The 144179-nt window shown below is 44.3% G+C and overlaps 1 protein-coding gene, 1 long non-coding RNA gene and 1 pseudogene across 2 annotated transcripts; all 3 read left to right on the top strand.

The window, feature by feature from the left end:
* The first annotated feature begins 44919 nt into the window (after positions 1-44919).
* LOC127337249 (uncharacterized) lies at positions 44920-48161 on the top strand. Its single transcript, XR_007873685.2, has 3 exons — positions 44920-45918; positions 47794-47932; positions 48008-48161. It is a non-coding gene; the product is annotated as an uncharacterized lncRNA (long non-coding RNA).
* A 21723-nt stretch (positions 48162-69884) lies between these two features.
* LOC127329755 (probable carboxylesterase Os04g0669600) lies at positions 69885-118847 on the top strand (annotated as a pseudogene).
* Positions 118848-124285: 5438 nt separating this feature from the next.
* LOC127337250 (probable carboxylesterase Os04g0669500) lies at positions 124286-126954 on the top strand. The gene is made up of 6 exons (XM_051364214.1): positions 124286-124641; positions 124791-124843; positions 124947-125070; positions 125168-125289; positions 126353-126460; positions 126585-126954. The coding sequence occupies exons 1-6, from the start codon at positions 124359-124361 to the stop codon at positions 126684-126686; spliced, it is 792 nt and encodes a 263-aa protein (XP_051220174.1). The 5' UTR covers positions 124286-124358; the 3' UTR covers positions 126687-126954.
* Positions 126955-144179: the final 17225 nt, after the last annotated feature.

Consider the following 144179-nt stretch of genomic DNA (forward strand, 5'->3'; position numbering starts at 1 on the left):
CTCTTGTTCCACTCCTCCGGTGCTTTTCCTACTCAAGGCATCTGCTACAACATTGGCCTTTCCTGGAGTATAATTGATGGTCAAATCATAATCCTTGATCAGTTCAAGCCATCTTTTCTGCCTCATATTAAGTTCCTTCTGAGTGAAGAAGTATTTGAGACTCTTATGATCCGTATAGAGCTCACACTTGGCTCCATAGAGAAAATGTCTCCATGTCTTAAGTGCAAATACAACTGCTGCTAATTCTAAATCATGTGTTGGATAGTTCACTTCATGAGGTCCGAGTTGCCTCGATCCATAAGATATTACTTTCCGATCTTGCATGAGTACGCAACCCAATCCATGCTTGGATGCGTCACAGTACACGGTGTAATCCTTGCCAACTTCAGGAACTGCTAACACCGGTGCTGTGGTGAGTTTCTCTTTCAGAGTTTGAAAACTATTCTCACACTCCTCTGACCACACGAATGGTGTGTTCTTTCTTAACAGCTTCGTCATTGGTCCTGCTATCTTGGAGAATCCTTCAATGAATCTCCGATAATATCCTGCCATTCCTAGGAATCCTCGGATTTCCTTGACAGTCTTGGGTGCTTCCCATTCTATAACTGCTGCTACCTTGCTCGGGTTAACAGCTATTCCATCTTTACTAATGACATGACCAAGAAATTCCACTTGATCTAGCCAAAATTCACACTTGCTGAATTTGGCATAGAGTTGATGTTCTCTTAGTGTTTGCAACACTAACCTCAGATGTTCAGCATGTTCGGCTTTGTCTTTGGAATAGATCAAGATATCATCAATGAATACGATGACAAACTTGTCTAGATATGGCATGAAGATCTTATTCATGAGATTCATGAAAATTGCTGGGGCATTGGTTAATCCAAAAGGCACTACAAGGTATTCATGTTGTCCATACCTTGAGACAAAGGCTATTTTCGGAACATCTTCCTTCTTGATCTTAATCTGATGATAACCGGATCTTAGATCAATTTTGGAGAACACTCCCGCGCCTCTAACTTGATCGAATAAATCTTGTATTCTTGGAAGTGGACACTTGTTCTTGATTGTGACATTGTTCAAATTCCTGCAGTCTCCGCACATCCTTCTACCTCCATCTCTTTTATCTACGAAGATCATAGGTGATCCCCATGGTGAAACACTTTCTTGTATGAATCCTTTTTGTTCCAAGTCATCCAATTGCTCCTTAACTTCTTTCAACTCCTTAGGCCCCATCTTATATGGTGCTTTAGCAATCGGAGCTGTTCCTGGAATTAGGTCGATAGTGAATTCTATCTCCCTATCTGGTGGCATTCCAGGTAATTCCTTAGGAAACACATCCTGAAATTCATTCACTACAGGTATATCCTCCAACCTCACCTCCTTCATGCTGTTCAGCTGTAGCTCGACTTCGATCTGTGTATGCTTGTCTCCTTGGTAGACCATTCTACTTCCATCAGGGCTTTTCAAAGACACGGTTTTGTTCACACAGTCGATCAATGCTCCATTAGCTTCTAACCAGTTCATACCAAGAATGACATCAATGTCCTTCATCGGTAAAATGAACAGGTCTGCGTCAAACGCGCACTTATTGATCATGATGACTTGTTTTTGTTTGGTATGGGTTACTACTATCGTTCCCCCCGCGGAAAGTATGTTTATGGGTGTATCTAGCTTAGTGCAACTAATCCCATGTTTGATGATGAATTCCTGAGAAATGAATGATGTAGTTGCACCAGTATCAAAAAGTACTTTGCCAGGATGAGTGAGTATCTGGAGCGTACCTATCACCGCCTGATCGGAGTTAACCACTGATACGTCCAATTTGCATCACTATTTTGTATCATAATTTGCTGTTATTCATTGATATATTTCATGTTTGGACACAATACTTATGTTATTTCATCTATTTTGCATGTTTCATCATTATTGGAGGATCAAGCACCGGAGCCAGAATTCTGCTGGAAAAAGCACCGTCAGAACGCAATATTTCGGAAGATCAACTGTGGAAGGAAATTATACCAAAAATCCTATTTTCCCAGATGACGAAGGAAGCCAGAAGGGGGACCCAGCTGGACCCAAGGTGGGCCCAGACCATAGGGCGGCGCGGCCCATGGCCTGGCCGCGCCACCTGGTGGTGAGGGGGCCCCACAGCCCCTTTCGCCTCCTTTTCTTCGCGAAATCCTTCGTCCCGAAGACCTAAGCCACAGAGGGTACCTCGCGAAGAGTTACAGCCGCCTCTACGGGGCGGAGAACACCAGAGAGAAAAGAGCTCTCCGGCGGGCTGAGATCCGCCGGGGAAATTCCCTCCGGGAGGGGGAAATCGACGCCATCGTCACCGTCATCGAGCTGGACATCATCTCCATCACCATCATCGTCATCTCTACCATCATCACCGCCGTCTCCACTGCTGGACATCATCACCGCCGTAGCAATTTGGGTTTGATCTTGATTGTTTGATAGGGGAAACTCTCCCGGTATCGATTTCTACTTGTTGTTGATGCTATTGAGTGAAACCATTGAACCAAGGTTTATGTTCAGATTGTTATTCATCATCATATCACCTCTGATCATGTTCCATATGATGTCTCGTGAGTAGTTCGTTTAGTTCTTGAGGACATGGGTGAAGTCTAACTGTTAGTAGTGAATTATGGTTGAGTAATATTCAATGTTATGATATTTAAGTTGTGGTGTTATTCTTCTAGTGGTGTCATGTGAACGTCGACTACATGACACTTCACCTTTATGGGCCTAGGGGAATGCATCTTGTACTCGTTTGCCAATTGCGGGGTTGCCGGAGTGACAGAAACCTAAACCCCCGTTGATATATCGATGCAGGAGGGATAGCAGGATCTCAGAGTTTAAGGCTGTGGTTAGATTTATTCTTAATTACTTTCTTGTAGTTGCGGATGCTTGCAAGGGGTATAATCACAAGTATGTATTAGTCCTAGGAAGGGCGGTACATTAGCATAGGTTCACCCACACAACACTTATCAAAACAATGAAGATTAATTAGCCATATGTAGCGAAAGCACTAGACTAAAATCCCGTGTGTCCTCGAGAACGCTTGGTCATTATAAGTAATCAAACCGGCTTGTCCTTTGTGCTAAAAAGGATTGGGCCACTCGCTGCAATTGTTACTCTCACACTTTACTTACTCGTACTTTATTCATCTGTTATATCAAAACCCCCTGAATACTTGTCTGTGAGCATTTACAGTGAATCCTTCATCGAAACTGCTTGTCAACACCTTCTGCTCCTCGTTGGGATCGACATTCTTACTTATCGAAGATACTACGATACACCCCCTATACTTGTGGGTCATCAAGACTATTTTCTGGCGCCGTTGCCGGGGAGTGAAGCGCTATTGGTAAGTGGAATTGGTAAGGGAAATATCTACTGTTTGTGCTGATTTTATTTCTGCCTGCTGCCATAATTCATTATGGAGAGATCTCCTCTTGAATGCTTGTTTGGGAAATCTGCTACTACTGCAAAGGTAGTGGATGAGGCGCCAGGTAAAGAAGAGATACCATACAAAATACCTATGAAGATTATTGAACGCGTAGTGGGTAACCGTTATACAGGGGATGGAACTGTCCACCCTGGAGATCATTTACTGTTCTTACATGAATTATGCGGTTTATTCAAGTGTGCAGGTATTGCTATGGATGAAGTTAGGAAGAAATTATTCTCTATATCGCTGTCTGGTAAAGCGGCGCATTGGTATAAATTACTGGATAATGGGGATTCTCTTGAATGGAATGATATTGTGCCCCGGTTTTATTCTAAGTTCTATCCTCCAAGTGAAATTCACAAGGATCGGAACCGCATATATAATTTTTGGCCTCATGATGGAGAGAGTATTGCCCAAGCATGGGGGAGATTGAAGTCTTTAATGCTCAAATGCCCCATTCATGAGCTTCCTGGTAATGTTATTATTGATAATTTCTATGCAAGACTTTCTTTTGAAGACAAGACCTTGCTGGATACTTCTTGTTCTGGATCATTCATGCGCAATAAGGAAGAGTTTAAAAGGGACCTTCTTAATTGGATCCAGGAAAATACTGAAGGATGGGAGATCGACAAAGATAGAGAATCAGGTATAAATTATGATTACAAATGCATTGAAGCTTTTATGGATACTGATAAATTTCGTAATATGAGTGCTACTTATGGTCTTGATTCTCAAGTTGCTGCAAATCTTTATAAAGCTTTTGCCTCTCATTATGAATTGCCTAAGAAGAATTTTGATAAGTATCATGAACCGTATAAAGATAAAATAGATTCATCTATTAATAAATGCGTTGTAGTTGAAACTGTTGATCATGTTATTCCTGAAGCTTATATTGAAAAAACTCCTTTCCCTGCTAAAATGAAGGAGTACTCTGTTATAAATAGTGCGGTTCATAAAAGTGAAAAGAAACCTATAGAACCTGAAGAACAAATAAAAGTTGAACCTGCTGTTGCAATAGTTAAAGATCTTGTGACTGAAAATTTGGAGGATGGTCATATTACTTTCTGTGAAGATGCTTCTAATATTGTTTCACATCCTAATAAACCCAAACAAGCTAGTGTTTCTATGCTATCTGTTAGAATTGGTGATCATTGCTATTATGGTTTATGTGATATTGGTGCAAGTATTAGTGCTATTCCTTATGAGCTTTATACGGAGATTATGCACGAAATTGGTTCTTGTGAACTTGAAGATATTGATGTGGTTATTCAGCTGGCTAATAGAGAAACTATTTCTCCAATTGGTATTGTTCGAGATGTGGAAGTTCTATGTGGTAAGATTAAATATCCTGCTGACTTTTTGGTACTTGGTTCTGCTGCTAGTGATTATTGTCCTATTATTTTTGGTAGACCTTTTCTAAATACTTGTGGAGCTATTATAGATTGCAAGAAAGAGAAAATTTTGACTAAATTTGCTGGTGAATCATATGAGTTTAACTTCTCTAAATTTACCAAAACTCCTTATAAAGCTGATTTGCCTAGTAATGATTTTAAAATGGAACAGTGTGCATCTATTGTTCTTGTTCCTAATAATCCTTTGCAGCAACATTTGGAGAATAGCGAGAGTGAAGTTTTCAGGAAAGAAAGAGATGAGCTTGAGGAAATTTTTCTCCGCCAACCTATTCTTAAGCATGATTTACCGGTGGAAGATCTGGGTACAACACCGCCACCAAAGGAAGATCCTGTCTTTGATTTAAAACCTCTGCCTGATAATCTTAAATATGCTCATATTGATGATAAGAAAATATATCCTGTTATTATTAGTTCTAAACTTACAGAGTTTGAAGAAGAAAGGCTATTGGAAATATTGAAGAAACACCGAGGCGCTATTGGCTACACTCTTGATGATTTGAAGGGGATTTCTCCCTCTATTTGCCAACACGCCATTAATATGGAAGATGATGCGAAGCCTGTTGTTGAACCTCAGCGTCGTCTAATTCCTAAGATGAAGGATGTGGTAAGAAATGAGGTATTAAGACTTCTTGAAGCTGGTATTATATATCCTATTGCTGATAGTAGATGGGTTAGTCCTGTGCATTGTGTTCCTAAGAAAGGAGGAATGACTGTTGTGCCTAATGATAATGATGAGCTCATACCTCAAAGAGTAGTTGTAGGTTATAGAATGTGCATTGATTATCGAAAAGTTAATAAGGTTACTAAAAAAGATCATTACCCTTTGCCTTTTATTGATCAAATGTTAGAAAGGTTATCTAAAAATACTCATTTTTGTTTTCTTGATGGTTATTCTGGATTTTCACAAATTGCTGTTAAAACTAAGGATCAAGAGAAAACCACTTTCACTTGTCCCTATGGAACTTATGCTTATAGACGTATGCCTTTTGGTTTATGTAATGCTCCTGCTACTTTTCAAAGATGCATGTCTGCTATTTTTCATGGTTTTTGCGAGAGTATTGTAGAGGTATTCATGGATGATTTTTCTGTCTATGGGAATTCTTTTGATAATTGCTTGCGGAACCTTGATAAAGTTTTGCACAGATGTGAAGAAACTAACCTTGTTCTTAATTGGGAGAAATGCCACTTTATGGTTAATGAAGGAATTGTATTGGGACATAAAATTTCCGAGAGAGGTATTGAGGTTGATAGAGCTAAAGTTGAAGCAATTGAGAAGATGCCCTATCCTAGGGATGTTAAAGGTATTCGTAGTGTTCTTGGTCATGCTGGGTTTTATAGGAGGTTTATTAAAGATTTCTCCAAGATTTCAAAGCCTCTTACTAATCTTCTTCAAAAAGATGTACCTTTTGTTTTTGATGATGATTGTAAGGAAGCTTTTGAAACTCTAAAGAAAGCCTTAACAACCGCTCCTATAGTTGAACCTCCTGATTGGAATTTACCATTTGAAATTATGTGTGATGCTAGTGATTTTGCTATAGGCGCTGTTCTTGGACAGCGGGTAAATAAAAAATTGAATGTTATTCATTATGCTAGTAAAACTCTTGATGCTGCTCAAAGAAATTATGCTACTACTAAAAAGGAATTGTTAGCTGTAGTCTTTGCTTGTGATAAGTTTAGATCCTATATTGTTGATTCAAAAGTTACTATTCATAATGATCATGCTGCAATCATATACCTTATGCAAAAGAAAGATGCTAAGCCAAGGCTTATTAGATGGGTACTTCTGTTGCAAGAATTTGATTTACATATTGTAGATAGGAAAGGTGCTGATAATCCTGTTGCTGATAATTTGTCTAGATTGGAAAATATTGCTTATGATCCTGTTCCTGTTAATGATAGTTTTCCAAATGAACAATTGGCTGCAATAAAGGTGAGTTCGCGAGACAGTCCTTGGTATGCTGATTATGCTAACTTTATTGTTTCCAAGTATTTGCCTCCAACCTTTTCAGCTCAGCAAAGGAGGAAATTCTTTTATGACTTGAGGCATTATTTTTGGGATGACCCACACTTATATAAAGGAGTAGATGGTATTCTGCGAAGATGTGTTCCCGAATATGAACAACAGGAGATATTGAGTAAATGTCATGGTAGTGCTTATGGAGGACATCACGCCGGAGAAAGAACCGCGCAAAAGGTTCTACAATCAGGTTTTTATTGGCCAACTCTCTTCAAAGATGCAAGGAAGTTTATTTTATCTTGTGATGAATGCCAAAGGGTTGGTAATATCTCCAGACGCAATGAAATGCCTATGAATTATACTCTTGTTATTGAACCGTTCGATTGTTGGGGATTTGACTTCATGGGACCTTTTCCCTCTTCAGAAGGTAACACTCATATACTTGTTGCTGTTGATTATGTTACTAAATGGGTGGAAGCCATACCTACAAAAAGTGCTGATGGTGAGACCTCTTTAAGAATGCTCTTAGATATTATTTTTCCTAGATTTGGAGTTCCTAGATATATTATGACTGATGGAGGTTCTCATTTTATTCATGGTGGTTTTAGGAAAACTCTTGCTAAATATGGTATTAATCATAGAATTGCTTCCGCTTATCATCCTCAAACTAGTGGGCAAGTAGAATTATCAAATAGAGAGATTAAATCTATCTTGCAAAAGACTGTTAATAAAACTAGAAAGAATTGGGCTAGTAAATTGAAGGATGCACTATGGGCTTATAGAACTGCTTATAAAAATCCCATGGGAATGTCACCTTATAAAATGGTTTATGGGAAAGCTTGTCATTTACCTTTAGAACTAGAGCACAAAGCTTATTGGGCTGTTAGAGAATTAAATAAACATCCTAAACTTGCCGGTAATAAGAGGTTGTTGCAATTGAGTTCTCTAGATGAATGGAGAAGTGAAGCTTATGAAAATGCTAAACTCTTTAAAGAGAAAGTTAAGAAATGGCATGATAGAAGGATTATCAAAAGAGAATTTAATATTGGGGATAAAGTCCTATTGTATCGGTCTCGTCTCAGATTCTTTGCAGGGAAATTACTCTCGAAATGGGAAGGACCATATGTTGTCGAGGAGGTGTATCGTTCAGGAGCAATTAAAATTAGCTCTCTCCAAGGCAATGCTACGCAAGTGGTGAATGGACAAAGACTCAAGCATTATATCTCAGGTGATTCTTATAATGTTGATGTTGATATTATTCGAGTGGAAACACCGGAGGCTTTCATCAAAGGACAAATTGACAGTCTGCCAGAACTCGACTTTGAATAGGTAACAGTACTGGTAATGAAAAGTTCGCAATTTACTTTCCGAACAACATTTTTGCTGTTTTTGGAAAATATGAAAAATTACGAGATCGAAACGGAGTGGAAAAGACGCACGAGGGCGTGCCACCATAGGCCGGCGCGGGCCCCAGCTAGGCCACGCCGCCCTATGAGCTGGCCGCCTCGTCGCCCCTTTCCGACGCTGGTTCGATCTGGTACTTTCCTTTTGTCGTGAAAATTTTTGCTATATAATCCCCCGGACCCCTGGAGGTCCGTATATCGTTTTCTCGACGTGTTTTGTTTCGAGCTGTTTCTGCCAGGATTTGCTTCGGATCTAGAGCCATCATGTCTTCGTCGGAAACTCCGAAGGACAGCTCCTGCAAGGATGTTGGCAACTTGTACATGGAGGAGCTGAGGATGCACCCCAAGGAGTTGCTGCTCGTTGAGGGAGAACTGCAGATCAAGGATGTCCAGGGTCCTAAAGGAGAAGGAAGCTTGGAAGACAGGATGGAGAAGCTAGAACAAGAGGTCTTTAAATACAAGAAGATGGCTGAGCGTGAGGTGGATATCTTCCACAAGATTGTGTCTGAACTCATTGCTGAACATGAGAAGGAAACTGCAAAGCTTTGGGGCGACATCCTCTCACTTCACGACACCACCAACAAGCTCCAAGCACAACTCTATGACGTTCAGAATCAGAACTGTGAGTATGAAAACAGATTTAAATACATAAGCCGTGCTGCTAGTTTCAGGATCCCCGAGACCAAGATGTCGTTTCTTGATGGAGAGACTCTTCCTTGGAAGTTTGATGACGGGAGTTCATCACCACCATCGCCGAAGGAGTAATTCATCATCGGTATTGGCATCCCCTTGGTTTGTTCCAAGCTTGGGGGAGTGCCGCGGTATCACATCATCACCACCTTTTACTTTTTATTGTCAAGTAGTGTCATATCATGAGTAGGGAAGTTATCATATAAGATGGGTTGCAGTTTGGAAGTATCTCTCCTTTAGTTGGTTATCTATGTATCCCTTGGTGTGAGTTATCGTTATGGAATATTAATGAGAAGTCTTATCATTTACATATTGCACATCTTATTTTAGTTTGCAATCTCTATTATATGATTTACCTTGTTGTTAGTATTGGTATCACTTTGGGAGCATTGAATAAATCTATTTGGTTTTGGCAAACTTAGCATTGGTCAATAGCAACAACACTTTGAGGTTTAAATAGAAAAGAGAAATACATGTAGTTGTTCCATTGTCTTTCTTTCTTGTTAGCTCATAGCCTATTATTCTGAAGCTAAAACTGTTTGTGTTTGCAAGGAAGATGCATGATTGTTTCTATCACATGTATATTTGTTTGTTTCCTTCAACTCTTATGCTTGCTAATTAACCTTGCTAGCCAAAGACCTGTACTGAGAGGGAAATACTCTCGTGCATCCAAACCTAAACCCAAACCTATGCCATTTGTGTCCACCATATCTACCTACTACATGGTATTTTCTGCCATTCCAAGTAAATACTTCGTGTGCTACCTTTAAACAATTCAAAATATACTATCTCTTATTTGTGTCAATGTTTTATAGCTCATAAGGAAGTATGTGGTGTTTTATCTTTCAATCTTGTTGGGCAACTTTCACCAATGGACTAGTGGCTTCATCCGCTTATCCAATAATTTTGCAAAAAGAGCTGGCAATGGGATTCCCAGTCCCAAATTAATTAAACTAAATAGACACTCCTCCATGGTATGTGATTGATGGACGGCACCCGAAGGATTCGGTTAGCCATGGCTTGTGTAAGCAAAGGTTGGGGGAGTGTCATCATAATAAAACTAAAATAAAAAGGCACTCCTTCATGGTATGAGATTGTTGGCAGGCACCCGAGGATTCGGTTAGCCATGGTTTGTGAAAGAAAGGTTGGAAGGAGTGCCACACAAAATAAAAATAAAATGGGAGCCGCTCTTTGAAGGTTGCCTGGCAAGGGGGTTAGAGTACCCGCTACCAGTCGTTGACAACAACAAACACCTCTCAAAATATTACTTTTATTCTCTCTATATGATTTCAAAACTGAAAAAGCTCTAGCACATGATTTAATCCCTTCTTCCCTCTGTGAAGGGCCTGTCTTTTACTTTATGTTGAGTCAGTAAACCTATTTCCCTCCATCTCAAGCAAGCATTTGAGTAGTTGTGATCAAACCATTATATTGTGATTTGCTTTATCATGTCTTTTATTCTTCCTTGTTTAGTACAAGTTTTATCTGAATGAATATAGCTTTGCAAGTTATCAATGATCATGAGGAGACTATTATGATTGAGTATGCAAGTTGTGCAATATAAACTTTAACATGAGAGCATTGCTCGATAGATAAGTATAACCTGTTAATTGTTCTCTGACCAAGAACGAAGTTTGCCATCACCAACTATGATTTCTTATGCACCTTTATTTGTGATTACCTTATACTTATTTCAAGTTGAGTTATATGAGGAAGTTGTTTACTAGAATGTCTTGCATGAATGAATATGATGCTTCTTGTCCGTATTTTATTTATCGACTCTTCACTCCATAAACATGTGGTCCTGTTTACATCGAGTTCGCTTTCGCTTGGGGACAAGCGAAGTCTAAGCTTGGGGGGAGTTGATACGTCCAATTTGCATCACTATTTTGTATCATAATTTGCTGTTATTCATTGATATATTTCATGTTTGGACACAATACTTATGTTATTTCATCTATTTTGCATGTTTCATCATTATTGGAGGATCAAGCACCGGAGCCAGGATTCTGCTGGAAAAAGCACCGTCAGAACGCAATATTTCGGAAGATCAACTGTGGAATGAAATTATACCAAAAATCCTATTTTCCCAGATGACGAAGGAAGCCAGAAGGGGGACCCAGCTGGACCCAAGGTGGGCCCAGACCATAGGGCGGCGCGGCCCATGGCCTGGCCGCGCCACCTGGTGGTGAGGGGGCCCCACAGCCCCTTTCGCCTCCTTTTCTTCGCGAAATCCTTCGTCCCGAAGACCTAAGCCACAGAGGGTACCTCGCAAAGAGTTACAGCGGCCTCTGCGGGGCGGAGAACACCAGAGAGAAAAGAGCTCTCCGGCGGGCTGAGATCCGCCGGGGAAATTCCCTCCGGGAGGGGGAAATCGACGCCATCGTCACCGTCATCGAGCTGGACATCATCTCCGTCACCATCATCGTCATCTCCACCATCATCACCGCCGTCTCCACCGCTGGACATCGTCACCGCCGTAGCAATTTGGGTTTGATCTTGATTGTTTGATAGGGGAAACTCTCCCGGTATCGATTTCTACTTGTTGTTGATGCTATTGAGTGAAACCATTGAACCAAGGTTTATGTTCAGATTGTTATTCATCATCATATCACCTCTGATCATGTTCCATATGATGTCTCGTGAGTAGTTCGTTTAGTTCTTGAGGACATGGGTGAAGTCTAACTGTTAGTAGTGAATTATGGTTGAGTAATATTCAATGTTATGATATTTAAGTTGTGGTGTTATTCTTCTAGTGGTGTCATGTGAACGTCGACTACATGACACTTCACCTTTATGGGCCTAGGGAAATGCATCTTGTACTCGTTTGCCAATTGCGGGGTTGCCGGAGTGACAGAAACCTAAACCCCCGTTGGTATATCGATGCAGGAGGGATAGCAGGATCTCAGAGTTTAAGTCTGTGGTTAGATTTATTCTTAATTACTTTCTTGTAGTTGCGGATGCTTGCAAGGGGTATAATCACAAGTATGTATTAGTCCTAGGAAGGGCGGTACATTAGCATAGGTTCACCCACACAACACTTATCAAAACAATGAAGATTAATTAGCCATATGTAGCGAAAGCACTAGACTAAAATCCCGTGTGTCCTCGAGAACGCTTGGTCATTATAAGTAATCAAACCGGCTTGTCCTTTGTGCTAAAAAGGATTGGGCCACTCGCTGCAATTGTTACTCTCGCACTTTACTTACTCGTACTTTATTCATCTGTTATATCAAAACCCCCTGAATACTTGTCTGTGAGCATTTACAGTGAATCCTTCATCGAAACTGCTTGTCAACACCTTCTGCTCCTCGTTGGGATCGACATTCTTACTTATCGAAGATACTACGATACACCCCCTATACTTGTGGGTCATCAACCACCTCCTCCAGGCTGGTGCAGTTCAACTTGCCGAAAGGTTTCTTATTCTTCCAGTTCCCTCCTCGGCTTCCTCCTCCTCCTGACTGACCTCCTCCAGTATTTCTCTTGGGGCAGTCCTTCAGCATGTGCCCCTCCTGGCGACAACCAAAGCATATAATCCTTGGCTTCTTGCAATCCTTGGCAAAATGCCCTGGAAGTCCACAGCTTCGGCAAACCATTGGATTGGCAGTCTGAAACGCTTGGTTCCTCCTACTATTGTAGTAGTTGCTGTTGTTGTTGTTGTTGTACCTTGGCTTGAAACTCAAGCTGGTATTGGGCTTGTTACTGACAAACCTCTTAGGATCAAACTTGGCCTTCTTCCTCTTCTCTTCTTGCAGTTGCTTGAAATCATCTTCAAGAGTGATGGCTGCATCCACCAACTCTTGGAACCCAGTTGCTCTCATCATTCGGAGCTGTACCTTGTACTGGGGGCTTAACCCTCTCAAGAACCTCTTCTTTTTCTTGTCCTCGGTGTTGACTTCTTCAACAGCGTACCGGGACAGTTTTGAGAATTCCCTGACATAAGTCAGGATGGCCTTGTCCTTCTGCCCGAGACTTTCAAATTCTCGACGCTTCAATTCCACAATACTTTCAGGGACATTGGATTCCCTGAACTTCCTTGCAAACTCCTCCCAGGTGAATACTTTTCCAGCCGGATAAACGGCTACGATGTTATCCCACCATGATGCGGCAGGTCCACACAACAAGTGTGTAGCATAACGGACCTTCTCCTGGTCGTTGCACCCAACAGTATTGAGCTTTCGCTCGGTGTCCATAAGCCAGTCTTCCGCGTCCATTGGTTTGGGCGCGTATGCAAAAGATATAGGCTTGGTGTTCTGGAAGTCTGATAAGGTGACTCCCTGATTCTCGGGTCTCTCCACCCGGTTCTGTTGCAGCAGCTCCTGGAAGAATTTATTCTGCTGCTCCAACGTTACCCGTTGTCTCTCTTCCATCATTTGCATATACTGGACGAAATTCTGCTGCGTCATGGGTGGTGGTGGTGGAAACTGATTCCTGGCTGCTTCATCAGCCTCTTCCTTTTGCTTCGCCTCGCACTCCATGCGCTGCGCTTCTGTCTCCTCTCCTACCGGTCCCGACATAACCCCCTAGTTCTGCAACACAAGATGATACTCATAATTACTCCATGCGCAAGTTTTCTGAGCTCAACTTTGTGCACAGAACTAGTCACGCAATGGAAATCAAGAAGCAAATCCAAAACATACAAACATATACCATGTATATACATACTTAAGTGGTCTTATTACAATACTCAAGTCGCTGTGAGTATGCAAGCTCACTTATTAAAGTATATGTACAAATTTCTACAAATATTACACACTACAATACATGTGGTACTTGTGTATTGTAGTCTCGCCTTCCTTGGTGGACTCTAGTCGATCTTCACTCCCGGTACATCCCAGGTTTCCATCCGGTCGAACGTGTCGTCCTCCTGACAGAACCTGGAACATAAGGTTTCCCCGTCGGCTGGTAGTCAGAATCAGATGATGACCCTAGGGAGAAATCAGTGTTCACAAACTGGTCATTCAGTGCATCATAGTCCACCCATCGGGTGTACTCCCCTGTAGCTCCACCATAGGTGTTTCCAACATTCGTATCCGACTCAACCTGTGTAGGATACCCCCGAACTTCTTCCCCATTCCACGGATAACTCTGGTGCTGGGTCGTGGCGTCCTCATTCATCTCCCCGTCATAATACACTGAAGTACTATGAGTTCCAGTATCAGACCCCCAACGCCAACCTGTGGAGTTTTCTATTGGAGTCACGGAACGCTGATTGTTTCTGGATTCCTCTCCACCCTCATAGCCTCTATAGGAACTATTAAAATAGTTCCCAGGTGTAATAGGTGTAGTTTCATGATCAGGGTGGTCAATACTAATGTAGTCACTAGCTGTTATCACCAGAATTTGACCGAGTCAGAGGTGGGCCGCGATCAAGATGGGCTTGAAGAATATACATGGAAGGGATACATGAATCGGCCTTGTATGCAAAGTTTGGGCTAGTTCCCCGTGTATCTGTTTGGCTCGTGCCCGGTTGGGATTATTCCCACGTTAGAAAGTCTACGGACTATAAATATGTATCTAGGGTTTATGAAATAAACAACAATCACGTTCACCACAAACCAATCTAGGCGCATCGCCAACTCCCTTGTCTCGAGGGTTTCTTCCGGGTAAGCATCATGCTGCCTAGATCGCATCTTGCGATCTAGGCAGTACATGTTTATCCGTTGCTCATGCGTTGCTCGTACTGAAGCCTTTTTGATGGCGAGCAACGTAGTTATCTTAGACGTGTTAGGGTTAGCATTGTTCATCGTATCATATGCTGTCGTCGTGCAACCCTGAGACGTCTAGCCGCCCTTACGCCTATCTTAGGTGTAAGGGCGGCACCCCGCTTGATCATTATTTAGTAGATCCGATCCGTTATGATTGCTCCTTGTTCTCCAAGGATTAGTTTAATATCCGCATAGTTAGGCCTTACAAACGGGTTGAAGGATCCAGTGGCGCGTAGGGTGTAGTTTGCTAGCCCTAGACAGATGTTTCCGGGATCAACCTCGTGTTGGTTTTTAGGCCTTGTCTAGGGTCGGTTTACGATCACCGTGCGTGGCCGCCAGGCTCAATCACGAGTAGGATGTTCCGATTATGTGGTGAAAACCCTAAATCGTAGTAGGTCGTTTTAGCTTTATTTTGATCAAGCAGGACCACCATATATTCGTACACCTCGTACGGATCATGGGTGGATCGGCTCTTTGAGCCGATTCACAGGACAACCTGAGAGCCGATCGAGGCTCGTATTTAATGTTTACGTGTATGCCATGCAGGAAACTAAGCGAGGCACATCCATCACCTTCCTGACCAGGTATAGGTCAGGTGGCACGCCCTTGCACCAGCATCCGACGTGCGTGCCGAGTCTTTGCGGGCCGTCGCTCGGAGGGACCAGGGCCAGCCGCAGTCCTGGGAGCCTCCCGGCTCTACTGTGTTGCCCGTCGCTGCTCGCCGGTGGGTTTCTGACCGCAACACATTCTGGCACGCCCGGTGGGACAATCTGCGACATCAACCGCATCGCCATCTACATCTGAGATGGCGGAAGGTACTCCAGTCACGTACGAGGATCTGACAGAGGAACTCAAGAAGAAGTATGACGAGGTCAAAGCAATCCTCGAAGCCGACCTCATCGGCTCTTTTCACAGAACCCGCTCACATGGCATCAGGTAGAAAGGGTTCTCACCTGAAGGCGCGCTCGATGGAGTGGACCTGTCCGCCCCGTCAGAAGAACGCACCAGGTCCCTGCGTCAGGAGATTAACTTCATGGTAGCTCATTCGCTACACCGCCATTCTGAGAGCCTGGTGAACACTTTGGAGCGTGTCGCTCTTCGGGTGATCCAGGAAATCATGAGGCATCAGTACTCTCCGTCAGGACCAGCTCTCGGGACTTACCAAGGAGAGATGCCACTCCAGTCCCGTCCACCGCTGCCATTCGCGTTGGCAGCACCAGAAGTGCCGAATTCACCGGCATACGTCGTCTACAAGATCGGTGGTGACCCTAGTGACTACCAGTTCTTGCATGAGGCGCCCAAGGAGATCCCTCACGGATACACGTGCACATACGTGCTGCATCGCAGAATCGGGTACTCACAAACCAGATCGCAACAGCAGGACTTCGGAACAACAGGAGGAACTTCGGGAACAGATCTTGAGAAGCGAGACGTGGCTAGCTAAGTATGCCACTCCGACAAACCTCCAGAGCTCAGCTCCTGCGCAGTTGGCTCGTAGCTGGAAAAGCAAGCATGGCTGGCTAAGTATGCCACTCTGGCGAATCTTCGAGTTCGACTCCCGCAGCCGGCACCGCGGATCAGATCAGCACCATCTGAGAGACCAGTTCGGCATGGTGCCGAAAAGGAGGACAATCGGCTATTCCAAGCCGTACCCCAACGAGTACGAGTTGATCCCGCTACCACCCAAATATCGGCTCCTGATTTCTCCAAGTTTAATGGATCGATGGTTCCAGCTCCATCGAGCATGTGAGCCGATATTTGGCACAGCTGGGCACGATCTCAGCATCAGATGAGCTGCGTGTGAGGTTCTTCGCACAGTCCCTCACAGGATCGGCTTTCGGGTGGTACACATCGCTGCCACCAGACTCAATCCGGACGTGGAAGCAGTTGGAAGAGCAGTTCCACATGCAGTATCACTCAGAGGCTTCCGAGGCTGGCATTGCCGATTTAGCACAAGTACGACAAAAGCGCGGAGAAACAGTGTCAGAATACGTCCAGCGCTTCAGGACCGTTAGGAACCGATGCTATTCGGCTCGTGTGACTGAAAAAGAAGCAGTCGAGTTGGCGGTGGTGGGTCTCGCATCACCGATCAAGGACGTGGCCTCCCAAGCAGACTACCCTTCACTGGCGCACATGGTGCAGAAGCTGTCAGTATATGAACAGCGCCACCCAGATGTATACCAGGATAAATTCAAGCGTGCGGTGGTCCTGGTTGAGGCAGATGAAGACGAAGGCTCTGCGGGAGATCAAGAAGTAGCAGTGGCTGAATGGACTCGGGGGGCAAGCCCCGTGTCCTGCAAGTGGGTTAAGCCACAAGGTCCTCCTAGAGGGTTTGACTTCGACGTTACCAAAGCTGAGCAGATTTTTGACCTCTTACTTAAGGAGAAGCAGCTAAAGGTACCCGAAGGCCACAAGATCCCCACGGCGCAGGAGCTGAATGGAAAGCCATACTGCAAGTGGCATAACACGTTCACCCATGCCACCAACGACTGCAGGGTGTGGCGGCAGCAGGTCCAAATGGCGATAGAACAAGGGCGTCTAATTTTCAGCCAGTACGCCATGAAAGTCGACACACACCCCTTCCCCGCCGTTAACATGGTGGAGTGCACTTACCCTGGAGGGTGCCAGCCAGGATTCTCGTTCAACATCAACATGGTAGGACCTGGACACCACTCTGGTAAGGACGGAGACGAGGGCAGCTGCTCTCGTAGCAAGGACACAGAGGAAGCCGTTCCACGCGATCGGCTCCGTCACGATGGCAAGCGCTACATCACAGAGGGAGAAGTGAGGAATGTGAGATATCAACGACCTCTCTCTGATCACCTCCTCAACAAGTATGTGAGTCAATATGACCAACGCCGACGACCCAACGACGATGGTGAAAGAGATCGTCTGGCTGGGGACGCCAGGAGACATCGTCGGCATGATCGCGACGAGGAGAGATATGAGCGCCATGCCAAGGAAAAGTCAAGAGAGCAAGACGACGAGGATAGGCATTGGGACTGTCTTTCTTCAGACACTGCTGGGATTCAGGAATGAGCCGATTGCCTACAATCGGCAACTGCCCAGAATGTAGACAGAAGAGGAAGGATGCAGCTAACGTGTCCGTGTTCAAACGTCTAGGGCCTCTCCCGCCTCGGAACAAGCACGCTGAGTCCTCTCGGGTGGAAGATCTCGAGGAATTGGAAGACGATGAAGAAGAAGAAGAAGATAAGTACCACCGGCCAAGGTGGTGCCCTGATGGACTCAGCCGTTCCCAAAAGCGTAGGGTTCAGCGACTACGTGGTTTGGAGGAAGCCGAAAGGTTATACCTGCACACGTTGAGGAAGGCGCGGCCTGATCTGGCCGCTAAAATTCAGCGAACCCTGGACGAAGAAGGTCGGCCACAAAGGAAAGAGTGGCGCCCCAGACAAAAGAAAGCCGATGATGAAACATCGGCTGGCACAAACATGGTGTTCATCCTTCCGACGGAGTTTAGTGCTCCAGGATTAGACGAAGCACCTGTGGCACAACTTGACTGCGGCCCACGGCCAGTTATCTTTGAGAAGCCACGAGAAAGAAGCTATAGACATCTGAAGGCCCTGTACTTGCGAGGTTATATCGATGGGCAGCCTGTCAACAAGATGCTGGTGGACACCGGAGCGGCAGTCAACATTATGCCATACTCCATGCTACGTCGGTTGGGACGCTCTAGCTCGGATCTGATCAAGACTAACGTGACACTGAGCGATTTCAACGGCCAAGCGTCTGACGCATAAGGTGTTCTGAACATGGATCTGACCGTAGGAAGGAAAACCATCCCTACGATGTTCTTTATTGTCGATAGCAAGAGCACCTATGCTGTCCTGCTAGGAAGAGATTGGATCCATGCCAACTGTTGCATTCCATCCACGATGCACCAATGCGTAATACAGTGGGATGGAGATGAAGTAGAGGTCGTCCATGCAGATGACTCAGCCGAGATTTCAACGGCTGGCATGAACGCTTGGGAGACAACAGGCCAAGAGCCACTCTCAGGCATCAATTTGGACGACTGCGAGCGCATCGACGTGACGAAGGACGGGGTTAGGCTGGTCTTATCCACCGGCCTGACCGTATAGCAAGAACGAACCTATGGACAAACATGGCAAGGCCGATCCTTGGGATCAGCCCCAAAGATCTATGGAGGAACATTGCAAAACCTTCATTGAGCGATTCAATCAACGTGGAGGCCGATTCCAGCAATCGGCCAAAATTATCCTCACCATACGTTCTGCCTGTGTTCAACGTCGATCTAATGGGCAGTGGTTTTACGTCGGCTGATGAGAGTCAACATTAGTCCTAACGGAGCCGACGTTCAAACACAGTGCCTTGGCTAACTACAGAGCCGATATCCGCAGTTACCTGACAGATTCGGCTCGCGGGGCACCTAATCAGATGAACATGTGCGATACATGTGCAGTGAAATATTGGGGGTCGATAGAAAAATCGGCCAGTAAAAAAAAATTCTCATGGTATACAGCCGATGCACAGCCATCGACTCTAGTACAATTACACAAGATCTACCAGCTGCGTGTTCAAGACACGGATTTCGACCAAGTCGGTTTTCAGTTCAGCCTCAAGGACAACCTCCAACCTTTTACTCATTAGGCCGTTGGTGTTTCGTCTGCAATATCGGCTTTCAAAGGAAGAAAAGGTGATCGGCTCCGGTGTATCTACCGTCGGCCTGGCTAAGTTGGCCACCTTCTCAGCTACGCTCGTAGGAATGGCTAGGACCTCTGCATGGTGGCTGTCTCAATTGCCTGAGTTCAAGGCCCTTGGACTGAACTGTGTGTCCTCGCCACTGTTCTCACCTTAACTGAGGCTCGGGGGGCAGCTGATTTGGTAGACACTCTGTTTTTGGAAGCCGATTGGAGTGTCATCGGCTGACCCTGCATCATAACTTTCTTCGAAAGCGGTGAGTTGTTGCAGAAGAAGACTACTAGAGCTGCGGAAAGGAGCCTGAAAGGGAAGCCGTCGTCATCTACAGGGTCTGGACCGTCCTGTTGCTGCAAGAAGATGAAGGAGACTGGATTCTCAAAACAGCCGATGGACAGCCATCGGCTATAGGATTGCAAAGTATTATGGTCAGATATCAAATTACAGTCTGAATTTGAGAAGTGCTTGACTGACGGTCTAATTGGTATCTGAGTCTGGCTTCGTGGGCGTCTGAGGCGAAAAGTCCGATACGTTGCTATCGGTCTTGGTGCGGCAAACGGAAGACTTGAAATTGGATTAATTGAGAGTCAAATTGGAAGAACAATTCTTATTGATTCAAAGGAACGGCTTTACAAGAAAGAGCCGATGGCTCTCAAAAGGGGCATCCGATGCCTAGTGCACTGCTACTACTAGTCCTACACTAATTGGCCCCTGTTCTAGGGGTCATCGCTGTCCTCATCGTCGCCATTGTAGCTGCCGTCGGCGCTGCTTCCAGAGAGTTCCTCGTCGCTGCTGCCCCAGCCCTCGGCCGGAGCCTCTTCTTCCTCGTCATCATCATCATCCTCGCTGTCCTCCCAAGCGCGGAAGCGCTTCGCCGGCGGATACCCAGCGGAGGAGGAGGAATCATCCTCCTCCTCTTCCTCTTCTTCCTCTGCTTCTTCTTCTTCCTCCTCCTCGTCGGAGGAGGTGGAGTTCGCCCAGGAGTGGAGGTCGTCTTCGCTCTCGCTCTTCAGTTCCCCTTCGATGAGGAACTCGAGGTCGTCCTCCCCATCGGTCAGAGGTAAGTCACCATCTGACCCGATGAGTGCTTCGGGTGGGCCATCTGGCACGGGATCAAAGTTCCACTCCTGCTCGCTCGAGGAGGAAGATTGGAGAGAGAGGCCTGAGGAGATGGAGGAAGAGGAAGACATTGCTACAGGGAAAGAGGGTTTTTTAGGTACCGATGGCCGGAGCAGAGCAAGGGGATGAAGTGGCGAACCGTTCGGCACAGATAAATAAAAGGGGTATAGTGGAGATTTAATGCTACAGCAGTTTCCGAGGAAGTGGTGCCCAACAAAAAAAAAATTGCCAGGTCACGCGGAGAAGTTGAGAAGGCAAGGCATCATGATGAAGGATACTACGACGGTTCTGCCACGACATGACCCGACGAAGAAAAAGCAGAGTGATTTTGGAATTATCAATTCCAAAACCAGGGGGGCATGTGTTATCACCAGAATTTGACCGAGTCAGAGGTGGGCCGCGATCAAGATGGGCTTGAAGAATATACATGGAAGGGATACATGAATCGGCCTTGTATGCAAAGTTTGGGCTAGTTCGCCCGTGTATCTGTAATATAGTAGGATACATATCGATTAGATAGAGTTTGGCTCGTACCCGGTTGGGATTATTCCCACGTTAGAAAGTCTACGGACTATAAATATGTATCTAGGGTTTATGAAATAAACAACAATCACGTTCACCACAAACCAATCTAGGCGCATCGCCAACTCCCTTGTCTCGAGGGTTTCTTCCGGGTAAGCATCATGCGATCTAGGCAGTACACGTTTATCCGCTGTTCATGCATTGCTCGTACTGAAGCCTTTTTGATGGCGAGCAACGTAGTTATCTTAGACGTGTTAGGGTTAGCATTGTTCATCGTATCATATGCTATCGTCGTGCAACCCTGAGACGTCTAGCCGCCCTTACGCCTATCTTAGGTGTAAGGGCGGCACCCCGCTTGATCATTATTTAGTAGATCCGATCCGTTATGATTGCTCCTTGTTCTCCAAGGATTAGTTTAATATCCGCATAGTTAGGCCTTACAAACGGGTTGAAGGATCCAGTGGCGCGTAGGGTGTAGTTTGCTAGCCCTAGATAGGATGTTCCGGGGATCAACCTCGTGTTGGTTTTTAGGCCTTGTCTAGGGTCGGTTTACGATCACCGTGCGTGGCCGCCAGGCTCAATCACGAGTAGGATGTTCCGATTATGTGGTGAAAACCCTAAATCGTAGTAGGTCGTTTTAGCTTTATTTTGATCAAGCAGGACCACCATATATTCGTACACCTCGTACGGATCATGGGTGGATCGGCTCTTTGAGCCGATTCACAGGACAACCTGAGAGCCGATTGAGGCTCGTATTTAATGTTTACGTGTATGCCATGCAGGAAACTAAGCGAGGCACATCCATCACCTTCCTGACCAGGTATAGGTCAGGTGGCACGCCCTTGCACCAGCATCGGACGTGCGTGCCGAGTCTTTGCGGGCCGTCGCTCGGAGGGACCAGGGCCAGCCGCAGTCCTGGGAGCCTCCCGGCTCTACTGTGTTGCCCGTCGCTGCTCGCCGGTGGGTTTCTGAACGCAACACTAGCTGAGTAAACTGGTGTGTGCACCACATTCTCCATAGGTTCTTTCCCCTAGTCTCCTCCTTGGGTTCAGTAAACTCCTCTAGCATTGTATCAATTGCTCCCGTCAAATGACGGTTCAACTGAAAGAACAATGATAGTAAGTTGCGGCTATTGTCCATGTATTATGCGGCTTCTGCTTATTTGCGTTTTGCATATTTGAAGTGGTTAAGCATGGGATCATCTTCCTCCTGCATATGAGGAATGTGGGTGAATTCGGAACCCATAAGCTCTTTCGTCTTATGCTCCCGAATATCGGTTATGGCTCTCATAACGGCTATATGGTAGGCTGTGTTGATAGTTATGGCTTCACCTGCTGGCATTACTACGCTCATTCCCAAAGATTCGGGAAGTCGCAGCCCTACCCTACACTTTGCCAATACAGTACCATCATAGTACATGTATTTCTTTACTTGGATCTGGGGATCACACCCAAATTCAAGTAACATGGCACGAAGAATATCTGCGAGTCCTCCTTCATATTCACTCAGTGTGGAATCCATCACTTTCACGTTTTGTCCCGGACGTGAACTTGCCATGGTTGGCTGTAGAAATAGAAAGATTATAAGATTAGTAATAATGCATCATAATAGAGATAATAAAGAATTACCGCACTAAAAGATATGATTGTTGTATTCTCAATTGAATATTCACCATATTTTTAGAGAATTCTTTACTAGTCCTATTTGACTCCTAACGTTCAGTCCCATTTACTAGGTTCCAACCTAAGGTCAAAGCTTTTGCTCTGATACCAACTGTGGTGACCCTGCATACCACTGCATGTTGTAGTATGCCAGTCGTTGATATAACATTCATGAAGTACCATTCCGCAAATATTACATCCCTCAGAGTAGTACAACAGAACATAGCAGATCCATAACTCATTCATTTAATATTACAAACATGATACACATATTGTCTCGGAGCTCCTCTTGGGTCCTAAGAGGGATACTCCTGGGTTCGAGGCGAACCCAACTTAGCTTACAATATAGAAGTCTCATTAAGTTATACATTTATTTCTTCGAGCAGCTAAGTATTAAGAGTTCACGCTGCTCGGCTACTACTACTACTCGATACGTTTAGGCTTGATCTCCTCCGGAAGCCTCCCCGGTTCCGTAGACTATGAGGTAGTCTACGCCTTCAATACCTCCAGAGAGGTCTGGTTCTTCATAGCCGACGATCTCGGCTCCTTCAAGGTTGTCGTAGTCCTCCTCCAGACGATTCAGACAATCTAAGCAAGGGATTTAAGAGTGGGATGAGTATGAGCGTACTCAACAAGTTCATTATAGATAAGAGGTGTTTAATGCACTAGCTACGATATTAGACCAGAAAGTCTAATACCAATGCAGGTTTTGATAAACATTTCTTCAAGAGATTGCTTTTATTTCAAAGAGCTATGTCCGTCAGCCTTCACCGGCTTACTAGAACTTCATGGAGCTCCTTTCCGGCCGCGTTCGCAGTTCCATATCCCGGAACAGGGAGTGACAGGTCACGGTTCTTTACACTCTGCAGAGGTGTGTTGCTTTACCCATAAGAGATCTTAACCTTGGTGCCAACCGGGCAGCTTTCCCGTCCACACTTCCTATGGTGTGAGGCCCGGTATAAGGTCTAGCCAATCATGTTCCTCCGCTACCTCGAACACCCACCCTTTGTTGCATGCCCCGACCCTGGGTCCTCGCCGGTCCCATTATTCCCACTCACGGGTGGACCCCGACCATGACAACAGTTTGGGACTCGTTAACCAAACTCCTTCGCCGGTAGCTGCAACCCATCATAGACCGCAATACCGTGGGGACTTAAGGCTTCCCCAGCCAACCGCTTGTTCTTCGAGCGACAAGTGTCTACGGACTATGCCGTGGGGACTTAAGGCTTCCCCAGCCAACCGCTTGCCCTGACAGATACAAGTGTCTATGGTAAAGCGCATCCGTTGATGAACGAGAGGTGGAAACACTTTTGACTACTCTGTCCCACTCCGTATCTTATGGTTAACACGGGTATTACGGCACAAGAATCACTGGACAACATTTGTTGTTAATCCTAGATGGATATAAACCCTTGCAATGGAACCTCCTCCATATCAACACAATCCATGGTTCCATTGCCCACCACATAGTCATATTCATAGTTATGAAAATAGTGGTTTTGGTTTTTATGCAATAGTGATAATCATAGTACTTTGCAAGTAATTTGATAAAGATACTCAAATGGAATGAGCAAGCGATGAACTTGCCTGAACACTGCAAAGTTTTGCAGTTGGATGGTGTGGACTGACCCTTGTCCTCTGTTTCTGAAAAATAGCATCATTGTCCGATAAGGGCAATGGTTAAAGAAGCAATTATGCATGATTCCAGTTTTAGGGTTTGTTCCCCCCTTTCCGATGTCTTATCATTTTATGTGAGACGTAATTACTAAGAACAATTTAGGAGTACTCAGTTTAGGGTAAAGTACAACCTTTAAATGTTGTCAAGGTGTTTTTCAAGTCCAAAAGAATTTATGGACTTATTTTCATTATTGAAAATATAAAGTGTGATTTAAATGATTATTATAATCATCAAATTAGGACTTATTCTTAGTTTTCTTCAAAAATTCTTTTTGATATTTTATTCTGATAGAGAATTTTATGCTGAGCATTTTTCATATTTTTAATTATTTTTTTAGAGCTATATTCTATTTTATAAAATTCTTAGAAATACTCACTTAAATGGGTATTTTGGAAATGTCCAAAATACCCCTTGGGCCCACCTGTCAGGCGGCCGAGCTAGTTAGGTTGGACCAGCCCACTGGGCTCGGTCCAACCGACCCAGTCGCGTCATCTCCTCGCGGTGTCCTAACCCTAATCCCCCTCTCGACTCCCGCGACGCCGAAATCGCCTCCGCCGTTGCCGCTTTGATCCGGCCGTCTCCGGCCATCACCGGCGACGAAATGGTGCGGATCTGGACCGCCTCTCGACGGCGGACATGGTGGTACGCATCGATCTGACACTCGTGTCCTCCTCGACTTGCCCCCAACGCGTCTGCGCCTCGGCCGCACGGATCCGTGAAGATCCGCCGTTCATCGGCGTCCCTGGCGCCGTGGCGCCGCCGTGGTGATGCCGGCGTTGCAGCGATGTGGTGACCAGGCTTGGCTTGGCCTGGCGCCGCCGTTCGCCCAGCGTGTGCCGCCGTGCCGCCATGATCGTGCTCATCTGCTTCGCCTATAAGTTACTCCTCCTCCTTCCTCCTCTGTTACCTATTCTACTTTCTTCTCTTCTCCTCCCCTTCGTCTAGCTCGGCCACTGGCCTGCTTCTCCCTGTGGAGATGCTTGCCGTGCCGATGTGCTGCTGCTGCTACGCTTCTGTAGCCTTGCGCTATGCCAGCCCTGGTGCTGTGCTAGCTGCTGCGTCGTGCTGGGCTAGGCATGCTTTCGCGCTACCGCTTCTTGAGCTTGTCTTGCCATGTGTATCTTTTTGCTATCTTTCTGTGCTGCTTCCATGGTTCTAGGCTGCTGTGTTGTGTTGTTCTTTCTCCATTACTTGCTGTTGCAACTCATGAGCTCTTGCTCATGAGCATACTGTGATGCTAAGCTCATTTAATTGTTACTGGTGCTGTTATCTTGCTCCTGCCTCTCCTGTGTGTGCAATTACTTGCCTCTGGCCTGATGACTGTGTGTCATTCATGCAATTTGCAAAAGCCAGTGCTCATGATGTGCTAGTATTTGTATTCTAATTCTTGGACATGCTCAATTGAGCCTAGCTGTTGAATTAACAGCTCCATCCCTTGATGGAGTGCTTCTGGATACAATCATAAAATGGTTTGTATGATTATCTGTGATACAATTGTTGCTTAACTGTGGCTATTTAATTAACTGGTCCATGCTCTGCTGCTCAGTGATGCTCTAACATGCACTGGCATGCTATAGCAAGCTCTGATGATCATATGATCATCAGCTGCTGGTTAGTGGATTGCTTACCTGCTGTCTGTGCCTTGCTGTTGCTTATCTCTATGTATGTGTGTGTCACAGACATGTGCTGGTGCTTGCTCAAGCATCAGTTGATACTTGCAATGATCATCTGGATCATGTGCAAGGTTCTGGTGCATTGATTACTTGTGTAATTCACTTATCTGTATTACCTTGCTTTATTGGATGGATAAATGATGTGAACTGCTGAGCAGTAATGATCATTTCAATGAATTTGATAGAGCTAGATGGATGCCAACCCTTGGTTGGGTACCCTAGCCCCCTTTGAACCCTTCTGGGTGATGATATCTGTGCAAGGCTTAACTGTTTGGACTAGTTGTGTGGTTGAGGTGGCCTCAACAGCAATTCCTTGCTGTTCAGGAAGCTCCCACCTCAGTTGGTTTGCTGTGGCTTAGTGAATACCTCACTGGTTAATTCCTTGTTGGATTTCCAGTGATCTTTGCTGTTGACAAACAAGAATAGACACCAGTTGTCTATCTGTCTGATGGTGTGCTAAGTCCTAGGTGCTAGGTGACTTTGGTTGATTGAATAGGATCATTTCCTTGCTGGATTTCCTTGGTTAAGCCATTGTTCTGGTTAACCAGTGTTCCCTTGGTGATTTCCTATTTGCTTCACCCTTATTTGCTTGCACCAACTGACTTGGTAGCCAGATGATGACCCAAACAGGGTTTCTACCCTTCATTTCTTCTGTGATTGATGCTTATGCTTATTTATGAGCAAAACTATTGCTTGCCCATGATCATCTATGTATACCTCACTCCAGCTCCTAGAAAGTGTTGGTGTAGAGGGTTTGCTTCTGGATGATGTGTGAAGCTTGCCCTGCTCCTCCTGCTGGCTTGTGATGCTTGATTTGTTTCTGGTGATGTATGGAATGGGTTGGACAGCTCTGGCTGTTCTTCCTATTCTTGCTGTTCTTGGTGTTCTTACCCTTTGAGCTTCTGTCGATGGAGATGCTAGGGTTTTGGCTTGGTGAAAAGGTTTTATACCTAGCCTACCTTGCTTCCTTGGTCGACAGCTCTTGCTTGGTCACTTTGGTGACTCTCCCTGGCCTTGTGTGGTGTTAGACATGCAGTAGTCCTTGTGTCTTTGCTGTGTGTGTGGCTTGGGACTTGGGCTGGTGGGAGGATCAGCTCGGCAGAGCTGTGGTATTATCCACCATATTCACTTCTTTTCTAATCTGCCAAGTGGCTTTGCCACTTGGCATAACTTGTTTTTCTTCTTTGTGTGTGTGCAGGGATCAAAGTGATGATCAAAATGAAGTTCAAGGTCATCAATCACAAGCATTTCCTGAAGCTTATCTTGTAGTTTAGGAAATTCATTAAGTTGTAATCTTCTTTCTTTTTCTTTTTCTATTTTTTTCCAATTCTTGTAATGTGTTGTAATATTCTATATTTCATATCTGGATATTGTAAAGACAATGTATAATGTGTGTTAATCAATAAAGCTCAAGTTTTTCTCTAATGAGCTTGTCTTCTTATTTGTATTGTTCATAATGTATATTATTTATATTTGACTAGATGAATTTCCTCATAGTTGAATTATGGTTATTTATTTAATGTTTGAATTTGAAATTCAAATTCAAATTTGGTTTGAATTCAATCATACAACTTAATTTAGAATTCAATCATGCAACTTAAGATTGTGATGCATCTTCTCTTCTCTCTTCTCAAAACCCTAATCTAGTTAAGTAAGAACAAGTTCATCGCACTCTCGAAACCCTAACCCTGTAAGGTGTCGACAGAGAAACCTGTTCCCCTTCGATGCAGTTTTGTTTTAAAAGCGCAAAATTTCCCCGTAATTTACAATGCAATGCATATCCCTTTCTAAAATCTACCCCTCGATCGTCTCTAAACCTGGGACATTACACATAGGAAGATCATTGTATTCAGATTCATTATCATAATAATCATTAGGAGCAACATACTTACGGTTACCTAGCGTTATCTCATTCACGCGGGGATATGCCGTTACCTCTTTCTCTTTATTCTCCTTCTTCTTCTTCTTCTTCTTTGTTCCCTTCTTCTTCTTCTTCTTCTTCTTCTCTTCCTTCTCCTCGTTCCCTTCTTTAGGAGGAAGAGGCTTGAAAGGTGGCTTGTCCGCATAACCTGATTTACTTTCAGAAACAATAGAAGAAACTTGGGAGGATTCCTCCTTTTCATTAATTAGTTCAAAACACACAGCGGTCCTATCATATTTTGTCAAGGTGTCATCTTCTAAAATATTTTGTATGTAAGTATTTGTATGGCTATTATCAATGCAATAAGAAAAACACCCATGCAGGACGTCATCAATATCAAGATCACTCATATGTAACAAAGAGATTTTTCTTGAGAGCTCTTCACACCACAAAAATAAAGTAAGTTCATCATGCTGATTAGGAGTAATTTCATCATCACAATACCAATTTGTAGCACTCATGGGGTTCAAATTATCATTGGAGGAGCATTGAAAATTAAAATGACCCACTCCATGGCAAAGTTCACAAATAAAAGGATAGAGGGCACACACTTTTTACCAAGATCATCTAGAGCCCTAAACCACTTTCTAGTTTTTTCATTAATATGATGGATACAATATTCATATTTGATTTGATTAATTCCACAAGGTCTATGCATTCCACAAAAATTAACATGCTTATAGGAAATAGCATTCTTAGGAGTTTGAGCATGCTTATTGCAATCATTAACAACAATTTCATTCTTCATGCAAGCCTCTTTAAAAGGTTCATGATACTTATCAAAATTATTCTTAGGCAATTCACAATGAGAAGCAAAGGCTTTATAAAGATTTGCAGCAACTTGAGAGTCAAGACCATAAGTAGCACTCATATCTCGAAATTTATCAGTATCCATAAAAGCTTCAATGCATTCATAATCATAATTTATACCTGACTCTTCACCTTTGTTGTTCTCCCATCCTTCAGCGTTCTCCTCAATCCGATCAAGAAGATCCCACCTAGCTTCAACCTCCTTGCTTGTGAAAGATCCCTCCGAACAGGCATCCAGATAGTCCTTGTGATGTCCTGAAAGCCTTGCATAAAAATTATTAATAATAACATTACGGGGGAGCTCATGAATGGGACATTTGAGCATTAGTGACTTCAATCTCCCCCATGCTTGAGAAATACTCTCTCCATCACGAGGATAAAAGTTATAAATATAATTCCTATCAATATGCACTTCATGAGGAGGATAAAATTTAGAATAAAAGAGTGATACAATTTCCTCCCAACCAAGAGAATGACTATTCTTCAACAATTTATACCAATGCGCCGCTTTACTGCAGACACTAAACAGAGAATAGCTTCTTCCTTACTTCATCCATAGAGATACCTGCACACTTGAATAACCCGCATAATTCATGCAAAAACAGTAAATGATCTCCAGGATGGACAGTTCCATCCCCTTCATAGCGGTTATCCATAACACGTTCAATAATTTTCATGGGTATCTTGAAAGCAGTACTTGCAGTAGGTGGATTTAAAATATCACAAGCATCATTAGAGTTATCACATATGGGAGATAAAGCATTATCAGAACAAATTTTCTCCCCTAAAGATGGGAAGCTAAAAAGATCACAGAAACTAGCTTCCCCAAGCTTAGACTTATCCATAGCATTAGCAGTGATTGCGTTCATACCAATAACATTGCTACTAGCATGCAAATGAGGTTCCATAGGTTCTTTAATTTTCGCATCACACAATTCATGTCTTAACTTAGGAAATAAATTAAAAAGCTCATAGTTGTTTTCCATTATGCCTTACTAGTGTAAAACAAGAAACAAAAAGATGCAATTGCAGGATCTAAAGGAAATAGCTTCGAGTACTTACAACGGTGCCGGAAAATAGCTTAGTAGCCGAGATCCGGAGCGTGAGTACCTTTTACCTTTCCTCCCCGGCAACGGCGCCAGAAAAGTGCTTGATGTCTACGGGTGCTTCTATTCTTGTAGACAGTGTTGGGCCTCCAAGAGCAGAGGTTTGTAGAACAGCAGCAAGTTTCCCTTAAGTGGATCACCCAAGGTTTATCGAACTCAGGGAGGAAGAGGTCAAAGATATCCCTCTCAAGCAACCCTGCAACCACAAAGCAAGAAGTCTCTTGTGTCCCCAACACACCTAATACACTTGTCAGATGTATAGGTGCACTAGTTCGGCGAAGAGATAGTGAAATACAAGTAATATGAATGTATATGAGTGGTAATAGCAATCTGAATAAAATATGGCAGCGAGTAAACATGCAACAAAACAATAAACAAACGGAGATTCGATGCTTGGAAGCAAGGCCTAGGGATCCTGCTTTCACTAGTGGACACTCTCAACAATGATCACATAATAGGACTACTCTACACCCTCTTGTTGGATGATGAACACCACTAATTGTGTAGGATTACACGAACCCTCAATGCCGGAGTTAACAAGCTCCACAATATTCGATATTCATATTTAAATAACCTTAGAATGCAAGATAGATCAACACAATTACACCAAGTACTAACATAGCATGCACACTGTCACCATCACACTATGAAGGAGGCATAGATCACATCAATACTATCATAGCAATAGTTAACTTCATAATCTACAAGAGATTACAATCATAACCTACGCCAAGTACTACACAATGCACACACTGTCACCATTACACCGTGCAGGAGGAATAGAGTACTTTAATAACATCACTAGAGTAGCACATAGATGATATTCAACTAGATCACATAAAGAGAGAGATGAACCACATAGCTACAGCGGAGCCCTCAGCCCCGGGGGTGAATTACTCCCTCCTCATCATGGAGGCAGCGATGGCGGTGAAGATGGCGGTGGAGACGGCGGTGGAGATGACTCCGGGGGCAATTCCCCGTCCCGGCGGCGTGTCGGAACAGAGACTTCTGTCCCCCGAATTGGAGTTTCGCGATGGCGGCGGCTCTGGATGGTTTTCTCTGGTTTCGTCGAACGGGGCCGAGGATTTAGGTCAGGGACGACTAAATAGGCGAAGAGGCGGAGTCGGAGGGGCCACGGGGGACCCACACACTAGGGGGCGCGCCCCCCCTTTGTTCGCGCCGCCCTGTGGGGTGGGGCCCCCCTGGCTCCCCTCTGGCCCTTCTTCGGTGCTCTGGAAGCTTCCGGGCAAAATAAGATATTGGGCGTTGATTTCGTCCGATTCCGAGAATATTTCCTTACTAGGATTTCTGAAACCAAAAAACAGCAGAAAACAGCAACTGGCCCTTCGGCATCTCGTCAATAGGTTAGTTCCAGAAAATGCATAAATATGACATAAAGTATGCATAAAACATGTAGATATCATCAATAATGTGGCATGGAACATAAGAAATTATCGATACATCGGAGACGTATCAGTAACTCAGAAAAATCTGCCAATTTACGTGCGTGTTCCTCAGATATGTACGCAACTTTCATTAGTTTTGAATTTTCTGATTTAAGCAACGGAAGTACCTCTTAAAAATTCGTCTTTAGTGGCTGTTCTGTTTTGGCAGATTCTGTCTCTGTTTTTTGCATTGTCTCTTGTGGACTTTAAGTGAGGCTTTCTAGACGTGGGGAGTTGTAGCTAATGTTTTATTGAGTTCTTGCAATGTGTCACTACAGGGCTAAGGTGGATTAAAGTTTTTTGAGTACTAACCCCTCTAATGAAGTTTATGAGAAGTTTGGTGTGAAGGAAGTTTTCAAGGGTCAAGAGAGGAGGATGATATATGATCAAGAAGAGTGAAAAGTCTAAGGTTGGGGATGCCCCCGTGGTTCATCCCTGCATATTACAAGAAGACTCAAGCGTCTAAGCTTGGGGATTCCCAAGGCATCCCCTTCTTCATCAACAATTTATCAGGTTTCTTCTATTGAAACTATATTTTTATTCGGTCACATCTTATGTGCTTTACTTGGAGCGTCTGTGTGTTTTTATTTTTGTTTTTGTTTGAATAAAGATGGATCCTAGCAATCCTTGTGTGGGAGGGAGACACGCTCCGCTTTTTCATATGAACACTTGTGTTCTTCGTTTTACTTTTAATGTTCAATGACAAAAGTTGGAAGCTATTGCACTTGTTGTTAATTGGTTGGAAACATAAAATGCCTCATATTGTCTTGGATAATTTGATACTTGGCAATTGTTTTGAGCTCTCAAGTAGATCATGATTAAGTTCTTGCATCATGTAGTTTAAACCTATTAGTGGAGAACTACCGTAGAGCTTGTTGAAATTGGTTTGCATGATTGGTCTCTCTAAGGTCTAGATATTTTCTGGTAAAAGTGTTTGAGCAACAAGGAAGACAATGTAGAGTCTTATAATGCTTGCAATATGTTCTTATGTAAGTTTTGCTGTACCGGTTCATACTTGTGTTTGCTTCAAACAACCTTGCTAGCCAAAGCCTTGTACTGAGAGGAAATGCTTCTCGTGCATCCAAAACCTTGAGCCAAAACCTATGCCATGTGTGTCCACCATACCTACCTACTATGTGGTATTTCCTGCCATTCCAAGTAAATACTTCATGTTCTACCTTTAAACAATTCAAAATTTATCATCTCTTATTTGTGTCAATGTTTTATAGCTCATGAGGAAGTATGTGGTGTTTTATCTTTCAATCTTGTTGGGCAGCTTTCACCAATGGACTAGTGGCTTCATCCGCTTATCCAATAATTTTGCAAAAAGAGCTGGCAATGGGGTTCCCAGCCCCAATTAATCACAAATAGACACTCCTCCATGGTATGTGAAATGTTGGAAGGCACCCGAGGATTCGATTAGCCATGGCTTGAGAAAGCAAAGGTGGGGAGGAGTGTCATCTAAATAAAACTAAAATAAATAGACACTCCTTCATGGTATGTGATTGTTGGAAGGCACCCGAGGATTCGGTTAGCCATGGCTTGTGAAAGCAAAGGTTGGAAGGATTGTCACCCAAAAATAAAAATAAACTACATCATGGGAGCCGCTCTTTGAAGGTCTGTCTGGCAAGGGGGTTAGAGTGCCCACTACCATTCATTGACAACAACAAACACCTCTCAAAACTTTACTTTTATTCACTCTATATGATTTCAAAACTTGAAAAGCTCTAGCACATGATTTAATCCCTGCTTCCCTCTGCGAAGGGCCTTTCTTTTACTTTATGTTGAGTCAGTTTACCTACTTCCTTCCATCTTAGAAGCAAACACTTGTGTCAACTGTGCATTGATTCTTACATACTTGCTTATTGCACTTATTATTCTACTTTGTGTTGACAATTATCCATGAGATATGCATGTTGAAAGTTGAAAGCATCTGCTGAAACTTATATCTTCCTTTGTGTTGCTTCGATGCTTTTACTTTGAATCTATTGCTTTATGGGTTAACTCTTATGCAAGACTTTTGATACTTGTCTTGAAAGTACTATTCATGAAAAGTTTTGCTATATGTTATCTATTTGTTAGCAACTATAGATCATTGCCTTGGGTCACTTCATTCATCTCATATGCTTTACAATAGTATGATCAAGGTTATGTTGGTAGCATGTCACTTCAGAAATTATCTTTTATCATTTACCTACTCGAGGACGAGTAGGAACTAAGCTTGGGGATGCTGATACGTCTTCAACGTATCCATAATTTCTGATGTTCCATGCTTGTTTTATGACAATACCTACATGTTTTGCTCACACTTTATAATGTTTTTATGCATTTTCCGGAACTAACCTATTAACAAGATGCCACAGTGCCAGTTCCTGTTTTCTGTTGTTTTTGGTTCCAGAAAGGCTGTTCGGGCAATATTCTCGGAATTCGATGAAACAAAGACCCAACATCTTATTTTCCCTGGAACCTTCCAGAAAGTCAAAGGGGGACCAGAGGGGATCCCTGGGGGTCCCACACGTGTGGCTGGCGCGGCCCAAGAGGGGGGCGCGCCGCCCTGTTGTGTGGCGCCTCCGTAACCCTTCCGACTCCGCCTCTTTGCCTATATAAGCCCTTTCGACCTAAAAACGCGATACGAATTGACGAAACTCCAGAAAGACTCCAGGGGCGCCGCCGCCATCGCGAAACTCCAATTCGGGGGACAGAAGTCTCTGTTCCGACACCCTGTCGGGACGGGGAAGTGCCCCCGGAAGCCATCTCCATCGACGCCACCGCCTCCATCATGCTCCGTGAGTAGTTCCCCCATGGACTACGGGTTCTAGCATTAGCTAGTTGGTACTCTCTCTCCCATGTACTTCAATACAATGATCTCATGAGCTGCCTTACATGATTAAGATCCATCTGATGTAATCGGTGTTGTGTTTGTTGGGATCCGATGGATGATACATTATGATTAGTCTATCTATAAAGTTTGTGAAGTTATTGTTGCTGCAATCTTGTTATGGTTAATGCTTGTCACTAGGGCCCGAGTGGCATGATCTTAGATTTAAGCTCTATAATTATTGCTTAGATTGTATCTACAAGTTGTATGCACATGTCTATGTTCGGAAGTAAAGGCCCCAAAGTGACAGAAATTGGGACAACTGGAGGGGAAGGCGTAGGTATGAGGATCACATGTTTTCACCAAGTGTTAATGCTTTGCTCCGGTGCTCTATTAAAAGGAGTACCTTAATATCCAGTAGATTCCCTTGAGGCCCGGCTGCCACCGGCTGGTAGGACAAAAGATGTTGTGCAAGTTTCTCATTGCGAGCACGTACGACTATATATGGAAAACATGCCTACATGATTAATAATCTTGATGTTCTGTCTTAATGCTATTTCAATCCTATCAATTGCCAAACTGTAATTTGTTCACCCAACACTTGTCACTTGTTATTGGAGAGTTACCACTAGTGTAGATCGCTGGGAACCCTGGTCCATCTCTCATCATCGTATACTCGTTACTATATGACATTGGAAGTAGTATCAACTATTTTATGGTGCCATTGCCTCTGTTATTCAAGTATTCTTTGTTGTGTTATCATTCTTGTTGCTCTCATATTATCTTTGCTTTCACATCACCCCTGTTACTAGTGCTTTTCCAGGTGCAGCTGAATTGACAACTCAGTTGTTAAGGCTTATAAGTATTCTTTACCTCCCCTTGTGTCGAATCAATAAATTTGGGTTTTACTTCCCTCGAAGACTGTTGCGATCCCCTATACTTGTGGGTTATCATTCTCCACCACCAGCAACTTTCACTTTTCGAGCTGTTGCAGGTGTCATTTGTATCTTGTTTTTGATAGCAAACTGATAGTCCAGGAAGGTGTTTGTACTGCCAGTGTCAGCTAAAGCTATTGCATTTGCTCCAGCTATTGTCAAGAGTAGAGAAATGGTTGAGTCACTTGGTGATCATGCTGAGGAAATGTGCATCAAATTGTCAAGTTGTTCTACAGGCTGAGCTTCTTCCACGGGTTGATTGTCAGGCTCCTCATCTTCATCAGAATTTCCTTGCATTTGCAGGGCGTTGAGGGCTCGCTGCATTGGTTGACATCTATGTCCTACTACCCAATTATCAGGGCAATACCAACATTTCCTGGGTTCTCGAGGCCTGTCATTTGGTACCCTGTTCCTGATGTCCCTTACAGCAGCATTTCTGGCTGGTTGTTGGTAAGCAGGAGCAGCTACAGGATTTCTTCTTGGCACTTGCATATTGGAGTTGAAGGATTTTTCATACTACCTAGCAAACCAATAAGTAGAGAGGAGTGTGGTTGGCTTTTGGCATTGGACTGTATGCTTAATATTGTCCTTCAATCCACTGAGGAATCTGTCGATGAAGAATTCTTGAGGGAGATAAGATCTGCCGCGCTTCATTAATGTCATCCAAGACTCATAGGCATTGATATAACTGTCCACCGTACCAACCTGTTTGAGATGTTGCAATTGATCCATTGGATCCACATTTTGGTTGTCAGGAAATATTTCAATGAGTACCTGACAAAGTTCGGGCCAGGTGATCTTCTTTAGATCCAAACCAGCAGTGCTGAGCCATGTTTTTGCTTGCCCTCTGACATGAGCTAGACCCCAGCGAACTCGCTGTTCTTCTGTGATGCCAACTAAGCTGAACAGGTCTTCACATTCCAATATCCATGCCCTTGGATTATCTCCCTGAAAGGTTGGCATTTCTACATGTGGCGTGCGCATCTGAGGTTCCCCATTGTGGTTTGAATGGTTGGCAAAACTAGTACGAGGGTGGTTGTTGGTGTTGGCGAATCGATTTGTTGGCTGCTCTTGGAGAGGGTGGTTGTTGTATGCTGGGTTTTGGAGTTGTTGCTGGTATGGGTGTTGGTAGGGAGGTGGTTGGAAGGGAGGGTGGTATTGTGGTTGGTATTGTGGTGGGTATTGTGGTTGGGCTTGGTAGTATGGCTGGTATTGTGGCTGGAATTGGTTGTAGCTGGTAATGTATGGGCTGGGTTGCTGGTAGTAGTGTGGTTGGGTTGAAGGGTTTGTGTACTGGTGGGTTTGTTGCTGGTAGGAAGAGGCAGTGGTTGTTGTGACGAATGGGTCCGTGTAGGTGGTCGTTTGGGCATTCTGTCGAATAGGTTGTGTGGAGGGTGGGAGGGGTAATTGGTCTGGAGTCAATTTGCCCAACTTCGGCGGGAATGGTGGTGGCTGGGAAGGATTCGGTGTGGCTATGGGCGTTGGAACCTCAGGGATTGGGGAAAGGGCCACACTTGTGATTGGAGGTGGTGTAGTGAACTCACTGGTGTTGTGTGGGATTTGAGAAGAAGTGGTGTTCGTACCTTCCGACGGCGCGAATCGCGCCATGCTTGACTGCATACTGGCCATCATCATGGTCATCTGTTCCATCTGGCCTTGAAGAGAATTGAGCGCTGCTGTTGATTCCGCTTGATGCCGATCCAGACGGCGACCCACAGAGCGGGCATCGCGCTGCGCGCGCTGGCGAGCGCGTTCCTGTGCCTGTTCCGCGTCGGTTGTCGTGGCCGAGTGGAGGACGGCGTGGGCATCGTCCCTCGGCTCGCGAGAAGAGGAACGGGAGCGGGTACTCGGTGGCATGGTCGCTGTGCTCCAGCAGATCGAGGGAAGGGAAGGGAGGGAAAAGACGCCACCGGTGCGGGGTGGCCGGAGAATCGTAGGCTCTGGTACCACTTTGTCAGGACCCGGGGGTTCACTGACGATAACTCGCCGGAGGTAGCGATCGGAGCATCGTAGCTCAGATCTGGGAAGGAAAATAACTTGCAAAGGAAGAAAAACGAGAATAGGAAATAGGGTTTTCTATTGCTTGATCCACCCATCCACCCCACTTGCCCTTTATATCGAAAGGCAAGCTCAAGCAGTAGCAATTACAACTTAAACATGTCATTAACTTAAGCTTAACAGGAAGATAACGCTGTTGAGTCTGAACCGTTGATTTGGTAGGTTGCATCACAGCCATTGCCTCATACTGACGAAACTAAAGATAGCTGGGTCCTGACACCTTCGCAATCCTCCTTCGCATTCTGGTCAGGCCCCCGTCGCCCCCGCAACCCCTACATGCAGACGTCGTCGTCGTCGCGTTCGCCGCAGCACCGGCGGACCAGGTCGGTGTCCGCATCATCTCTCGGCGTTTCGCCGCGCGCCGAGCCGCGCAAGCCAGGGTCGCCGCAGTCCACCTCCACGTCCTCGTCATGTCTCCGACTTCCAAGACGCCCCCTCGGTGAGTTTCTTCTCCTCCCTGCCCCGCTCCCGTCGAGAAGCTGCGGCAACGCCGCCGTCTCTGCATCGTCGCTGCAGGGCGCGTCTGCGGTCGTTGGATCAGCAACGGACGGCCGCATGCGGCCTGCCCTTGCATGCCGAGATGGCAGCGGGCCCCGCCCTGGGCCATTCCAACGCCACCATCTCCCGCGCGGTGGCAGCAGCAGATGGGCCTGCATTCTCTGGATCTCCCCAGAACAAGGGTTTTGGCCCGTTTCTTTTTCTCATTTTCTAAAAATCTAATAACCTGTAGATCTACTCTAGGTTTTACATCCCTAAAAATTCATAAATCAACCTTTTGGCATGATTCGAATTTATTTGTGTTTCTGAGCAAAATCTCGACCAGCTATAGTTGACTGTATGAGATTTACTTGTATGTGCAATTACTAGTATTTTTGTTGCTAAAATGTTGCTGTTGTAGCATTTAATTATTTGTGATAGTTGTGTTTGTATTTTTACAGTGAGGTTAATGTTGCTTGTTAGTGTTTCTGAATAGCTTTGTTTTGGTATAGCACACCCTATCACTATTGGAGTTTAAGTTCTGTCGAGAACTGCCTTTGGGGATTTTTATTTTCCAAAATAAAAATAGTTTTGACACAAGACCAACTCCTAGTGGTAGGTATAACCATATACTGCTATTATGCCAAAGGAAATATTTTTGTGAGCTTTATTTAATTTCTGGGAATTTTATAACCAAAACAGGGTACCTTTTTAGTATACAAATTGTGTAAATTGTTTTGTAGGTCAGAAAAATACCAAACCAATTTTGGTAGATCACATTTTTCAGTACCTATCCAGTGATATGTTTGTTACTGGTTGGATATGCTCTGATGACTGTGTGCCTTGAAAATGGTTGGCTCTAGTTTCTGCCTTGTCAAAATATTTAAAATTATTTCAAAGCTTATTTTTGAAAACTTCCAGTGCATGTGAGTTCCACATGTTAATATCTTCTAGTAGATATGTTGCATGTATTTTTGTGAGAAACAGAAAGATTTAGGTCATTTGTTTAGTTCCTAAGCCATTTCTGGTTTTATAAAAATCATATCTATTGTTTTAAAAACCCAAATTTAGTGAATCCAATTTCTGTAGATTTATAAAGTCAAGCTTTACTCTCTGTGATTTTGCTAAATTTTTGTCTGTATTGTTCTAGAGTGGCTTGTTAATGTGGTGTTGTTGCTTATTTTTACCCTAGGGAAATTTAGTTGCTTTTGTTTAAAATATTCTATAATAAACTTTGGCACCAAGAGGGTTTCCAAAATTCATTACCTACTAGTACCTGTGTGTATTATATCCTGGTGTGATGCAAAATCCTTTGTAGCCAATAGATGTTGAGATCTTTTCTAGCAGCGATAGAAATAGTTCATCTATAATAGAACCACCCTCTTGCCCTAGGTACTTTTTATTTGATGTGTTTAGGGTCGCTGATTGAGTGATTTTCTACCAATGTTGTGTGTGTGGTTAATGCTATGGCTATGTATTGATTGTTCGCCGTTTATTTTGCGACGTTAGAATGCGAACACTATCAGAGAGGAAGGAGCATATATTGGTGAGGATTTCAAAGAAGAAGGACGAGCAGAGGATCGTGAAGAAGAAGTCCAGGGACATATAGCCAACCAAGGCAAGCCACCTCTTGATGCATCTCTGATCCTATATACCTTATTCTTGCATTTTTACAAGGTTTATAAAGTGCATGTCTTTTATTTATGTCGGTGGTTAGTGCCACTCGGAGTTTTATTAATCCACCCTTAGGGTGCAGCCCTTGTTGGTACCTACAAATCAAATCCCTATTAGTGATATGGTGCTTACCACCTCATCATCTTTGTCGCCAATTTTCAAGAAAAGTTGGACTATTAGGTTTGGAGCCCTGGAAAAATGGCTGTGAAATTGTTTTCAAGAAAAGAAGTTTTTCAAAAACCTTGGAATGGGGTAGCCCTGCCCAAGTGTGAGTTTATGAAAGGAAAAAGGTTTATGGAAAGAAGATTTGCTGGAGGCAAGTGGAGGAATGAAAATGTTTTCGAAAACTTTAGCGCCTAAGTACTCACCCGGACTAAAAGTCAGTGCAACCACATTACCCCAAAGTGGGCACGGGGCGTAGCGTAGTAGTTTGTCTCGCCTTAGTTTGAGTCCTGCAAGTATAGTGGCAGTCCGACCATGGACACTTCGACCGGGGTTCTTCCCATGAGAAGGGACGCAACCCATTTGCCTTTTTAGGTACGCGGGGTACAACTTATGAGCTCCCATTGAAAGATGCCTAAGTGGTTGGATTTCATTCCGGAGGGTCGGGCGTGTCGGGGACTTTGCAACTCCTGGGTAAACGACATCCCGGACTCTGGTGTTGGGAGGTAAATCTCATTCGGCATGTCTTAGGCTAAGGTGAGCAAGCGAAAAACTGCGATCGTTTATCCGAGCCTCGCGTTTTGATGCTTGGTGAACCAGGGATGATCCCGGCGGATTTATCGGATCTTGTGGGGAAAGTGTACGACCTCTGCAGAGTGAAAACTATTCGAATAGCCGTGTCCACGGTTATGGACGGTTTGGAAGGCTGCTGCTTAGCACTAAAGTGTTTTGGTTTATAAAAGTGTTTTCTCCAAAATGTTTTGGGAAAGTGTACCAGTGGGACTGGTGGAATTGTACCTGGGAGGTACGGAGGAAAGTTGTGAATGTTGTTTTGGTCATCCTGATGGCCGGAAATGAAATTGGGTCATCCTTACCTATTAGTCTTCAAAAGAAAACTTGTTTTCAAAAAGGTTTTCAACAAAGATATACAGGTATCATATTCTCGAGAGAAGCTATCTCTCACTCCTTGTAACCTTAGAATAGTGCCTATTCCTTGCTACTGCCAAATTGCTTATTCCTTTACTTCTCTCTAAGGTGGTTTGCGAGTACAATTCATAATGTACTCATGGCTTTGTCCCTGGCTATTTACTTGGCCAGACTTGGTGGAATCCGACAGATGAAGAAGGAGTCGACGACGTCTATGCGAGCTAGGAACGTCTTTCCAGTCAGTTGCATGTAGGGTTATGGCATGACTTGGGCCATGCGAACGCTTTCATCTAAAGTATTTCCGATGTGTGATTGTTGATCTCCTGCCATTGTGGCTCCTATGTAAGTATTGGTCATGTGACATGTTGTAATCTTATCATTCGGTACTGTAATGGATGATACATTTGATACCAGTTCGGTTATGCTTTCGCGACACACTGATCATGGGATCGTGAATGTGTATGCATAAAGGGTGTTTCGGACATCTAGTCTGGGGCCCCACAGAGCTGGTATTAGAGCCATCCTGACTGTAGGAGACCCTAGATAGCATGGACGTTAGTTAGGAAACAAGTACTTCGGGAAAAACTATTTACGAAACAAATTTTTCTTTAGTAAACGGAAGCATAGTTTATAATTTTCGTATCCCTTCAAAAATTCAAATTCTTACCTCGCTCTTCGATTTCCAAAGTTTTTGAAAGCTTTTAATTCTACTATCTCATCCTCTTCCAAACCAACATATTGGACGATATCCCCAACTCAGACTCAGAGGCTCGAAGTCGAAGATGGATCTACCCTTCAGGAAGTCTCAAGAATCTCCGCCTGCAAACTATTGAAGATTTCAGTCGACTTAGCAGTACGCGTATAGGGATAATAAGAGCATGACTTTGGTTGTCACCAAAGTCTGCCAAGGAGTTGACCTTGTTCCTCTTTGGACTTGCACTTTTGTAGTCGTCAGGGATCAAGTCCTTAGTTCTTGACTAGTAATTTTTAGGCATGTCACAAGAAGCCATCATCCATGGAGCACTCCAGCAATTACCCCTACGAATTGAGACCAGAAGATCCTATGAAGCTTTCGCACCCGACTCAACATTGATGACTCAACACCAGACCTGCTTCACCATCAACTTCTACAAGAATCCATGTTGAGCTCAATATCAGCAAAATGAAGATGTCTGCTTGTCTGACCAACCCAAGCCTAGAGGATGGATAGGATAATCTCAATTGTTTTTGATTGAGCTACCCCCCTCGCGTATTAGGCATCCCTGGGTACCTGAAATACTCCGTGTGGTTTTCCTGATTGCTTGTGGTGTTCTGAATTTGCTGCTTGAGTGTTTGTGATTGCTTGTTGTGTGTATGTTTGCTCTAGCCTTTCGGCCTGAAAAGCCTTTTTGTGTGATAGTCCGGTCTAGGAAACCCTCCCTAAGATGTTTTCATTGCATCCGGTCAATATTCTAGTAGAAATTCTAATTGTTAGTTTACAAAGCTCACGGGAAACTCTAACTCTAACTTGGGTAACAACTAGATGCCACCATGTTTTCCCGAAATGCCCAATTCCAGTACGACACTCAACGCAAGACACCCTACGACGCCAAGGAAGAAGAAGCTAGTGCCTTCAAGATCGTCTGTAACTCCACGAGAAGATGAAGCCATATTAATTTTGTCTAATCGTAGAGCATAATCGTGCAAACCTTGAAGCTATCTTCTTAAGACCTCAGCTTGACTCACCTTCTAACAAGCTAAGTGAGCTGTAGTACCGAAGCCAAGTTACTCTACAAGGTTCATCCGGTCTTCTTCAACTGAAGCCTTTGAAGACAACTCAAGACTCAAGATTTGGTGTACCTTAGTCAACATCAACCCTAAGGCTGAAAACTATTTCAACGGCTGTTGTTGCTGCTTTATGTGAAGACCCACTAGGATTTCCGCTAACTTACTAACCTAACAAGTGCCTTACAAAGTAGTAAACACCGTGTGCGCCTTTTGAAGCCACGGACTGCATGTCGTCCCCAGAAGATTTTTCAACTCAAGACGGGAGATCGATGACTTCTTCAAAAGCGCCCGACATGACCCCATGGTTGTAGCTCTGAGTTTTCTCGAACCCTCAATGAAAAATCTTAAGGGTGGAAGACTTTGTCTTCCACTAAAATTTTGGAGCTAACTCTAAAAACTTTCAACCTTTCCAAAGCACCGTTGGGATGATCTAACTCTCCAAGAATCGTGGACTCTCTAGGATTGTTAGGAAGCTACGGATCTAACACCAACATAGAGAAGTCAGCCTCTTCACGAAGCTTGTCCTCGGCGGACATCTACCGTGTCTCTCAAAAGCTGAAGTTGTGACCTTCCGACAATGGCACGTCTACCGGAGGATGGAGTCTAACTCAGGTTAACCTATAAAACCTTTCTGGCACTACGCTTAGTAATCTCGGGACGAGATTATTTTAAGGGTGGAAGGTCTGTAACGCCACAACTTTTTGCAACCTTATTTATTTGTCCAAAGTGCAAAATCAGGGGGAACAAAAACTTTTTATGTTTTGCTTGTGCTAGCTGTCATGTGTTTGGTTGAAATGTGTTTGACTTTGTTTGATGAGTGATGTTTGTTGAATAATGTTAAGTGAAGTACCTCAACCCACATCTTCTTATCTCGAGAAAACACTCATGCTATGGCCACTCTTGTACCACCTTAATCTCCTCTCTTCAAAAATATTTGAACCTTATGTCAAATAACGAAACCTCTTTTGTTTTGTCTTATGACTCAAATTTTGAAATCAAAAGATCTTGCAAAAACATTTTATTTTAAAGTGGCTATATATGGTCACCTCAGATCATAGTATCACAAAAAGAGTTTCTAGAGTTATTTTGTTCTGAGATGAAGTATTTGCCAAATGTCTTTCCCTTACTTTGTGTGCCTTCAAAATTTATAAAAGATTTTATATGCAGTTTGGCTGCCTAAAATAAAATGGAATGATCTGTATTTCCTTTTTACTAAAACCTTGGGTCATTCAACTCTTTCTAAAACTCTCTCCCATTTTTCACGAATTTCAAATAAAATTTCTTATTTAGTTTTAATCAAGTAAATGCCATAGGCACCCAAAACTAAATTCTTAGACTATTTGATTTGTGATCAAATATCATGGAATTGTCATTGCCATTAATACATCTCCCTGATCCATCTTTTAAATATCACTACTCCATCTATTCATGATATTGGTAGATGATCATTTGGGCAACAAATGATTAATCTCCACTTGCATCTCTACCCCTCCAAGATCATCCAAATCTACTCAAGAATTATTCTTGGCCTAACCATCTTGTCCTAATCACCTTCTCTATATCATCTTATCTAGATCCCACTCTTTGAGCCTTATCCTTAAGAGACTAAAATAAAATATCATCTTTGAAAATCAGTACTATGCCCTATGGCAATGATCCAACAATTTCAAGTTGGGAGTTTCCCTCTAAATTTCCCAACAACAGTAAAACCCCATCTTGTTCACTATCTTTCTAACAAAACTATTTTCTAGTTTTATCAAACCATTTCAAAATATTTTTGAAAATAAAACTAGGAATGGGAATGTTATATGTTTGTATCTCTTCACTTCCTTTTTTAAAATAATTGTCTTCTAGAAAAATATTTTCTTCACTCTATTTTTTTAATATATAAAATGCATGCTTATGATACTTTGCCCTCTCTCTCTTTTTCTCGCTTATTTCATTATAAGAAAAATCTACCTTGCTTTGTAGAGCAAGTAGAACATTTTAAAAGAACTATCTATCAACCTCAACATTTTGGCAAAACCATGATTGGATCGTATACCATCTATAGATTATCATCTCTATTAAATTCCATATCAATCTCAATTTTCCTTGATCACTTAAATCTTTCCCAACATCAAGTTTTGGGCCTAACCATCATCAGCTTACTCACCTAACCAACCTACCTAGATCATTTTGGCACCGTGTTTGCTCATTTTGGCATGCACAAGTGTGGCCGGCCATGCAAGGCATCCATGCACCACGTACCCTCTTCATCTCTCTCTCATTCTCTTTATTTTTGAACCAACACGAAAACCACTCCGTTGATCCCTCCAACCCCGTGACCCTCTCTCTGGTCGACCATAGCTGCAGCTACAGTACTCTCTTTGGCAGTTTTCTCTTGGAATGAATGAGAGAGAGAGAGAGAAAGACCGGGCATGCCAATGACTTCCGCATGCAATTGCAAGGAGGCCTTGCTGCCACCTCTCGTCTTCCCTTGATAAGCACCAGCACGAGCATGCCCCTCCCGCACGACCAACACGCCTGGAGGACCACCCCAGCTGGCCCCAAACCCTTCTCTCTCCCTCTTGTGCCATGGAGTACCGATGGCATGGCTAATTTTTGAAACGGACACTTTTAACCAAACCTCCGCGCCACCAGCCTCCCCTTCCTATCTCTGTTCGACCCAGCGTGCGCCCTAGTCTTTGTCTCCTTCCTCCTGGCTGTTCTCGGCCCCGCTCTGGATGCCAACCGTTCGTCGAACACCTGGCGGGCGTGTGCTCGGTGTCATCCCATCGAGCCGACCGACCGCCTCAGCTCCTCCCCTCTCGCCTGTGACCGAGCGTCGATACCATACACGCCCTGGCGCAGCCCGTGACTCTCATTTGGCGCATACATCTGTCCCGTGCGCCGCCCTAGCGCTGGCCAGTGCGCGCGCGCCGTCGCTGCGCAGACTTGACCAGTCGAGCTGCTCCGCACCCTGTGCCTTGCCTCCTCTCTCCATACGTGCACGCCACCGCGAGCCTCGTTCACACGCTCCCCTCTCTGTCCCATTCACCACTATCCTGCCCTACCCCGCTCCAGCTCGATCGTCCGTCCACCACTCCCATGGATGCACCGGCCCCGGCAAATAAAAGAGAGCCCAAAGCTCCCGCTATATCCTAGCACACAACCCACCCTCTATTTCTATCTGGACAGAGCCAGAACAACGCTGCACTCCATCCTCTGCCTTCTCTCGACCGGCTTGGGAGTCAGCCATGGGCGCTTCGTCGTCGCGGTCACCACACCGTGGAGGACAAAGCTACAGACCGCCACACCACCTCTGCACCTTCTAGTTCTTTCAACCTTCGCTGCTCCCTCTCTCCTAGCTAATCTGCCTCCTTTCTTGCCCAGGCAACCGTTGGGAGGACGCCGACGTTGACGCTTGGTCCGTGCAGCTCCGCCAACTCGCCCAGGTCGCCGAGCCGAGCAGATGACATGCACACGCCCCTGCACCGCCAGCGTGTCTCCCCCTTCATCGCCGGCCGCACCTCCCGAAGCTCGCTCAGGACCGGCACCGTCGAGTTCGTCCGTGGCAACTTGGAGCTCGCCTCCGACCCCGTCGACGTCCAGAACGCTGTGCATGCTCGTGGCGTCCGGACAGAGCCTTCGCAGTCCCCCTTCGCGTTCTGGTAAGGCCCCCGTCGCCCCCGCAACCCCTACATGCAGACGTCGCCGTCGTCGCGTTCGCCGCAGCACCGGCGGACCAGGTCGGCGTCCGCATCGTCGCTCGGCGTTTCGCCGCGCGCCGAGCCGCGCAAGCCAGGGTCGCCGCAGTCCGACCCTGATGCTACACACCGTTGTTCCAACCATCGATGATCTTATGTCTTTGTGCCAGCGGTAATTATCTATCCATTTTTTTGGTAAAATCCTGTATAGACTGCTATACACATGCTTTTAAAATTATCTGTTTGAATATTTGAAATGTTCATATTCAAAGCAAAACATTTGTAATGTTACCATGTATATTCAAAAGGAAATAGCAACTGAATTTGGTTGCAACCAGAAATTGACCTCAATTATTTACAGCCTAGAGGACTCATGCAGAAACATAATCTTCATTTTTTATGGAATGGAGGAACGGTGGAGTGTATCTGGGACAGGATACATATACATAATTTTTTCGGTTTTGCCACTTTCTGCATGCCATTTTTTATAGTTTAGTCCGTGTGGCAGAGATGTTACCTTCCAATCTAATCTACTAAATCACACAAATAGTATGTGACTAGACACCTATCTGAATGCACCTTAATCGGATGGAAAACTGGCCAATTATGCCACACTATTTAATGTGTGGCGCATTTAGTCGATGCATCTTGCCAATCAGTATTGGCAGCCAAACATAGACGCCACCCAAACATTGACCCCCTAAAATAACATAGGGTTTTCCCCTATAAAGAGCACTTGAAAACAGAATTATAAGAATAAAAAAGTTGTGACATTTGTAGCTTCAGTTAGAATTTAGATATTTCAGATGGTCATTCTGTAAAATTGGATGTAACTTGAAAAAGTGGAATAGAAATATCACATCTGATAGATTAGAATGAACATGTTATCATGTATGAAGAGGTCAAATCAGAATTCTAAGAATAAGAAAACTGCGCCCAAACCGTTCGTATTCGGTTCTGACTTCGATTAGTATTTACTAGGTCTTTAGTTATAATTGTACACTGACCCAAAAAAATAGTATATCATATGTCAGAACAATGAAATATAATAAAAAAGGATTGCTACCCCATGTATTTTGATCTTTTATAAGTTATTACACTTTAATCTTTTCCAAAGCAATTTTTTGTACGCATTAATGCCCTTGTGAGGATGGTGTTTTATGGTTTTCTAAAAACACACACAACCATAAGACAAAAGCTTTATTAGGCAACTGCATTTGGATAATAGTACATATTAGGCACCAAAAGAGACGCAAAATGGAAATGAAAGGTACTTTCTGTAATTAACACAAATAAAACTAGAACAAAGAACAATTAATATCTACTCACTCGATTGCTAATACTGCAAGTATCAGTTACAATAGAAGGGTATTCGTTGCTTAAGATCGAGACTTACTGTCAATATTCCGTAGCTAATGTTGTGATTGATGCAATCGTGCCTTTGTAGTAATCATCCTAATAGCACAAGACTGCAGGGTCAAAGAGGGGTAAAGCTAACCCCTTAATGTTTCATATCTGAATTACTACTACAGTTTATCACGACCGATTCATACACTGACAACACTAAACCTGTAGGCCTTCCAGCTGGTCTATGTGCCTCGACGGATGATCTTGCACAGGGTCAATAATGCGCTTTACAACTTAAGATCAATTCCATTGTCACCATAGTATGAGAACAACACCCAACTTAACAGCTGCATCAACATGAACATTCCATCAGCGCGTTACTTATAGAGCAGAAATTCATCCAGCCTTAAGACAGATTATGCCGTGCCATAACGTTATGCACCTACCTTATTTTTCCTCACCAACAACGGACATACTGAATTTTTTTTTCATTTTTTTCACAAAATTGAAAATGCATCCATCCAATTTAGGCTCAATATTCATATTACAAATTCAAAATCCTAGATAAGATAAGTAACCTGTTATATTTTGCACTCTGACTTAGAGGTTCAGACTGCACGGATGTGAGTGTAACAGTGTCATATCTTGTTTGATTGAACCAAAATGTTGTTATATATGTATGTGGTTGGTGCTACCTCAGGTGCCAGAAAATGTAGCTACTTGCTTGACACTGAGGTACTGAAAGTACACATGCTACTACAGTTACTACAAACTATACGACAGTTAGAGCCGATGGGAGATGATTCTAAGAATAAGAGCCGGAAGACAAGGAGACTAATGTAAGTTGCATGACGATTCTTCAGTATTTTTATTTATGGAATGCAACACAAATGAAAAAGAAAACATCTCTTTAGGTGCAATCAAGACTTAGCGAAGATGTGGCGTTGAGGTTCAGAATGGTTCATCCAGTTCCCAAGACTGTTACTTGCCTGTAAAATTCTATTTGAATGTGTTTTTCCCCTTTTAGCAAGATATTATAGTCTAAATTTTTATTTTTCGTTCAACTCATGGCATAGGTTCAGAATTTCCAGTGAACCAAAAATGATAATATATACGCGCCAACAAAAGAATAGCCTCAAGACAAAACCTAAAAGCATTTAGCAGAGAACGGCGCGGCAAGACGCGCATGGTCCATCTAGTATGATTGACATACAACAACAGTACTTAATTTCATATGTTCTACTCAATAAATTTACAGTTAGATTGCAAATAATTCGCAAGACTTCTCGAAGGTCTTCTACATTTATTTTGCAGATGATTGTAAGCAGTTTTGTGCATATTAGCATTCAAAATTCTAGAATACCAACATATATCGAAGGTTGTAAGAAATCAGATCTGAAAGTGCAAAACATAGTAGATAGCCATAATTATAAGTATAGTCGGTTGTCATAACTATATGCACTGAGCTACCATGGCATAGTTCACCCTGTATGAACCAATAATTATAGGACTTCTTCCCTCCAGCAGTTGTACAAATATTGTTGGTTACCTCATTATAGTTGTTACTTCCTTCTTTGACTAACAACCCCCAAAAAGCATAGTGATTTCCTCATGCTCCCCTTTCCCACCCAAGTAGCTATCGCTTCTCTACAAACAAGAGCAACGGAAATATGTTGGGTCAATTCGTCGATCACATCATATGCAGGGAGAAGAACTATGATGATCCATACAAAGAGTAAGCGGTGCGTGAATGTAGATGTGCTCGGTACCGTGTGACAATTAGAAGCAGGGCGGCAGCAGTCGTTCCACCCCTGCATAAATCATGCAAAAATACAGGCTGTTATAACCTAGTAGTGAAATGAAGAGAATCATCAATACTTTTCTGCAGTAAGTCCGTACTCTAACAGGATAATTTTCAAAAAAAAAAGAAGCAACACATATTTAAAGCCTGATAATAGAAAGGATTATATTTAAGCCTTGGACCTAAATAACCAAGAGGTCACAAATAAAACCCTTGAATATCAAATAGTAAGTATATGAAGTGGTAAGAATCATTTTTAAAAAAATGGTAAGAATAGACCAAATAATTTCAGCAAGCTTACAGAATAGTTGAGACAACATACTACATCAAAATCCTCTACATTGTAAACATCAATTATCCATTAGACACCATGGGGTTACATGGAAAATCATTTGTAAATTTACTAGTGAAAAACAGGGCTTTTGTTCCGGGTTGTAAGAGCCTTTTGTCGCGGGTGGCCATCCGCGACAAAAGGGGCGCGATAAAAGGTCGACCTTTTGTCGCGGGTCGCTTACCACCCGCGACATACAGTCCACCACGTGGCAGGCGCGGGGCGCGCAGGGGACATGACCTTTTGTCGCGGGCGGTATTACCACCCGCGACAAAAGGCCCTCTACGTGGCGCGCGCACAACCCTGCTACTTTATTTCATTTTTTTCATTCGAAAATAAAAGTTGCATATATTTGTACGCTACTAGAAGTTGTACACGTTCATTCATTATATGTATATATAGATCGATCAAACAAATAGAAGCAAAAGTCGATTCCCCTTACATATATATATACATGGAGCTCACGATCGACAGACAAGCGGTACTAACGACCGTCTATTTGGAGGTAGAGCATCTACTTGGACTAAACAAGCCTTTGTTGTTTAATACTTCTCTAACCAAAAGTCCCGCCAGTTCCTCGGCGATTCCTAGTAGGTGTTCCTTTGGTTGGAGTATGTCCCGCTTGTAGTCGACCTATATACGAAAATGAGATGAGTATGACTATATTAATCTTGATAACGAAATATTGATGATAATAAATGAAGTTGTGAATGTTATTGCTTACGTTGAATTTATTTTTGTTCTGCTTCTCAGTGGTTAACATGCGAATGGACTCGCAAACGTAGTATCCACATAGATTCGTCCCTTGTGGCTGCTGGGGGCACGGTACAGGAGTAAATGTTAGCTTCTCTGCCCAGGTAATCTCCTTATGATGAGTCTTCAAAGCTCTCCAAGCCCTGCCAGGCAAAAGAATGATTGAATGAGTGGATAATTAATTGATATCTCACGAAAGATAAAGCGCGGCGATGAAGGAAATTACACTTGGAGCAACTTCTGCAAGTCGTGGAACCCGTCCACGCCTCTACTCATTGGGTCTCTTACTTCAACTGTTCCCTTATCAGGTTGAATGTCTAGTAGAATCCAGTGGAAGCTGCACATGTTATGTATATACGTCAGGAATTACACTTAACATCAAGTAAGAAAAATTGAATGTGCATAAAAGATCATTAAGACTCTCACTCGTAGTTGTAAGGAAACAATATTGAATCACAGAAATATTGCTCCCCCAAAAACCTTAGTAGGTTTCCCCCCGTTTCTTGGCGTTTATGCTTTACCGTTTCAACATGTATTTTATCTGGGTCAATAAACCCAACATTGATAATATTATTACTTTTGCATTCACTGATCTTCAGCCTGCATAAGAGAACACATAAGATATAATGAGTATATGCAATGAAAACGAACATGAACTGAATGAAAATGAACTTATATGTAGTTAACAACTTACAAGCAATAGCAACTCATGAGAGATTTGTCGAGGGCATCTAGATTGAATAACTGCCAGAGTTCATTCATCTCAATATGAATCTCCTCCTTTCGGTAGTAATATTCAAATGGTATACTCGCCACGATGTACCTTATGTTCTCCTTGCATGCATCAAGGTAACACTGATGCAAATTCCGCATATGTGTTGGCAGTTTATGCAGCTGCTCTTTGCTAACCAACTCGGCTACGTAGACAAATTTAGGAGCTATATCAGCAGTGGGTAGTGCAGCATCTGATGCAAGCAGCAATTCCTCCACGGTAACTGAACAGGAAGCCGCTAGCCTTGCAGCTTCTTCCATATCGAAACCACCATGTTCCTGGTACACCTTGGGAACATTAAACACTTTGAGTGTTGGGATCGATTGTTTGGGCTGATCTCCGAGGAGGGGAACTTCCTTTCTCTTTTTGCCTTTTGTCGTTTGCTTGGCCTTGAGGGGTGCACTTGTTGAACTTGACTTTTTCTCGGCTGCACTTCTAGCTGATGATTTGCTTGTGCCAGCAATATCCTTCTCCTTAGCCTTTTCATCCTTCTTCTCGTCAATTACCTTCGCAAGGTGGCGTGTATAGTCATCCTTCTTCGCGTGTAAGTCATACTGCGATGGTGTGTTCAGAAAACTAGCAGCATATTCTTTTTGCTTCTCTGTGTATGGCTCTGGCGCTGGAGGTTTCTCCTTATGAAAAAAATCATAATTGTATTTCGCAACAATGGCCTCATTTTCCTCGACAGTACGATCGTAAGGACGGGGGGAGGAACCTTTGGTACTTTTGGGAGGGGCGACATCTTGCGGACAGGACTCTTGAAACGCTTCCGGCTGGGTGCATTCTGAGTCTTAGTGGGCGGAGGCGGCGGTGCTGGAGATGGAGATGGACTACAGATGTCGTGGTCGACGTCGTACCCATGGGGTGATGGTGGCGACATGTGATCAGTAGGAGGAGGTAATGGTGGCCTGCGATCACCTGGAGGAGGTGATGGTGACCTACTGGGACGACTGGTACTAGGGGCTACCCAGCCTGGCAGCCTGTTGTTCTTCTTTTCCCAGAGAATGATTTCTCCCAGCACCTCTCTGAGTGTAAGCCCCCCATCACCTCCAGGGATTTCGAGCTCCAATGTCTCCCACGACGGTACAACTGAATCCACCCCGACACGAGCATAGCCAGCTAGAATCGGATTGCCATGCCATGTTGCCGGCTCACCTTCAGGTCCAAATGCCGGTAAGACATAGCCGACCGCCACCTTAACAGACACCTTCCTGAACACCTCATGGAGATCACAAGGTGTTTGCTCCTTGATTCCATCCAAGGGGTCGCCAGGACCGGCATCTATCATCATCCGTGTAGGCGGGGCCTCCGAGTCGGCCACGCTGCTGTCTCGTCGCTGAGATATGCCGGCGGTATTATCTGGCTGGCGATGTCCTTTAAGTTCATTAATCTCCCGCTTCTGCTGGTCTAGTTGCCGTTGGAACTCAGCCATCCGGTCATTCTGCACCTCCAGCTCGCGTTGTTTTGCTCTCGCTCGGCTTCTGTAAGTCTCCGCGTCATTCGGAAACCCAAGCGCCCACGGAACACTAGGGCCGTAGCCTCTTATTCGTCCTCCCTTTTCAGGATTACCGAGGACAAGCGTCAGCAAGTCTTTCTCTCTATCGGGAGCAAACTTCAGTTTTCCCGCTTTAATATCAGCCGTCACTTCAATCCATTTTTTCCTAGGTACCCTAACCTTGCTGTCACTTTCAACAAGGTTCCCTGTCTTCATGTCATACTCACAGCCATGCCCAAGGAACCAATTTCGAGCCCTAGTGTCCCATCCTTCTCGCTGTGGTTCTGGAGTGATCCCATTCAGCTTCATCTCAGCCTCTTGTGCATCCCACTTAGGCATGGCTACTTCGTAGCCCCCTCGGCCCGTATGATGGTGATATTTCTTTTCGCTTGCATTCTTCTTGTTTTTCATTGACAGGTTCACAGCCTCCTCTGATTCTTTGTACCTCACAAATTCTTCCTAGTTATGCTCCTGCTTCGCTAGGTAGTTTTCGAATATTGGAGGCTTCTTCGAGGCCTTATAAGCTTTCCATAACCGGTTCTTATACGCTCGGAAAAGTTCCCCCATCTTCTTAAGAGCCCATTTCTTCACTAGTGCCCTCTGCTTGGCATTCTCAGAGTCCGATCCCAAATTTGGCAAACTGAAATGTGACATGAGGTCGTCAAAAAGTGTGTTCTTGTACCTATCGGTAACCTGATCTTCGGACACATTCTTGGTCTTGTTCCATTCTCTAATAGTGATCGGGAGATGATCTCTAACCAGAACTCCGCACTGATTCTTAAATGTCACTCTGACACTGGCCGGTGCCATCGGCTGGCCTTTCGGTGATATAGCTTCAATGTTGAAGTGGTCTTTTTTGCCCAATTTCTTTGACGGGCCTCGTTTCTCCAACTTATCTTCGGAGGCCTAAGAGAATAAAAATCAGTTAATTTATATACATATGTACATATAGAATTCCATTAATGCCTCAACTGATCGTATACCTCGTCATGACCGGAGCCGTCGGCTTCTCCATCACCGGAGTCCTCGGCTTCTCCATCTCCGGAGCCGCGGTCTTCTCCATCACCGGAGTCGCGGTCTTCTCTAGCTCCGGAGCCGTCGGCTTCAGGACCTTCGTGGATTATGTCCTCGAACAAGTCTTCCTGTTCCAAGTCTCGACGGATTTCGAATGGATCCATTGTTTCTGCAAAAAAAAAAATCGATAAGTACATGGTCTAACCCTAACCAAACCCTAACCCTAATGGCGACGCGTGTTTGCGAGAGGGAGAGGGTGTCGGCGACGCGTGTTTGCGAGAGGGAGAGGGTGTCGGCGACGCGTGTTTGCGAGAGGGAGAGGGTGTCGGCAACGCGTGTTTGCGAGAGGGAGAGGGTGTCGGCGACGCGTGTTTGTGAGAGAGAGAGAGAGGGTGTCGGCGACGCGTGTTTGCGAGAGAGAGAGAGAGGGTGTCGGCGACGCATGTTTGCGAGAGAGAGGGTGTCGGTGGACGCGTGTTTGCGAGAGAGAGGGTGTCGGTGGAGGAGTCGTCCATATACCAAATACATATAGTAAAGCACAAACTAAATCCATATAGTAATTATAAACTAACTATACAAAATACATATACTAACTAAGTACATACATATACTAAATTACAAACTAAATCCATATATACAAATACATATAGTAAAGCACAAACTAAATCCATAAAGCAAATACATATACTAAAAAAACCGTAAATACATATACTAAACATTTTTCTAAACTAAACATTTTTCAACCTAAAACTAATCAATTAACTAACTAAACCTAAACTAACTAACTAAACCAAATTAAACTAACTAACTAAACCTAAACTAACTAACTAATTCATACTAATTAACTTAATACATATATACATACTAACTAAACCTAAACTAACTAACTAAAAACCTAAACTAACTAACTAAACCGGCCTAAACTAACTAACTAATTACATACTAATTACATACTAACTAATTAACTCAATTAAGTATAAAAAAAATGAAAAATAAAAAAAACGGCAACGGCGCCCGAGCAGGCGCGGCGGCGCTACCTCTTGCAGACGGCGGTGCAGACGGCGGCGCGCGCTGGAGTAGGAAGAGGCGCCGGCGGCAGCGGCGGCCCGAGGACGCGCAGCGGCGGCCCGCGGCGCAGAGGAGCGCGCAGGCGGCGGCCCGAGGCGGAGCTTCCGCGCGCGGCAGGGCGTCGGCGGCGGCGGCGATTTGGGCAGCTTGTCGGCGCTTCGTCCAGGGTTTGGCCTCCGGTAGTGTCGCGGGTGGCGGCTCCGCCCGCGACGCCAGTCTTATACCTACCCCCTTTTGTCGCAGGTGGTGGCACGACCCGCGACAACGTCTTTGTCGCGGGTCGTGCCACCACCCACGACAAAAGGGGGGGTCTTTTGTCGCGGGTCGAGCCACCACCCGCGACAAAAGGCGTTTGGGCTGATCCGTGGCACAGCCCATCCAACGGCTCTGGCCGTTTGAATCCAACGGCCTAGAGCCGTTGGATGGGTTGTGCCACGGATCAGCTCTTCACCCCTTTTCTTTTTTCTATTTTCAATTAATAAAACTATTATTTCAATAACTTTTGAATGGTAACTCAAATACAAATGTTTTATATATGAATATTGATCAGAAAAAGCTAATGAACATGAATATGACATCCATATACCTATTTGCATCTCGCATCATATGAAACATTGATACTCGGGTATGTTTCACCCCTGTGCACCGCCGCCGTGCCACACGTGTCGCGTCCCCGTGCCACGTGTCGCGTCCCGTAGACGCCGTCATGCGACGTGTGGCCACCGCTTCCACATGCCTCACTCGCCGACGCCGGTGTGCGACGTGTGTAGCCGTGGCTTACACGTGCCATGCCCCGCGTGCGCTATATATAGCGACGAGTGCGGGCACAACCACACGTCACCACCGCCTCCTCCGCTCATTCATCTCCGGGATGCCTCCACGTCGTCGAGGGGCGTCCGGTTTCCGTGGCGTTCGAGTGCGTCCGAGCGGTAGGTACTACGCCGAGATACGCGCCGGTGGCTTCCGCCTCACCCTCGGCACGTACAACACGCCGGAGCTGGCGGCGCGCGCTTACGACGCGGCGGCGTGGCGTTTTCGGCGGCCACGGCGCGACATGAACTTCCCGGATGTTGAATCGCTAGAGGAGGCAGAGTTCCTCGCGCCACCGCCGTGCCTCGTCGACGACGAGGACCATCGCCGGCACCGCCAGGTGCAGCGCAGGATCGCCATCGCCGAGCACGACGAGCAGTTGATGCGGCAGTGGAGGGCGCAGTTCCCCAACGACGTCGACAACACCGACGCGTTCTTCGCTATCCTTAGGACACAACGCAGGTCCAACAGGCGCCACCGTCGGGCCGTTGCCACCTTCGAGCTCGAGAACCCGAATACAACTTGGACCGAAAACGACCCTCGGTGGGATGACATTTGGACGGAGACAACCTCCGACGACGAGTAGAGACTAGACTAGTAATTTATCTATTTTGTTGTAATTTCAATAAAGTCGTTGTCGATTCTATTAGTTTAAATTTAGTTTATAAAGTCGTTGACGGTTGTTTTTGTTCAATAAAATGGTTGACACTAAATTTATTACGATTGAACTGAAATTAAAGTACAGAGCTCAACTGAAAATTAAGATACATGGCCAGATTCGAATGTTGGAGCCATTCAATCATAGTCCTGCCTAGCCCTATAATAGTCGCCACTGTAGTCATCATAGTCGTCGACGTCATCGTCGCTAGCATCGGGGTCGCGGTTGTCGAACCTCGGCGGGTGAGCACGCGTGGGCTGGGATTGACGGTAGCGCAGGCGGGGGCCACGATAGGCCATGACGCTCTGGAGAGTCCGGCCGCGCCACCACATCTGGGTTCAGCTGGTCTGGTCTGCTCACTATGAAACCGGGGTGCCCCATGCCACTCCCAAGTGCGGTTCGTTCTGGTGGAAGGACGTGACGAGCCTTATGCCCATTTTCAGAGGGGTGTCCAGTTGCACCATCGGAGCAGGAGACACTATCCTACTCTGGAAGGATGCATGGTGCAGCCCGCAGTTATGCGATACCGCCCCCAGATTGCATTCCTTCTCACTCAATGAAGATATCTCGGTTGCCGACTTTGTGGATGAACAAGATCTGGGTGCGCTTTTTCAGCTACCGCTCTCTATCGAGGCACACACGGAGCTGCTCCAATTGCAACAGGTAGTCAATATTGGCACAGTACACAGACACACTCCAGATAAATGGGTTTTTACTTGGGGTAAATCCACATACAAATCAAAGGACTATTATCGCTTCTGCTTCAAGGATGTGGTTGCTCCTGACTACCTACAACGGATATGGAAATCCAAGTGCATAATGAAGCACAAAGTTTTTGCATGGCTGATGTTAGTGGACAGGATCAATACCAGGAACATGCTGCGGAGGAGAAACATGGACATTGGGTCGGTGTTCTCATGTATGTTGTGTGACACAGGACTAGAGGAAACCAGAAATCATCTATTTTTCTGCTGTCCGTTCAGCTCTAGTTGCTGGTCTGAGATAGGAATAACCTGGCACACAGATATGCACCTTGGGCACATGATAGCTGAAGGAAAAAAGTGTTGGGCGCGGCCCCTCTTCACAGAGATTCTAATCCTCGGTTCATGGAACATTTGGAAAACCAGCAACCGTGTGTTCTTCGATCAAGCCAATCCTGAGGTGGGGGTTTGGAAGAGGCAACTCTCTCAGGATTTAGAGATCCTTCAGTGCAGGGTAAAGGAGCAGCTACAGACAGAGATTCAAAACTACATCACCTTACTATCCTAGAAAAAGTTACTCGAAACTAGTTGTTAGTTATTTTTTCTGCCCTTTTTTTTTTCTTTGGCTCTCAGTCAGGGGAGTGGTATCCTGGATGACAATACCCTCTCCTAGACTATGTAATTTTCCTTTTATTCTTATGTTTTGTAAGGACCTCTAGGCACTCCTGGTGCCTTTATACCCCCTTTTTTTATATATATATTAAAGCAGTAGGAGTTTCTCCTGCTGTAATTCCTCAAAAAAAAAAAAAACATCTGACAGCCGGCCTTGTTGAAGTTCGAAGGAGGCGGGCCGTCCTCCTCGTACCTGGCAACCGCCCTCTCACGCCGATTGATGAAGAAGCTGTCCCAAGTCGGGCTGTAGTCGGGATGCCACTGGGGATTCCTCCGCTGCTCAGGCGTGAGCTCGAAATAGTAGTGGTTCGTGATGGCCATCTCGCGTGGCACACCAAGAGGGATAGGAGGGACCGGTACGCCTCCGATGCTCAGCAACCAACCGGTCGGGACGCGGTAGCCGGGCGGGCAGGGGTAGTTCGAGGCGCAAAGCGCCTCCGCCTCCCGGGGTGTTAGACATACGATGGAAGCCATGGGAGAGAGTGATGAGGTTTGCAGATATGAGTCCAAGCCTACATATATAGTGGAAAAATGGCGGGAATGCGGGAAGAAAATAGGCGGGAACGAAGTGGCGCGCGAAACTTTCATCCCGGGTGGAGGCTCCAACCGGGACAAAAGACTTGGGGAGACTTATCTGGGGAGCTGATGTGCGGGTAACCTTTTGTCACGGCTGGTGGGTGCAACCGGGACTAAAGCTGTCGGTAGGATAAAGATGTGTCCGTAATCTTTTGTCACGGTTGGTGGCTGCAACCGGGACTAAAGCTGTCGGTAGGATAAGGACGCGTGGGTGGACGTACTGCTCGATGAGATAAAGCATGTAGCGCACGATGCCCTGTCGAAGGAACAAGAAAAAGTAGAAGCGGTGTCGTGCCTATAAAAGGAGCATCGATACGCCTTGCCAAGCAGATCAACTAGCCAAGCACAGTTTCATTCACATGGATGAAGGAAAGGGTTGGGAAATCTCCCGTGGCGCAGCTTCTCGAAGATGTCGTTGGTGCACACGCCCTACGGCATCTTCGGAAGCTGCTCCTCGGAAAAATTTCCCTGCAAGCCCGTGAAAGACTCCGTCTCCTCTAACAGTGTTGGGGAAAGGGTTCTTATTATTACATAAATGTAGAGATTGTCTTGGGAATACATTCTTACATCGCCATCTACTGTTGTGATCTTCTACGCCGTAGCCATGGAGAATCTTCAGCATTTAGCAAGATGCTTGGGTCAATTTTCACCGTGAAGGGCGGAATTTCTTTAAACTTATTATAATCTTCTGACATGTCTGTCTTGTCATCCACTCCCACTATGTTTCTTTTCCCAGAAAGAACTATGTGGCGCTTTGGCTCCTCCGTTGATGTATTCTTTTGTTGATTTCTTTTTCTCGATTTGCTAGACATGTCCTTCACGTAGAAAACTTGAGCCACCTCGTTGGCTAGGACAAATGGCTCGTCCAGGTACGCAAGATTGTTGGGATCCACTGTTGTCATACCGTACTTATCCTCTATATGTACACCGCTGAGCTTCACCCATTTGCACCGAAACAAAGGGACCTTAAAAGTGGGTCCATAGTCAAGTTCCCATATCTCCTCTATGTATCCATAATATGTGGTGGTTTGCCCATTCTCGTCTTTTGCATCGAAGCGGACACCACTGTTTTGGTTGGTGCTCTTTTTATCTTGGTCAATCGTGTAAAATGTATTCCCATTTATCTCGTACCCTTGGAATGTACATATGTTTGAAGATGGTAACCTGGCCAACAAGTACAGCTGCTCTACAACAGTGGTGTCCGCTTCGATGGAAAAGATGAGATGTCTTTGCAACCAACTGCCGAAGGTATTCATGTGTTCACGTGTAATCCATGAATGGGGCTTGCCCGGGTTTATTTCTCGTAAAACATTCTTATGTTTCTCGATGTACGGAGCCACCAAGCTGGAATTGTATAGAACTGTGTAGTGTGATTGATTGAAAGAAATCTTGTCCCTGCACACCGTTGCTTTCCTTCCTAGTGTGCCTTGTCCAGTCAGCCTCCCCTCATACCGAGATTCAGGAACACCAATCGGCTTAAGGTCAGGAATAAAGTCAACACAAAACTCAATGCCTCCTCAGTTCTGTAGCCCTTTGAGATACTTCCTTCCAGCCTAGCTCGGTTATGAACATATTTCTTTAAAACTCCCATGAACCTCTCGAAGGGGAACATATTATGTAGAAATACAGGACCGAGAATTCTAATCTCTTCAACTAGGTGAACTAGGAGGTGCGTCATAATATTGAAGAAGGATGGTGGGAACAACAACTCGAAGCTGACAAGACATTCGACCACATCTTCCTGTAATCCTGACAAAGTTTCTGGATCCATTACCTTCTGAGAAATTGCGTTGAGGAATGCACATATCTTCACAATGGCTAGTCGAACATTTTCTGGTAGAAGTCCCCTCAATGCAATCGGAAGCAATTGTGTCATAAGCACGTGGCAGTCATGGGACTTTAGGTTCTGGAATTTTTTCTCCTTCATATTTACTATTCCCTTTATATTTGACGAGAAACCAGACGGAACCTTGATACTGAATAGGGCTTCAAAAAAGATCTCCTTCTCTTGTTTAGTAAGAGCGTAGCTGGCAGGCCCTTCAAACTTCCCTGGATGATTGCCGTTTCGTCCTTTATGTTGTTTATGGTCCTCCCGTGCTTCTGGTGTATCTTTTGTCTTCCCATACACGCCCAGGAAACCTAGAATATTCATACAAAGATTCTTGGTCAGGTGCATCACGTCAATTGCAGAGCGGACTTCCAGGACTTTCCAATATTCTAGCTCCCAAAAAATAGATTTGTTCTTCCACATGGGCGCATGTCCGTCAACGTCTTTCGGAACAGGTCGATTACCTGGACCCTTTCCAAAGATAACATTTAAATCCTTGACCATGTCAAATATATCAGCACCACTACGGGGGACAGGCTTCGGACGGTTGTCTGCCTCGCCATCGAAATGCTTGCCTTTTTTCCTTAAGGGATGCTTGCGCGGAAGGAAACGGCGATTGTACGGGTACACAACTTTTTTGCTTTTTCCCAAATATTTACCTTTAGTCTCATCTAAACAGTGTGTGCATGCGTTGTATCCTTTGTTCGTATGTCCTGAAATGTTACTAAGAGCAGGCCAATCATTGATGGTTACGAATAGCAACGCTCGTAGGTCAAATTCTTGCTCGGTGTGCTCATCCCACACACGTACACCTGGTTTGGCCCACAACTCCAAAAGTTCATCAACTAATGGCCTTAGGTACACATCAATGTCGTTGCCGGGTTGCTTTGAGCCTTGGATAAGCACTGGCATCATAATGAACTTCCGCTTCATGCACAACCAAGGAGGAAGGTTGTAGATACATAAAGTCACGGGCCAGGTCTTTGTGTCGCAGCTCTGCTCCCCAAAAGGATTCATGCCATCTGTACTTAGACCAAAGTATAAGTTCCTTTCCTCACCTGCAAAATCCGGGAACTCTCTCCCGATGTTCCTCCACTGCCGACCATCAGCGGGGTGCCTCAACATCGCGTCTTTCTTACGTTCTTCCATGTGCCATCGCAATAACTTGGCATGCTCTTTGTTTCTGAACAAACGTTTCAACCGTGGTATTATTGGAGCATACCACATCACCTTCGCAGGAACCCTCTTCCTGGGTGGCTCGCCCTCAACATCACCAGGGTCATCTTTTCTGATCTTATACCGCAATGCACCACATATCGGACATTTATTCAAATTCTCGTACTTCTCACCGCGGTAGAGGATACAGTCATTAATGCATGCATGTATCTTCTGCACATCTAATCCTAGAGGGCAGACAAGCTTCTTTGCTTCATATGTCTTGACGGGCAATTCATTATTTCTTGAAACAGACTTCTTTAATATTATCATCAATTTCTCAAATCCCGAGTCACCACACCGACCTCGCCTTCCATTTCAGCAATTCCAATATGCTACCCAGCTTTCTCTCGCCCATCTTCACAACTTTGGGTACAACAATTTGTGGTGGTCCTCTAACATCTTGTCGAACTGCAACCTCTCCTTATCCGTGCCACAGTCTCTTCTTGCATCAGAAATGGCCCGACGAAGATCATCATCAACAGGATCATCTGATGCCTATTCTTCACCTCCTTCTTCTCATTGTCGTCCATTGCGGTATCATCGCATTCAGAGAACATAGATCGGTACTGGTCATCATTATCTTCTTCTTCATCGCCGTCTTCCATCATAACCCCTTCTTCTCCGTGCTTGGTCCAAACATTATAGCTGGACATGAATCCAAACCGAAGCAGGTGGCTCTTAATGTCTCTTGAGGAAGAGTAATCCTTCTCGTTCTTACATTTTAGACATGGACAACACATAAAACCTTGCTTCGACTTGTTGGCCTCGGCCACAAGCAGGAAAGAATTCACGCCCTCTCTGAAAGCGGGAGCACATCGGTTACCGTACATCCATGGATGACTCATCTGCATCATAAGTACAATTATATATGTATCAGATGCAATCACCTTGCTAAAATTAGTATTGTACGGACTATGCATATATAGTCGAGAAAATAGTTGCTAACCTTTTAGGATCAAAAAGAGGAGAAATCTTATCAAATAAAATCAAGTGACATCCCTCTCACAAGCATTCCATCAAACACCTCTTGTGCACATGTAGAAAAAATGAGCTAGCATACACCTCCACCTTCACCACCAAGGAAAAAATAAGGTGGGGGGGGCTGGCTGCGTGTCTATATATAAAGGCATGGCCCTTTTGTCGCGGGCCGTATTACGACCCGCGACAAAAGGGGTGCCGACCCCTTTTGTCACGGGTCGTAATACGGCCCGCGACAAAAGGCCGCGACAAAAGGCTCTGCCGGCTTCGGAGCGACGTGGCCACCCCATTTGTTGCGGGTGCAGGCGCGCCCACGACAAATGGCTCCCACGAAAGCCCTATTTTCCACTAGTGTTACCTATTAATATGCAACCATCCAAGCTGAATTTGCCTAAGAATGCCTTTATTTCAGTTGATCTTACCAATAAGGGAGATCAACGACCAAGGTAAGGAACAAATATTTTACATGATTTAGCATTTATTGCCGAGCTTTTGGATATCAAGATTGGAAAACATCCAGATTCTCTCCACGGTACCAGATCTACCAAAAATATCCACAAACATCCAAATTCTCTCCATATCAAACATCAAGTAGTTTCATAGGCTAGTAATTCAATTAGTAAATGTAAATTAATATATCATGGAACAAAATCAGAAAAGCCTCTTCTGACCATGAAAGTGAGCTGGCATCAAAGAGAACTGATTGTCCAATATTTATCTTAGGGTTAATTATTGGTTTGCCACTACTGTTCGCGCATGACTCAGTTTTGCCACTAGAGCAGAATGGTGCTCAGTTTTGCCACCACTTCTGGCGCAGCTGCTCCATCGAGGCCAAACGGCCAGGCTTCAAACGTTTCCGTCTCTTACCGTTACTGAAAGTGGGACCGGATCTTACAGGTAGGACCGCGCAATGACAAATAGGTGAAGACCGAACTACCCCTGCTCCCGCCACACAGCCACACACCGATCCGCTGCACCCACCACCATCCGCGCCCCTGCCGGCACCACCTGCGCCGCCACCACCTGCGCCGCCACCACCTGCGCCGCCACGCGGCCGTCCCGCGTGGACACTTTCTCCACCGCCACTGCCTCCAGGACCACCTGCTCTGCCCCACCGTCTTGCGACGCAGTCGCTCGTTCCGCCACTGCGCCCTCCACCTGCTCGACGAAATGGCTAGTGGCAGCGACGGCCTTACATTCTTATTCAGACAAACTACATGACTGAAACAGCAACAAACTACATGCCATGCTTTAACCTTTCCTATGATAAACTTGGCCCTTGTCCTTGCCTCTACCAATCTTCAGTGCCTCTTTCATGTTCTTCATGCCCTTCTTCAGCCAGCACAACATAACTCCAGCCTTCACCTTTTCTTCAAGATTTGGTGATACATGGTACCTTCTCGGTTTGGGAGTAGGTTTTGGTCTGTCTGTTGGAAGTTGGATGACCTGTGTAGTCCTAAAGCACTCACCTAGCTGCTTCAGGGTAACAGCTGCTTGTTGCTCTTCCCTCAGCCTAGCAGCAGCTTCTTCCTCCTCCCTGCGCCTTGCAGCAGTAGCTTCCCTCTCTTCCAAGGTTCTCCTACAATAAACTAGCAAGTGCTTGTCTGCCCTAGCCATGGAACCACTTCTGGAGCCAGAGGCACCAGTAGAGCCAGTGCTCCTCATCCAACTCATGGCATTGTCCATCTTTGTTTGCATTTCTGGTTCAGTAGATGGATGCCATTTATAGGATGCAGCACAATGGCATCAGCACACGAGCTGAACAGAAGGCACACTAGTTGAACACATGTAGACAAGTCCATGAGTTTGATCTATAGTGTCTAGCCAGAAAAGGGAAAAGAATATTCTCTATATTGGGCATAATTAACTTTTCAGTCGACCTGCCATATTCACAAGAATATTCTCTGATTAACATTGTCTCTATATTACAGGGCCTCATCAATGCAGTGAAGAAAGTTTTCCCTGATTCAGAACATAGGCACTGTGTGAGACACGTTTACCAGAATTTTCACAAGAAACACAAAGGGCAAACTCTGAAGAATGATCTATGGGTGGTTGCAAGGTCTACAAATATTCCAACTTGGGAAAGAAATATGGAAAAAATGAAAGTGGACAGTGCAGAAGCTTGGGCATGGGTGGAGGAATTGCAGCCAAATACATGGATTAAAGCTTTCTGCAATGATTTCCCAAAATGTGACATGCTTCTGAATAATCATTCTGAAGTATTTAACAGCTACATTCTTGAGGCTAGAGAGTTTCCTGTACTATCAATGTTGGAAACCATTTTCAGCAAAATCATGCATAGAAATGTGGCAAAGCAAAAAGAGGCAGATACATGGCCTGGTACTATTTGCCCCAAGATAAGGAAAAAATAGATAAAATCACAGAATGGGCAAAGAATCTAGGAGCATCACATGCTGGTGTCTACCATGTCACATCAAATGAATATGAGAACCTACAATGTTGACATGGTCAGCAGGCAATGCGAAAAGAAGCAATGAGCACAAGGATCACAAGGAGCAAAGTGGTGGCAAGAAGCGCAAGGACCAAGAAGAAGCCGCAACGCTTTGTAGATTATTGAGTGGGAACCAACTAAAGTTCATGAATAATGTTGTATTTGTGTTTGAATGATGTTGGAATGATTATAGTACATGTTTGAACTATGTTTGAATGATGTTGGAATGATGAGATTACATGTTTTGAGGAACTCATGTCAAAATGTGCTAAAAAAGAGCTCCAAAGGTAGGGTAAATGGCCTCATTTCTAAGAAAGTTTTTTTTTTGATCTTGTCTAAATTGGCCAAATAAGTTCACTACACATCAATTCCATGTAAGAAGACTATGTTAGAAGGATTTTCATTTTTTTGATTTTTTTTTGAATTTTTCATGCTCATCTCAAATTTAGTCAAACCTAACTTTGACCATCATTTTATCAAGTTTTAAACATGGAATTGTAAAACTAAGCATGGATCCTTGTTATTCACTCCAAAATGAAGCTTTGGTGAGGTTTTTGAAACTTTTCATGTTCCAAACCCTAAACCTCTTGTCTTCACCCTCGAACTTGTACCCTAGTGTTTGAGATATCACATTAGACACATAGTTTGTTTTGTTTAACAGCATGTAGACCATGTTTATCAAATAGAATGGGTAGTATATGACATAAGAAGACTATGTGAGAAGGATTTCCATTTTTTTGATTTTTTTTGAATTTTTTATGCTCATCTCAAATTTAGTCAAACCTAACTTTGACCATCATTTTATCAAGTTTTAAACATGGAATTGTAAAACTAAGCATGGATCCTTGTTATTCACTCCAAAATGAAGCTTTGGTGAGGTTTTTGAAACTTTTCATGTTCCAAACCCTAAACCTCTTGTCTTCACCCTCGAACTTGTACCCCAGTGTTTGAGATATCACATTAGACACATGGTTTTTTGTTGAACAGGATGTAGACCATGTTTATCAACTAGAATCGGTAGTATATGACATAAGAAGTCTATGTGAGAAGGTTTTCCATTTTTTGATTTTTTTTGAATTTTTTATGCTCATTTCAAGTTTGGTCACCAGCTAACCCTATTCTTCTAGAAGGAAACCGGACCGATCCGTGGGTTGCTCTGTTTTGCATTGTGGACCGTTCACTGCGGTAACGCCAGCCGTCCGATCTAGCCTTCTAGAAGGTTTCGGGGCCGATCCGTGGACACCCTCGTTCTTCAACATGATTGGTTCCTTTCTCCACGCGTACGGTGGGCTATAAGAACACTGAAATGTCCGTTGGTCCATTGGGCCGTCCCGCGTGTCTAGGCCTGCGATGCATGCGCCATGCAGGCGCCACGCCAACGGCCCTTTCCACGTACCTCACTCGCCGATGCCTTTTAATGCATAGACGCAGCGTCTCAGCGTTGCCATCGTCTCAGCTCTCGCAGCGATGCAGCGGCATCAGTTTTGCCATCGTCAATACGCTTAATTATTTTTGGAAGACGGCTAGCCACGCGTTAATTCATTAGGAACCCGAATTATGAGCCAACCTCTTTATAAGGGGCCTCTCTTCCTCTCCCACACACCAAACGAGCGAGCCTCTCTTCCTCTCCCTCTCCAAAGCACCACGCACCCAAGCGAGCCTCTCTGCCTCTCCGAAGATGCAGTACGCGGGACCGACCTTCCGCCGTCCGCGCACCAGGATGGAGCTACTCTATCCGGCGGACGTCCTCGTCGAGAACACGCTCCGTGTGTGGGCAAAGTCGAGGTGGAGGACCGAGGTCGAGCTCACTCGAGACTTCCTCGACGAGGGCTTCTCCCACCTCCCACCGGGCTCGCCCGTCATGTACTACGTCAACGAGTCTCGTGAAGGCGTTGCCCTCAAGCTTCTCACGGTCACCTTCGCCAACCGATTTGACGCGTACGCCCTCCTCGGTGAGGTCTTCTGGTGCGGCTGCGAGTCAATCTTCTTCACCACCTACAACGTCTTCACCGATTGCGACGCCATCTTCTTCTCCGGGAAACCTATGCACTGCCTCCCGTACTACAAGTGAAGATGCTGGTGAAGGCGGTGGTGCGGCGCAGGTGCTGCGGCAGGTGGTGCGGCCAAGATGTGTTCTCGTCAAGCTCGTCATGTTTTTTTAGCTCTACGTTTTCATTTTCTATGTGGTTCCGTGTTGAGTCGTGTCAAGTCGTGTGTCACTCAACTTATCTATCTAGGGTACCCATCTATCTATATATCTATCTAGGGTACCCATCTATCTATCTAAGTTATTTCCGTGTAATGGTGGAACTAAGCAATATTTGCATCTCATATATCTTAGTTTTCTATGATTTCGATGTAATATATCAAGGGTGTATGAACCATGAAATCACAAACATGGATCCAAGTATGAACTTTGATATAATATAAGTAGGGTACCCATATAAGTATGAAACAAAAAATCACAAACACGCAATGCTTGAAATCAGATAAATGCACCATTTTTCCCTCGCAAAAATATAAAGATGCACCCTTTTTTGTTTGATTATTTTTCCAACCTAAACCACAAACACGTAATGCTTCAAATAACAAAGACGCACCTTTTTTTGGTTAAGCAGCGTGCATAAACACAAAGAACAAACATATGCGTCCTTACACCATAAACCAAGTCACGAACTAGAACTAACTATAGCTAGATTTATTCCTTTCGCTTTTCAATATCTTTCCATTCGCCCCACTGGTTACCAGAGCAATCCTTCACGCTACCAAACAAAGCGGTCTTGGGTTCGAGTCCCAGCCGCATCCTTTTTTGTTTGTTCATTTTTCACCATTTTTTTAAACACCCTTCTCATCTGCCCAAAGCCAAACCTTGTGGGTCCCACGTGAAACAGCCAGCAACGGTCCTCTTTTCAAACGCGTCTCCGCCTGGTCCTACCTGAAACAGCCGAGTCAAGGACGTTTGACTTGAATGAAACGGCAGACTCACGGAACGAGTCGTTGCACACATACTAGTGGCAAAACTGAGAACCATTCTGCTCTAGCGGCAAAACTGAGTGTTGCGCGCAAACCAATAATTAACCCTTTAACTTATCGATACAGAGAACACAGCCCTATTGCAGATTTTTGTGATGCCACTGGACGCAACACAGACCGAATCACTTTATATCTCTACATGCCATAACTAATCTTGTAAAGAGTACTTGCATAGGAACCTACAAACTTCGTTTGTCTAAATCTGACATTAGACATCAAAGCTAATTGGTGGGGCTTCCTTGATTGTTTCAACAAACTGGAAACTAGAAAAGATAATTTGAGGTTACATGATAAGAGTAGGGACATGATTGTAATTCAGCCACTCGGCAGCCTTGCCGACCACACCGTCTGCTCAGACACCATCATGCAATGCACTTGAAAATTCTAGCTTGACCAAATTGCAGAGCTAGCTAGTATGGACGTTCTGGACTGCGAATTAGACATAAATTATAGTATGAGAAAAATAATGCGGGGCATGAAATTCAAGTATATTGATTTTATTGCATCCTAACAGTGGAGCACTGAATTCATCTGATGGACTGCAAATAGACGCTAGATTACTCCAAACTGAAGAGATCAGAAATTTCTTGTAGTAGAACAGGATCGTAGAGAGCCGAACAGCCTAGATTAGATCGTACCCTCTTTTACAGCCCCGACAACCATCAGGAGGGCGATCATGGCTTCCTCACCAACGCCATCTCCATCCGTCCCCATCACCTACTACTCTTCCACGCCGCACTCCCTGACGGTTATGTCGCACAGCGAAGGCGGAGATGTGAGCGTGAGGCCATCAGGAGTTGAGGTCCTGGCGGCTGCGCGACGAAGGAGAAGCGGGGACATGGCGAAACGACGCGTAGGATGACGGGATGAGGGAGGATGAGCCGTTTCTGCGTTGCCGGAAGAAGACGGGAAGGGCTGGCGGTGGCAAAACCTAGCGCTTGTTTTGTTTGTGCGGGACTGGGAGAGATGAGGAGGGGTTAGCGTTTCGGGCGGTGGTTGCTTCCATTGGTTGTGCGGGTGCGGGCGATGCGCGTGGAAGAACAACTTTTTTTTTTCCTTTTGTTAGCTATTTTTATGGGCGGTGGCATTTGTTAGGTAAATAATGTAAAGTGTGACATCAAAAGAAGTGTGACACCAAAAGAAATCTGACATTCCATGTTTCACGTTAATAGTAAAGACTAGATTTATATAGATGAAAAATATAATTTTGATAGTGGTCTTGTATTTAAAAGGAGGGAGTACATCACCTAGACGGTGATGTAAATATATCACCTGCTGGAGCAGTTTCAGAGGAGGGATGGTGTATTTTAAATCATCAAAAACAGCTAATGTAAAAAGAACAGCAAAGAAGTGTAAAAACAGGTGATGTAAAATACAGCATATATATGTAATGTAAAATAGTAGTGGTGATTAGTCTTAGTCTCTTAGATTAGACTAGATCTACACTTTTGCTATTTTGCACCCGGTTGTTTTTCAGTTTGGCAACAATCAAATTTTTTCCTGCCGTCCATTGTCTTCCGACACGATCACTTGTTATTTACTTCGGCAATTTTTTTCGAGTCACGTCGCTGTTGGTTTTCTCTGTGGTCCTTTTTATCGCTTCTTTTGAGGGTTCTTAGTTTGGGCTTGGTCTTATTTGTCTTTTGTGTTCGGGCTAACCAGATAGTCTTTCTCTTTTTGGGCTAGGCTTTGTTTTAAATAATTCCATATGATCATACAAGTATTTTCTTCAAATATTTTTGTACACGTTGACATGTTGGACTAGCATTTATAAGCCGTTGCCTGCTAGAGACAACTGATCACTCACATAGGATGGGAGTCCTACTTGCCACAAACTGAAGTTTTTTTCTCTAACACGTGGGCCATTTTACCTCATTTTTTTCCCCAATCTTTAACTACTTTTACATTTTTAATTTACCATTTTCTGTTTCATCGCCTACTTTCTTATCTCCATTTTATACACTGTAAATACATTGTACATACACTGAAATCCTAAGTAATTTAGCCTGTGTTTCACAGTGTATCAACACTAAGTAATTTAGCCTGCATTTCACATGACTGAAATGTTTTCCGTTTTATGCACTGTAAATATATTGTATATACACAGTAAACCATAAGTAATTAAGCCTGCATTTTACGGTGTATCACCACTAAGTAATTTATCATGCATTTCACATGACTGAAATGTTTTTCATTTTATAAACTGTAAATACATTGTACATACAGTGTAAAAAGGAGATGGACGACGAAGATGGGGAAGAAGGAAGATATATATCGGTGTCCCTTTGTTGGGCTGTTTCTTTAGATTTTGGCCCATTACTTATTCCGTGTGGAGATTCAACACGACCACCGATTTATTTTTCTGATCGTTTTTTTTCTTCAGTCGAGGGAAACAGGACGAAAGCAAGTTGCGAAAGGGGAAAATGGTAAAACAGCAACACATCCTCTCACTGGTAAAAAAAAATCGAGTGTTGACGAAAATAAAAACACTCGGATGTCAAATAGATAGTCCCTAGATCTATTGGAAAATTTGTGCATATTAGTAAGATGACATCCCGCCAACCTTTGGCCATCCCACGTTTGACCAGCATAAACCACCACGCCAATCAGCAACCTCGCGCTTTCCGGATGGCCCATCCCTCCCCGGCGGCGGCGGGCGGGTTCGTGCTGTGGCTGCACGGGTCCGTCGAGACGAGCGAGCGGAGCCGCGCCCAGGTCGCCCCCTACTTCTCCGCCGCCCCCGCCCTCCGCCTGTGCTTCCCCACCGCCCCCACCGCCCCCATCACCTAGAACGGTACGTGCGAGTGACCGAACGTTGTTGACGATTCACCTGTAATCGATCCTATCTCGCCCCTTCCTCTGCTCGATCGACTTCAGTTGCGATCGATGTTGTTGTTGTAGGTTGTCAGATCATGATCAATGCTTGGTTCGGCATCCCGGGGACCCCTATAACCGCGGTAATTTCCTTGCTCAGATAACCTGTGGTGACCCTGCATAACACTGCATGTTGTAGTATGCCAGTCGTTGATATAACATTCACGAAGTACCATTCCGCAAATATTACATCCCTCGGAGTAATACAACAGAACATAGCAGGTCCATAACTCATTCATTTATTATTACAAGCATAATGTACATATCATCTCGGAGCTCCCCTTGGGTCCTAAGAGGAATACTCCTGGGCAGGGCCGGTCCTGAGATTTTCGGGGCCCGGGGCGAAACTATAACCTAGGGCCCTAAAAACCTCAAATAGTAATTTATATATGTACATATGAAATATTAACGATAAATATTTAAATTATTTTTTACGCTAAAAATTGTGGGAAAATACCGCATTGCGTCATCTTCATTTTTTTTTGTAAAAGACATATGTGCTAAGAGTTCATGAATCATACAAAATCAATACTGATGCCAAATAATGTTTATAGTCTTAAAGTTTTGACATTCCAAGATGAAAAGTTGATGGCGAGGGATTGTCAATATCTATCTTACTGAAACGCATCCACTCTGACAAGAACCACGATGTGCCGATGGTGGTCGGTGTAGTGCAATCTCGTATCCATGAATATGTATAGTCTAATGGACGGTAGAAAACACGAAAGCACTCTCGCGGATTACATAGCAAGTATGTCGACCTACATTGACTCTCGCTTTGCAAAACTAAATAAGAAATCTGCACTTTTCAATTTGATTTTTTAAACCTTGAACAATATGGAAAGATAATACTGATTTTTAAATATTCTAAACAAATTAGTGTCACATATTAACACAAAGACACCAGGGGAACTAGGGGTTGGGAGAGGGTAGATGGATGTTTTGGTCGTGTGAGCCTTAGTATTGTCTGAATTGATATTTTCTTAGCGTGACTTTTTTTCACGTTGTGAGCGCACAACTGCTGAAGAATTAATTACCGGACCTGTCCTATGTACTTAACCCCTCATAGCTAGTTAAACGGAAAAAGGGCCCAAGCTGAACAAGCAAATAAAACCCAGTACGATATAAGCAAAGAAAAAGAGCCTTTCCAGCCCAACAAGCAGAATAACGCTTCGCTCTCCATCCTCTTCGGAACTGCACGATATATCTGAAAACTCTGCCATGCTCCAATGGCGCCGCCACATGACCTCTGCTGCTCCTACATATACCTTGACTATCCAAGAATTTGGGGCCCCCTGGTTTCTCGGGCCCAGGGGGGTCGCCCCGCCCCCCCCCCCCCCCCCCCCTAGGGCCGGCCCTGCTCCTGGGTTCGAGGCGAACCCAACTTAACTTATAATACAAGAGTCTTGCTAAGTGGTACATTTATTCCCTCAAGCAGCTAAGTACTAAGAGTTCGCACTGCTCGGTTACTACTACTACTACTCGGTTATTCTAGACTTGATCTCCTTCGGAAGCCTCCCCGGTTCCGTAGACTATAAGGTAGTCTACGTCTTCAACACCTCCAGAGAGGTCTGGTTCTTCATAGCCGATGATCTCGGCTCCTTCAGGGTTGTCGTTGTCCTCCTCCAGACGGTTCAGACAATCTAAGCAAGGGATTTAAGAGTGGGATGAGTACGAGCGTACTCAACAAGTTCATTATAGAAAAGAGGTGTTTAATGCACTAGCTACGATATTAGACCAGAAAGTCTAATACCAATGCAGGTTTTGATAAACATTTCTTCAAGAGATTGCTTTTATTCCGAAGAACTATGTCCGTCAGGCTTCACCGGTTTACTAGAACTTCATGGAGCTCCTTTGCGGCCGCGTTCGCAGTTCCATATCCCGGAACAGGAAGTGACAGGTCACGGTTCTTTACACTCTGCAGAGGTGTGTTGCTTTACCCATAAGAGATCTTAACCTTGGTGCCAACCGGGCAGCTTTCCCGTCCACACTTCCTATGGTGTGAGGCCCGGTATAAGGTCTAGCCAATCATGTTCCTCCGCTACCTCGAACACCAACCCTTTGTTGCATGCCCCGACCCTGTGTTCGCCGGTCCCATTATTCCCACTTACGGGTGGATCCCGACCACGACGACAGTCTGGGATCGAACCAAACTCCTCCGCCGGTAGCTGCAACCCATCCTAGACCGCAATACCGTGGGGAACTTAAGGCTTCCCCAGCCCACCGCTTGTTCCTCGGGCGACAAGTGTCTACGGACAATGCCGTGGGGACTTAAGGCTTCCCCAGCCAACCGCTTGCCCCCGACAGACACAAGTGTCTACGGTAAAGCGCGTCCGTTGATGTACGAGAGGTGGAAATACTTTTGACTACTCCGTCCCACTCCGGATCTTATGGTTAACACGGGTATTACGGCACAAGAATCACTGGACGACATTTGTTGTTTAATCCTAGATGGATATAAACCCTTGCAATGGAACCTCCACCATATCAACACAATCCATGGTTCCATTGCCCACCACATAGTCATATTCATAGTTATGAAAATAGTGGTTTTGGTTTTTTATGCAATAGTGATAACATAGTACTTTGCAAGTAATTTGGTAAAAATACTCGAACGACATGAGCAAGTGATGAACTTGCATGAACACTGCAAAGTGTTGCAGTTGGATGGTGTGGACTGACCCTTGTCCTCTGTTTCTGAAAAATAGCATCATTGTCCGATAAGGGCAATGGTTAAAGAAGCAATTATGCATGATTCAGCTTTTAGGGTTTGTTTCCCCCCTTCCGGTGTCTTATCATTTCATGTGAGAGGTGATTACTAAGAATGATTTAGGGATACTCTGTTTAGGGTAAAATACTACCTTGAAATGTTGTCAAGGTGTTTTTAAAGTCCAAAAGAATTTATGGACTTATTTTCATTATTGAAAATATAAAGTGTGATTTTAATGATTATAATAATCATCAAATTAGGACTTAATCTTATTTGTCTCCAAAAATTCCTTTTCATATTTTATTATGATAGAGAATTTTATACTGAGTAGTTTTCATTTTTTTAATTAATTGTTTAGAGCTATTATCCATTTTCTACTTAATTTCAAAGTTTCTGGTTTAAATGAATTTATGAAAAGACTAAATTGCCCCTTGGGCCCATCTGTCAGTGGAGCCCATCGGGTTGAGTCTAACCCGAGCCGCACCGATCGGCTCGGTCGGACTCGGTCGCCCCCTTCCTCACTCTCTCTCGCGAAACCCTAGCTCCCCGCGCTCCCGCGACACCCGCGTCGCCTGCGCCGCTGCCGAATTACTCCGGTCGCCTCCGGCCATCCCCGCCGGCGAGATCGGTCGCAAAAGAACGGCCGCTCGACGGTGTACCTATCGGTCCGCGTCGATCTGTGTTTCATCGCCGCCACCGCTCGCCCCCCAACTCATCTGCGACACGGCCGTGGTGATCCGCGGCGATTCGTCGCTCGCCGGTGAACCACACGCGGTGGTGCGGCCGTGTGCTTCGCCGATGTGGTCCTGGGGCGTTTGCGCCCGGCGACGCCTGGCCTGGCTGCGGCCTGGCGCTGCCGTGGTCGGCCCGTGCCGCCGTGCCGCCATGGGCACGTTGCGATGCTTCTGCTCCAGGTGCGTTCGCCTCCTTCTCTCTCTGTCTTGTTCTTCCTCTTCGTCTAGCCCCCACTACGGCTGTTCCATCTTTTGGGGATGTGACTGTGCCGTGCTGCTGCTACTGCTATGCTGCTTCTGTGCCTAAGCTGCTACTGTGTGTGCTGCTGCTGCGCTCTTCTTGCCATGGCCATTGCTTTTGTGGCCATGCCTATGCTTGTGATGCTGCTGCTACTGCTGGGTGATGCTAGCTATTATGTCTGTGCTCTCTGCTGCTGCAATTGTGAACTAGTGGCTGCTGCTCTACTCTCCATGGCCTAGCCTAAGCTGTGCTATCTTTGCTATGCATGATTATGTGCAATTTTCCTAAGCCATGTGCTTGCTTATGCTTGCATTTCTTGCTCGAATCTATCCCTGTGCCTCTGTTCTTGATACTACTCTTGCTAGACACTCAAGTGTATTCAATTATCTTGCCCTGGCTTGATTACTGTGTGTAATTCTTGCAATTATGCAAGAGCCAGTGTTTCTGATGGGCTAACCCTTGTGTTGTTGTTCATATTAATGCCCTATTGAGCATGCTTGCTACAAGGTATCACCATCCATAGATGGTTTGCTCCTGTATATGACTGATTTGATTATCTGTGATATATTTGTTCATGTCCTGTGGCTGATTAATTCATATTGTTAAGGTTTTGGTGCTAGGATTGATTCTAGCATGCTTTAGCATGCTCTAGCAAGCTCTGGTGATCAAATGATCATCACCTGCTTGTTGATTGCATGCTTACTTACTGCATGTGCATGTCTAGTGCTTATCCTGGTGTTTGTGTGACACCAAAGTCTGTACTGGTGCTTGCTCAAGCATCAGTTGCTGCTTGCAATGATCCAGTGGATCATCTGCAAGGCTCTGGTTAATCTATTGCTTGTATATTCATTTATCTGTGTTGTCTTGCTTGGCTAAGTGGATAAATGATGTGAACTGCTTGCAGTTATGATCATCTTATTGAGTTTGGTAGGGCTAGATGGATGCCAACACTTGGTTGTGTACCCTAGCCCTCCTTTTGAACCCTACAGGGTGATGATATCTGTGCATGGCTTCTCTGTTGGGATTGGTTAAGTGGTTGAGGTGGCATTGACAGCAATTCTTTGCTGTTAAGGTAGCTCCCACCCTTGTTGGCTAGCTGTGGCTTGATGAATACATCACTGGACAATCCCTTGTTGGATTATCAGTGATATTTGTTATTGACAAACAAGAATAGACACAATTTGTCTATCTGTCTGATGGTGTACTAGGTTTTAGGTGCTAGGTGACTTTGTTTGGCTAAGTAGGTTCATTTCCTTGCTGGATTGCCTTGGTTATGCCACTGACTTGGTCTAACCAGTGTTCCCTTGGTGATTTCCTATTGGCTACACCCATTTTTGCTTGCACCAACTGACTGGGTAGCCAGATGATGACACAAACAGGGTACTCACACCCTATGGCTTGTGTGTGTTTGATGCACATGCTTATTTATGAGCAAGACAGATGCTTGCTCATGATTCTATGTGAATACCTCACTACCAGCTCCTAGAATGAGTTGTTGGTGTAGAGGATTTCTTCTGGTTTGGTTGGTTTGCTTGCCCTGCTCCTCCTGGCAAGCTTGGGATGCTTGGTTTGCTTCTGTTGCTTACTGGAATAGGTTGAACATCTGTGGTTGTTCTTCCTGTTCTTGTTGTGCTTGCTGTTCTTGGTGTTCTTACCCTGGTGATGCTTGTCGATGAAATGGCTAGGGTTTGCTGTGAATAACTTTTATACTGGCCCTCTCCATGCCTCTCTTGGTCGACAGCACATGTCTGGTCACTTTGGTGACCCTCCCCTGGCTATGTGTGTGTGGCATGCATGCAGCACTCCCTGGCTTGCTGTTGAGCATGCACTCAAGCTGTGTAAGCTGCTTGTGTGTGTGTATGGGACTTGTGCAAGTGAGTGGATCAACTCGGCTGATCATGGTCATATCCTCTCCATTTAACATTTTCTTGCTAACCTGCCACTTGGCATAACTTGTATTTGGTCTTTGTGTGTGTGATTGCAGGGAACAATGTGATGCTCTGGATGAAGATCAAGGTCCTCTTGAGCAAGATCTCCATGATGATCATCTTGTGTAGTTTGGGATAGATCATTCACTTGTAATTTTCTTTCTTTTTCTTTTTCCTTTTATTCAATTTATGTAATGTGTTGTAATATTTCATATTTCTATTCTGAATATTGTAAATGACAATGTATCATGTGTGATTATCAATAAAGCTCCAATTTTCCTTAATGAGCTTTACTTTATATTTGTATTGTTCATATTCTTTATTCTTTATAATTTGTTTAATGAATTACCTCACATTTGAATTATGAGATATTCATTTGATGTTTGAATTTGAAATTCAAATGCAACTTAGGTTTGAATTCAATCATGCAACTTAAGTTGTAATGCACTTACTCTCCTCTCTTCTCAAAACCCTAAATTAGTTAGGTGAGATACAAGTTTGTCGCACTCTCGAAACCCTAACCCTGTACGGTGTCGAGAGACAAACTTGTCCCCCTTCGATGCAGTTTTGTTTTAAAAGCGCGAAATTTCCCCAGAATTTACGATGCAATGCACATCCCTTTCTAAAATCTACCCCTCTATCGTCTCTAAACCTGGGATATTACAGCCTTTCCCCCTTAAAGAAAACTTCATCCCGAAGTTGTGGTTGTAATACCTGAAGAGTTCGGGGTATGTTTTCCTCAGGTCTTCCTCTTTTTCCCAGGTGGCTTCTCTCTCGGGGTGATGTTTCCACTGTATCTTACAGTACTTAATAGCTCGATTCCTGAGTTGTTTCCAGTTCTCCTCGAGAATCTTCTCTGGCTTCTCGATGTAGGTCAAATCTGGTTGTAACTCGAGCTCATCATGTGACACTGGCTCATCTGGGGTCTTTAAACATTTCCTGAGTTGTGACACATGGAATACGTTGTGAACTTGGGATAACCTTCCCGGTAGTTCCAATTCAAAAGCTAACCCTCGGTTTTGACTCAGAATCTTGAAAGGTCCGATGTACCTAGGGCTTAACTTCCCCTTTACTCCAAATCTTTGGAGTCCTTTCATCGGGCTCACCTTGAGATATACCATGTCTCCAACTTGTGGCTCCCATGTTCTTCTCTTCTGATTGGCATAACTCTTTTGCCGACTTTGGGCTATCTTCAACCTATCTCTTATAATGTCAATGATTTGCTGCTTTTCCTTGACATAATCAGGATTAAACTCCTTGCTTGCTCCAGCTTCATACCAGCATATGGGTGATTGATACGTCTCCGACGTATCGATAATTTCTTATGTTCCATGCCACATTATTGATGATATCTACATGTTTTGTGCATACTTTATGTCATATTTATGCATTTTCTGGAACTAACCTATTAACAAGATGCCGAAGTGCCAGTTGCTGTTTTCTGCTGTTTTTGGTTTCAGAAATCCTAGTAAGGAAATATTCTCGGAATTGGACGAAATCAACGCCCAGGGTCCTATTTTGCCACGAAGCTTCCAGAAGACCGAACAGTCAACGAAGTGGGGCCACGAGGTGGCCAGGAGGGTAGGCGGCGCGGCCTCACCCTTGGCCGCGCCGACCTGTCTCCTGGGCCCCTCGCGATGCCCCCTGACCTACCCTTCCGCCTACAAATAGCCTTTGTCGCGAAACCCCCAGTACCGAGAGCCACAATACGGAAAACCTTCCAGAGACGCCGCCGCCAATCCCATCTCGGGGAATTCAGGAGATCGCCTCCGGCACCCTGCCGGAGAGGGGAATCATCTCCCGGAGGACTCTACGCCGCCATGGTCGCCTCCGGAGTGATGTGTGAGTAGTCTACCCCTGGACTATGGGTCCATAGCAGTAGCTAGATGGTTGTCTTCTCCTCATTGTGCTTAATTGTCGGGTCTTGTGAGCTACCGAACATGATCAAGATCATCTATCTGTAATTCTATATGTTGTGTTTGTTGGGATCCGATGAATAGAGAATACCATGTTATGTTGATTATCAATTTATATCCATGTGTTGTTTATGATCTTGCATGCTCTCCGTTATTAGTAGATGCTCTGGCCAAGTTGATGCTAGTAACTCCAAGAGGGAGTATTTATGCTCGATAGTGGGTTCATGTCTCCGTGAATCTAGGGGAGTGAGAGAAACCTCTAAGATTATGGATGTGCTGTTGCCACTAGGGATAAAACATTGATGCTATGTCCGAGGATGTAGTTATTGATTACATTACGCGCAATACTTAATGCAATTGTCTGTTGTTAGCAACTTAATACTAGAGGGGGTTCGGATGATAACCTGAAGGTGGACTTTTTAGGCATAGATGCATGCTGGATAGCGGTCTATGTACTTTGTCGTAATGCCCAATTAAATCTCACTATACTCATCATAATATGTATGTGCATGGTCATGCCCTCTTTATTTGTCAATTGCCCAACTGTAATTTGTTCACCCAACATGCTATTTATCTTATGGGAGAGACACCTCTAGTGAACTGTGGACCCCGGTCCAATTCTCTATACTGAAATACAATCTACTGCAATACTCGTTCTACTGTTTTCTGCAAACAATCATCTTCCACACTATACATCTAATCCTTTGTTACAGCAAGCCAGTGAGATTGACAACCTCGCTGTTTCGTTGGGGCAAAGTACTTGGTTTGTGTTGTGCAGGTTCCACGTTGGCGCCGGAATCCCTGGTGTTGTGCCGCACTACATCTCACCGCCATCAACCTTCAACGTGCTTCTTGACTCCTACTGGTTCGATAAACCTTGGTTTCTACTGAGGGAAACTTGCCGCTGTGCGCATCACACCTTCCTCTTGGGGTTCCCAACGGACGCGTGTCGAACGAAAAGACAATACGTCAACCACGCGCATCAAGCAAAATTTCTGGCGCCGTTGCCGGGGAGATCAAGACACGCTGCAAGGGGAGTCTCCACATCCCAATCTCTTTACTTTGTTTTTGTCTTGCTTTATTTTATTTACTACTTTGTTTGCTGCACTAAATCAAAATACAAAAAAATTAGTTGCTAGTTTTACTTTATTTGCTATCTTGTTTGCTATATCAAAAACACACAAAAAATTAGTTGCTTATATCTGCTTTACTTATTTCAACATGTTTCCTTTTAATTTTACCGTAAAAGACATGCCGGTAGGACGTGGGTCTATAATTGGAAGAAATAATATAGAAGAATTTTTCAATCATGTTAGTACCGTCGAAGATTTTGAAGATAGACACTTGGTAGAACTTGCTCCTACTTATGAAATTGCTGCTGCTGCTTTAGTTCGCATGTTGGAAACTAAATTTGTTAATCTCAATCCTATAATCCAACACATGTTTCTTACACTCGGTGATATGGAAGAAGGGGAAAAGAAAGATTTTGTTTTAGAAACCCTTCTTAGAGAATTTGGTGGTATAGCAAGAGAGGCTAGAAAAGTCTTTATTAAATATAAGATGCTTGGTTCTTATACCAATTTTGTTAGTCTCCTTGAAAAGATGGACATGGAGAGAATAAGGTACACTAATAATATTAATGATGGTGGGGAGATCAAAGCACCAATACCATGTAAGCTCCTAGCGATGAATGATGCACTAGAAAATAACTATGCTTGGCTTGTTCCTGAAAATTTGTTTGATGAGAGTAGCAAGCCCAAGACTAATGAAAAGGGAGCCGCGAAAACTTATGTATCCAACATACTATGCATGGTTGAGAAAACTCCACACCCCGCTGTAGATGCACCATTTTTCGATAACACTTGATGCACACTTTCTGCGCCTAGCTGAAAGGCGTTAAAGAAAAGCGCTTATGGGAGACAACCCATGTTTTTACTACAATACTTTGTTTTTATTTTGTGTCTTGGAAGTTGTTTAATACTTTAGCAACCTATCCTTATCTTAGTTTTGTGTTTTTTTGTGCCAAGTAAAGTCGTTGATAGTAAGGTTCATACTAGATTTGGATTACTGCGCAGAAACAGATTTCTTTGCTGTCACGAATCTGGGCAAAATTCTCTGTAGGTAACTCAGAAAATTATGCCAATTTACGTGAGTGATCCACAGATATGTACGCAACTTTCATTCAATTTGAGCATTTTCATTTGAGCAAGTCTGGTGCCTCAATAAAATTCGTCATTACGAACTGTTCTGTTTTGACAGATTCTGCCTTTTATTTCGCATTGCCTGTTTTGTTATGCTCGATGGATTTTTCGATTCCATTGACTTTCAGTAGCTTTGTGCAATGTCCAGAAGTGTTAAGAATGATTATGTCACCTCTGAACATGTATATTTTGATTGTGCACTAACTCTCTAATGATTTGTTTTGAGTTTGGTGTGGAGGAAGTTTTCAAGGATCAAGAGAGGGAGATGATACAACATGATCAAGGAGAGTGAAAGCTCTAAGCTTGGGGATGCCCCGGTGGTTCACCCCTGCATATATCAAGAAGACTCAAGCGTCTAAGCTTGGGGATGCCGAAGGCATCCCCTTCTTCATCGACAACATTATCAGGTTCCTCCCCTGAAACTATATTTTTATTCCATCACATCTTATGTGCTTTGCTTGGAGCGTCGGTTTGTTTTTGTTTTTGTTTTGTTTGAATAAAATGGATCCTAGCATTCATTGTGTGGGAGAGAGACACGCTCCGCTTTTGCATATGGACAAGTATGTCCTTAGGCTTTACTCATAATATTCATGGCAAAGTTTCTTCTTCGTTAAATTGTTGTATGGTTGGAAACGGGAAATGTTGCATGTGGTAGTGTATAATAAAATACTTGTAGAACATTGAGCTTTGATAACTTGATTCTTTGCAAATGTTTTGAGGTATTTAGATGGTAAGGCTTGCTGGATAAATAAGTTAAAATTAGTAGTGGATTGTTGTCTTTAAGCTTGTGCCGTACTACAAACTCTATTTAAATAGTTGAAGGCGTAGTTGGACTTGATAGCTTTCCATGTCTGAGAGTTCATCGTAATAACTAAGTTGTGCTGAAGGTCGAGGGAGCTAGCGGGGTACTTGTGCCACCGTGAACGGCCCTCCTTGGAGTAAATTTTAATCATGCTCTTAATGATGAACCTGCTAGTTGTTTGCAATAAGCTTGTGAGTTCTTTTTGACTAATGTTAAGCTACGGTTTTTGGCACTTCCACCATCCAAATTTGCTAGCCTCTTCGGTACTGTGCATTGCCTTTTGCTCACATTGAGAATTGTGCATACTTCGCCGGTACATCCAAACCTGTGGGAGAACTTTCTCTTGTTCTCCTACACATAAGCCCATACATCTCCTCAAAACAGCCACCATACCTACCTACCACAGCATTTCCATAGCTGTTCCGAGATATATTGCCATGCAACATCCATTTTTACATTACATGCCATGTTGTCATTTATTATTTATATATTGCTTTGCATGATCATATACAGCTGATGTGTGGTTTACCCATGTTACGCTAGATTATTGCACATCCTGCTACATTGGCAGAGGCATACAGTTTCATACATCATGTTTCATTCATTATGAGTTATTTGTACCAAAAAGTGTGTTGTCATATTAGGATGTTGCCCCTAAAAGTGAAAAGAGCCGTGGAGGCCATCAAAAAGAAAAAAAGAAGAAAGAAAAAATGAAAAGAAAGGAAAAAAGAAAAAAAAATAAAAAATAAAAAAAGAGAATAAAGAAAAAGGGGGCAGCATTACTATCTTTTATCCACACTTGTGCTCATGTTTTAGCACCCGCATTATTCATAGTCATCATTTGTGCTCATGTTTAGCACCTACATTCATATGAGAGAGTTTTCATGTTTTACTAGTATAACTATGTGGGGAATTTACACTATAGAACTTGGGTTGTATATTCCAATGATGAGCCTCCTCAAAAGTGCTCTAGGTCTTCGTGAGCAACCAAGTTGGATGCACCCCCACTAGTTCCATTGGAGAGCTTTCATACACATATAGCTCTATGTGCATCCGTTGCATGGCAATCACTACTCCTTGCATAGCATCGATCATAAGGCTTCCTCTTGTCTAATGGTCATTTACAGCTTTGCAAGCCTTTCTTCCATTTGGCCTTCCAAACCCCCATTAACGTTCTTTATGCCATAACATCCTGGTGCTAATACCAAATGCTTGCGCTCACCGGTTGAGTAGACTTCGAAACAGTCGATTCATGACGTTCATGTTTATGTTTACTTGACTGAATCCTTCTTATGTTGTGAAAATTTACTTGATGCTTGGAATGAAGGATAGAACTTCTATGCTGAATACTTAATACATCTTTAATGAACTTTGTACGGTTGCATGTCTTTAAAGCAATAGTTCATGAAAACTTCTAGCTTGTCTAACTCTTGCATTATCATCTCTTATATCAATATAGATACTTGCTTTGAATGATTTGATCTCAGCTCATATGTTTTACAATAGTATGATCAAGGTTATGATGGCATGTCACTCCAGAAATTATCTTTGTTTATCGTTTACCTGCTCGGGACGAGCAGAAACTAAGCTTGGGGATGCTGATACGTCTCCGACGTATCGATAATTTCTTATGTTCCATGCCACATTATTGATGATATCTACATGTTTTGTGCATACTTTATGTCATATTTATGCATTTTCTGGAACTAACCTATTAACAAGATGCCGAAGTGCCGATTCTTTGTTTTCTGCTATTTTTGGTTTCAGAAATCCTAGTAAGGAAATATTCTCGGAATTGGACGAAATCAACGCCCAGGGTCCTATTTTGCCACGAAGCTTCCAGAAGACCGAAGAGTCAACGAAGTGGGGCCACGAGGTGGCCAGGAGGGTAGGCGGCGCGGCCCCACCCTTGGCCGCGCCGACCTGTCTCCTGGGCCCCTCGCGACTCCCCCTGACCTACCCTTCCGCCTACAAATAGCCTTCGTCGCGAGACCCCCAGTACCGAGAGCCACGATACGGAAAACCTTCCAGAGACGCCGCCGCCGCCAATCCCATCTCGGGGGATTCAGGAGATCGCCTCCGGCACCCTGCCGGAGAGGGGAATCATCTCCCGGAGGACTCTACGCCGCCATGGTCGCCTCCGGAGTGATGTGTGAGTAGTCTACCCCTGGACTATGGGTCCATAGCAGTACCTAGATGGTTGTCTTCTCCTCATTGTGCTTAATTGTCGGGTCTTGTGAGCTGCCGAACATGATCAAGATCATCTATCTGTAATTCTATATGTTGTGTTTGTTGGGATCCGATGAATAGAGAATACCATGTTATGTTGATTATCAATTTATATCCATGTGTTGTTTATGATCTTGCATGCTCTCCGTTATTAGTAGATGCTCTGGCCAAGTTGATGCTAGTAACTCCAAGAGGGAGTATTTATGCTCGATAGTGGGTTCATGTCTCCGTGAATCTAGGGGAGTGAGAGAAACCTCTAAGATTATGGATGTGCTGTTGCCACTAGGGATAAAACATTGATGCTATGTCCGAGGATGTAGTTATTGATTACATTACGCGCAATACTTAATGCAATTGTCTGTTGTTAGCAACTTAATACTGGAGGGGGTTCGGATGATAACCTGAAGGTGGACTTTTTAGGCATAGATGCATGCTGGATAGCGGTCTATGTACTTTGTCGTAATGCCCAATTAAATCTCACTATACTCATCATAATATGTATGTGCATGGTCATGCTCTCTTTATTTGTCAATTGCCCAACTGTAATTTGTTCACCCAACATGCTATTTATCTTATGGGAGAGACACCTCTAGTGAACTGTGGACCCCGGTCCAATTCTCTATACTGAAATACAATCTACTACAATACTCGTTCTACTATTTTCTGCAAACAATCATCTTCCACACTATACATCTAATCCTTTGTTACAGCAAGCCAGTGAGATTGACAACCTCGCTGTTTCGTTGGGGCAAAGTACTTGGTTTGTGTTGTGCAGGTTCCACGTTGGCACCGGAATCCCTGGTGTTGCGCCGCACTACATCTCGCCGCCATCAACCTTCAACGTGCTTCTTGACTCCTACTGGTTCGATAAACCTTGGTTTCCACTGAGGGAAACTTGCCGCTGTGCGCATCACACCTGCCTCTTGGGGTTCCCAACGGACGCGTGTCGAACGAAAAGACAATACGTCAACCACGCGCATCAGTGATCTACACTTCCTTCCGTATAGAGCTTTGAACGGTGCCATCTTGATGCTGCTTTGATAGCTATTATTGTATGAAAACTCTGCTAGTGGCAAGTGCTCCTCCCATGATCCTCCAAAGTCTAGGGCATAAGCCCTAAGCATATCCTCTAGGATCTGGTTAGTTCTCTCGGTTTGTCCACCTGTCTGAGGATGATAGGCGGTACTATAGTCCAACTTGGATCCTAAAGCTTCATGTAATTGCTTCCAAAATACTGACGTGAACACGGATCCTCGATCTGACACGATATTCTTGGGCACTCCATGTTTACTCACGATCTCTTTGATGTACAGATCGATGAGTTTCTCTCCTTTATCCTGCTGATTTACCGCTAAGAAGTGTGCACTTTTCGTCAACCGGTCCACGATTACCCATATCATATCCTTCTTTTTATTTGTCATGGGTAGTCCGGTGATGAAATCCATTCCTATCTCCTCCCATTTCCATTCTGGGATTGGTAAAGGTTGTAACTTTCCTGCCGGACTCTGATGTTCAGCCTTCACTCTTTGGCCGGTATGGCATTCCGCCACGTATTGTGCTATTTCTCTCTTCATATTATTCCACCAGAATAACTCCTTAAGATCCATGTACATCTTTGTACTTCCCGGATGTATGGAGTATGGTGTTTGATGGGCTTCCCGGAGTATTACTTCCTTGATCTCAGCAATATCCGGAACGCAAATCCTCTTCTGGAACCATAGTGATCCTGATTCTCCTCGGTGGAATTCTGATGGTCTTCCTTCGTCAATCCTTCTCATCTCCTCCACGATGAATGGATCGTCCAATTGACCCATCATTATTTCATTCTTTAAGTTGCTCATCGGCTACTTGTAAAGCCGATAGCCCTTCATGAGCCTCTTTCTCCCAAAGTTGTATTTGGGCTTGGCTTATTTCCTTCCTCAACTCCGGTGATAACTCTTGTTCCACTCCTCCAGTGCTCTTCCTACTCAAGGCATCTGCTACAACATTAGCCTTTCCTAGAGTATAATTGATGGTCAAATCATAATCCTTGATTAGTTCAAGTCATCTTTTCTGCCTCATATTGAGTTCCTTCTGAGTGAAGAAGTACTTGAGACTCTTGTGATCCGTATAGAGCTCACACTTGGCTCCATAGAGAAAATGTCTCCAAGTTTTGAGTGCAAATACGACTGCTGCTAGTTCTAAGTCATGTGTTGGATAATTCACTTCATGAGGTCTGAGTTGCCTCGATCCATAAGATATTACCTTCCGTTCCTGCATGAGTACGCAACCCAATCCATGCTTGGATGCGTCACAGTACACGGTGTAATCCTTGCCAACTTCCGGAACTGCTAACACCGGTGCTGTGGTGAGTTTCTCCTTCAGAGTTTGAAAACTCTTCTCACACTCCTCCGAACATACGAATGGTGTGTTCTTTCTTAACAGCTTGGTCATCGGTCCTGCTATTTTGGAGAATCCTTTAATGAATCTCCGATAGTATCCTGCCATTCCTAGGAATCCTCGGATTTCCTTGACAGTCTTGGGTGCTTCCCAATCTAAAACTGCTGCTACCTTGCTCGGGTTAACAGCTATTCCATCTTTGCTAATGACATGACCAAGAAATTTGACTTGATCTAGCCAAAATTCACACTTTCTGAATTTGGCATAGAGTTGGTGTTCTCTTAGTGTTTGCAACACTAACCTCAGATGTTCAGCATGTTCAGTTTTATCTTTGGAGTATATCAAGATATCATCGATGAATACGATGACAAACTTGTCTAAATATGGCATGAAGATCTTATTCATAAGATTCATGAAGATTGCTGGGGCATTGGTTAATCCAAAAGGCACTACAAGATATTCATGATGTCCATACCTTGAGACAAAGGCGGTTTTCGGAACGTCTTCCTTCTTGATCTTAATCTGATGATAACCGGACCTTAGATCAATTTTGGAAAAGACTCCCGCGCCTCTAACTTGATCAAATAGATCTTGTATTCTAGGAAGTGGGTACTTGTTCTTGATTGTGACATTGTTCAAATTTCTATAGTCTCCGCACATCCTTCTACCTCCATCTATTTTATCCACGAAGATCACAGGTGATCCCCATGGTGAAACACTCTCTTGTATGAATCCTTTCTGTTCCAAGTCAACCAATTGCTCCTTAAGTTCTTTCAACTCCTTAGGCCCCATCTTATATGGTGCTTTAGCAATCGGAGCTGTTCCTGGAATTAGGTCGATAGTGACTTCTATCTCCCTATCTGGTGGCATTCCAGGTAATTCCTTAGGAAACACATCCTGGAATTCATTTACGACAGGTATATCCTCCAACTTCACCTCCTTCATGCTGTTCAGCTGTAGCTCGACTTCGATCTGTGTATGCTTGTCTCCTTGGTAGATCATTCTACTTCCATCGGGGCTTTTCAAGGACACAGTCTTGTTCACACAGTCGATCAATGCTCCGTTAGCTTCTAACCAGTTCATACCAAGAATGACATCAATGTCCTTCATCGGTAAAATGAACAGTGTCACGTCACAAACGCGCATTTATTGATCATGATGACTTGTTTTTGTTTGGTATGGGTTACTACTATAGTTCCCCCCGCGGAAAGTATGGTTATGGGTGTATCTAACTTAGTGCAACTAATCCCATGTTTGATGATGAATTGCTGAGAAATGAATGATGTAGTTGCACCAGTATCAAAAAGTACTTTGCCAGGATGAGTGAGTATCTGGAGCGTACCTATCACTGCCTGATCGGAGTTAACCACCTCCTCCAAGCTGGTGCAGTTTAATTTGCCGAAGGGTTTCTTGTTCTTCCAGTTCCCTCCAGCGTTTCCTCCTCTACTTCCTCCTCCTCCTGACTGACCTCCTCCAGTATTTCTCTTGGGGCAGTCCTTCAGCATGTGCCCTTCCTGGCGACAACCAAAGCATATTATCTTTGGCTTCCTGCAATCCTTGGAAAAATGTCCTAGAAGTCCACAGCTTGGGCAAACCATTTGATTTGCAGTCTAAAACACTTGGTTCCTCCTGTAGTTGTTGTTGTTGTTGTTGTACCTTGGCTTGAAACTCAAGCTGGTATTGGGCTTGTTGCTGACAAACCTCTTAGGCTCAAACTTGGCCTTTTTCCTCTTCTCCTCTTGCAGCTGCTTGAAGTCATCTTCAAGAGTGATGGCTACATCCACCAACTCTTGGAACTCAGTCGCTCTCATCATCCGGAGCTGAACCTTGAACTGGGGACTTAACCCCCGCAAGAACCTCTTCTTCTTGTCCTCGGTGTTGACCTCCTCAACAGCATACCGAGACAACTTCAAAAACTCCCTGACGTAAGTCAGGATAGCTTTATCCTTCTGCTCGAGACTTTCAAATTCTCGACGCTTCAACTCCACAATGCTTTCAGGGACATTGGATTCCCTGAACTTCCTTTTGAACTCCTCCCAGGTGAATACCTTCTCAGCCGGATATACGGCTACTATATTGTCCCACCATGATGCGGCAGGTCCACACAACAAGTGTGTTGCATAACGAACCTTCTCCAGGTCGTTACATCCAACGGTGTTGAGCTTTCGCTCCGCGTCCATCAGCCAATCCTCCGCGTCCATAGGCTCGGGCGCGTATGCGAAAGATGTAGGCTTTGTGTTCTGGAAGTCTGACAAGGTGACTCCCTGGTTCTCGGGTCTCTCCACCCTGTTCTGTTGCAGCAGCTTGATACGTCCAATTTGCATCACTATTTTATATCATAATTTGATGTTATTCATTGATATATTTCATATTTGGACATAATACTTATGTTATTTCATCTATTTTGCATGTTTCATGATTATTGGAGGATCGAGCACCGGAGCCAGGATTCTGCTGGAAAAAGCGTCATCAGAATGCAATATTTCGGAAGATCAACAGTTGATGGAAATGATATCAAAAATCCTATTTTTCCAGATGACGAAGTGAGCCAGAAGGGGGAGCTGAGGGGACCCGAGGTGGGCCCACCCCATAGACCGGCGCGGCCCAAGGCCTGGCCGCGCCGCCCTGTGAGGAGGGGGCCCACAGCCCCCTCTCGCCTCCTTTTCTTCGCGAACTCCTTCGTCCCGAAGACCTAAGCTCCAGAGGGTACCTCACGAAGAGTTACAGCCGCCTCTGCGAGGCGGAGAACACCAGAGAGAAAAGAGCTCTCCGGCGGGCTGAGATCCGTCGGGGAAATTCCCTCCGGGAGGGGGAAATCGACGCCATCGTCACCGCCATCAAGTTGGACATCATCTCCATCACCATCATCATCATCTTCATCATCATCACCGCCGTCTCCACCGCTGCACATCGTCACCGCCGTAGCAATTTGGGTTCGATCTTGATTGTTTGATAGGGGAAACTCTCCCGGTATTGATTTCTACTTGTTATTGATGCTATTGAGTGAAACCGTTGAACCAAGGTTTATGTTCAGATTGTTATTCATCATCATATCACCTCTGATCATGTTCCATATGATGTCTCGTGAGTAGTTCGTTTAGTTCTTGAGGACATGGGTGAAGTCTAAATGTTAGTAGTGAAGTATGGTTGAGTAATATTCAATGTTATGATATTTAAGTTGTGGTGTTATTCTTCTAGTGGTGTCGTGTGAACGTCGACTACACAACACTTCACCTTTATGGGCCTAGGGGAATGCATCTTGTACTCGTTTGCCAATTGCGGGGTTGCCGGAGTGATAGAAACCTAAGCCCCCATTGGTATATCGATGCAGGAGGGATAGCAGGATCTCAGAGTTTAAGGCTGTGGTTAGATTTATCTTAATTACTTTCTTGTAGTTGCGGATGCTTGCAAGGGGTATAATCACAAGTATGTATTAGTCCTAGGAAGGGCGGTACATTAGCACAGGTTCACCCACACAACACTTATCAAAACAATGAAGATTAATTAGCCGTATGTAGCGAAAGCACTAGACTAAAATCCCGTGTGTCCTCGAGAACGTTTGGTCATTATAAGTAAACAAACCGGCTTGTCCTTTGTGCTAAAAAGGATTGGGCCACTCGCTGCAATTGTTACTCTCGCACTTTACTTACTCGTACTTTATTCGACTGTTACATCAAAACCCCCTGAATACTTGTATGTGAGCATTTACAGTGAATCCTTCATCGAAACTGCTTGTCAACACCTTCTGCTCCTCATTGGGTTCGACACTCTTACTTATCGAAGATACTACGATACACCCCCTATACTTGTGGGTCATCAATACTATTTTCTGGCGCCGTTGCCGGGGAGTGAAGCTCTATTGGTAAGTGGAATTGGTAAGGGAAACTTCTACTGTTTGTGCTGATTTTATTTCTGCCTGCTGCCATAATTCATTATGGAGAGATCTCATTTTGAATGTTTATTTGGGAAATCTGCTACTACTGCAAAGGTAGTGGATGAGGCGCCAGGTGAGGAAGAGATACCATACAAAATACCTATTAAAATTATTGAACGTGTAGTGGATAACCGTTATACAGGGGATGGAACTGTCCACCCTGGAGATCATTTACTGTTCTTGCATGAATTATGCGGTTTATTCAAGTGTGCAGGTATTGCTATGGATGAAGTGAGGAAGAAACTATTCTCTATATCGCTGTCTGGTAAAGCGGCGCATTGGTATAAATTACTGGATAATGGGGATTCTCTTGAATGGAATGATATTATGCCCCGGTTTTATTCTAAGTTCTATCCTCCAAGTGAAACTCATAAGGATCGGAACCGCATATATAATTTTTGGCCTCATGATGGAGAGAGTATTGCCCAAGCTTGGGGGAGATTGAAGTCTTTAATGCTCAAATGCCCCATTCATGAGCTTCCTGGTAATGTTATTATTGATAATTTCTATGCAAGACTTTCTTTTGAAGACAAGACCTTCTTTGGATACTTCTTGTTCTGGATCATTCACGTGCAACAAAGAAGAGTTTAAAAGGGACCTTCTCAATCGGATCCAGGAAAATACTGAAGGATGGGAGAACGACAAAGATAGAGAATCAGGTATAAATTATGATTATAAATGCATTGAAGCTTTTATGGATACTGATAAATTTCGTAATATGAGTGCTACTTATGGTCTTGATTCTCAAGTTGCTGCAAATCTTTATAAAGCTTTTGCCTCTCATTATGAATTGCCTAAGAAGAATTTTGATAAGTATCATGAACCGTATAAAGATAAAATTGATTCATCTATTAATAAATGCGTTGTAGTTGAAACTGTTGATCATGTTATTCCTGAAGCTTATATTGAAAAAACTCCTTTCCCTGCTAAAATGAAGGAGTACTCTGTTATAAATAGTGCGGTTCATAAAAGTGAAAAGAAACCTATAGAACCTGAAGAACAAATAAAAGTTGAACCTGCTGTTGCAATAGTTAAAGATCTTGTGACTGAAAATGTGGAGGATGGTCATATTATTTTCTGTGAAGATGCTTCTAATATTGTTTCACATCCTAATAAGTCTAAGAAAGCTAGTGTTCCCATGCTATCTGTTAGAATTGGAGATCATTGTTATTATGGTTTATGTGATATTGGTGCAAGTATTAGTGCTATTCCTTATGAGCTTTACACGGAGATTATGCACGAAATTGGTTCTTGTGAACTTGAAGATATTGATGTGGTTATTCAGCTGGCTAATAGAGAAACTATTTCTTCAATTGGTATTGTTCGAGATGTGGAAGTTCTATGCGGTAAGATTAAATATCCTGCTGACTTTTTGGTACTTGGTTCTGCTGCTAGTGAATATTGTCCTATCATTTTTGGTAGACCTTTTCTAAATACTTGTGGAGCTATTATAGATTGCAAGAAAGAGAAAATTTTGACTAAATTTGCTGGTGAATCTTATGAGTTTAACTTCTCTAAATTTACCAAAACTCCTTATAAAATTGATCCGCCTAATAATGATTTTAAATTTGAACAGTGTGCATCTATTTCTCTTGCTCCTAATAATCCTTTGCAGCAACATTTGGAGAATAGCGGGAGTGAAGTTTTTAGGAAAGAAAGAGATGAGCTTGATGAAATTTTCCTTCGTCAACCTATTCTTAAGCATGATTTACCGGTAGAAGATCTGGGTACAACACCGCCACCAAAGGAAGATCCTGTCTTTGATTTAAAACCATTGCCTGATAATCTTAAATATGCTCATATTGGTGATAAGAAAATATATCCTGTTATTATTAGTTCTAAGCTTTAAGAGTTTGAAGAAGAAAGATTATTGGAAATACTGAAGAAGCACCGAGGAGCTATTGGCTACACTCTTGATGACTTGAAGGGGATTTCTCCCTCTATTTGCCAACACGCCATTAATATGGAAGATGATGCGAAGCCTGTTGTTGAACCTCAGCGTCGTCTAATTCCTAAGATGAAGGATGTGGTAAGAAATGAGGTATTAAGACTTCTTGAAGCTAGTATTATATATCCTATTGCTGATAGTAGATGGGTTAGTCCTGTGCATTGTGTTCCTAAGAAAGGAGGAATGACTATTGTTCCTAATGATAATGATGAGCTCATACCTCAAAGAGTAGTTGTAGGATATAGAATGTGTATTGATTATCGAAAAGTTAATAAAGTTACTAAGAAAGATCATTACCCTTTGCCTTTTATTGATCAAATGTTAGAAAGGTTATCTAAAAATACTCATTTTTGCTTTCTTGATGGTTATTCTGGGTTTTCACAAATTGCTGTTAAAACTAAGGATCAAGAGAAAACCACTTTCACTTGTCCCTATGGAACTTATGCTTATAGACGAATGCCTTTTGGTTTATGTAATGCTCCTGCTACTTTTCAAAGATGCATGTCTGCTATTTTTCATGGCTTTTGCGAGAGTATTGTAGAGGTATTCATGGATGATTTTTCTATCTATGGGAATTCTTTTGATAATTGCTTGCGGAACCTTGATAAAGTTTTGCAGAGATGTGAAGAAACTAACCTTGTTCTTAATTGGGAGAAATGCCACTTTATGGTTAATGAAGGAATTGTATTGGAACATAAAATTTCCGAGAGAGGTATTGAAGTTGATAGAGCTAAAGTTGAAGCAATTGAGAAGATGCCCTATCCTAGGGATGTTAAAGGTATTCGTAGTGTTCTTGGTCATGCTGGGTTTTATAGGAGGTTTATTAAAGACTTCTCCAAGATTTCAAAGCCTCTTACTAATCTTCTTCAAAAAGATGTACCTTTTGTTTTTGATGATGATTGTAAGGAAGCTTTTGAAACTCTAAAGAAAGCCTTAACAACTGCCCCTATAGTTGAACCTCCTGATTGGAACTTACCATTTGAAATTATGTGTGATGCTAGTGATTTTGCTGTAGGCGCTGTTCTTGGACAGCGAGTAAACAAAAAATTGAATGTTATACATTATGCTAGTAAAACTGTTGATGCTGCTCAAAGAAATTATGCTACTACTGAAAAAGAATTGTTAGCTGTAGTCTTTGCTTGTGATAAGTTTAGATCTTATATTGTTGATTCAAAAGTTACTATTCATACTGATCATGCTGCAATCAGATACCTTATGCAAAAGAAAGATGCTAAGCCAAGGCTTATTAGATGGGTACTTTTGTTGCAAGAATTTGATTTACATATTGTAGACAGGAAAGGTGATGATAATCCTGTTGCTGATAATTTGTCTAGATTGGAAAATATTGCTTATGATCTTGTTCCTGTTAATGATAGTTTTCCAAATGAATAATTGGCTGTAATAAAGGTGAGCTCGCGAGACAGTCCTTGGTATGCTGATTATGCTAATTTTATTGTTTCCAAGTACTTGCCTCCAACCTTTTCAGCTCAGCAAAGGAGGAAATTCTTTTATGACTTGAGGCATTATTTCTGGGATGACCCACACTTATATAAAGAAGGAATGGATGATATTCAGCGAAGATGTGTTCCCGAATATGAACAGCAAGAGATATTAAGTAAATGTAATGGTAGTGCTTATGGAGGACATCACGCCGGAGATAGAACCGCGCAAAAGGTTCTACAATCAGGTTTTTATTGGCCAACTCTCTTCAAAGATGCAAGAAAGTTTATTTTATCTTGTGATGAATGTCAAAGGGTTGGTAATATCTCTAGACGCAATGAAATGCCTATGAATTATACTCTTGTTATTGAACCGTTCGGTTGTTGGGAATTTGACTTCATGGGACCTTTTCCCTCTTCAGAAGGTAACACTCATATACTTGTTGTTGTTGATTACGTTACTAAATGGGTGGAAGCCATACCTACAAAAAGTGCTGATGGTGAGACCTCTTTAAGAATGCTTTTAGATATTATTTTTCCTAGATTTGGAGTTCCTAGATATATTATGACTGATGGAGGTTCTCATTTTATTCATGGTGGTTTTAGAAAAACTCTTGCTAAATATGGTATTAATCATAGAATTGCTTCCGCTTATCATCCTCAAACTAGTGGGCAAGTAGAACTATCGAATAGAGAGATTAAATCTATCTTGGAAAAGACTGTTAATAAAACTAGAAAGAATTGGGCTAGTAAATTGAAGGATGCACTATGGGCTTACAGAACTGCTTATAAAAATCCCATGGGAATGTCACCTTATAAAATGATTTATGGAAAAGCTTGTCATTTACCTTTAGAACTAGAGCACAAAGCTTATTGGGCAGTTAGAGAATTAAATAAAGATCCTAAACTTGCTGGTAATAAGAGGTTGCTACAATTGAGTTCTCTAGATGAATGGAGAAGTGAAGCTTATGAAAATGCTAAACTCTTCAAAGAGAAAGTTAAAAAATGGCATGATAGAAGGATTATCAAAAGAGAATTTAATATTGGGGATAAAGTCCTATTGTATCGGTCTCGTCTCAGATTCTTTGCAGGGAAATTACTCTCGAAATGGGAAGGACCATATGTTGTCGAGGAGGTGTATCATTCAGGAGCAATTAAAATTAGCTCTCTCCAAGGCAATGCCACGCAAGTGGTGAATGGACAAAGACTCAAGCATTATATCTCAGGTGATTCTTATAATGTAGATGTTGATATTATTCGAGTGGAAACACCGGAGGCTTTCATCAAAGGACAAATTGACAGTCCGCCAGAACTCGACTTTGAATAGGTAACAGTATTGGTAATAAAAAGTTCGCAATTTACTTTCCGAACAATGTTTTTGCTGTTTTTGGAAAATATGAAAAATTACGAGATCGAAACGGAGTGGAGGAGACGCACGAGGGCGTGCCCCCATAGGCCGGCGCGGCCTGGCCTTGGCCCGCGCCGCCCTATGAGCTGGCCGCCTCGTCGCCCCTTTCCAACTCTGGTTCGACCTGGTACTTTCCTTTTGTCGTGAAATTTTTTGCTATATAATCCCCCGGACCTCTGGAGGTCCGTATATCGCTTTCTCAACGTGTTTTGTTTCGAGCTGTTTCTGCCAGGATCTGTTTTCATTCTAGAAGCACCATGGTCTCCAAGAACAAGGGCAAGGAGCTTTCGGATGAAGATATTCAAGATCCCGAGTGGAAAGAGGTGGACAAGAGCGTCAAGGAAGAGGATGAAGAAGAGGTGGAGGAAGACTCGCGCGCACACCCGCGTGCTACCATCGCAAGCATCAAGGTGGTGGATAACCCTTTTAGTGCAAACAAGAGCGCAAGAATTCGCACCGGAGGAAGGGTTCCACATCATTACCTAGCTCCGAAGACATCTTTCTCAGGCACTCACCATCCCTTCCGCAATCTAATTTTTAATAGTCAAATTGAAAGGACTCCCAGGGCACCATTGCCTAGCAATTGGGATATAGATCGTTCTAACACTGCAGGAAGGATGAAGCCTGAGGGTGAAGAGTGGGGAAATAACTCCAAAAGTTGGGACTCGCCGTCGGACATGCTTCTTAACCGCGTCGAGCACAATTCGGAGATGATTCGCAACCTCACGTACAAGATTGATGAGCTTCAGGAGCTTGTTGAGAAGCTTGTCAGGAATTCATCACCACCATCGCCGAAGGAGTAATTCATCATCGGTATTGGCATCCCCTTGGTTTGTTCCAAGCTTGGGGGAGTGCCGCGGTATCACATCATCACTATCTTTTACTTTTTACTGTCAAGTAGTGTCATATCATGAGTAGGGAAGTTATCATATAAGATGGGTTGCACTATGGAAGTATCTCTCCTTTAGTTGGTTGTCTATGTATCCCTTGGTGTGAGTTATCGTTATGGAATATTAATGAGAAGTCTTATCATTTACATATTGCACATCTTATTTTAGTTTACAATCTCTATTATACGATTTATCTTGTTGTTAGTATTGGTATCACTTTGGGAGCATTGAATAAATCTATTTGGTTTTGGCAAACTTAGCATTGGTCAATAGCAACAACACTTTGAGGTTTAAGTAGAAAAGAGGAATACATGTAGTTGTTTCATTGTCTTCCTTTCTTGTTAGCTCATAGCTTATTATTCTGAAGTTAAAATTGTTTATGCTTACGAGGAAGATGCATGATTATTTCTATCACATGTATATTGGTTTGCTTCCTTCAACTCTTATGCTTGCTAATTAACCTTGCTAGCCAAAGACCTGTACTGAGAGGGAATACTTCTCGTGCATCCAAACCTTAACCCAAACCTATGCCATTTGTGTCCACCATATCTACCTACTACATGGTATTTCCTGCCATTCCAAGTAAATACTTCGTGTGCTATCTTTAAACAATTCAAAATTTACTATCTCTTATTTGTGTCAATGTTTTATAGCTCATGAGGAAGTATGTGGTGTTTTATCTTTCAACCTTGTTGGGCAACTTTCACCAATGGACTAGTGGCTTCATCCGCTTATCCAATAATTTTGCAAAAAGAGCTGGCAATGGGATTCCCAGTCCCAAATTAACTTAACTAAATAGACACTCCTCCATGGTATGTGATTGATGGACGGCACCCGAAGGATTCGGTTATCCATGGCTTGTGTAAGCAAAGGTTGGGGGGAGTGTCATCATAATAGAACTAAAATAAAAAGGCACTCCTTCATGGTATGAGATTGTTGGCAGGAACCCGAGGATTCGGTTAGCCATGGTTTGTGAAAGAAAGGTTGGAAGGAGTGCCACACAAAATAAAATGAAATGGGAGCCGCTCTTTGAAGGTTTGTCTGGCAAGGGGGTTAGAGTACCCGCTACCAGTCGTTGACAACAACAAACACCTCTCAAAATATTACTTTTATTCTCTTTATATGATTTCAAAACTGAAAAAGCTCTAGCACATGATTTAATCCCTGCTTCCCTCTGCGAAGGGCCTGTCTTTTACTTTATGTTGAGTCAGTAAACCTATTTCCCTCCATCTCAAGCAAGCATTTGAGTAGTTGTGATCAAACCATTATATTGTGATTTGTTTCATCATGTCTTTTATTCTTCCTTGTTTAGTACAAGTTTTATCTGAATGAATATAGCTTTGCAAGTTATCAATGATCGTGAGGAGACTATTATAATTGAGTATGCAAGTTGTGCAATGTAAACTTTAACATGAGAGCGCTGCTCAATAGATAAGAATAACCTGCTAATTGTTCTCTGACCAAGAACGAAGTTTGCCATCACCAACTATGATTTCTTATGCACCTTTATTTGTGATTACCTTATACTTGTTTCAAGTTGAGTTATATGAGGAAGTTGTTTACTAGAATGTCTTGTGTGAATGAATATGATGCTTCTTGTCCGTATTTTATTGATCGACTCTTCACTCCATAAACATGTGGTCCTGTTTACCGAGTTCAGTTTTGCTTGGGGACAAGCGAAGTCTAAGCTTGGGGGGAGTTGATACGTCCAATTTGCATCACTATTTTATATCATAATTTGCTGTTATTCATTGATATATTTCATATTTGGACATAATACTTATGTTATTTCATCTATTTTGCATGTTTCATGATTATTGGAGGATCGAGCACCGGAGCCAGGATTCTGCTGGAAAAAGCGCCGTCAGAATGCAATATTTCGGAAGATCAACAGTTGATGGAAATTATATCAAAAATCCTATTTTTCCAGATGACGAAGTGAGCCAGAAGGGGGAGCTGAGGGGACCCGAGGTGGGCCCACCCATAGGCCGGCGCGGCCCAAGGCCTGGCCACGCCGCCCTGTGAGGAGGGGGCCCACAGCCCCCTCTCCCCTCCTTTTCTTCGCGAACTCCTTCGTCCCGAAGACCTAAGCTCCAGAGGGTACCTCGCGAAGAGTTACAGCCGCCTCTGCGAGGCGGAGAACACCAGAGAGAAAAGAGCTCTCCGGCGGGCTGAGATCCGCCGAGGAAATTCCCTCCGGGAGGGGGAAATCGACGCCATCGTCACCGCCATCAAGTTGGACATCATCTCCATCACCATCATCATCTTCATCATCATCACCGCCGTCTCCACCGCTGCACATCGTCACCGCCGTAGCAATTTGGGTTCGATCTTGATTGTTTGATAGGGGAAACTCTCCCGGTATTGATTTCTACTTGTTATTGATGCTATTGAGTGAAACCGTTGAACCAAGGTTTATGTTCAGATTGTTATTCATCATCATATCACCTCTGATCATGTTTCATATGATGTCTCGTGAGTAGTTCGTTTAGTTCTTGAGGACATGGGTGAAGTCTAAATGTTAGTAGTGAAGTATGGTTTAGTAATATTCAATGTTATGATATTTAAGTTGTGGTGTTATTCTTCTAGTGGTGTCGTGTGAACGTCGACTACACGACACTTCACCTTTATGGGCCTAGGGGAATGCATCTTGTACTCGTTTGCCAATTGCGGGGTTGCCGGAGTGACAGAAACCTAAGCCCCCGTTGGTATATCGATGCAGGAGGGATAGCAGGATCTCAGAGTTTAAGGCTGTGGTTAGATTTATCTTAATTACTGTAAGGGTATTTTACCCTTATCCATTATTTTGGTATCTATGACACCGTGCTAGAGTATTTGGACTAATACATGCCTACAAGATGACTTTCAGGTATTAGCCAAAGAGGTATGATGGTGTAGCAATGGAACAAAAGGCAACGGGAGACCCCCCCAATTCGACGAAAAATCAGCTAGTTTTTCGTAGCACAGTCGGTCACAGATCCGGTCGGACCGGCCCTGGCACCGGACAGCCCGGTCACCAACCGGACCCAGAACCGGTGCCATCCGGGCAAGTTCCAGTAAAGAAGGCGAGCCCTCCAGTCTGCGTCCGGTCACCAGCCCGGTTTCGGACCGGCTGCTCCGGTCCATGGCCCGGTCTAACCGGGCACCAGACCGAGCGGCCCGGTCAGCAACCGGACTCTGCGCCTGTGACATCCGGGCGCCATCCAGTAAGCTCAGAAGCCTGCCCGGTCAAGACCCGGTCCCAGCTCCGGTTGGAAACCGGCCGGCCCGGTCTGTGGCCCGGTCTGACCGGGCTGTGGACCGGCCTGTCCGGCGCCAAATCCGGTTGACCGGGTTTCTCGAAGAATCTGCTGATGTGGCAAGTGACCAACGGCCGTATTTCGAAGAACACTATAAATAGGTCTTCTCCTACCTCTGAACAGTTAGGCACTACACTACAAGCTGTTCTTGAGCTCTCTCTCTCTTACTCCATTGCTAGAAACACCAAAAGCCTCAGATCTCCCTCCTCCTCCACCCAAACTCAAATCCCTCCGGGGAATCATTAGAGGAGGACCCGATCTACCGTTCTACCAAGCCAAATCTCATTCCCCCTTGTATTCATTGAGAAGCTTGCTTCCTAGGGTTCCTTGGAAACCCTAGGTAGGCAAGAGGAGTCCGGAAGCATCCGGGCTGTGGATTTGCTCCGGGCAAGATTGTGAAGGTTTGGAGGCTACCTCAAAGTCTACCACAAGTGAGTGAGCTATTCCTTCGTGGGATAGGCTCCGGAGAATAGGGTGAGCCTTCGTGGCGCGGGGAATCCTTCGTGGGACCTCCACTCCTCCAAACGTGACGTACCTTGTTGCAAAGCAAGGGAACACGGGAATACATCCTCGTCTCCGCGTGCTATCGGTTATCTCTAACCGAACTCCTTACTTGTGATTTAATCGCTCGTGAGAGCCTTCGTGCTCGAGTTAGTTGTATCCTCATATAGGTTGCTTCACCTAGTTTGCATTAGGCTCATCTTTATATTCCGCAAAGCCTAATATTGCAAAGAAAGAATTAAAATTTGTAGAAACCTATTCACCCCCCCCTCTAGGTTTACCATCTCTATACTTTCAATTGGTATCAGAGCCTGGACTCTTATTAAGGGCTTCACCGCCTTAAGAGTGAGATGGATAAACTCTTCGAGGGTCTAGATGACGACTCTAACCTTTCGGTTAAAGAGATGAAATCTAGATTCTTGGCATATGATGCCGAGAAGAAGAAAAGGGAGGATGAGCTACAAAACCAAATGACAGAAATGACTGCCATGCTTAAGAACCTAGCTGCGGGTGGAACTTCTAGTGGGGCTTCGGCCTCTAAGGAAACCTACCATGATGTTAACCATGACTATCCCAGAAACACTTCACCCATGCCTCATATAAACCATAGTGGGACCGTTCCCCATTACGATGGAACTCACTTTCCACATTGGAAATCTGCTATGGAATCTCATATTCGCAGCTGCAGTGTGGAGCTATGGGAGCTCATTGTTCATGGACATCGGGAGCCACAAGATCCTACTCGGTTGACCTCCACCGAGTTCTACAACCGTCAACTCAATGCATCCGCACGTGACAAGATTAGAAGTGGCATCAACCGCAAGCTTCTTGATCAAGTCGATGACATTGTCTCCGCTAAAGAGTTGTGGGATCGGATCGTAGTACTCCAAGAGGGAACCGATTTGATCCAATCAGCTCTCTATGAGACCGCAAAGCAAGAGGCCTACCAGTTCATGATTCGAGATGGAGAATCCGTATTCGATGCCTATGCTAGGCTTGGTGCTCACGAAAGTAAGGGTCAAGGGACTTGGTGCCGAGAAGTACAATGACGGATTCGAGATGAACGAAGCCTTCATAAAATCCAAGGTCATTGCTATGATTGCCGTCAAACAAGAAGACACCAACCTTGGACTCAACTTGCAAATCATGACCAAGAGTGCCGATCTCAACTCCGATGATCTAGTCTCCTATGTGGCCGCCAATGAAAGCATGGCCAAAGCCGGAAAGAGGCTCAAGGTAATGAACCGTGTTGATGAAGCCTCACACAACCATGAAGCGTCACACAACCTTGCTCTCAAAGCTAGAGCCGACCATGAAAGCAACGAAGACTATGAAATTGAAGAAGATGAAGAGATGACTTCAACTAGTGACATTGCTACCGACTTTGCTTTCTTTGCCAAGAAGTACAAGGTCAAGTTCCCAATGCTCCTCAATGACAAGAAGAAGAAGAGAACTTGCTACAATTGTGATGAAGATAACCACTTTGCAAATGAGTGCCCTTATGAGAAAAGGGTAGACAAGCCAAAGTTCATCAAAGGGGTCAAGCCAAGATTGAAGCCGAACCCAATCAACGATCGGTACAAGAAGAACAAGGGAAGAGCTTTTGTTGGGGCCGAGTACTTGTCCGATGAAGAAGAGGAAGATGAGGAGAAGGAGGCCGGAGTGGCCGGTTTAGCTTACTCTAAGCCCGGGTCACTCTTCACATATGACTACTCCAAAGATTACTCCACGGAGAATGATGTTGGCTCTTCCTTCATGGCAAGAACAACTCAAGATGATGACTCCGATGACTCTCCCTCCTCTCCAATCATTGGCTCTTGTCTTATGGCAAGGGAAACCAAGGTAATGGAACCTCCACCTTCCCTATCTAGTGTTCTTGATGATGAAAACGAAGATCAATAAGAATTAATTATGCTTAAGGAACTATATGATGTTAGATGCACCCTTCGTGGTGAAGCTCTTGTCAAGTTTGATTTCTTGATGGACTCACTCAAAGAAAAGGATGAGTCCATTGAGGAATTAGAATATCAATTGAATGAGAAGGAACGGAGATTCAATCTCCTAAGACAAGAGCTAAACACCGAAAGGTGCATATCTCAAGGCCTTAAGCAACAAATTGAAACTTATGAACTTGATAAAGTTAAGGACCTAGAAACTATTGATAGGGCTCAATTATTGACCCAAGAGCTCAATGCCTCAAAGGAGGAACTTGAAGTTGCTCATGCTTCTCTCACTAGGGATCTTGACCACCTTGAAAGAGCTAACAAGCTTGTCAAGGATGAGCTCAAGAAACTTGGAGAGAATCATGATCTACTTCAAGAATCCTACAAAAGGGCTCTTGGATCAATGAAGGATCCCATTGATGTTGAAAAGCTTGCTTGTTCCTCCATTTCCTTTACTAGTGAGCATGCTAAACTTGTTGAGGAACATGTTCGTTTACAAGAGGAATTTTCTTTGCATGTTGAGACCAATGCATACCTTGAGTCCTTGGTGACCAAATATGGTCTTGACTATCATCCTAATGAATCTTCTTGTGAGCAAGCATCTATTCTTGAGGAAAATGTTAGGCTAACAAAGGAACTTGCAAAGTTCACCACCGCCAAGAACAAGATGGGATTGGATGACCTCTTGAGTAAGCAAAGGTCAAACAATCAAAAGTATGGACTTGGATATACTCCCAAGTCCCACAAGAAGAACAACTACAAGAAGGAGAAACCCGCTCAAGATAAGAACAAGAAGGTCACTAACAATGGCAAAACCTCAAAGGGCAAAGCCACCTGTGGTGACCGCACGGGGCCAAACGATCACTATGCATTATTTGTTGATTATTATGGTGATGTCTATGCTAACTATGTTGGCCCTCCTAATGGCTATGCTTATAGAGAGTACTCAATTTGGGTACCAAAAGATATTGTTGCCATTGCAAAGGAACCCATTAATCGATGGGTTCCTAAATCCTCTACTTGATTTTGTAGGGGTATTCCTCCGGTGGTCCAAAATGGGTGTTTGATAGTGGATGCACCAATCATATGACCGGAGGAAAAGGTGTGCTTGATCAATTCATTGAAGATATCAACAAGAAGTCAAGCATTACCTTTGGTGACAACTCAAAGGGAAAGGTACTTGGGTATGGCAAGGTAGCAATCTCTAAGGACTTGTGCCTTGAGACGGTTATGCTTGTTGAACACCTTGGCTATAACTTACTTTCTATATATCATCTTGCCGATGCCGGTTACAATTCATATTTCACTAAGTATTATGTGCAAGTCTTTAGGAGTGACAATCTCAAATTGGTCCTTGTTGTATATGTGGAGAACAACCTTTACGTGGTTGACCTCTCGAAAGAGAGCCCCTCCTTCTCCACATGTCTAATGGCGGCCAAGCATGACGAAGGATGGTTGTGGCATCGCCGCCTTGGTCATGTTAACATGAGGAATCTTAAACAACTCCTAAAGGGTGAGCATATTGTGGGACTAACCGGCGTTTCTTTTGAGAAAGATCGTGTTTGTAGTGCATGTGTAGCCGGAAAGCAACTCAAGAAGAAGCATCCCATCAAGAGTATTGTTACCACATCTAGGCCTTTGGAGCTCCTTCATTTGGACCTCTTTGGGCCATCACATTATGATACTCTTGGTGGGAGCAAGTATGGACTTGTCATTGTTGATGACTACTCAAGATATTCTTGGGTCTTTCTTCTTAAGTCTAAGGACGAGACCCATAGAGAGTTCATCACCTTCGCCAAGAAAGCTCAACGTATGTATGAATCCGAGATCAAGGCAATTAGGACCGACAATGGCACCGAGTTCAAGAACTACACTATGCAAGAGTTTGTGGATGATGAGGGCATCAAGCATGAGTTTTCGGCGCCATACACCCCTCAACAAAACGGTGTTGTTGAAAGGAAGAACCGGACTATCATTGAGATGGCAAGAACCATGTTGAGTGAATTCAACTCACCCCACAACTTTTGGGGAGAAGCCATCTCTACGGCCGTCCACTACTCCAACCGGCTCTTCCTCCGTCCCCTCCACAACAAAACCCCATACGAGCTCCTTACCGGTAACAAGCCTAATGTCATGTATATTCGTGTCTTTGGATGCAAATGCCTTGTTAAGAACAACAAAGGAAAGCTCGGTAAATTTGAAACTAGAACCATATAGGGTATATTTGTTGGATATGCGGAGAACTCTCATGCCTATAGATACTACAACCGGTCCTCCGGGACTATTGAAGTATCTTGTGACGTGGTGTTCTTGGAGGATAATGGCTCCCAAGTGGAGCAAGTTGTTCCATGTGTTGCAGGTAATGATGATGATCCATCTAGTGCCATCAAGCATATGGGCATTGGACACATCCGGCCCATGGAGGTTCATAATGATGATCAAGATGATGGAGTAGATGTCTCAAGCACGCCACAAGTGGAGCCTAGCTCAACTCAAGCCGAACCATCAAGTGCAACTCAAGAACCATCCTCTACTCAAGATGAGTCTCAATCCGAAGAACAAGAAGAAGATCCTCATTCCATGGAGCAAGATCATGATGACGATCAAGAAACATCCTCAACTCATGATCAAGCTCAAGTGGTCCCTCATGATCAAGTACTAGCAAGAGATGAATTCATTGATCATGAAGGAACCATTCGGAAGATCAAGGCCGCTACAAGGGCAAGTGACATGAAAGTGGATCAAGTCCTTGGTAGCATCTCAAGAGGAGTGGTAACTCGTAGACACCATGCATTACTTATCACTTATTGTCAACATCATGCTTTTGTGTCTAGTTTTGAACCACTTAAGGTACATGAGGCCTTGGTCGATCCGGATTGGGTAATTGCCATGCAAGAAGAATTGGAGTGTTTCACTCGTAATGAAGTATGGTCTCTAGTTGAGAGACCCAAGGATCATCGCATCAATGTCATTGGGACCAAATGGGTATTCAAGAACAAGCAAGATGAGAATGGCATTGTTATACGAAACAAAGCAAGGTTAGTGGCGCAAGGGTTTGCCCAAATAGAAGGTATGGATTTTGAGGATACCTTTGCGCCGGTAGCCCGTCTTGAAGCTATTCGTCTTTTGCTTGCATTTGCATCTTTCCACAATTTCAAATTATATCAAATGGATGTGAAAAGTGCATTTTTGAATGGTCCCCTAAAAGAAACCGCATATGTGGCTCAACCCCCGGGTTTCGAAGACCCATGCCGACCCAACCACGTGTATTTACTCCATAAGGCACTCTACGGTCTCAAGCAAGCTCCACGTGCTTGGTATGAGTTCCTTAGGGATTTCTTACTACATGATGGGTTTTGCATGGGTACGGTCGATTCCACCCTTTTCACCAAGCGGGTTAAAGGGGGTGGCCTCTTCATATGTCAAATATATGTTGATGATATTATTTTTGGTGGAACTAACCCCAATCATAACAAAGCTTTTGAGCTATTGATGACTAGGAAATTTGAGATGTCCATGATGGGAGAGTTGAAGTTCTTTCTAGGCTTCCAAGTGAGGCAACTTGCAAAAGGCACCTTCATCTCTCAAGAAAAGTATGTGAAGGACATGCTCAAGAAATTCAACATGACCAATGCAAGTCCAATGAAGACACCCATGCCCGTAAAGGGGCAACTTGGTTCATGTGACGGTGAGAAGGATGTGGACATAAAGGTATACCGCTCCATGATAGGATCCTTGCTCTACCTTTGTGCCTCTAGGCCGGATATCATGCTAAGTGTAGGGATGTGTGCTCGTTTTCAATCCGCTCCCAAGGAGAGCCATTTAGTGGCGGTCAAACGGATACTAAGATACCTTGTTCTCACTCCTACTCTCGGGCTATGGTATCCAAAGGGGTCAACCTTTGAACTCATTGGCTATTCGGATTCCGATTGGGCCGGTGATAAGGTTGATCGGAAGTCTACCTCCGGGGCTTGCCAATTTATTGGCCGGTCATTGGTGAGTTGGTCATCCAAGAAACAAAACTCCACCGCCCTATCCACCGCCGAAGCCGAATACATATCCGCGGCATCTTGTTGCACTCAATTGTTATGGATGAAGCAAACCTTGAAAGACTATGGTGTGTCTCTTGGTACGGTGCCTCTTCTTTGTGACAATGAAAGTGCAATAAAGATCGCCAACAACCCGGTTCAACATTGTCGCACCAAACATATTGACATTCGCCATCACTTCCTACGTGATCATGTTGCCAATAAGGATATTGATCTCACTCATGTGGGAACAACCTACCAATTGGCGGATATTTTCACTAAGCCTTTGGATGAAGCCCGCTTTGTTAACTTGAGAGGAGAACTTGGTATTCTTGATCCTAAAAACTTGGATTGATTAACTTCTTGCACTATATTCTTGCATTTATCTTGCTATCTAGCTTAGAGGCATAGCACATATGGGGATAGTCATTCTACCATATCTTGGTATGATGCATACCTATGTGTGCAACATAAATAGACCAAATGTCATTATATGGACCCAAGCATGTCTCTTCGAGGTCTCATGACATTTGCGCTTTCACATAGGGGGAGTAATCCCCCGCCCCTCATTGAGCCTTCATTACAACTTGATTTGACTATATAAGGCCAAATGATCTTATTGCAAAAACTATTTCAAAATGCTCTTATGATTCTTGATATACTTCGAATCATGCCCATTGTAGCTATTTGCATCTTGTTTGCATTTTCACTCCAATGGGTATGCCTAGAGAACTTTGTGTTTTCCAACCCCATGTCTATGCTCATCTCATCATCATCTATCTATCTATATGTACATGTCATCATTTGAGTACTCACACACATTTACACAAAGAATAGGGGCAAAACGAGGCAAAATGACACATTTTTGGGAAAATTGACTCTGGCCGGTCACTGGCCCGGTTGGACCGGCCTGTGCGCCGGATCGTCCGGTCCAGCAGCCCGGTCGACCGGGCGCCCGACCGGCCGTGCGGGCTGTTATGTTTTGGAGAGGATACCCCTTGGGGATCTTCTTCCTCATTATCCCCCACCTCTCAAACCTCCATGGCCGCCGCCTCCACCATCTCCACCACGCCCTAGGCACTTCCCACCACTAGATTCTCCCCAAACTTCACACAACCATAGATCGGGATCTCTCAAGCATCTTCACCAAAGGATTTGGTCTCCCTCAATCTATTTTGGGAGATCTTGGGGATTTGGTCCTTAAGCCTTCTTCACAAGTTCTTCTTGCTCACTTGGGCAAAGAGGACGATGTCTTCGGGTAAATCCTTCTCCCTATCCCTCTCCCTCTTGCTTTCCCCTCTCACATTGCCAATTTTTGAGGAAAGTTGAGAAAAGTTAGGGTTAGGGTTAGTAAGTCCTCATGCCACCTAGAGTGTCACACCCCTCCTATGCACATTGTTCACTCTCCTGGTATAATCTATGTTCAAGTTTGTGAGTTTTTGCATGATTTTGTGTCGAATTTCTGGGCAAACATCACAACTCAGCATGACCCGGTCTACAGCCCGGTCAACCGGCCTCTCGACCGGCTGGTCCGGCGCAGCGCCCGGTCAACCGGATGGCCAACCGGCTCGTCCGGTCTGTCGTCCGGTCGGACCGGCCCCTGCGCCGGCTCGCCCAGCTTTTTCGCATGATCTCGTCGAAACACTTGAATATAGGCTATGCTTTTGGCTTCCTCATATATGCTGATGACATGTACACTTACCTCTTTGCTATCCTCGCCCTATTTTGCTGATTCACAGGTGATGAATGGACTGATGGGGACCGTGGCACTGTTGCCAAGCGAGGGAGGCACTCAGGGGTTCCACCACGGCGCTCTACTGGTCGTGCTCCTCAGACCACGGGTGGCAGCTCAACTGGAGGCCGAACCAAGACATCTGCCAATAAGAGGAAAGATAAACATGCAGCACAGGATGGTGATGAGGTACTGCCAGATTTCCATGTTGGTGATGTACATATTGGGGCATGGAGAAGACTCAGAGAGTCCAACCCCTATCGCTTTGAGGAACCCACTTACACAGGGGGAGATCAATTTTTCTGGACCAACACACAGCAAGTCATGTGGGATGACTTCTATAACTCCCGCGAGCACATGAAGAAAGGCACCATTGTTATGCCCAAGGCCATCAAGGATGTCATTGGAATGTATGAAGCCACCAAGTTTCGCTTTGTGGTTGCGACCTTGAGGCGGATGGGGTTGTATGATCTTATGTGCTTGACACCTACTGATGGGTGCTATTGTCCAACCTTGGTGAGACAGTTTCAGCCACCGCAGTCTTTTTCCATGATGATGCAGCTCGGACTATGACTTGGATGGTGGCAAACAGAAATACACTTGCAACTATCTTGATTTCTGTGAAGCTTTGGGTTTTGGTGGAGGGCGTGCTTCTGGTTTCAAGATATATTCTCAGCAGAAGTTCAACCGTGGGGACATTGCCGTTTGCTATCCGCCGGAACCCACACCTGGACCTCCCACCATCTCTGGGATGTACTACTCCTACCTCTTACTTGCCAAGCTATTCCGTGAGACTCTCATCAGCAAGTCCGGCGACACAAGTGAATGCCGTGCATATCATCTGAACTTGATGTACTACTGTCACCCTGAGCACCGGCAACTTATTGATGGCTGTGATCTCATCTACTGTGAGTTACGGCGCTGTGTTCGCGAGAGGTTGACTCCTAATCTTGCCCAGTACGTTCAGCTGCTCATCAACAAGGTTGTGCCCGCACCTTTCAATACTCAAGGTGAGCGGGTCAGGATGGAAGCTTTCAAAGTACCTGCCCAAGGTGATAGCCCGGATGTTCCTGAAATGATGCCTTCTGAGCGCCGGTCCAAGGCACGCCATGACCATGCTAGCTCCAGCTCCTCTAGTCGCCCACAGCATGGTGTCTCACGGTTCTTCTCTTGCTTATGGCAGATGTGCAAAAATACCAATGATGTTGCACATCAAAGTCTTTCTTTGAACCAAGAGACAAGGAGGCGCCAAAATGAGTTCATGGCTGCTAGGAATGTGCCTATCCCTCCTCCTGGCCCTGAGTTGGAGCCTGTCCACGCACCAAACTGGGAGATGCCTCTTCTTTCTGATGAGATGTTCCAGAACTTTGATCCTTCCCCGTACTTTGGTGGTCCTCCTCCTAGATCTGCTCGTGCACCTCCTGCTGATGATGATGATGAAGAGGATGAAGGTAATGAGGATGATGATGAAGAGGATGACGATGAAGAGGATGACGATGGGGATGGTGATGGCAACTCTCCATCCGCGGGGCCCCATTTCTATTGATGGGACGCTAGCATCTCTCCTCTTTTCTTCGCCTTTTTGGTGTTCCGATGCCAAAGGGGGAGAAGAGAGTAGAGTCTAGAATTACGGGGTTCTTTCGTTGTCACAAGCCATGGGAGTTGCTTTATTTGGATTTTATATGGCTTGTGCGTATTTGCTTTGATTTCTCAAGAACCATTTGCTACTTTGAATAATTCATGTATGGATATGTATGGACGACTATTATGTGTGCTACTCTATGTTAGGATAATCATGCTTTATGGATAATCATGCTTTATGCTTATATATGTTGATATACTTGTCCATACCATGCTTGTTTCCTAAAGATATTGGGGGAGCTTCTCATATTCCACAAATGGTGCACTTTGCATTCAAACGCAAATTCTCCAAGTGCACACATTATGGGGGAGCTGTCGTAATATCTTATATGGAATCAAGGTTTAGAGCTTATCATAATATCTATATGTTACTCTAGCTCGGTTTGTCATCGTATACCAAAAAGGGGGAGATTGTAAGGGTATTTTACCCTTATCCATTATTTTGGTATCTATGACACCGTGCTAGAGTATTTGGACTAATACATGCCTACAAGATGACTTTCAGGTATTAGCCAAAGAGGTATGATGGTGTAGCAATGGAACAAAAGGCAACGGGAGACCCCCCCAATTCGACGAAAAATCAGCTAGTTTTTCAGAGCCTGGCCGGTCACAGATCCGGTCGGACCGGCCCTGGCACCGGACAGCCCGGTCACCAACCGGACCCAGAACCGGTGCCATCCGGGCAAGTTCCAGTAAAGAAGGCGAGCCCTCCAGTCTGCGTCCGGTCACCAGCCCGGTTTCGGACCGGCTGCTCCGGTCCATGGCCCGGTCTGACCGGGCACCAGACCGAGCGGCCCGGTCAGCAACCGGACTCTGCGCCTGTGACATCCGGGCGCCATCCAGTAAGCTCAGAAGCCTGCCCGGTCAAGACCCGGTCCCAGCTCCGGTTGGAAACCGGTCGGCCCGGTCTGTTGACCGGGTTTCTCGAAGAATCTGCTGATGTGGCAAGTGACCAACGGCCGTATTTCGAAGAACACTATAAATAGGTCTTCTCCTACCTCTGAACAGTTAGGCACTACACTACAAGCTGTTCTTGAGCTCTCTCTCTCTTACTCCATTGCTAGAAACACCAAAAGCCTCAGATCTCCCTCCTCCTCCACCCAAACTCAAATCCCTCCGGGGAATCATTAGAGGAGGACCCGATCTACCGTTCTACCAAGCCAAATCTCATTCCCCCTTGTATTCATTGAGAAGCTTGCTTCCTAGGGTTCCTTGGAAACCCTAGGTAGGCAAGAGGAGTCCGGAAGCATCCGGGCTGTGGATTTGCTCCGGGCAAGATTGTGAAGGTTTGGAGGCTACCTCAAAGTCTACCACAAGTGAGTGAGCTATTCCTTCGTGGGATAGGCTCCGGAGAATAGGGTGAGCCTTCGTGGCGCGGGGAATCCTTCGTGGGACCTCCACTCCTCCAAACGTGACGTACCTTGTTGCAAAGCAAGGGAACACGGGAATACATCCTCGTCTCCGCATGCTATCGGTTATCTCTAACCGAACTCCTTACTTGTGATTTAACTGCCTGTGAGAGCCTTCGTGTTCGAGTTAGTTGTATCCTCATATAGGTTGCTTCACCTAGTTTGCATTAGGCTCATCTTTATATTCCGCAAAGCCTAATATTGCAAAGAAAGAATTAAAATTTGTAGAAACCTATTCACCCCCCCCCCTCTAGGTTTACCATCTCTATACTTTCAATTACTTTCTTGTAGTTGCAGATGCTTGCAAGGGGTATAATCACAAGTATGTATTAGTCCTAGGAAGGGCGGTACATTAGCAAAGGTTCACCCACACAACACTTATCAAAACAATGAAGATTAATTAGCCGTATGTAGCGAAAGCACTAGACTAAAATCCCGTGTGTCCTCGAGAACGTTTGGTCATTATAAGTAAAAAAACCGGCTTGTCCTTTGTGCTAAAAAGGATTGGGCCACTCGCTGCAATTGTTACTCTCGCACTTTACTTACTCGTACTTTATTCGACTGTTACATCAAAACCCCCTGAATACTTGTCTGTGAGCATTTACAGTGAATCCTTCATCGAAACTGCTTGTCAACACCTTCTGCTCCTCGTTGGGTTCGACACTCTTACTTATCGAAGATACTACGATACACCCCCTATACTTGTGGGTCATCACAGCTCCTGAAAGAACTTGTTCTGCTGCTCCAACGTTATCCGTTGTCTCTCCTCCATCATTTGCATGTACTGGACAAAGTTCTGCTGCGTCATGGGTGGTGGTGGTGGAAACTGATTTCTGGCTGCTTCGTCAGCCTCTTCCTTCTACTTGGCTTCGCGCTCCATGCGCTGCGCTTCACTCTCCTCACCTACCGGTCCCGACATATCCCCCTAGTTCTGCAACACAAGGTGATACTCATAATTACTCCATGCGCAAGTTTTCTGAGCTCAACTTTGTGCACAGAACTAGTCACGCAATGGAAATCAAGAAGCAAATCCAAATCATACAAAACATATACCATGTATATACATACTTAAGTGGTCTTATTACAATACTAAGTGACGTTGTGAGTATGCAAACTCACTTATTGAAGTATATGTACAAATTTATACAAATATTACACACTACAATACATGTGGTACTTGTGTATTATAGTCTCGCCTCCCTTGGTGGTCTCTAGTCGTGCTTCACTCCCGGTACATCTCAGGCTTCCATCCGGTCGAACGTGTCGTCCTCCTGACAGAATCTGGAACGTAGGGTCTTCCCGTTGGCTGGTAGTCGAAATCAGAGGATGATCCGAGGGAGAAATCTGTGTTCATGAATTGATTATTCAAAACATCATAATCCACCCATCGGGTATACTCTCCTGTGACTCCGCCATGGGTATTACCTCCATCAGTATCTGACTCGATCAGTATAGGGTACTCCTCGTACTCACCCCTATTATACTGATTACCCTGGAACTGGTTTGTGGCGTACTCATTCATCTCCGCATTATTTCTGACAGAATCGCCAGAGTTTCCTGTGTCTGACCCCCAACGCCAACCTATTGAGTTCTCTATAGGAGTCTCGGAACGCTGATTGTTTCCGGATTCCTCTCCACCCTCATATCCTCTATAGGAACTACTAGGATAGTACCTAGGTGTAATGGGTGTAGTTTCTAGTTCAGGATGATCAATACTAATGTAGTCACCAGCTGAGTAAACTGGTGTGTGCACTTCATTCTCCATGGTCTCTTTCCCCTTAGTCTCCTCCTTGGGTTCAGTGAACTCCTCTAGCATTGTATCAATTGCCCCCGACAGATGTCGGTTCAACTGAAAGAACAATGATAGTAAGTTGCGGCTATTGTCCATGTACTTAGCGGCTTCTGCTGGTTTGCGTTTTGAAAATTTGAAGTGGTTGAGCATGGGATCATCTTGCTCCTCCATATGAGGAATGTGTGAGAATTCGGAACCCATAAGCTCTTTCGTCTTATGTTCCCGGATATCAGTGATGGCTCTCATAATGGCTATATGGTAGGCTGTTTGGGTAGTTCTAGCCTCACCTGCTGGCATCACTATGCTCATTCCTAGGGATTCTGGAAGTCTTAGTCCTACCCTACACTTCGCTAATACAGTACCGTCGTAGTACATGTATTTCTTTACTTGGATCTGGGGATCACACCCAAATTCAAGTAACATGGCACGAAGAATATCTGCGAGTCCTCCTTCATATTCACTCAGTGTTGAATCCATCACTTTCACGTTTCGTCCCGGACGTGAACTTGCCATAGTTGGCTGTAGAAATAGAAAGAATATAAGATTAGTAATAATGCATTATAATAGAGATAATAAAGAATTATCGCACTAAAAGATATGATTGTTGTATTCTCAATTGAATATACACCATATTTTTAGAGAATTCTTTACTAATCCTATTTGACTCCTAACGTTCGGTCCCATTTACTAGGTTCCAACCTAAGGTCAAAGCTTTTGCTCTGATACCAACTGTGGTGACCCTGCATACAACTGCATGTTGTAGTATGCCAGTCGTTGATATAACATTCACAAAGTACCATTCCGCAAATATTACATCCCTCAGAGTAGTACAACAGAACATAGCAGGTCCATAACTCATTCATTTATTATTACAAGCATAATGTACATATCATCTCGGAGCTCCCCTTGGGTCCTAAGAGGAATACTCCTGGGTTCGAGGCGAACCCAACTTAACTTATAATACAAGAGTCTTGCTAAGTGGTACATTTATTCCCTCGAGCAGCTAAGTATTAAGAGTTCGCACTACTCGGTTACTACTACTACTACTCGGTTATTCTAGACTTGATCTCCTCCGGAAGCCTCCCCGGTTCCGTAGACTATAAGGTAGTCTACGCCTTCAACACCTCCAGAGAGGTCTGGTTCTTCATAGCCGATGATCTCGGCTCCTTGAGGGTTGTCGTTGTCCTCCTCCAGACGGTTCAGACAATCTAAGCAAGGGATTTAAGAGTGGGATGAGTACGAGCGTACTCAACAAGTTCATTATAGAAAAGAGGTGTTTAATGCACTAGCTATGATATTAGACCAGAAAGTCTAATACCAATGCAGGTTTTGATAAACATTTCTTCAAGAGATTGCTTTTATTCCGAAGAACTATGTCCGTCAGCCTTCACCGGTTTACTAGAACTTCATGGAGCTCCTTTCCGGCCGCGTTCGCAGTTCCATATCCCGGAACAGGGAGTGACAGGTCACGGTTCTTTACACTCTGCAGAGGTGTGTTGCTTTACCCATAAGAGATCTTAACCTTGGTGCCAACCGGGCAGCTTTCCCGTCCACACTTCCTATGGTGTGAGGCCCGGTATAAGGTCTAGCCAATCATGTTCCTCCGCTACCTCGAACACCCACCCTTTGTTGCATGCCCCGACCTTGGGTCCTCGCCGGTCCCATTATTCCCACTTACGGGTGGACCCCGACCACGACGATAGTCTGGGATCGAACCAAACTCCTTCGCCGGTAGCTGCAACCCATCCTAGACCGCAATACCGTGGGGAACTTAAGGCTTCCCCAGCCCACCGCTTGTTCCTCGGGCGACAAGTGTCTACGGACAATGCCGTGGGGACTTAAGGCTTCCCCAGCCAACCGCTTGCCCCCGACAGACACAAGTGTCTACGGTAAAGCGCGTCTGTTAATGTACGAGAGGTGGAAACACTTTTGACTACTCCGTCCCACTCCGGATCTTATGGTTAACACGGGTATTACGGCACAAGAATCACTGGACGACATTTGTTGTTTAATCCTAGATGGATATAAACCCTTGCAATGGAACCTCCACCATATCAACACAATCCATGGTTCCATTGCCCACCACATAGTCATATCCATAGTTATGAGTGGTTTTGGTTTTTTATGCAATAGTGATAACATAGTACTTTGCAAGTAATTTGGTAAAAATACTCGAACGACATGAGCAAGTGATGAACTTGCCTGAACACTGCAAAGTGTTGCAGTTGGATGGTGTGGACTGACCCTTGTCCTCTGTTTCTGAAAAATAGCATCATTGTCCGATAAGGGCAATGGTTAAAGAAGCAATTATGCATGATTCAGCTTTTAGGGTTTGTTTCCCCCCTTTCGGTGTCTTATCATTTCATGTGAGAGGTGATTACTAAGAATGATTTAGGGATACTCTGTTTAAGGTAAAATACTACCTTGAAATGTTGTCAAGGTGTTTTTAAAGTCCAAAAGAATTTATGGACTTATTTTCATTCTTGAAAATATAAAGTGTGATTTTAATGATTATAATAATCATCAAATTAGGACTTAATCTTATTTGTCTCCAAAAATTCCTTTTCATATTTTATTATGATAGAGAATTTTATACTGAGTAGTTTTCATATTTTTAATTAATTGTTTAGAGCTATTATCCATTTTCTACTTAATTTCAAAGTTTCTGGTTTAAATGAATTTATGAAAAGACTAAATTGCCCCTTGGGCCCATCTGTCAGTGGAGCCCATCGGGTTGAGTCTAACCCGAGCCGCACCGATCGGCTCGGTCGGACTCGGTCGCCCCCTTCCTCACTCTCTCTCGCGAAACCCTAGCTCCTCGCGCTCCCGCGACACCCGCGTCGCCTGCGCCGCCGCCGAATTACTCCGGTCGCCTCCGGCCATCCCCGCCGGCGAGATCGGTCGCAAAAGAACGGCCGCTCGACGGTGCACCTATCGGTCCGCGTCGATCTGCGTTTCATCGCCGCCACCGCTCGCCCCCCAACTCATCTGCGACACGGCCGTGGTGATCCGCGGCGATTCGTCGCTCGCCGGCGAACCACACGCGGTGGCGCGGCCGTGTGCTTCGTCGATGTGGTCCTGGGGCGTTTGCGCCCGGCGACGCCTGGCCTGGCTGCGGCCTGGCGCTGCCGTGGTCGGCCCGTGCCGCCGTGCCGCCATGGGCACGTTGCGGTGCTTCTGCTCCAGGTGCGTTCGCCTCCTTCTCTCTCTCTCTGTCTTGTTCTTCCTCTTCGTCTAGCCCCCGCTACGGATGTTCCATCTTTTGGGGATGTGACCGTGCCGTGCTGCTGCTACTGCTATGCTGCTACTGTGTGTGCTGCTGCTGCGCTCTTCTTGCCATGGCCATTGCTTTTGTGGCCATGCCTATGCTTGTGATGCTGCTGCTACTGCTGGGTGATGCTAGCTGTTATGGCTGTGCTCTCTGCTGCTGCAATTGTGAACTAGTGGCTGCTACTCTACTCTCCATGGCCTAGCCTAAGCTGTGCTATCTTTGCTATGCATGATTATGTGCAATTTTCCTAAGCCATGTGCTTGCTTATGCTTGCATTTCTTTCTCGAATCTATCCCTGTGCCTCTGTTCTTGATACTACTCTTGCTAGACACTCAAGTGTATTCAATTATCTTGCCCTGGCTTGATTACTGTGTGTAATTCTTGCAATTATGCAAGAGCCAGTGTTTCTGATGGGCTAACCCTTGTGTTGTTGTTCATATTAATGCCCTATTGAGCATGCTTGCTACAAGGTATCACCATCCTTGGATGGTTTGCTCCTGTATATGACTGATTTGATTATCTGTGATATATTTGTTCATGTCTTGTGGCTGATTAATTCATATTGTTAAGGTGTTGGTGCTAGGATTGATTCTAGCATGCTTTAGCATGCTCTAGCAAGCTCTGGTGATCAAATGATCATCACCTGCTTGTTGATTGCATGCTTACTTACTGCCTGTGCCTGTCTGGTGCTTATCCTGGTGTTTGTGTGACACCAAAGTCTGTACTGGTGCTTGCTCAAGCATCAGTTGCTGCTTGCAATGATCCAGTGGATCATCTGCAAGGCTCTGGTTAATCTATTGCTTGTATATTCATTTATCTGTGTTGTCTTGCTTGGCTAAGTGGATAAATGATGTGAACTGCTTGCAGTTATGATCATCTTATTTGAGTTTGGTAGGGCTAGATGGATGCCAACACTTGGTTGTGTACCCTAGCCCTCCTTTTAAACCCTACAGGGTGATGATATCTGTGCATGGCTTCTCTGTTGGGATTGGTTAAGTGGTTGAGGTGGCATTGACAGCAATTCTTTGCTGTTAAGGTAGCTCCCACCCTTGTTGGCTAGTTGTGGCTTGATGAATACATCATTGGACAATCCCTTGTTGGATTATCAGTGATATTTGCTGTTGACAAACAAGAATAGACACAATTTGTCTATCTGTCTGATGGTGTACTAGGTTTTAGGTGCTAGGTGACTTTGGTTGGCTAAGTAGGTTCATTTCCTTGCTGGATTGCCTTGGTTATGCCACTGACTTGGTCTAACCAGTGTTCCCTTGGTGATTTCCTATTGGCTTCACCCATTTTTGCTTGCACCAATTGACTGGGTAGCCAGATGATGACACAAACAGGGTACTCACACCCTATGACTTGTGTGTGTTTGATGCACATGCTTATTTATGAGCAAGACAGATGCTTGCTCATGATTCTATGTGAATACCTCACTCCAGCTCCTACAATGAGTTGTTGGTGTAGAGGATTTCTTCTAGTTTGGTTGGTTTGCTTGCCCTGCTCCTCCTGGCAAGCTTGGGATGCTTGGTTTGCTTCTGTTGCTTACTGGAATAGGTTGAACAGCTGTGGTTGTTCTTCCTGTTCTTGTTGTGCTTGCTGTTCTTGGTGTTCTTACCCTGGTGATGCTTGTCGATGAAATGGCTAGGGTTTGCTGTGAATAACTTTTATACTGGCCCTCTCCATGCCTCTCTTGGTCGACAGCACATGTCTGGTCACTTTGGTGACCCTCCCCTGGCTATGTGTGTGTGGCATGCATGCAGCACTCCCTGGCTTGCTGTTGAGCATGCACTCAAGCTGTGTAAGCTGCTTGTGTGTGTGTGTATGGGACTTGTGCAAGTGAGTGGATCAGCTCGGCTGATCATGGTCATATCCTCTCCATTTAACATTTTCTTGCTAACCTACCAAGTGGCTTTGCCACTTGGCATAACTTGTATTTGGTCTTTGTGTGTGTGATTGCAGGGAACAATGTGATGCTCTGGATGAAGATCAAGGTCCTCTTGAGCAAGATCTCCATGATGATCATCTTGTGTAGTTTAGGATAGATCATTCACTTGTAATTTTCTTTCTTTTTCTTTTTCCTTTTATTCAATTTATGTAATGTGTTGTAATATTTCATATTTCTATTCTGAATATTGTAAATGACAATGTATCATGTGTGATTATCAATAAAGCTCCAATTTTCCTTAATGAGCTGTACTTTATATTTGTATTGTTCATATTCTTTATTATTTATAATTTGTTTAATGAATTACCTCACATTTGAATTATGAGATATTCATTTGATGTTTGAATTTGAAATTCAAATGCAACTTAGGTTTGAATTCAATCATGCAACTTAAGTTGTAATGCACTTACTCTCCTCTCTTCTCAAAACCCTAAATTAGTTAGGTGAGATACAAGTTTGTCGCACTCTCGAAACCCTAACCCTATAAGGTGTCGAGAGAGAAACTTGTCCCCCTTCGATGCAGTTTTGTTTTAAAAGCGCGAAATTTCCCCAGAATTTACGATGCAATGCACATCCCTTTCTAAAATCTACCCCTCGATCGTCTTTAAACCTGGGATATTACATAACCTCTCGCTATTCTGTTATCTACTTCTACTGTGGCTAAGCCTAAATCTGTTGCTTAACAGCAACTTGCATTACTGCGAAACAGCAACTTGCATTAGTGCGAAACTGGAATACTGGATTCGGTAGTGCCAAAAAAAAAACAAGTCAATGCTTCTCGTTTTTGAGCACTTTTGCATTAGAACATACCTGTCGCACCAGATTAACCATTTTAGAACCCTCGTGCCCATGCAAGGACATCAGTGTACAAGTTTTAACAACAAAGAACCCGGGCCTAGATATACTGAATACAGCGGATTATTGTTCTAATTCTCTAGTACCTCTGTAGTCTGTAGCCTAAATCTGTTGCTCAACAGCAACTTGCGTTACTGCTAAAACGTCAGCTAGTATTACTTGCCTCAGAAATCAAGAATGATTCGCACATTGTTTCTCATGGTCACACACTGGTAATTGCGAAACTGGAATACTGGATTCGGTAGTGCCAAAAAAAAAACAAGTCAATGCTACTCGTTTATGAGCACTTTTGCATTAGAACATACCTCTGGCACCAGATTAACCATTTTAGAATCCTCGTGGCCATTCAAGGACATCAGTGTACAAGTTTCAACAGCAAAGAACCTGAATATAGTGGATTGCTGTTCTAATGCTCTAGTACCTTTGTATTCGACCCTAAGTCTCTAACCAGTTACAGTACTTCTGCTATTACGTTGTTATTTAGTTTGCTCATTGTTACAACTTTGTTAGACCACTGTTAGAGATGAAAAGGGGGTCCTTAAAGCCGTTGAGCATGTGCACGAATTGTTAGACAAAGAAGTAGCCACCGGGACGAGTCCTGCAGACATTTTCGTTTGTGGACTAAGCCAAGGAGGTGAATCACTGAAATCTGCATCTACCATTTCTGGTTTCAGGACAGGATCGTGATTTATGTTCCCCTTCGCAGGTGCTCTAGCCGTAGCAAGTGTTCTGCTGTACCCAAAACTTTAGACGGATGTGCTGTTTTCAGTGGTTCAGTTCCTCTAAGCAAATCATTCGCCGAGAGGGTGCCACCTGAAGCTAGAAAGGTCACCAACAGCCCAGCCCTGCAACCGTTGTTAAACTGAAGAAAAAAAATCATACCTAAATCCTCCAGCAAGTGTGCTGTCTCTAATGCCAAACCTGAATTCTTGAAAACCTGCAGACACCAGTATTATGGTTCCATGGCATGGCGGGTGGGTTAGTACTCTTTGAAGCGTGGCGCGCCGGGTGCGCATTTCTCCAAAATCTTGGCATGGCCTGCATATTCAAGGTGGTGCAGAATCATACTTGAAGCTATGATTCAAAAAGAATTTCAAGATTGGAGCCAGGCATTTCTCTGACTATATTGTTTCCTGAACATTGTCAGGGTTATCCAGGTCTTGGACACTCGTTGGTGGATCAAGAGCTTCAGTATTTTCGACAATGGGTACTGGACCGTCTAGGGATCTCTCAACGAACTGAAGCTGCAGGACCATCGTCGTCATCTTGACCACTGAAATATCTATCAGCTGATCTTCAAATTTATGGGTACCATTTCTAGTTGGTACATTACTATATCAGTGACCTGAACCTCGGTTTATCTAGTCACACGAATGATTTGGAATGTGATCCAACAAAAGGTTCATGATACTTCTAGTTGACTTATTATACCCGGGTGACTTTCTCTGTCAATCAATGATGCTTCGATTAACTGCCACAGGTGGCTGACAAGTGGATCTTGGGCCCACATGCTAGTTGATCATCTATCATGTTTCCCAAGTCAATCAGGTTACTAATTGTTGTAATCCTACAGAGCAATTTATCCTTTTTTTCTAGAAGAGAGCTATTTGTGTTTTGATACTACTAGTACTCCGATCTTGAAGTACTGGATTGTCTAGGGATCTCTCAAGGAACTGAAGTTGCAAGATCAGCATTGTCATCTTGACCACAAAGATTTTCACTAGCTACTTCTCAGATTTATTGATACCGTTTCTGGGTGGTACATTTATGAGTACATCTGTGACCTGAATCTCGGTTTGTATTTCCACATGATTGTTTTGGAACGTGATCCAGTCAAAAGATTATGGTACTGCTAGTTGACTTAATTAGGGCATGTACAATGCAAGATGCTTAATGAGATGTTTACAAAAATGAACCAGTTTTTACTTAAGCACGGGTGCTTATTTATACTAGATAGATGCCTAACTAGGCACCTCTTCTATACCAATAAGCACCGGTGCTTAACAATTTTTCTTAAGCACCTTGCATTGTACATGGCCTTATGTGCCAGGTGACTTGGTTGATGCTTCAATTAACTTTCACATGTGGCTGTCAAATGGATCTTGGTCCCATATGGTAGTGGATCATGTAATATGTTTCCCAAGTCAATCAGGTCACTAATTTTTGCAATCGTATACAGATCAAATTGTCCTTGATACTACTCTGTAATCGTGTACAAACCTCTTGCACCAGATTAACCCTTTTAGTATCCTTGCGACCACTCAAGGACTACAGCAAAGTACCTGAGCATGGATATACTGAATATAGTGGATTGTCGTTCTAAAGTTCTTGTACTTCTGTATCCTTGTATTAGACGCTAACTCTCTAACCATTTACAGTACTTCTGCTACAATATCATTTACTTATTATGCTCATTGTTACAACTTTGTTAGACCATAGTTAGAGATGAAAAGGGGGTCCTTAAAGCCGTTGAGCTTGAGCATGTGCATGACACAATAGACAAAGAAGTGGCCACCGGGAGAGTCCTACAAACATCTCCGCTTGTGGATTAAGCCAAGGAGGTGAAGCACTGAACTGTGCATCTATCATTTCTGGTCTTAAGATATTGAATTGTGGTTTTTATTTTCTTATTGCAGCAAGGTAGTACTGACCGAATTGCAATTTCCGATTCTTTATTGCAGGTGCTCTAGACATAGCAAGTATTCTTCTCTACCCCAGAGGTTCAGTTCCTGTAGGCAAATCATTTGCCGAATGGTAACAACATAGTTTGACTGAATCTATGGCATATCCCAGTCCTCTTGCAAATGTGCTGGCTCTAATCTCAACCCTGAATTCTTGGAAACCTGCAGATGCTAGTATTGTGGTTCCATGGGATGGCGGACGGGCTGGTACTCTTCAAAGCAGGGCATGCCGGCTGTGCTTTTCTCCAAGAGCTTGGCATGGCCTGCGAATTCAAGGTGGTGCAGAAACATACTCGAAGCCATGACAGATGAACTTCAGTACGAATTCCCAGATTGGAGCTTCGAGTTTAAACTTCCTCTGAATATATTGTTTCCTGAACATGTTATCAGGCTTATCCTACTCTTGGATACCCACTGGTGGATGAAGAGCTCCAATATTTTGGACAATGGGTACTGGACGGTCTAGGGATCTCTCAAGAAACTGAAGCTGCGAGACCGTCGTCGACATCTTGACAACAAAGATATCTACTAGCTTCAGTGACCTGGATGGCTGAATTTTAATTCATCTTTTCACACGAATATGCTTTGGAACGTGATCCAATGAAAGGTTTATTATACTGCTACTAGTTGACTTACAGTTTGATCTCAGTTAGTGTGCCCGTATGTATGACTTTGCTCTGTCAATCATTGATGCTTCGATTAACTGTCACATGTGGCTGACAAGTGAGTCTTGGACACACATGGCAGTGGTTCATCTATCATGTTTTCCAAGTCAATCAAGTAGTAACTAATTTCTGTAAGGAAAATGCTCGTTTACCTTCGGAGGATGGGAACGCTTCGTGCCTCCGGCTCCAGCGTTGGACGCGTGTCCTCACGGGGCCCACGCAGCTTCTTCCCCAGCCTTATCTCCATCTCCTTCCACGGTCAAAATCCTCCGCGCACAGCGCTCTCCGCCGCCACACGCCCACCTCTGCGCCCCACCCTGTCGGCCGCTTTCGAGCCCCGAACTCTCCGCCGCCTCCGAGCCACGCCTCCGATCCGCTCTCCCGGTCCAGCCGCGGCCTCCTACCCACTCCCAATCCCACCGCCATGGGAGGATTTGGGGAAGGTCGCGAGAGGTCGGAGACGACCCTCACGTACCAATACCCGAGGAGGGCCGCTCACCGGAGCATCTTCACCGGTGCCCACCACCACCACGCCCCATTCCTTCAGTGCGAGCGGCGTTCCCCATCCGTCGAGGCTCCCACCAGAGATGGAGAGGCTGGTCGGCTCCGACCAGCTCCTCGGGAGCGGGCACGGGCGCGCGGCGACGTTCCTGCTCCGGCTCCGACCTCCCCGCGCCAGCCTCGTCCGCCCACGCCCCAGCCATGGGATCTCACGCCTGGCGAGGCCTCTCTGCCTCCTACCTCCAGCGAGGACCGGTGCTTCGAGGCGGTCTCCTCCAAATTTTGGTCCACTACGGCTCGCAATGATGCTGCTGGACTGTCCGGCTGGAAGCATCGGCAGCCGCCGCTTTGCAGCGTCCACGGTGGCGCGTGGTTGTAGCACCGACGACCGTGGTTACCAGCACCCGTGGTGGCCGGTGGCAGCATCAATGAAGGCGGCTTGCAGCACCCCGAGTGGTCGATGGTAGCATAGGTGGTGGCCGGTGGTAGCACCGCCGACAGTACTTCGTAGCACCCGGGGTGGTCGATGGTAGCATCGGTGGCGGCCAAGGCGGTCATCCATGCGACATCAAGAAGGTCGAGCTGCAACCCCCGGCACCAGCGCTGCAAAGTTAGGTCCTTGGTGCTGCAACCCCCAATCGCGGGAGGTGCAAAGGTCGGCCGTCGGAGTTGCCAAGGCCTGCCGCGCGGCGCTACAACCCCGTCGCCGGAGCTGCAAAGGACGGCCGCCGGTGCTTCAAAAGCCTGGCGATGGTGCTACAACCTCCCACCACCGGAGCTGCAAAGGCCGGCCGTCGGTGCTACAACTCCCGATCACCGGAGCTGCAAAGGTTGGCCACATGTGCTTCAAAAGCCGGACGACAGTGCTGCAATCCCCCATCACCTGAGCTTCAAAGACCAGCTGTAGGTGCTGCAAACCGCCTTCATTGATGCTCACCGCGACGGTCGGTCTCAAAGGAGCGCTTTGCCACCTCCTTCGCCGTGACGGTCGGCCTCAAAGGAGCGCTCCGCCGCCTCCTTCCCCGCGACGGCCGCAGGCCACCATCCTGCGTGGCGCCGGCTCATCCGCTGCGACGGCAGCCGCCTCCATCCCGCGCGCCGTATATCCCGGCTCCACGGCGGACCTCTCCCTCGACCGCTTACCTCCGATCCCGATCTTCCTTTAGTCGCGCTGCTGCAATTCAGAGGAGCACCCTGGCGCTGCTGAAAGTGGATCTCGGGCTACTGCAAAACCCTACCGCCGGAGCTGCGAGCGGCCACGCTGCAATTTCCTAGCGCCAGACCTGCAATTAGCTAGCGACGTTGTTGCAGGTGTTCGACAGCGGAGCTGCAAATGCCTGACGGCGGAGCTACAAGAGGCAAGTGGCCCTGCTGCATGTGCCCAACGGTGCTTCGTCGCATTTAGCAGGATGACGTTGCGTTGAGCGCCAGTCGTCGGAGCAACGGCGCGGTGGGGAAAGCTGCAAAGGCTTGCCGCAAGAGCTGCAAAGGCTCGTATCGGCAACTGCAAAGGCCACTCGTGACTGCTATTGGCGAGGGCGATGATGCTGCTGGTGAAGCGGTGCTTCCATAGGTGGATGACGACGCTTCTAACGGTGTGCGGTGGTGCTGCCATAGGCGGACGACGGCGCATCCACCCGTGCGTGGTGGTGCTACCATCCATAGTCGGCAGTGCTGCTATGGTCTAGCGGAGATGCTTCCATAGGTGGGTGTCGGTGCTACCATGGGTGTACGGCGGTGCTGCAAGGAGCGCGGTGGTCATGGTGTCCGGAGTAGACATGCTATTTGGCACGGCTACCATTGCATTTTTTATGTGCTACAAATGTTATGTGGTTATGTTACTTTAGTTTAATTTTATTTTCTACAAGGTCTCCGGCGAGTCTCCAGTGAAGTCTGTATCCGACGAGTTTTTTTCTTTTTTACTCTAAATGAACCTTTTTTTTTTGCTTCAATGATGCTATGACCTCCTACCACCGGAGTTGCAAGGCGTCGACGGCAGAGCTACAACCGGTTAACACGGGAGCTGCAAGCCGCCGCCACTGGAGCTGCAAGGAGCATCGTCGATTGCTGCGAGGGCCCAGCGCCGGGGCTGCAAAGGGCAGGAGCTGCAAGGCCTCGGAGGCGGAGCTGCAACCAATCAACACGGGAGCTACAAGCCACCGTCAGCGCTGCTGGAAGGCGGATGGTGCGATCGGCGGCGGCGGTGCTGCAAAGCGGCGCGACAGGAGGCGGCGCTGCGACCGGCGGCAGTGGTGCTGCAAGGCTGCGCGACCGGTAATGGCGTTGTTGCAAGGCGGCGTGCCCGACCGCGACGGTGGTGCTGCAAGGCGGCGCGACCGGCGGTGGTGCTGCCATAGGAAAGCAACGACGCTACTATCAGGTGGAGGCGGTGCCGCTATGGTTAGCGCGATGGTGCTACCACCAGTCAGTGGCGAAGCTGCAAGAAAGTGATGGTGCTACCATTCGGAGTTAGAATACTGCTGGTGGTGCGCCGGCGAGGAGTTTCACGGTGCTATAGTTGTTTATTTTTGTGATACAAATGTTACGTGGTTCTGATACTTTCATATAATTTTTTGCTACGAGGGTCTCCTGCAGGGTATGTCTCTGGCTAGTTTTCTTTTTTATTTCTGGACGAATCGTTTTTTCTTCAATGATGCAAAAGCGGAAGGTTTTTGTTGCAACGAAGCAAAGTCTGAACAAGTCTTCGGTTTTTAGTCGAACTGTTTTTTGCTTCAATGAAGCAAAAGTGGGATTTTAAGACAAAACTGAGCTCTTCTTCTATTTTTAGTCGAACCGTTTTTTGCTCCAATGAAGCAAAAGCGGGCCTTTTTTTGCTTCAATGAAGCAAAAGTGAGATTTTGAGACAAAACTGAGCTCTTCGTCTATTTTTAGTCGAACCGTTTTTTACTTCAATGAAGCAAAAGCGGGGCTTTTTTTGCTTCAATGAAGCAAAAGTGGGATTTTGAGACAAAACTAAACACAGAAGTTGATCTAACGGTTCAAATTCGTTTGATCCAACGGCGGAGGACCCGGAGGCTGGGGAGTTTGCAGCCTCCGGAGATCCTCAGCACTCTCCTTTCTGTAATCGGTACATAGCAATCTGTAACTGATGACACTCTCTGTAATCGTGTACATTTCTCTCTTCTGAATGTCAAGCTAACCAATCTACTTCGGCCCGGCCCGGCCCGGCCCATGAGTGACCCATGAGTAGCCTTGTCCGCTTCCTCTTCTCCCTCGCCGCCGCCATCGCCGCGGCCTCCCTCCTCGCCGCCTCCCTCCGCCGCCGCGTGCAGCCGCCCCGCCTCCCCGACCTGTTCAACCCCGGAACCATGGCGGCCCGCAACCGGAGCTTCGTGCTGTGGCTGCACGGCCTCGGCGACTCCGGCCCCGCCAACGAGCCCATCCGCAACTTCTTCACCGCGCCGGAGTTCCGCCTCACCAAGTGGGCGTTCCCCTCCGCCCCCAACGCCCCCGTCTCCTGCAACCGTACGCATCCGGCTATTCCTCGTCTCTCCCACCATTACAACGGCATCGAATTTCAACTTCTTTTGCGGGGTCATCGAATTTCAACTTAACATCACCTAATATTGAAGATTCTTTTTTTAGAGGAACTGAAGATTCTTTTCATCTTGCAGATGGCGCTGTGATGCCCTCTTGGTTCGACATCCACGAGCTACCCATGAGCCCTGTGAGTTCACTCATTCACTCACCCACACTTTTATAAGCAGCCGACACTTAGCTGTAACAAACTAACAATAGACATTCATCTGGCTCAAATCTGTAACGAGCAGGGTTCACCACAAGACGAGAGTGGCGTTCTTAAGGCTGTGGAGAATGTGCACGCCATGATCGACAGGGAGGTAGCTGCTGGCATTCATCCCGACAACATATTCGTCTGTGGGTTCAGTCAAGGAGGTAGGAATGGTGCACTCTGCTGGATGTTACCGTGAGGACAAAGTTTTGTGCTCTGAACTACTCCATATAAGTATTGCCATCGTGTGTCGAAGTGCAGGTGCTTTAACTTTAGCAAGTGTTTTGCTCTATCCGAAGAAGCTAGGTGGTGGTGCAGTGTTCAGTGGCTGGGTTCCTTTCGGTTCGTCTGTGATTGAGAGGGTTTCTGCTGAAGCAAGGAAGGTATGTGACACTGTCATCCGTTGATGCATTCAGCTTAGTTTAGCGTATGATCACAACATCTGAGGAAGCTCAGATTTATACTATAGGTTGCTTAAAATTGAACGACTAGTCGACAAGAGATGTGTGGTTGGTGATGTTTATGTCCTGCCTTGTCATCGCCCTTTGAGTGAAAATATTTTTTCTTATGCATCTGAACAATGCTAGAATTCGGTCTACACTGGTATGGCCGTACCTGGGATCCATCGTCTAAGGATTTTTTCAATTTTTGTTGCATTGTGTATACACCTGGTACAAAACCATGTAATTATTGCACTTATTCTTGATCAACATGAGCATACTCAACAACTGAATTATGAAGGTATTTTTTTGGCACTTCATGTATCGGATAACAATAATGTACTGATCTGAATATTCCCAAATGACAATCACTCTATCTGAACTTCAGGTGTTTCCTAGTAGCTACTTGAAACTTAATATCCAGTGTTGCCTCTTAAAGGTGAAATGTTGCAGTATCCCTACTATGATCCAACCTTACATATAAATTATCACATTTAGGAGGAAGAAGTTAAGGTTGCCCCCCTTAGAACCTAGAAAGTATGGCAGGGCAAATTGGCTATTTTAGGAAGAAGTCTATGGGATAATAAATCATACCTCTAATTTTGTATTTTTACCACTCAACTAGGATGTTATTGTACACAAAAATGATAAGTAACCCTATACCTTGAAGGGTGCCATCAGCAATTTTAGAAACATGTGGGTGATATGATGTCTGATTTAACCTATTACATCGAGAAGTACTAAGTCTTTGTGCTGATATCATGTAGCATTGACTTTTCTGAACAAGAACGTATGGACGAAAAACAAGGAGATTTCAGTCGTTTTTGAACATGCTTAATGCAATTAGCTTGATGGATTGAAGGACGCACTTGCCTAAAAATTTAGTAAACTTCGAAGAGTGTTAGATGAACCTTTCAATACATGGGTAGGAGTTTAGAAGTGAATTTGAAATCTTTATAAGACCATTTGTTTTATTCGGCTGAAATTTATTCCCTGAACTTTTCAGACACCTATTCTGTGGTCACATGGAGTGGCTGACAGAGTGGTATTATTTGAAGCTGGTCAAGCTGGGCCTCCATTTCTGCAAAGTGCTGGTATGAGTTGTGAGTTCAAGGTAATATTCTCCAAGTTCTCTTTCCTCTCTCTTCAAACGAGGTTCAGTTTCATGTTTCTTCGTACAACCCTTTTGATATATGTGTTATCTCTGAGCTCTTCAACTTCTCATGCACATCTATCAGGCATATCCAGATCTGGGCCACTCGATTGCGACAGAAGAGCTAACCTCTCTTCAGACGTGGATCAAGGGTCGCCTGAAAACATCTCAGGATAAGGAAAGCTAGTGGTGTTCAGTTTGGACTGCTACAAGTTTCCCACTATGGTAAACCAGCTAATGCAGCCGTAATCAAGTTGTATTTGTTGTTGATGAATTTAGATGATCCTAGGTATTCTTGAGACACTGTCGTGCTCATCAATTTGTCTGGACTGATATATGACTGTGGAATTGGGGTACTACTGCCTTTTACGTTTCTAAGTTTGACCTGCTACCTGAAGATCGTTGAAGAACTTTGTAGATACCATCTCTTTTTATTACACAGATTTTGTCTTTCAGTGCCGTCCATCCTTAGCTTTCCACATTCCGTTGTCACCAATCAAATAAACTGTGGTGTACGTTGTACAGACGGCTTGTAGAAGCTGTCCTTCCATTCAAGTAAGATACTGGGATTCTGTTGTTTCAGACATTGGATATACCGACTCTCATGTCCTTTCTGAACTTTATAAATGTGGAATCCATGTCCGCTCTGGACGAAAGAGAAGGAAGGCCATGTCCTTGCCTCTTTGGATGTGTCCTTTTGTTAACGTCAATACACTTGCAAAACTGATGATTAAGGTTTTGCTTTGGTCTGCAGTTTCATGGATTTCGCTTTCCAGATTGATGAGACTCAGTGAGGCTTGGCTTGTCTGAAGCACAGAGTCAAAACTGAACTGCCTTGGTCTTGTTCACCACGTTCCTTTCCAAAGTTACAAGGAGACGCGCCGGCTTTACCATTTCTAAGTGCTGACCATTTCAAGGCAAACGTAGTACGAAGTACAGCGACCTGTGGTACTTCGCCAGGCACGCACTTGACTTTCGTCGCCACTTATAAACTGGCAGTTCCCGTTCTCCGTCCCAGTCAGCTATGGCGATCTACGAATGAGAGTGACCCCGACTAGTCATCGAAATTCCAGTCGAGCAGCCGCTACATCTCTGTCATCGCACGGTGGAAAAATAGTGCTCCGAAAGTGAATTCGAGACTAGTTCAGAACTATTTGAGTGGCCAAGCTTGCCTTCAGAAAACCTCGTCACTAGGCAGGACATTCCGGGCCTGTTTGGTTCCCAGCCAAAGTTAGCCTAACTTTGGCAAGTGTGGCAACCACAAAAGTATGGCTAGGATTTTGGAAGCCACAAAGTGTGGCAAAAGTTGGCAAAAATTTCACTCTATGATAAGTGGGCCATATGGATAGTGAAGTGTGGCGGCTCTAAAGTGTGACAAGAACCAAACGCATGTCAAATTGTCAAACTTTAGCTTGACAAATTGTGGCTGGGAACCAAACAGGCCCTTTCTTTTCTTGAACTAAATAACGCGAAGCACAGAAACCTTTGCACTCAACCAGGACAGGCTAAAGCCCGTAAATTTTTTGTTTACAATTTTTCTACTCTATAGAGACTATAACATTGACCAAATCTCGCAATATATTTCCTCCAATGCGGATTCAATAGCGCTTGCTATGAAGGCAAAGGATATTTAGTCCGCTCGCTTTTGGTTCGAATGGATGTGGGTTACTTTGACATGGAGCCATTTTTACTGAAGTGGCCATTTGATTTTGGCAGAACTTGTCTTTCTTTTCAAACTCTATGCCATCTACTAGTCTTTCTAAATTTTGTACTGGCTCCATTACGAGGAATAAGACTCGTGCACGCGTTTTAAAATTTATCTTTGACCAATAGTTCATACATTATATAAAGAGAATTGGTAATTGGAACATGTTTTTTAATGCAAATCTAACAATATCAATTGTTTGATTTTATACCAACTGATGTAGTAATATTTGATATACAATTCATCCATCTTTTATATAATTAAAATATTGTTCTCAATCTTTTAGATAATTTTTTTACCAACTGATGCGCATACGTCTTTTCATACAAGTGATGTAATACACAATGATTGCTACAAATGAAGCATAGGGACTCTTCGCAAATTAAGAAAAAAAAACATGGAGAAGACGAGTGGCGTCCGTAAGGGCATCTCCAACCGGGCGACCCAAACGGACGCGCTGGGCCGTCCGTTTTGGGCCATTTGCGTACCCGAGCGGATGCGCGGACACGGCCCGCGTCCGCGCGTCCGTTTGGGTCGCACGCTGCGCCCAACGCAGCGGCCACCCATTTGGCCATTTGGCCTATTTCTTTGGAAAATAGGTCCTCTGGCCACAGATCCTTATAAACAATGTCTAACAAATATAGAATAATATCTCGTAAACATAGAAGAATATATAATAAACATAAAATATTATCAAATAGCATAAAATATTATCAAATGTACCATGATAAATCAAATAAAATGTGCCATAGTTTGAGAAAAATATAAAAATTACAATTGAGATTGTCTAACTCAATTTGGGCGCTCGAGGATCTCCTTCTGTCTCTTCTCGAACCAATCTCTCTTTGCCTCGCTCATGTTGGTCAAGTCGGTGTTCATGATGAGGTTGTCCTCGGCTTGGCGTTTGAGCTCAACTTCCTTCGCCTTCAGCTCCACCTCTTTGGCCCTTGCCATTGCTATAAGCTCAAGTTCTCTCTCTTTGAGCTCAAGTTCTTTAGCTTTGGTCTTGGCCTTGACCTCTTCAATCTCAAGCTTCTTCTGCTGGACATCAAAGAATTTCTTCCTGTCCTCTTCTTTCTCCCGGCGCCTCCTCTCATCCCTCTTGTCCGTGGACACCTCTCTGTCTGCATGCATCTCCTTCAAAGTGCCATACAATAGCATGGACGAAGCATCACGCTTCATGTCGGCTTTGGTTGACTTGTGGCCGCGTGGACGACTTGCACGAGAAGCGGAGCTACCGCAAGGCTGCCCACCATCAAGGTCAATGACCGTGGCATCTTTGGCGGGATTGTTGCCAGTCAAGGTCGCCATGTACCCCTCGTACCCCTCCTGGAACTTGGGGGTGCCGTGGAGTTCCTTCCAACAATGAGGGAAGGCAAAGGTCTTCTCTCCATTGTTGACTTTGTAGAATTCCAAAGCTCGCCACACCTAGAGCAAAGCGAGACAACAACGATAAACAGATGTGCAAACATCGGATGAATAAGTTGAGGTTAAGAATCATACCAAGTCCTTCACACCCATGCCACTAACGGGGATCCGCTTCGCGTTATCATACGCCGCCTGGAACTTGTTGCATTCCGTTTGAATTGCTCCCCACCTCTTTTGGAGCGATATTTCGCTGCGGTCGCTCTCAAATGGCTCCTGTCCATATTTGCGATGTTCATGGAAGTATTCATAGATCCGGCGCCAGAATGCGGTCCCCTTCTGCTCGGCACCCGTCAACGCATCTTGCCCGATGGTCAACCATCCATCGACGAGCACCTTGTCCTCCTTCTCCGTGTAGTTGGCGGTTCGTTTGCTTACCCGGCGGGCTCGAGCTTGTGCAGCTGCGGCTTGTGTGAGGCCCTGATACGTCTCCGACGTATCGATAATTTCTTATGTTCCATGCCACATTATTGATGTTATCTACATGTTTTATGCACACTTTATGTCATATTCGTGCATTTTCTGGAACTAACCTATTAACAAGATGCCGAAGTGCGCTTCTGTTTTCTGTTTTTGGTTTCAGAAATCCTAGTAACGAAATATTCTCGGAATTGGACGAAATCAACGCCCAGGTTCCTATTTTCACCGGAAGCATCCAGAACACACGAGAAGGACCAGAGGGGGGGCACTGGGCCCCCAGACCATAGGCCGGCGCGGCCCAGGCCCTGGCCGTGCCGCCCTATAGTGTGGCCCCCCTGTCAGCCCTCCTGCGCCGCCTCTTCGCCTATTTAAAGCCTCCGTCGCGAAAACCCTGATACGTTCGACGAAACCAGAGAAAACCTTCCAGAGCCGCCGCCATCGCGAAGCCAAGATCTGGGGGACAGGAGTCTCTGTTCCGGCACGCCGCCGGAACGGGGAAGTGCCCCCGGAAGGCTTCTCCATCGACACCGCTGCCATCTCAACCGCCATCTTCATCACCGCTGCTGCTCCCATGAGGAGGGAGTAGTTCTCCATCGAGGCTCGGGGCTGTACCGGTAGCTATGTGGTTCATCTCTCTCCTATGTACTTCAATACAATAATCTCATGAGCTGCCTTACATGATTGAGATTCATATGATGATGCTTGTAATCTAGATGTCGTTATGCTAGTCAAGTGAATTTTACTTATGTGATCTCCGGAGACTCCTTGTCCCACGTGTGTAAAGGTGACAGTGTGTGCACCGTGTGGGTCTCTTAGGCTATATTTCACAGAATACTTATTCACTGTTGAATGGCATAGTGAAGTGCTTATTTATATCTCTTTATGATTGCAATGTGTTTTGTATCACAATTTATCTATGTGCTACTCTAGCAATGTTATTAAAGTAGTTTTATTCCTCCTACACGATGTAAAGGTGACAGTGTGTGCATCCGTGTTAGTACTTGGTTTATGCTATGATCATGATCTCTTGTAGATTGCGAAGTTAACTATTGCTATGATAGTATTGATGTGATCTATTCCTCCTACATATGCATGAAGGTGACAGTGTGCATGCTATGTTAGTACTTGGTTTAGTCGAATTGATCTATCTTACACTCTAAGGTTACTTAAATATGAACATTGAATTGTGGAGCTTGTTAACTCCGGCATTGAGGGTTCGTGTAATCCTACGCAATATTCATCATCCAACAAGAGTGTAGAGTATGCATTTATCTATTCTGTTATGTGATCAATGTTGAGAGTGTCCACTAGTGAAAGTCTAATCCCTAGGCCTTGTTCCTAAATACTGCTGCGTTACTACTGCTTGTTTACTGTTTCACTGTGTTACTACTGCTGCAATACTACCACCATCAACTACACGCCAGCAAGCTATTTTCTGGCACCGTTGCTACTGCTCATATATATTCATACCACCTGTATTTCACTATCTCTTCGCCGAACTAGTGCACCTATTAGGTGTGTTGGGGACACAAGAGACTTCTTGCTTTGTGGTTGCAGGGTTGCATGAGAGGGATATCTTTGACCTCTTCCTCCCTGAGTTCGATAAACCTTGGGTGATCCACTTAAGGGAAAACTTGCTGCTGTTCTACAAACCTCTGCTCTTGGAGGCCCAACACTGTCTACAGGAAAAGGAGAGGGAAGTAGACATCAAGCTATTTTCTGGCGCCGTTGCCGGGGAGGAAAGGTAAAAGGTACTCACACTCCGGATCTCGGCTACTAAGCTATTTTCGCCGTTGTAAGTACTCGAAGCTATTTTCTTTAGATCCTGCAATTGCATCTTTTTATTTCTTGTTTACACTAGTTTGGCATAATGGACAAGAATGAGCTTCTATTTCTATTTCCTGATTTAAAACATGGATTGTTTGATGCGAAAATTAAAAAACCTATGGAATCTTATTTGCATGCTGGTAGTAGTATTAGTATGAACGCCTTGAACACCATTGTTGATAATAATATAGAAAGTTCTAAGCTTGGGGAAGCTGGTTTGCATGATATTTTTAGTCCCCCAAGCATTGAGGAGAAAATTTTCTTTGATGATACTTTGCCTCCTATTTATGATAATGATATTGGTCTTTTAGTACCGCCTGTTATGGAGGATAAATTTGATTATGATTACAATATGCCCCCTATATTTGATAATGAGAATAATAATGATAGCTACTTTGTTGAATTTGCTCCCACTACAACTAATAAAATTGATTATGCTTATGTGGAGAGTAATGATACTTTTATGTATGTGAATAAGAATGCTTTATGTGATACTTATATTGTTGAGTTTGTTCATGATGCCTCTGAAAATTATTATGAGAGAGCAAAATATGGTTGTAGAAATTTTCAGGTTACTAAAATGCCTCTCTATGTGCTGAAATTTTTGAAGCTACACTTGTTTTATCTCTCTATGCTTGTTGTATTATGCTTCTTGAACTTGTTTATTTACAAGATTCCTTTTCATAGGAACCATGTTAGACTTAAATGTGTTTTGAATTTACCTCTTGATGCTCTCTTTTGCTTCAAATACTATTTCTTGCGAGTGCATAATTAAAACTGCTGAGCCCATCTTAATGGCTATAAAGAAAGAACTTCTTGGGAGATAACCCATGTGTTATTTTGCTATAGTACTTTGTTTTATATTTGTGTCTTGGAAGTTGTTTACTACTGTAGCAACCTCTCCTTATCTTAGTTTTGTGTTTTGTTGTGCCAAGTAAAGTCTTTGATAGAAAAGTTCATACTAGATTTGGATTACTGCACAGTTTCAGATTTCTTTGCTGTCAGGAATTCCGACCTGCCCCTCTGTAGGTAGATCAGAAAAATATGCCAATTTACGTGCGTGATCCTCAGATATGTACGCAACTTTTATTCAATTTGGGCATTTTCATTTGAGCAAGTCTGGTGCCATTTTAAAATTCGTCAATACGAACTGTTCTGTTTTGACAGATTCTGCCTTTTATTTCGCATTGCCTCTTTTGCTATGTTGGATGAATTTCTTTGATCCATTAATGTCCAGTAGCTTTATGCAATGTCCAGAAGTGTTAAAAATGATTGTGTCACCTCTGAACATGTTAATTTTTATTGTGCACTAACCCTCTAATGAGTTGTTTCGAGTTTGGTGTGGAGGAAGTTTTCAAAGATCAAGAGAGGAGTATGATGCAACATGATCAAGGAGAGTGAAAGCTCTAAGCTTGGGGATGCCCCGGTGGTTCACCCCTGAATATATCAAGAAGGCTCAAGCGTCTAAGCTTGGGGATGCCCAAGGCATCCCCTTCTTCATCGACAACATTATCAGGTTCCTCCCCTGAAACTATATTTTTATTCCATCACATCTTATGTGCTTTGCTTGGAGCGTCGGTTTGTTTTTGTTTTTGTTTTGTTTGAATAAAATGGATCCTAGCATTCACTTTATGGGAGAGAGACACGCTCCGCTGTAGCATATGGATAAGTATGTCCTTAGTTTCTACTCATAGTATTCATGGCGAAGTTTCTTCTTCGTTAAATTGTTATATGGTTGGAATTGGAAAATGATACATGTAGTAATTGCTATAATGTCTTGGGTAATGTGATACTTGGCAATTGTTGTGCTCATGTTTAAGCTCTTGCATCATATACTTTGCACCCATTAATGAATAAATACATAGAGCATGCTAAAATTTGGTTTGCATATTTGGTTTCTCTAAGGTCTAGATAATTTCTATTATTGAGTTTGAACAACAAGGAAGACGGTGTAGAGTCTTATAATGTTTTCAATATATCTTTTATGTGAGCTTTGCTGCACCGGTTCATCCTTGTGTTTGTTTCAAATAACCTTGCTAGCCTAAACCTTGTATCGAGAGTGATTACTTCTCATGCATCCAAAATACTTGAGCCAACCACTATGCCATTTGTGTCCACCATACCTACCTACTACATGGTATTTCTCCGCCATTCCAAAGTATATTGCTTGAGTGCTACCTTTAAATTTCCACTCTTCACCTTTACAATATATGGCTCATGGGACAAATAGCTTAAAAACTATTGTGGTATTGAATATGTAATTATGCACTTTATCTCTTATTAAGTTGCTTGTTGTGCGATAACCATGTTCACTGGGGACGCCATCAACTACTCTTTGTTGAATATCCTGTGAGTTGCTATGCATGTTCGTCTTGTCTGAAGTAAGAGCGATCTACCACCTTATGGTTAAGCATGCATATTGTTAGAGAAGAACATTGGGCCGCTAACTAAAGCCATGATCCATGGTGAAAGTTTCAGTTTTGGACATATATCCTCAATCTCATATGAGAAAATTATTAATTGTTGTTACATGCTTATGCATAAAAGAGGAGTCCATTATCTGTTGTCTATGTTTTCCCGGTATGGATGTCTAAGTTGAGAATAATCAATAGCGAGAAATCCAATGCGAGCTTTCTCCTTAGACCTTTGTACAGGCGGCATAGAGGTACCCCTTTGTGACACTTGGTTAAAACATGTGCATTGTGATGATCCGGTAGTCCAAGCTAATTAGGACAAGGTGCGGGCACTATTAGTATACTATGCATGAGGCTTGCAACTTGTAAGATATAATTTACATGATACATATGCTTTATTACTACCGTTGACAAAATTGTTTCTTGTTTTCTAAATCAAAGCTCTAGCACAAATATAGCAATCGATGCTTTCCTCTTCGAAGGACCATTCTTTTACTTTCAATGTTGAGTCAGTTCACCTATTTCTCTCCACCTCAAGAAGCAAACACTTGTGTGAACTGTGCATTGATTCCTACATATTTGCTTATTGCACTTATTATATTACTCTATGTTGACAATATCCATGAGATATACATGTTACAAGTTGAAAGCAACCGCTGAAACTTAATCTTCCTTTGTGTTGCTTCAATGCCTTTACTATGAATTATTGCTTTATGAGTTAACTCTTATGCAAGACTTATTGATGCTTGTCTTGAAGTGCTATTCATGAAAAGTCTTTGCTTTATGATTCACTTGTTTACTCATGTCATATACATTGTTTTGATCGCTGCATTCACTACATATGCTTTACAAATAGTATGATCAAGGTTATGATGGCATGTCACTCCAGAAATTATCTTTGTTATCGTTTTACCTGCTCGGGACGAGCAGAACTAAGCTTGGGGATGCTGATACGTCTCCGACGTATCGATAATTTCTTATGTTCCATGCCACATTATTGATGTTATCTACATGTTTTATGCACACTTTATGTCATATTCGTGCATTTTCTGGAACTAACCTATTAACAAGATGCCGAAGTGCAGTTCACATTTTTCTGCTGTTTTTGGTTTCGTAAATCCTAGTAACGAAATATTCTCGGAATTGGACGAAATCAACGCCCAGGTTCCTATTTTCACCGGAAGCATCCAGAACACACGAGAAGGACCAGAGGGGGGGCACTGGGCCCCCAGACCATAGGCCGGCGCGGCCCAGGCCCTGGCCGCGCCGCCCTATAGTGTGGCCCCCCTGTCAGCCCTCCTGTGCCGCCTCTTCGCCTATTTAAAGCCTCCGTCGCGAAAACCCTGATACGTTCGACGAAACCAGAGAAAACCTTCCAGAGCCGCCGCCATCGCGAAGCCAAGATCTGGGGGACAGGAGTCTCTGTTCCGGCATGCCGCCAGAACGGGGAAGTGCCCCCGGAAGGCTTCTCCATCGACACCGCTGCCATCTCCACCGCCATCTTCATCACCGCTGCTGCTCCCATGAGGAGGGAGTAGTTCTCCATCGAGGCTCGGGGCTGTACCGGTAGCTATGTGGTTCATCTCTCTCCTATGTACTTCAATACAATAATCTCATGAGCTGCCTTACATGATTGAGATTCATATGATGATGCTTGTAATCTAGATGTCGTTATGCTAGTCAAGTGAATTTTACTTATGTGATCTCCGGAGACTCCTTGTCCCACGTGTGTAAAGGTGACAGTGTGTGCACCGTGTGGGTCTCTTATGCTATATTTCACAGAATACTTATTCACTGTTGAATGGCATAGTGAAGTGCTTATTTATATCTCTTTATGATTGCAATGTGTTTTGTATCACAATTTATCTATGTGCTACTCTAACAATGTTATTAAAGTAGTTTTATTTCTCCTACACGATGTAAAGGTGACAGTGTGTGCATCAGTGTTAGTACTTGGTTTATGCTATGTGAAGGAGATATGCCCTAGAGGCAATAATAAAGTGGTTATTATTTATATCTTTATGTTTATGATAAATGTTTATATATCATGCTAGAATTGTATTAACCGAAACATTAGTACATGTGTGATATGTAGACAAACAAGAAGTCCCTAGTATGCCTCTTAAACTAGCTTGTTGATTAATAGATGATTAGTTTCATAATCATGAACATTGGATGTTATTAATAACAAGGTTATGTCATTGTGTGAATGATATAATGGACACACCCAATTAAGCATAGCATAAGATCTCGTCATTAAGTTATTTGCTATAAGCTTTCGATACATAGTTACCTAGTCCTTATGACCATGAGATCATGTAAATCACTTATACCGGAAAGGTACTTTGATTACACCAAACACCACTGCGTAAATGGGTGGCTATAAAGGTGGGATTAAGTATCCGGAAAGTATGAGTTGAGGCATATGGATCAACAGTGGGATTTGTCCATCCCGATGACGGATAGATATACTCTGGGCCCTCTCGGTGGAATGTCGTCTAATGTCTTGCAAGCATATGAATGAGTTCATAAGAGACCACATACCACGGTACGAGTAAAGAGTACTTGTCAGGAGACGAGGTTGAACAAGGTATAGAGTGATACCGAAGATCAAACCTCGGACAAGTAAAATATCGCGAGACAAAGGGAATTGGTAATGTATGTGAATGGTTCATTCGATCACTAAAGTCATCGTTGAATATGTGGGAGCCATTATGGATCTCCAGATCCCGCTATTGGTTATTGGTCGGAGTGAGTACTCAACCATGTCCACATAGTTCTCGAACCGTAGGGTGACACACTTAAAGTTGGATGTTGAAATGGTAGTACTTGAATTATGGAATGGAGTTCGAATATTTGTTCGGAGTCCCGGATGAGATCCCGGACATCACGAGGAGTTCCGGAATGGTCCGGAGAATAAGATTCATATATAGGATGTCATTTTATGTGAAATAAAATGTCGCGGAAGGTTCTATGGAAGGTTCTAGAAGGTTCTAGAAAAGTCCGGAAGAAACCACCAAGGAAGGTGGAGTCCACAAGGGACTCCACCTCCATGGCCGGCCAGCCCTAGTGGGGGTGGAGTCCCAAGTGGACTCCACCATAGGGGGCCGCGACCCCCACATGGGAGGTGGGAATCCCACCATTGGGTGGGAGTCGTAGTTGGGCTAGGTGTCCCCTCCTCGGGACGGTTTGGGGGTCGGGTCGTATGCGCCGACTTGGAGACCCCCAGTTGGGATCCACCTCTTTCTTGTGGGGCCAAGGGAGGGGGCCGGCGACCCCAAGACCATAGCTTGGCCGACCCCCTTGAGTGGCCGGCCACCCCCTCCCAAACCCTAGCTATGCTCCTCCACTGCCGATTGCCCGCGTAGCTTAGCGAAGCTCCGCCGGACTTCTACCCCGCCACCGACACCACGCCGTCGTGCTGTCGGATTCAAGAGGAGCTACTACTTCCGCTGCCCGCTGGAACGGGGAGGTGGACGTCGTCTTCATCAACAACCGAACGTGTGACCGAGTACGGAGGTGCTGCCCGTTCGTGGCGCCGGAACCGATCGTGATCAAGATCTTCTACGCGCTTTTGCAAGCGGCAAGTGATCGTCTACCGCAGCAACAAGAGCCTCATCTTGTAGGCTTTGGAATCTCTTCAAGGGTGAGACTCGATACCCCCTCGTTGCTACCGTCTTCTAGATTGCATCTTGGCTTGGATTGCGTGTTCGCCGTAGGAAAATTTTTGTTTTCTATGCAACGTTATCCTACAAGTGGTATCGAGCCGTGTCTATGCATAGATGGTTGCACGAGTAGAACACAATGGTTTGTGGGCGTTGATGCTCTTGTTATCTTTAGTTTGAGTACTTTGCATCTTTATGGCATAGTGGGATGAAGCGGCTCGGACTAACTTTACATGACCGCGTTCATGAGACTTGTTCCTCGTTCGACATGCAACTTGTATTGCATAAGAGGCTTTGCGGGTGTCTGTCTCTCCTACTATAGTAAAGATTCAATTTACTCTTCTATTGAAAACATTAGTATCAACGTTGTGGTTCATGTTCGTAGGTAGATTAGATCTCTCTCGAAAACCCTAAACCACGTAAAATATGCAAACCAAATTAGAGACGTCTAACTTGTTTTTGCAGGGTTTGGTGATGTGATATGGCCATAATGTGATGATGAATATGTATGAGATGATCATTATTGTATTGTGGCAACCGACAGGAGCCTTATGGTTGTCTTTAAATTTCATGTTGAGTAGTATTTCAAAGTAGTTGTAATAGTTGCTACATGGAGGACAATCATGAAGACGGCGCCATTGACCTTGACGCTACGCCGACGATGATGGAGATCATGCCCGAAGATGATGGAGATCATATCCGTGCTTTGGAGATGAAGATCAAAGGCGCAAGAACAAAAGGGCCATATCATATCACATATGAACTGCATGTGATGTTAATCCTTTTTATGCATCTTATTTTGCTTAGATCGCGACGGTAGCATTATAAGATGATCCCTCACTAAAATCTCAAGATAATAAAGTGTTCATCCTTAGTAGCACCGTTGCCAAGTCTTGTCGTTTCGAAGCACCTCGTGATGATCGGGTGTGATAGATTCAATAAGTACATATGACGGGTGCAAGACAGTTTTGCACATGCGGATACTAAGGTGGCCTTGACGAGCCTAGCATGTACAGACATGGTCTCGGAACACGTGATACCGAAAGGTAGAGCATGAATCATATGGTTGATATGATGAACACTTTGAGTGTTCGCCATTGAAATCACACCTTTTCTCGTGATGATCGGGTTTAGGTGCGGTGGATTTGGTTCGTGTGATCACTAAGACAATGCGAGGGATATTGTTTTGAGTGGGAGTTCACTTAGGTTTTTAATTATGTTGAATTAAAATTTGAACTCAATTTGTCATAAACTTAGTCTAAACTATTGCAAATATATGTTGTAGAGATGGCGTCCCCAATCAATTTTAATCCGTTCCTAGAGAAAGAGAAACTTAAGAGCAACGGTAGCAACTTCACCGACTGGTTCCGTCATGTGAGGATCTTCCTCTCTGGCGGAAATCTGCAATTTGTGCTTGATGCACCGCTAGGTGACCCTCCTGCAGAAGATGAATCCGATGAAGTAAAAGCTGTTTACGCAACTCGGAAAACTCGGTACTCTCAAGTTCAGTGTGCCATCCCGTGCGATCTGGAATCCGATCTTCAAAAACGTTTTGAGCACCATGATCCTCATGAGTTGATGAATGAGCTGAAAGCTATATTCGAGACTCATGCGGCCGTGGAATGCTATGAAGCATCGAAACATTTCTTCGGTGTATGATGGAAGAAGGCAGCTCCGTTAGTGAGCACATGCTCGCCATGACCGGGCATGCGAAGAAACTCGTTGACTTGGGAATAGTGATTCCTAACAGATCGGGGATTAATCGTGTCCTTCAATCACCGCCACCAAGTTACAAGAACTTTGTGATGAACTACAATATGCGAGAACATGAACAAGGAGTTACACGAACTCTTTGGCATGCTAAAAGCTGCTGAGATTGAGATCAAGAAAGAGCACCAAGTGTTGATGGTCAACAAGACCACCAGTTTCAAGAAACAGGGCAAGTCTAAGGGAAAATTCAAGAAGGGTGGCAAGAAAGCTGTCACGCCTCCTATGAAACCTAAGAACGGCACTAAGCACGATGCTGAGTGCTATTATCGCAAGGAGAAGGGACACTTGGAAGCGTAATTGCTCCAAGTATCCGGCTGATCTGAAGAGCGGCCTTGTCAAGAAGAAGAAAGAAGGTATATTTGATATACATGTTATAGATGTTCATTTCACTTGGTTCTCGTTCTAGTACCTGGGTATTTGATACCGGTTCGGTTGCTCATATTTGTAACTCGAAACAGAACTAAAGAATAAACGACAAGCTCTGAAAGATGAAGTGACGATGCGCGTTGGAAACGGATCCAAGGTCAATGTGATCGCAGTCGGCACACTTCCTCTACATCTACCTTCGGGATTGGTTTTAAGCCTAAATAATTGCTATTATGTACTGCGTTGAGCATGAACATTATATCTGGATCTTGTTTAATGCAAGACGGTTATTCATTCAAGTCTGAGAATAATGGTTGTTCTATTTTTATGAATAATATCTTTTATGGTCGAGCACCACAAAAGAATGGCTTATTTCTCGTTAGCTCTCGATAGTAGTGATACGCACATACATAACATTGATGCTAAGCGAATTAAACTTAATGATAATTCTACTTATATGTGGCAATCGCTCGTCTTGGTCATATTGGAGTGAAACGCATGAAGAAACTCCATACTGATGGATTACTTGAATCACTTGATTTTGAGTCACTTGATAGATGCGAAGCATGTCTAATGGGAAAAATGACAAAGACTCCATTTTCTGGTATGATGGAGCGAGCTACTGACTTATTGGAAATCATACATACCGATGTATGTGGACCAATGAGCGTAGCATCGCGGTGGTTATCGTTATGTTCTAACCTTCACAGATGATCTGAGTAGATATGGGTATATCTATTTCATGAAACATAAATCCGAAACTTTCGAGAAGTTTAAGGAATTTCAAAGTGAAGTAGAAAATCAACGTAACAAGAAGATCAAATTTCTACGATCTGATCGTGGAGGTGAATATCTGAGTTATGAGTTTGGCATGCATTTAAAGAAATGCGGAATACTTTCACAATTGACACCGCCGGAACACCTCAACGAAACGGTGTGTCCGACCGTCGTAATCGAACTGTCTTAGATATGGTTCGTAGTATGATGTCTCTTACTGATTTGCCGTTATCATTTTGGAGTTATGCATTAGAGACAGCCGCATTCACTTTAAATAAAGCACCATCAAAATCCGTAGAAACGACACCGTATGAATTATGGTTTAATAAGAAACCTAAGCTGTCGTTCCTGAAAGTTTGGGGTTGCGAAGCCTATGTAAAGAAGTTACAACCGGACAAGCTAGAACCCAAAGCGGAGAAATGCGTCTTCATAGGTTACCCTAAGGAAACTATAGGGTACACTTTCTATCACAGATCCGAAGGCAAAATCTTTGTTGCTAAGAACGGAACCTTTCTTGAGAAAGAATTTCTCACTAAAGAAGTATTTGGAAGAAAAGTAGAACTCGATGAGATTGATGAATCTATACTCGTTGATCAGAGTAGCGCAAGATCGGAAGTTGTACTGTACCGCCTACACCGGCAACGAGAGGAAGCTAATGATAATGATCATGAAACTTCGAACGAGGAAACTATCGAACCTCGCAGATCGACAAGGGAACGTGCCACTCCTGATTGGTATGATCCTTGTCTAAATGTCATGATTGTAGATAACAATGATGAGGACCTGCGACGTATGAAGAAGCGATGATGAGCCCAGATTCCAACAAATGGCAAGAAGCCATGAAATCCGAAATGGGATCCATGTATGATAACAAAGTATGGACTTTGGTAGACTTACCTGATAGCCGAAAGGCTGTCGAGAATAAATGGATCTTCAAGAGAAAAACAGATGCGATGGTAATATTCTTGTCTATAAAGCTCGACTTGTCGCAAAGGGTTTCCGACAAATTCAAGGAGTTGACTACGATGAGACTTTCTCACCTGTAGCGAAGCTAAAATCTGTGAGGATTTTGTTAGCAATAGCTGCATTTTTCGATTATGAGATTTGGCAGATGGATGTCAAAACGGCGTTCCTTAATGGAGACATTGAGGAAGAGTTGTATATGGTACAACCCAAAGGTTTTGTCGATCCTAAAAATGTCGACAAAGTATGCAAACTTCAGCGTTCAATCTATGGACTGAAGCAAGCATCAATATGTTGGAACCGACGCTTTGATAAGGTGATCAAAGACTTCGGGTTTATACGATGTCATGGAGAGGCCTGTATTTACAAGAAAGTGAGTGGGAGCTCTGTAGCATTCTGATATTATATGTAGATGACATATTATTGATCGGGAATGATATAGAACTATTAAGCAGTGTTAAGGGATATTTGAATAATAGTTTTTCAATGAAAGACCTTGGTGAAGCATCGTATATATTAGGCATCAAGATTTATAGAGATAGATCAAGACGCCTAATAGGGCTATCACAGAGTACATATCTGGACAAGATTCTAAAGAAGTTTAGAATGGACGAAAGTAAGAAAGGGTTCTTACCTATGTTACCAGGCAAGGTATTGAGTAAAACTCAAGGACCGGCTACGGCAGAAGAAAGAGAAAGGATGTGTAACATCCCCTATGCTTCGGCAGTAGGCTCTATTATGTATGCCATGCTATGTACAAGACCGGATATAGCACATCTTTGTTAGTTTGACTAGCAGATATCAAAGTGATCCAGGAATGGAACACTGGACAGCGGTCAAGAATATCCTGAAGTACTTGAAAAGAACTAAGGATATGTTTCTTTGTTATGGAGGTGACCAAGAGCTCGTTGTAACAAGTTACACCGATGCAAGTTGGAACAACGATCTGATGACTCTAAGTCACAATCTGGGTACGTGTTTATATTGAATGGTGCTGCGATGGCTGGGCAAGCTCGAAGCGGTGCACGGTGGCGAAGTCTTCAACAGAATCGAGTACATAGCGGCTTCAGAGGCTTCATCGAAGCGGTATGGATGAAGAGGTTCATTGTAGAGCTCGGTGTGGTTCCTAGTGCATTGGACCCATTAATCATTCTTGTGATAACATGGGTGCCATCGCCAATGCACAAGAGCCAAGGTCACACAAGAGGCTGAAGCATATCAAGCTGCGTTACCACTCGATTCGCGAGTACATCGAAGATGGAGAAGTAAAGATTTGCAAAGTACACACTGATCTGAATGTAGCAGATCCGTTGACTAAGGCTCTCCCTAGGGCAAAGCATGACCAACACCAGAATGCCATGGGTGTTAGGTATATTACAATGTAATCTAGATTATTGACTCTAGTGCAAGTGGGAAGCTGAAGGAGATATGCCCTAGAGGCAATAATAAAGTGGTTATTATTTATATCTTTATGTTTATGATAAATGTTTATATATCATGCTAGAATTGTATTAACCGAAACATTAGTACATGTGTGATATGTAGACAAACAAGAAGTCCCTAGTATGCCTCTTAAACTAGCTTGTTGATTAATAGATGATTAGTTTCATAATCATGAACATTGGATGTTATTAATAACAAGGTTATGTCATTGTGTGAATGATATAATGGACACACCCAATTAAGCATAGCATAAGATCTCGTCATTAAGTTATTTGCTATAAGCTTTCGATACATAGTTACCTAGTCCTTATGACCATGAGATCATGTAAATCACTTATACCGGAAAGGTACTTTGATTACACCAAACACCACTTTGCGTAAATGGGTGGCTATAAAGGTGGGATTAAGTATCCGGAAAGTATGAGTTGAGGCATATGGATCAACGGTGGGATTTGTCCATCCCGATGACGGATAGATATACTCTGGGCCCTCTCGGTGGAATGTCGTCTAATGTCTTGCAAGCATATGAATGAGTTCATAAGAGACCACATACCACGGTACGAGTAAAGAGTACTTGTCAGGAGACGAGGTTGAACAAGGTATAGAGTGATACCGAAGATCAAACCTCGGACAAGTAAAATATCGCGAGACAAAGGGAATTGGTAATGTATGTGAATGGTTCATTCGATCACTAAAGTCATCGTTGAATATGTGGGAGCCATTATGGATCTCCAGATCCCGCGCTTGGTTCTTGGTCGGAGTGAGTACTCAACCATGTCCACATAGGTCTCGAACCGTAGGGTGACACCCTGACAGGAGGATGTTGACATGGTAGTACTTGACTTATGGAATGGAGGTCGAATATTTGTTCGGAGTCCGGATGAGATCCGGACATCACGAGGAGT

The sequence above is a fragment of the Lolium perenne genome, chromosome 2 (genome assembly GCF_019359855.2).
Source record: "Lolium perenne isolate Kyuss_39 chromosome 2, Kyuss_2.0, whole genome shotgun sequence".
Taxonomy (NCBI): Eukaryota; Viridiplantae; Streptophyta; class Magnoliopsida; order Poales; family Poaceae; genus Lolium; species Lolium perenne.

Excerpts from the sequence above, each read along its gene's own strand:
- LOC127337250 (XM_051364214.1), top strand. The coding sequence starts at position 124,359 with ATGAGTAGCCTTGTCCGCTTCCTCTTCTCCCTCGCCGCCGCCATCGCC. Across the intron at positions 125,290-126,352 it reads TTTCTGCTGAAGCAAGGAAG|ACACCTATTCTGTGGTCACA; the intron begins GTATGTGACACT and ends TGAACTTTTCAG. Across the intron at positions 126,461-126,584 it reads GTATGAGTTGTGAGTTCAAG|GCATATCCAGATCTGGGCCA; the intron begins GTAATATTCTCC and ends CACATCTATCAG.